At 41.5% G+C, this 122,974-nt stretch overlaps 3 protein-coding genes across 4 annotated transcripts; 1 reads left to right on the forward strand and 2 right to left on the reverse strand.

Moving 5' to 3' along the window:
• Positions 1–37,307: 37,307 nt before the first annotated feature.
• Positions 37,308–39,701, forward strand: id2a (inhibitor of DNA binding 2a). Its single transcript, XM_026340397.1, has 3 exons — positions 37,308–37,772; positions 38,074–38,134; positions 39,157–39,701. The coding sequence occupies exons 1-2, from the start codon at positions 37,419–37,421 to the stop codon at positions 38,128–38,130; spliced, it is 411 nt and encodes a 136-aa protein (XP_026196182.1). The 5' UTR covers positions 37,308–37,418; the 3' UTR covers positions 38,131–38,134; positions 39,157–39,701.
• Positions 39,702–41,293: 1,592 nt separating this feature from the next.
• Positions 41,294–80,425, reverse strand: kidins220a (kinase D-interacting substrate 220a). 2 transcript variants are annotated; one of them, XM_026339308.1, is made up of 32 exons: positions 80,215–80,425; positions 76,441–76,591; positions 75,487–75,585; positions 74,680–74,778; positions 73,218–73,316; positions 72,752–72,850; positions 72,412–72,510; positions 71,779–71,976; positions 71,530–71,628; positions 71,110–71,208; positions 70,846–70,944; positions 70,556–70,733; positions 70,241–70,405; positions 69,942–70,121; positions 69,180–69,345; positions 68,806–68,957; positions 68,494–68,594; positions 68,220–68,405; positions 67,880–68,020; positions 66,825–67,062; positions 66,570–66,661; positions 64,196–64,340; positions 63,509–63,671; positions 51,566–51,744; positions 49,336–49,547; positions 48,996–49,112; positions 46,700–46,732; positions 45,433–45,549; positions 45,092–45,190; positions 44,020–44,238; positions 43,054–43,275; positions 41,294–42,733 (listed from the first exon to the last, which is right to left on the reverse strand). In XM_026339308.1, exons 2-32 carry the CDS (start codon positions 76,570–76,572, stop codon positions 41,831–41,833), a joined length of 5,130 nt encoding a protein of 1,709 aa, XP_026195093.1. In that variant the 5' UTR covers positions 76,573–76,591; positions 80,215–80,425; the 3' UTR covers positions 41,294–41,830. The 2 variants fall into 2 exon arrangements, with proteins under 2 accessions (XP_026195093.1, XP_026195094.1); XM_026339309.1 differs by lacking the exons at positions 46,700–46,732; positions 80,215–80,425 and having other exon boundaries at positions 41,831–42,733; positions 76,441–76,572.
• A 653-nt stretch (positions 80,426–81,078) lies between these two features.
• Positions 81,079–113,166, reverse strand: mboat2a (membrane bound O-acyltransferase domain containing 2a). Its single transcript, XM_026339771.1, has 13 exons — positions 112,923–113,166; positions 97,734–97,879; positions 94,936–95,013; positions 90,298–90,393; positions 89,227–89,282; positions 88,003–88,057; positions 87,211–87,397; positions 86,515–86,707; positions 85,876–85,979; positions 85,727–85,791; positions 85,399–85,531; positions 84,499–84,650; positions 81,079–83,367 (listed from the first exon to the last, which is right to left on the reverse strand). The coding sequence occupies exons 1-13, from the start codon at positions 113,004–113,006 to the stop codon at positions 83,217–83,219; spliced, it is 1,500 nt and encodes a 499-aa protein (XP_026195556.1). The 5' UTR covers positions 113,007–113,166; the 3' UTR covers positions 81,079–83,216.
• Between the last annotated feature and the right edge of the window lie 9,808 nt (positions 113,167–122,974).

Here is a 122,974-nt window from a genome sequence, read left to right on the forward strand (position 1 = left end):
ATCTGATGGAAATCTCTGAATGTTCCTCTCCCTGATCGCTAAAGGTTAGCCTGCTTAACTGCCTGTCTGTTGGGTGGCTGCTTGTTATTCTATCAGAGAGACATACAGACGAAGACACACGAGAACAAGTGTATGCATAAGAAGGAATCTGGATGGTGGGTGGTAGTTTTGTCAGTTTCAAAAGAAAAAGTAAGCAAAAGTAAGATGAGTCTCCTGCTCCAAAGGATTTAGCATGTGAAGGTTTCCCCTGAGCTGATCTTCTCTGACTTTTCAGTCGCACGATCATCAGCTGACCTCTGACCTCTGGATACTGCAGCAGTGCCTGTCAGCCTGGTCTACAACTCAGGCTACATCTCCAATCCAATCCTTTCCCTTTCCCTTTCCCTTTCTCTCTCTGACACACACACATACACATACACACACACACACGCACACACAAGCGGAGAGCAAATCATCCCAACACCCTGCTCGCGCTCGTATAAAAGGCATTTCATTTCACTAATGCAGATAGCACATAAAGCAAGAAGGCAGTGGGGGTTTGCGGGTGGGGGGGGGGGGGGGGGGGGGGTGTCTGCATCACAGGACTGTAAGCACATAGAATAACTGTCGCCGAGCACAGCCAAAAGCCCTTAGAATTGTGACAGAGCAGATGTTAAGAGTAATGACAGTGGAGATTACCCAATAATTGTAGCAGCGTAAATCATTTCAGAGGGGGGCAGAACGAAGGAGAGAAGGGTAAGAGAGAGGAGGAGAGAAGAACAAAGGAGGATGAACGACAGCTGAAGCAAAAACACCTTGTTGTTGGTATAAAAATGTAAAAGAGGACTATTTATATGCTGGGTTATTTCGTCTTTCTAAATGTTTATAGGCAGAGAGCTCATCTGTAGTTGCATAAAAGAGGACGACAGCTTCCAGGAATGAGCCCCTGCCATGTTCTGTGGGGAAGGGGGGGTAATGGCAATTATGCCAATGTGGCTGCTAGAGTTATTATCATCTGGCCCGAGCATCCAGTATCAAGCCCTCACCAGCATCCCGCTTTCCCTAGTCACAGGTCACCAAAGGTCCAACGTGGGTCAACAGATCAGAGGCCCAGACACCGGCTACCACAGAGAGCTGCTGTGTGTGTGTGTGTACGCGCTCGCGAGTGCAAGTGTGTCCCTCTCACTTGCTCTGTTGTCGCTTTGATTGCGTAATAAACTTTATTCAGCTAAGCGTGAATTATTGTTAATTGAACTAAAAAGTAATTTTCTTAATTGAAATAGAGAGGGGAGGGGCCGGCCAGATGAATGGTGTAAAAGTGATCCTGCCGCACTCACATCCTCTTGTTACTTGTATTCTGTTTAACTGCATAGCGTTTTAAAGTTTTTAAAAAAAATCTAGAAATCTGAAAATCAAGGTTGTTATTAATATCATGGGATGTTTACCATCGCTGGAACATCACCTTTTCGTTTAATGTGTGGCAATAAAAGAAAAATGAAATAAAACAAAGTGTAAAAGATGATGTGAATTAAACTATAAAGGAATATTTTCCCAAACAACAAAAATATCTGCATAAACAAAGAGTAATCATTACTAATGCACAAAATGTTGTTTTGTTATTGTCACTAATTGATTTTAAGCATTTATTTACTCAACACAATAGCGCAGATGCAATACACTGTCCAATATACTCCACACAGTCCACTGTATGTGTGATAATGAACTACAGGCCACAAAACTGGCAATATTTGGGAATTCAAGCCACATACCAGATCTACTGCAGAGCTTCAGGAAACAGTCACATTCCAGTAAACACATGTGGAATTACAAGGCTAAGAGCTCCTGGTCACCAGCCTAGCTAAATATTATCTCATACAAAACAATATCACCCCCCTACACGGCAGCTATTGGCTGAGAGGGAGGAAGTGATGTATATTGACTTTTCATTTGTGTCTTGCTGACTGTGCTGACAAAAGAACCAAAACCACTTCCAGCTGCTAAACCTAAAGAAAACAACCACGTTCTGCTGAGCATGATTCAGCTGCATTTTGTTTCCCAAATTAGTTTTTTCATCGAGCGCTTCTGTTGCTCAACAGCCACAACTGTGAGTCATGCAGTGGTTAAAGCAGCTAAGTGACACTTACACTATTATTGCAGTAATACTTCGCTAAAACAATTAGTACATTACACGTAATGTAACAGAATGAGACCCACAAATGACATAACCGCTCACGTTAATGAGATCCATGCACACAGTAAAATAAACATTATCCACCTATTCCTTCTGATCTTCCCGCATTAGCACATGACCTTTGTAACGTGAACATTCTTGTCTAACAATGCGGGCTGTCTTCCACTATTTGTCTATCTATAGAGTGTGTCTGAGCCATCTAGCACCTTGTCAGTCATAAAAGCGGTGGGAGAGGGGGAAGGGAGAGGAGGAAGAGGAGGAGGAGACGGAGGAGGGGACAAGAAGAGTGCCATTACCAGTGTTCTGGACCCGTGTCTTCCCAGGGTGAATAATTACATCTGACATGCCGTGAATAGGGAGGGACATTATCACAGTGATCCTTCGTACCCCTTCTGTGTGTTCCCTCTCACACACACACACACACACACATACACACATACACACACACACACACACTAGAACCCCTTTGAATGATTTAGGGGTCTGTTAATAATGCAGGGGCTCCTAGAGCTAATTAGGTAAGTAGCAGAGGGCGCCGGCTGTGACGCCTCTGCTCGCTGATACAAGCTGTAAAGGAATGAAGCATGGACTTCCCACACATGCTCGCACAGAGCTTGGGTTTATGTTTCACTATCCACATACACAAGCACCCTAACCTCAATAACCGCTCTGATTATTGTCAAACGGGATGAGTACAACTTGCGCTTATGATTAAGTTTCAATATTGACCGTGGCACCAAAAATGGACGCCTGCAGCATCATTGCTATTAAATTTCTTTCATTGGCATACATTATCCATTATTAAGTGGATCAAGGGAGGTAATAGATCTGCTGTGGCCCTTAGATATTTTGACAAGCGGTACCAGAAAGGTTGAAAGGTAACAGGGATCCATGTGCTCCACAAAAATCAATAGAAAGTGATTACCTTGAGAGGGAACAAGTGGAAAGCTAAGGTGGGCCTTGTCATGTGTACAATCTCTCTCTCTCTCTCTCTCTCTCTCCTTCTCTCCGGCCATAGCTGTCAGCCCTGTAAGTGCAGTGTCAGGGTGATTAGAGCAGCACGGCCCAGACAGAGCACAGGCAACCTCCAGACAAGCCAGGCCTCCAGAGACACAGCACCACAACAAGCCTCAGCACAGGGTCAGGTCTACTTTGTCAGCCTCGCCGCCTGCAAGATGGACCCCTTCAGTGCACAATCAGGAAGCATCTTGTGTAAGCAAGTGTAGGGTCAATGATATACAGATCTGCTATGGTAGCTTTAGGCACAGGCTACTGGACATGTAGTGATATTTAGAAATGATGTGCTTTTAGGTATAAGTTCTGTTTTTCTGCTTTCTGTATGCATCCTGGATATCAAATAATATTTTTTGTTTTCTATTTTTATGATATGGATGAACTGGCATTTTATTTAACTGTATAAAAACTAGATTTAGGTCTAATAAAGTGGGCTGTATGGACAAATAACCAGTAGTAGCTACTTAGTAGGCCTCCTGTTACAGGAAAAGAATAAATCGGTGCGACAAGGTTTGATGGAGTAAAGTAAGTGAATCTTACCGGTGTGGTCGAGTCGGACGTGAAGGCCTCTTCTACCTGGTTTTCCGTGGTGCATAATTAATGCTGATGTCTGTTTGGTGTTTTTTTTTTTTTTTTTTTTACCACAGACACTGGAGGCAAAAAGCGTTTGAAAACATATAAAATCAACAGTGTCCTAATAAAAAAAGAGGTTTGTTTGTGACCGATTTCTTAACGCAGCCGACGATACCACGTTTTTTAACCATTGCGTAATGAATCCACCTCCAGGTGAACAGATGTTAGCTTGGTTCCTGATTTCCACCTGAAATATCAAAGTTACCTATCATGTCAGCTACACATGTGAAACTGTATTTGTTATAATATCCTTTAATGTTTAGCAGTGTTCATTAAAACACATCCAAAGATCCAGTAATGTAAAGCGGACTTCCTGTTGGCCAGGTGTAGCTGAATAGGAAGTTATAGCCGGAATAAGCTACTTATATTAACTAATAAAAAAAGATTTCAGTCTTGATCTAATGCTACTGACAGCGTCCTATTCCCACTTCATAAATTAGTAAAAATAAAGCTTGAAATGTGTGAGCATTAAATTTCATTCTCAGTAACTAATAGAGATTTTCAAAGCTTATAATCTGTCAAAGGCTCACGATGAAGAACACATTTAACAATAGCTTATGTGTCGTGAGTGATTGCTTTTTTTTTTTTTTAATAAATCCTATTTATGATCTGCCTGTAAACCAAAATAAATTAAATGAAAAAAAAGAGATGATAGCCATAACTAGCAAAAGATATAAAAAAAATAAATAAATAAAAAAAGACTGGGCAACCATGACGAAGAAATAAATATAGAAAAAACACTCAGTATAACAACTTAAAATAGTGACAGTAGCTGGCTTACAAGAATAAAAGTAATAATAATAATAATAATAATAATAATAAATAAACAGTAAACAGACTGGTGTCACAGCCGCTCTGTGGTTGCCAGGCAACCAGCCTAATACACTGCACAGCAGTGTAGAGCCCATGGACACAAGCTTAGAATAATAATTAATTATTATTAATTATTATAAAATAAGTTATAATCCCTTATAAAACCGCAAAAAGTTGTCGTTTATGATTGTGCACGTGTTGATGTGCATCTTTTTTAAACGCTGGAGAGAGCTGATCTCTGTTTTCCCCTATTTCAAGTCTATCAAATAACAATTACAAGCATTGTGAACAATTTTCTGAAGCGAAAGGGGTGTATTGAAGTGGTGTGTGTCCATTTGTTAAATGGTTTCATAATAGTGACATAGTGTAAAGTCAGGCTGAAGTCAAATTCGAATGCTGTGAAACTAAATAATGCAAAGGTGCAATCTAATATTGTGGAACTACTCCTTTAAAATCACAGTCAGTAGGTTATTCATTGCAACTTAAAAAACTACAACACCTAGAATGTTTTCATTTACAGGGAGATCATTTTGTTATTATTTTTCTTTCTGTCATGTCGATTGGAGTGTGTGTGGTTTAGACAGGGATTCATGCGAGGATTTCCGCCATATAATTTACATTTTTTTCATTTTTTTTTTCTTGTTCCATGTAGCGCACACTTGTTGACAGATTGCTCATTAGTGTGACACAAACTTTCAGCACGATTTGCAGTTTCTGCAGTTCGCCAGCTTCTCTCCCATCCCACAGCATAGGGGAAAGCTATAGCCTGACTGTGCTCCACCTGTATGTGATAGCTATGGCCTGGGGGTTGACAGTATCTAATCACAGCCTCAACAGGTGACGGGAGGAGATGGCGCAGACAGCATGGCACCACATTGAATTCCTCCACTATCATAATGTAGATCAAACCACACACACACACAGTATCCAGGATTTATGGTAAATGTTGTCTACTGTGATATTAAATTCAGAAAGAATTTACTATCACAGAATAAACAGTGCATCTCCTAGCACATAAATTATAATACATCATAGTATATTATGTTGCAATGTGAATGTCATTGCATTTCTAACAGAATCAAATCTATAGGGGTTTGAAACAAGTAAAACAGAAACCACATTGTTCAAGTGAACACAGATTATTGCAATAAACCTTTTATCAATTTACAATGTAATATTCCTCAGCACATTATTTGAAGTTATTTGACCGCGTCCTCACCTCGGCTGCACACAGCCTAATCAGACATAAAAGCTGTCACAGGGGACAGAAGAAGCCAAACCTCCCCAGGGCAAGGAAAACCAGAGGAATGGGAGGAGGAGAATAAGGAGGATGGGTGTCACTGTGTCTACAAAGCCCTCTTATCCTATAGATATCAAAGCAGCCTACTCCCAGCATAAAATATTGTCAGAGTGATATGACTCACCAGAAAGGGAGCTTATCCACTGCCAAAGTAAAATCTGAAAGAAGTTTCATCGTTGTAAAAGGGGAGTGGAGAATTGTAAACAGTTTTAGCAATGCAGTGGTATTGTTCTTCAAAGATATGTATGACATTATACAAAGTAAGTATTGTGTGAGGCATCTTCCTCGCTTACGTGAGCTTAGTGTTTCAAAAGTGAGAAACGCTGAGAGACGAGCAAACAGGAGCGCTAGGGTTTCCTCACTCAGTGACCATGATTATTTGTGCAGCGTGGTGACTGCATAAGATAGTGGTAGTACAAATGTATTGTTAGCAAGTGTTACTACACCGCTCCTCTCGTTTTTTATTTACTTTCTAAAGACGAAGTAGTTAGGATGTAGGCCAGATGGGTACACAGTGCTACTGTGTGGTCGACAGAGAGATGACCTTGTTGTGCCTCTGTGTGTGTGTGCGTGTGTACGTATGTGTGTTTAATCAGACAGAGAGCGGGGATTAGAGACGAGGCACCTGGCAGGTGGAAACAGTCTGTACTCATCTGATGCCCTCCTGTCCTTCCACGCTCGTACACCCACACATACACACATAATATGTAACTCGCTCATAACCATGCTGTCATATTACGGTGTGTACAACAACCGGAATTGTATCTTTATTACAGTTTGAGAGGTTTTGCTGTAAATCGCCCTGTTGCAGGCCCTTATAAGACAGAAAGTAGAGATTAAACTACACAGGCGAGAAACCTGAAGCATGAACTTACTTGAGGAGCTGCCTAAAATTGTAAAGTGAATTTAAAGATAGGGCTCTGGGAAGTAGTTCAGTGGTTCCTAAATGTGCAGTTACTTACCTGTATCACGTAGTTTCAGGTAATGTTTAATGTTGTATTTTTAAGCGCCTAACTAAATTTGCTTATGAGTCATGTTCAATGCGTTCATTTTTGTCATAAAAGAGTCATTTTAACAGTGCAAATAGTGCATGTCTGTTTCCTTTCACTGTGACTTTAAGATGTTTCACTTCTTATGTGGTAAAGGTTTAAGAGGAATGTCTGCTCAACACTTTTGCAAGGTAAATTAAGCTGACAAACATCAAGCTCAAAATTCATCCAGCTCCATCCTGACTCCTGTCAGCTTTCCCAAAAGGGTAGTAAGCACTCCATCTGTTATGGCCTGCTCAAAGATAGTAGCTCAAGTGGAGTCATCAGTGTTAAGTTAAAACAAACACAGTAATTACACTAATTAAGATCTGGCAGATTCCTTTAGATTAATAGTAGCCTGCATGAGATGCAAGAGTGTTGATATCAGAGGCAAGAAAAGAGGATTAGGGGAGGTCAAGAGGAGGAATAGGAATAAGGTAGCAAAAATTCAATTAAAAAACGGGGAAATACGGGAAAATTTATTGTTTATTAAAAGACAAAAAGAGTGGGGTTGTAATTCAAGGATATAGCTCATGCAGAGGCAGTATGAAAGGGGAGGGGGGTGAAACTTCAGGAGGAAAAGAATAGAGGATGTGTGTCTGCAGTCCTGCTGAAAGCCAGTGATCGAGGAGGGCTTTTTTTCGGCTGCATCAGGAGTAAATGGCTCTGCAGGCGCCTGTCACTCTGCGGGCCAGCATGGGACGATCAGCAATGATGACGGGGGCACAGACCTGTGTCAAGATGCTGAACCCAGCTGTCAATCAAACCACTCTGCCCTATAGGATGACAACGATGGACCTTAATCCCGCTGAAGAGAGAGAAGGAGGATGAGAGTCGGTAAAGCTGAAGAGTGAAATCAGACAGGGAGACATGAAAAAAGATCGGAGAAATACAGGAAGACATGGGCCAACATATGGTAGATAGAGAGAAGGAAAGAAGTGAGGATGTTCTACGCATGCTGATTAACGTTTAACTTTCCACGTTGCACAAGAAAACTAAACCCAACACCATTCTGAAACAGGCAATTAAAATTGTAGCTATTCACTTATCAATTTGGACTTCTCCATGAAATCATCTATCTGGGGAAATGAAATATCTGATGTCCCTCTCCTTAGTAGGCAATATGACAGTGTGTGAACATGTGATTGATGGCAAAAAAGGCCTATATGACTCATCTTGCAGCTATCTAGGATTGTAACCCTTCAGGCCTCAAGGGAGCATAGAGGAATGGCCAGGGAACCACTACATTAGAGCACAATAGAAAAAAATAGAAAATCTCTATCCCACACTGAGTATTCACTGGAATTCCAGCAAGCTGTTTTCAATTAGTGCTCGCTGATTCTCAGTGTTGGTGTACCACATCATTTCAAGTAAATGGAACTATAACTTAAAGCCACAATGTTTGGTTTGGCCATGAGGAAATCTGTGCTTCTCTCCTTTCCCTTGTTAGTGGTAGCCACAGCAGTCTTCCAACATGAAGCTGTGTTCTATCCTTCATTTGTACTGCAAAGTCTTTCTCCTATGTTTTACAGTGACATAATGGTATGAAAATGTAATACAAGGCTCGCATCTAACTGCAGCAGGCAGATCATGGAAAATACCAGTGTCAAAGAAGAGACCGAAATACGTCAGGGGTAAAATCAGAATAAACTCAAAACCTAAGATAAATATACTTGTTGAAAGATGTTCTCTCAGGAACAGGGCATAAGTGCTTTAATAGCTAAGTAGAGAATATCACATGCACTGTCCCATTAGGCTGTAAAGGGGGAGGAACGGGTACGGGTATGATTAGAAAGACACACAAAATGGAAAAAAGTTGCAACAGTCAGAACAAATACAAAATGCATCAATGGGAGCATGAAAGGATTATAACAAAATGCGCGGTGGTAAAAGACCCCCCACCCTCCTATGTAGAAACTACAATACACATAACACAACTGTGTCATTTAGGGACTTTTTTTTTTTTGGGTCATTTTTTGTCTTTTGGGGATCATTTGTGACATCATCATGTGTAATCTTTTGTCTCTATGGCTTCAATGTTTGGCTATTTTTGGTTATTTTTATGTCTTTTTGGTGTCCCAGGGGGCCTAAGACCTCTCAGCCCCCTGGAACTGTGCCCAGTGAGCCACATTTGTTAATCCACTGCACAGTATGTGCACAGGTAAACAGGCTAAAAATGGATATGGCACTTTTCAAAACACAGCTCAAAAGTAAGAAAAAGAAATTAGTAAACAAAAAAGAGACAATAGAAGACATAAATATATAAGTATGGATGTACAAACCACAAAATGTAAAGATCAGAGAAGACAGTTATGTAGTGCCAAGGCCAATAACACCAAGGAGGGATAAGACCCGTGGAGCAAAAGCTCATGCGGCCGCGCACCAATGAAACAGAATACCTTGAATTGCTGCTTGTGAACTCTCCTTTGTTTCAACTCATGAATTGGAGTGTTTTAAATATTCATAGGTTAAAAAATAGCTTCTGAATGAAATGACAAATCCCAGCCTGCTGCATCACACAAGTTGGAGTACTAGATTTAGATTTATCTTAATTTTAGATTGAATCTATTTCTAGTTTGACAGCATATTTCTCTGGGTGAGGTGCATTCTGCAGCAGTAATCACATGTAGTGTACTGCGTTCTCTTCGTGGTCTGAGGTGACCAGTAAAGGAATGACAGCTGGTGTCCGGCAGCTTGCAAGGAGAAATAGGATCAGAGTTGCCAAAGATGTACATATTGTATAAACACGTAATTATTGCACAGAACTATTGCAGTTAGATATAATATATAATAACAGTTCATTGCAAAGCTGGATCCAATTCCCCTTTCAACTTCAGTGTTGTATTCACATTCAGTCATCTCCAGACTTATCAGTGTGGGTCACAATATAGGGGGGGTTGGCTGGTCAAAACCTTTGATCTCGAGATCAGAGTCTGAAACATGCTCATTATGCCAGAAATATGTGTATTTGTAAGACAGTTAGTGCTCATGTGCATGTGTGTGTGTTTGTGGGCATGACAGAGAGAGAAAGACAGGTATGAGAGACAGCAGCAGCGAAGGGACAGACAGCTTTCACGGGACACTGTGAGCCAATGATCTTCAGGGGCCCAGATGTACAGTGTCCCTGAGGTGATCAGAGCCATGACCTGACACTCCAAAGTCCCAGCATGCTCGGCAGATGTGGGTCAACAGACATCTGTTTCTCACTACAGCCTGGGCTCAGCTCAGCTCGGCCCGACCCAACCCTGCTGCCATATTCATCCTAATAACCACTCCCATAATCACTAGGGATTATTCTAATATTAGTGAGCACACACACACACACACACACACACACACACACAGGGACTGCTCTGATTAAGGTATAGTGCTCTATATGGTTTTTCAGAGGGTTTTTGAGAGGGATTTGTATGTTTTTAGCCTTTCAGTGAAAAGCCTTGAAAAAGCCAGCTTAGAGGGGACTAAAGAGAGTCCCTGCATAAATAATATTGGAAAATAGCCTGGGCAAGGAGGGAGGGGGGGGTCATACTGGGGTGAGATGTGGACTGCCAACAGAGGTGCTCTGACAATGGGAATGCATCGTGAGGCTGCTGCGCAGCGATCTGGCCTTGAAGTTAGGCGCTGAAGAGAGACAGCAGCGTGCTATTCTGTCTCCATAAAGGAGGGATTATGAACCACTGACAGGATGTGTGAATCAAGATGGCACACTCACCACATAACAGGACTAGAAAGAGACACTGCAGGGGGCTGTCAAGACAGACCCAGAGTGAGCTGGGAGGATTACCATATAATGATGAAAGATGATGAAGACTGATGAATAGATTGTTGGCGGTTTAGCTATGGGGGAGGGCAGACAACGTGCTTCTGTGAGGAACTTGACATTTCGAGCGTGGATGCCAGTGCTCAGCATTTCCTCTGCATAGAAATGTGTTGGGTTCTTGAGTTTCACCTATTGATTATGTGTTGCTTGTTTGTGTATTTCCTTTATTGTATTCCTGTTGCGATGTTAAACTCACTGGGCTCTGTGTATTCTTGAGCTGCACGTCTTCATTTGTATGTTGCATGTGAAACAATCTAACCCCCCCCCCCCACACACACACACACACACACACACACACACACACACTTTCTCCAGAATCTGCCTTTTTCTTTAAGAGGTCTAATTGTGGAAGTCATGGCCTGGTGGTGTTTATGACTCTCACTGGGCCTCTACTGTTGGCGTCTTTTTCCCATACACACACACACACACACACACACAAACATGTTCACGGTGGGCCTTTACTGCTGACACTCAACTTCATTCTCTGCTGCAGCTGCATCTGTTGTCACCATGGAGACTTTGTTTATTACTTATCCTCCCCCCAGCTCACAAACACACACACACATACACACACACTTACTATAACAGAGAAACAGGCCTGCTGCATCCCCCTCTGTGTTTGATTTGGTGTTATAGGACCCATCGGATCACAGCCTCGAGCAAGCCCATGCCCATATGCACAAACACACACACAGCAGTTAGCCTGGATGGATGCAGCAGGTCCATGCTAAACACAGAGCCATAAGCAGCACACTACCTAATCACCTCCAGGCTGGTCTGGATAATGACATTTGTTAAGGCTTTGACTCAACCTGTGTGAGTAAGGAGGCCAGTCTGGCTTCCTTTACTCTCACATATCAGCAAAGCATAGCTAGAGAACAATGTTGGCCAAAAGGTCTAACAATGAATCTGCAAAGCGTTGGGCGTGCTGATGCATACGCATCTGCGTGTGAGTATAGAGGGCGTTGGTGAAAGGCCATCCTGCTTAGTGGACGATAGAATGCAGGCAGGTTTTTCACAAGAGGGGGAATCTGTTATGCAACATGTGAGAGCCTGCTAATCTTGCCAAACAGGCTGCTCCTCCTGGCCCGTAAACACTCAAATACAGATACACTCACACACACGCCTCCTGGCCATCTTTTCTAGCCATGCATGGCTACACACCCAGGTGGCCTTAATGGGTTTAAGAGCAGTCAGTCCTCATGCGCTGGAGCTCAGACCGGAGCTCTCCTGTCTCTTGTCTCCTGTCTCCGCATGTGACAGCAGAGGAAGACGCGTGAGGTCAAAGAGCCAAGAAGTCACCACAACACACTATGGTGGTAAGATGTGGAAGTTGATAGCGATACAACTCAAAATAAACTGACATATTTGCTATGACTGTAACAGTGAAGGCCAGTGCACAATGACCACAAGGGACACACACACAAAAGCATTTAACTGTTACTCTAACAGTTTTTCTTTTTGCTTTGTGGTGGCTGGGGGTTATTAATTGATCTGGCATTTGCCACTTGGCAGCTGTAACTTTTGGACCCTGTGTCTGCAGCTCCACATGTGAAGTAAAGGTCATTAGGTGACCTATTGGGGTCAGGTGGCCCACTCACTAAGCTAACTCTCAACAACATTACTCAGCTTGTTGGCATATGTTGACAGGCTCCCAGCTGAGTGGCTCAGCCTGTCACAGACGTACATACACATACACACACACCTATCAGCCATGAACACAGCCAGAGGTCTTGTCCAAGATAACCTCCAAGGGATAGACATCCCTCAGTCTGCTATCCTCTGTAATTCCTTGACCTCACATGTGCTACTGCACATGGCTTCCCTGCTGGGGACTGAAGTAGAGCAAAGCCTGAGTTTATTATTATTCATTTTGTCTGACAGAGGAACTTATTAATAAGTTGCTTATCATTGTTCTCAAATGCCAAGCGCCTGCCCAATTATGTAGTTCACCCTTTGAACATGTGAATGAAACCAAGTTCAGTCGCTCTGAGAAGTCACCGAAGTGATAGTGGGAGAATATTAGCCAGCAGCCCAAACACTCACAACAACACTGAGAAAGGCTTTAAAAGTGGCTCCTTATCAGTAATAGTTGTGGCTTATTTCATATGTGCCCACAGCATTTCTTGCCATTTGGCCCTTCTGCCATATTTGTGACAGCTTTGAAGTGTGGCATGTCCTCAGGAATACTGCATCTGCAACTGCAGCACAATAAATACTTTGATAACAGCACAAGCTGTAACTCAGGCAAAAACAAATAACACAGCGGTCCTTACAAGAGTTCTTTTGTCAGGGTTTGGTTCTGGATTCATGAACCGAACAAAACAATTGGTTCCAGATTGAGGAGGGCTTCTGTTCTCCCCAGGGGGATGGTTTAAATATATCAGAGGAGAGAGAAGCAGGAATAACAGTGGAAATGGTGAGAATGCAATTGAGAGGAGGAATGAGTGAAATGGAAAAGAATTCAACCATGGGTAGTGTGGGAACATTTAAGGAGGATGGATGGGCAAACGGGTGCAAGAAGAGGAAGTGTTTACAAAAAATAAGGCTCTTACAATTAAAATGGAAAAATTGGAACACAGCAGAAAGATTCAGATGCAAAAAAATTACTTTAAGGCGAATGAGACACAGCAATGCAGCTAACAGTTAGCTTTTTACTCCCTCCTTTCTTTATTAAATGTGATGATGTTGTTGTGGTGACTGAGCCCCATCTGTACATAGACAGCAAGTTAGCCGCATGTTTGAAGACAAGGGGTGAGTGTGGGTTTGTTATTGGGGTTATGTAGGGGGCACTTTCCATTCCAGATGTTTGGTCAAATCAGGCCTGCTACACTTTCAGAAACATCAACGGGAATTTCCCATAACCCACCTCCACGCCCATTCTCAACATTTCACTTACAGTAGTTTTCCATGGTGCAGTAGTCTTGATTGACTGCATGTCACGTCGCAGCTCTGTGACATCAACTTTTGTGTTTGTAGATTAGAGCGAAAGAGGAGATAACATATTCTTGATGCAAATTACGTTCTAAAACTCTCAGTGCACTCTCTCTCTCGCTCTTACACACGTATACTGTGCATACACACGCTTTCTCTCTCAAGTGTGTGCTTCATTCTTGAGAGGACATACCAAAAAGGACCTGGCAAGGCCTTGGCTGAAGTCCAGCTGCCTTCACACACACACACACACACACATACACGGCACTTAGTTCCCATCTTGGGTGATTACATAGCCTTTCAAACTCATTTACACACATAAGCAGTCAAGCTGAAAACTAATTTGTCCCAACATACACAAATACAATAATATACTCATGCACCAACACACACACACAAATTTCCGTTCTCACACCCATAGGACTCTCTGTCAGCAAAGTATAAAAGAGAAGGAACGTATGGACAGAAAAAATAAATAAAAAACACATATGCATACTCACTCTTATAGCCATGTCTAATCTCAATTTTTAATGGCTAAATAGTGGAGTGATGGTAATTTGACATCAGTCTAATGTCATAAGAGGATGGTGCCCCTGTGGTGGATGTCACACCTCTGTAAGTCAATCAACTTACAGTATTGTTGTTGAAGTCATACTCGGATTCCACTGGATGATGAAAGAAGAGTTTCCCCTCCCTTCTCCTCAACAACACTTTCCTACCTCCTTGACTCAGTATTGCACACTCAGCCATTAGCTGAGGCAGTACCTGTTTGGTCGGCTAATTACTCATTATCAGAGCTTCCATGGGTGTGCATATGGTTTTTTATATGTGTGTATATGTGCCAGCAGATGCAAACAGGAACCTGGCACACACTCAGCAGGAAGAAGGCTGCTGTCGACTGAGCATCCATGCAGGAAGCTATGGGAATGAAGACAAACTGCTGCAGTGATGTATAGATGGTGGTTTGTGTGTGTGTGTTTCTGGGTGTGTATGTATGTGTTGGACACTGACAGACAGCTCTCCAGTTGTTGTGTCCCAGAAATGGATCCTTGGGCCATCTGACACCTCTTCCTGTTTGGACATTAAGCCCCCGAGGACACACACAGCTGGGGATGGGACAAAGCTGCATCCACACACACACTCCACAGTGTTGTCCATGCAGCTCCATATATCAGTCTTGTTGGCGACACATTCTCCTATTCATGTGTGACCAACAGCCCACAGTCACATGAAGGATCTAACAACAGCTGTGAGAAACACAGTGATCTATCTGTATACATGCATACATGTGTTAATATGTATACGTGTGCATGTTTTTGTCAGTTTAGTCTGAGCCAAGCAAGATGTTTGTGACACCACCTTGTCATCTCGGCAAAGTTACACTATCCATAAAATGACTGTGACAGAAGAAAAAAATGCAACAAATCAGTGTAAATCCACAGCTGCAACTCTAAGCAGGATGAGTCAACTGTCACAAAGTTTAGAGAAAAACAAGCCAAAGCAAGGTCTCGCACCTGCTTGTGTGGAGCAGTTGGATCAAAATGTGATATTTTTCTTGTAACATCTACAGTTTATTTTAGTTTGGGAGGCGAGAATGTGCAAAATCAAGCTCTGGTACCTCCTGAAGAACTGCTGTCTAGTCTTTTGAAAATACCCAGATGCTGGCCCAAAAAGATAATTTGACATATGGTATGTAGTACTGATTACTGACTACTTGTATACACTCTACACATTATGGCTAAAAGTAATTACAGTCCCCTGTACACCAGAGAATGTACATAACTAAGTACATTTACTCAAGTATTGCACTTAAGTACAGTTTTGAGGTACTTGTGTTTTCCTAGAGTACCTCTTTTTCATGCTAAGTTTCCTTTCACTTACTTTTCACTACATTTATTTTAACAACATTAGTTACTAATTACTTTTTTGGAGGTTTAGATTCGTCGTTCAAATTTTGTTAAACTAATTTGAACTAGACTTCTACATTTATATTATCAAATGCATCAAATTCAACACTGTTTTCTTAATGGAGTACTTTCAAGTACTGAAGTTGTACTTTTACTTAAGAAAAGTTATAGGATAATTCTACTATTAGTGAAGTGTTTTTTTAGGTAAATATGGGCACTTTTACCTGGGTTTGTGTACTTGATACACCTCAGCTGTGTCGCGTACTTTGGGTTTTAGGTAGCAGGAATTCAGGTTAGACTAATTAAAACATTTTTTTAGATCTACATGATAATTATATATCAGACAAAGTATGCTTCTAACTTTGTGGCAGCAGTTGGGGTAAGACCCTTTTCTGTTTCAACATGACAGAGCACGCCTGCACAAACAAGGTCTGTACCTAGGAGCAGTTGCCAGGCAACACAGTAAAATCTGGTTGCAGACAAAGATGACTGACAGCCGACCTCCGCAGGAAGTAGTGAATGTTAGCCGGAAGTTGGTCATCTTTGTAGGAGGTGCATCCTACGACACAGATGGTTAGGGTTAGGCAATACGGTTAAGTGGTTGGAGTTAGGGATAGTCATTGGTAAAGAAAATAGGTCCCAGAAACATTACAAAAATGTTAACTTGTGAAAAAAGTCAAGCAACTCTAAAGCGACCTTTGGAGACTTCAAGATGTAACTGGTTCCAGTTACCAAGAAAATATTCCGGCACATAGCCACATGTAAAATGTCCGTTTACGTGTTCTTACATTATGCTTTTGTACAGATTAGTCAATCAGATTAAACAAACAAGACGGATTTCCATGCAATTTTAAGCAACCAGAATGCCAGCAGTAACACTGTTTTTACTGTACAGTCATGAGAATGATATTGATGTTCTGATCTAATAAAGTGAAAAGGAGAATGTATTTCCACCAGCAGTCTTTGATAAATCTACCTCAGCACCATGTATCACATAATTACCTGATCTCAGTAATGTTGCATTCTTCAATAACGACACATTGCATAGGCTGCAGTGGTTTAAGTAACTGTGCCCTGCTTGTGTAGATCATTTAGATGACCTGCCTTTCAGTTTTGTCCATGGTGGGAAAATGAAAAATAATAATTACCGAGGAAAGGGACTCTTATGAATTATCATGATCTGACTGGAGTACGCTCACAGAAAAATCTTGCCCAGTGTAGCTTTAAGAATATATTATCCTTACTATGTGTCTACATTTCAAGAGCATTTTCACCCATGTTCTTGTGTCAGCAAGCTTTGCTGTGCTGTTCTAGCCTTGGGTACTTTAAAATTTAATATGGTGTAGCATTTTATTCCATCCACACAAGGACTGATACGGGAGAAGACATGTGGAGCATTAGAGTAGTATCTTAGCCAGCCATGCTAGTAATTCCTGCTTTGATATGAGCGAACCTGAAAAAGACGGGAGAGAAATATCTTAGCCAGCCATGCCCGTTAAGCAAGCCTTGATATGGGACTAGACGTGTGTGGGAGATAGAGGAAGAAGCAGAGAGACTCTTCTCCTCATCTCTGGGCAGCAGGATTAGAATGTTTACCAGCTAATGTCTTTAGATACGCTGGAGCAAGAAACACACACAAGTGCTCTACATACACACTCTAGTGCACATAATATAGATACAGTACATGCAAACATAGACGAAAGACCAGACAAGTTTTATATATATATATATATATATATATATATATATGAGTATATGTGTGTGTGTATATACATACACACACACATACAGTCATATGGATCCAATAGATTCTGAAGGCCTGGCCTTGTTTTGTGTATTTGTGGGTGCTGAGGTCTGCACCCATCTGCTCCTATGTGTGTGTAATCTGCCACAGACAGGCTACAGTGCTTAGAGGGGCCAGACTGCAAAGACTGCACTGGGATGAGACACCTGCCACAAGGCTAAGACCAGAGCCCTGACGCACAAACACACACACACACACACACAGATGGAAAGGCCACGGTTACCATGGACAAAGCAGTCAGTCGATTACTGCCCAAGCAGAGGTGACATTCAGGTGTTTCTGTACTCTTTAAAACTATATTTTCATTTAGGACTGTGTATTCCCCGTAAGCTGTGGAGTTTCCTTTCCTGTGTTTCAACCGTCACTCCTAATTGTCTGGTATTAGTCGTCCGCAGAGAAGGCACATTTGAGAGTTCCATAACTACAGTGTTCATAATACTTCTGGTGAGGAGAGAAAAATCTCTACTTATCCTCGTCTTGAAGTCTAGCTTTGAGCATCTGCTGCCAGAGTGTCACGTCTGAATTTAGCAAATGCCCAGGCACGAGGTGGCTGCGTTCTAAACGCCCAATGCTCAAAGGAGTGTCTGTCGTGCCGCGGCTCGGCGTGCCAAATCAGAGCTGGCTAGGAGCTCCCTATAGGCGAACAGATGGCCATTACTATCATTTATAACTTATTAGGGCCTATAATCCTACCTGCGTCAAACACGCCCCAACGCTTAGGGCTGGCTCTCTTTTTTTTTTTTATTCGTTCTTTTTTTTTCGCCTCATTTAAAACTGTTTTATGTGCCAGAAAAGTCTTCATCACGATTCCTCTGTCTCTCTATTGCTCTCTGTATTTTTAAATTTCAATCTGCATGGTTGACACATATGCGAAGGGATCCGATGATGTAGGGTTATCTTTTCATTTAAATCAGCAGTCAACAGATTGCCCCCCAGTGATGGTGCAGAGCTGGAAGCTGATGGTGCTGGATGGAAACGGAGGCACTCTTTGCGATGTACGGGCGTTTTCACCAACTGTAAGGGAGAGTCAAACACAATAGGGTTTATTGTCACACACTGCACTGATTTACCCAGATATCGTGATCATTGCAATAAGAAACAACTCTGACCTCAACCTCAGGCATGTCTGTTGAGGTTTCACTGAATTGATATTCATCCTTAATACAGTTGTTGATGGATATTTCACCTTTTACCACATATCGGCATCCTAACAAAGTCCTTCCTCCTACTTTGTCAGTCTCTCAGTTTGGCTCCACAGAGGCAATCGTCAGTGATGCCTCACATTCACCACCTAAGCAGGTGTGGGCATTGACGTTTCTGCTGTGAACAGGCTGCATCTGTCATGTGGCAAAGCAGAAATAGCTCCAATCAATGTCCCTCTCGGACACACACACACCCACATACACATGCTACGCTCGCACACACCTAAGGCACCGCTGTTCTCCAGCAAACAAGAATCTGTGGAACAATCACTATAAACCACCCCAGCCAGCAGTCAGGGCAATCGATCAGTTCATCTAGTATAGAAGGTCAACACAGCTGTTGAACTTCACTCAGACTTCAAAATAATTACAACCTAGTAAGGCCGGACAGATCCTGAAACCTTTGACTCAATGTCACACCTCCCATCTGTCGCCATTTTGCAGCAGCTACTTTGTTGCAGCCATTTTGTGTCCCTGCCATTTAGCACTCTATTGAGCTTCAGCTGGGGATGCCAAATGGCGCGTGTGAAACCCCCCCACACCCCATCATTTGTGACCGTTTGGATGACAGACAAATAGATGGGCAGACACACAGGCAGACAGAGAGACAGAAGGAAGGCAGATGACTGGCTTTGATGAGCTTTATCTGGATGTGTGCGGAAAGACAGACACACAAATGTGTGTCGGCAAACAGACAGACAGATAGACAGACAGAAGGTATATATACATGTGTGTTTGCGCGTCTGTGTGTGTGTGTGTGTGTGTGTATGTGTGTGTGAGCGGATGTCAGACCAGGTTGAGTGTTTCTGCAGTGGCAGAGATGAGAAGGAGAGAACAGGAAGCTGCTCTCCTGTAGACAGATGGACTGCCATGCTGTGGACACACACAAACTCACAAAGACAAACACACACACAGAGTGACACACAATAGTACAGCCAACAAGAGAACATATCAGTGCACGACTGCTGAAAACAGAAAAACACACCAACACGCGAGCCTAAACAGGCGTCACGGACACACACGCAGCAAATTAGTGGGAAAAAAACGGATGAAACATGCAAACAATACTGATGAACGTTAGTTTTAGCTGCTTCCATTGTCTCCTGACCCTCCAGAGAACTTTTTCTATTGTTTAATGAAGACGTTTCACTGCAAGACAGATGCCTGTAATGTAAAATCCACGATGAATACAGTGACTGCTCATTGACAAACATACATGACACACTCACGCTCATAACAGGTGTTAATCCTGCCAGCCTCAGGTATGTGGTGACAACCTTCTCACACCCAACTTGAGAGCTCTGGCGGATCTAGACTGCAGCAGGTTGTCACACCGGATGTGTTGTGTGTACACACTAAGTATACACACACACACACACACACACACACATTCAGCTTCATCTCTTCACTTTTCTCTGTCTCTCTTTTGAACAGAGACATACAGGAAAAGGAAGGAACAAGCCGGTGAGGGAGCGAAGATGAGAGAGTCTTCACAGACATCGACTCCAGCAGCGACAACAGCAGTATCACACCGTGTGTTTGGGTGTTTCTGCAAGTGTGTGTGTGTGTGTGTGTGTGTGTGTGTGTGTGTGCTCGGGCGTGTGTGTTAGGTGTGTTTCACAGGATTGCCAACACATCTCCTCGCAGCGAGAGCCCTATAGGAACAGAGACATCTGTGGAGTGAAAGGACGCCAGCTTGCATGGTCGTCTCTGGAGAAAGGAGAGGATGGGAGGGAGAGTAGAGAAGAGGAGAGGAGAGGAGAAGATGTGGAAGTGGAAGAGTGACTTGCAGGAGGATGGTGGACAGTCAACAGAAGTTCTGAAACATCTCTGTGTTGTGAATGAGAAGTCCAGTCATGTTTAAAAAGAGATGAAAATGTTTGATATGAAGTCGCTCAATCATGTGCTGAAATCTTTTTCTACTTTTCCTATTATCAAATCATTCAAGGAAAAAAACAAGTGAGCCAAGTAGTATTTACATGTGACTTAACAGTGTTTCACTTTTGTATGACGACCTTTGAACACAGAACCTGCACCATAAATAAAAGTTCACTTCACCTAGCATGTTATAAATTCATTTGAAGGAGATGCTGCTGTATGATGTGAACAGAATAAAAAAAGTACCTGAGTGACAAACTAGTCCTCAGTGAATATCAGCAGATCAGCTGAATAGATGTTGGAGACGTTGGCCTTCTTCAACACTTCATCCATAACCCTGTAGCCAGGGACTTCCGTCGCAAATGGAGCTGATGACAATACAAGCAAATGTCCTCCTTGTGTGTATAAGCAAGTGCACTCAAGCAGATGTGCACCGCAGACCTTGGGAGAATGAGCCGGGACACAGGTGCACCTGCTCTCTGCTCTCGATGAAAGGTCAGCCAAATTCATAGAGGGATGCAACCTTCTAGTATTTTTCTGTGTGTGTGTGAGCCGGGTAAAAAAAAAAGTCTGTGACAGTAACACATGAATGGTTATGGTAAAATTATAAACATCCATAATCCATATAGGATACATGCAGTGAATACCTATTAAGCTCTATTTTTTTTCTGCTATAACCATCTTTGCCAGTCTTTTCCCTCTAAATAGGCATCATTGCCACACGTGGCTGTGTGATGGTTGCCAAAGTGCATTTCCAGCGATCTGAGCAGGTATACAGGAGAAAACATGTGCAGCCGGACCAGTGCCAGAAGAGACAGAAGGTCTGCAATGATGTTTCACTACATAGATTATGCAGATACCGCGGTCAGAACGAGGAACAGACAGAGAGAGAGGGAAACACAGACAGGGAGAGAAGACCAGAAGAAGCGAAACAGGCAGAGAGAGATGGCGAGTAGGCGAAAAACAAATACAGACAAAAGGGAGAGGACAGAGATGGGAGCGAACACAGAGAAACGGAGCAAGTGTAAGCATGAGAGGAAGAACATGAGAGACGGAGAGAGGGAAGTGAAGCAGGGAGGGGTGTGTGCAGGCTACAGCTGGCAGAGGGATTCCCAGAGCCAACTGCCAGTGTAGTGGAGCTCCTTAACAACTTCACAGGCCCCTCAGAAAGGAGCTTTAAAGTGGCCACATGGCCTGGCCAACACAGCAGAGCACAGCAGCAGGCTTTACTGGGGATCTGCGCACACGCACACACATTTGTGCACAAGCATTCATACACACACAAGAGCAAACAAGACTCAACCCGCCAGCTGCTGACAGGGACAAGAGTGTCCAGAGCGATAAATCTGAGCTTGTGTGTGTGTGTGTGTGTGTGTGTGTGTGTGTGTGTGTGTGTGTGTGTGTGTGTGTGTGTGTGTGTGTGTGTATTAGGGAGCGGGGTTAGACAAGACATAGCACAAGAGCAAAAAGCTTCTTCTTGCCTAACACGCTGCACAGCAGTCGCCGTATAACAGTTGTAGATTTGCATAGAAACATGGAGCCTTCCCGGTCAAAGCTACTTCATCAAAAAAATTCCCTCAAACCTGCGAACCTTTTTCATCTCTCAGCCTCTTTGCACAAAACAGAAATATAAATTCCTACAACTGCTGTCCTCCTCCTCCTCCTCCTCCTCCTCCTCCCTCTCTGTACCTGCAGCAGCTATACGCCTCCAGGAGTGAAAACATGTGGTACATGCTGTTGAGCAAAGCAGCTTTGCTTTTCTCCAACCATTTGATTCCTCCGATAACAGCAAGCAGTGGCTGATCATCAAATGTTTTCAGCGACTTAAGCCTCCTAATTTCGAAATCGCCTGATCCTTTAAATGTCTGTGCTTAGTGTTAAGTAGAATTTTAGTTTGTTTTTTTTTTTTTTGCTCCATTCATATGCTTGGTAATTATTATCCCTCTTTTGAGCTGAACTTTGAGGAAGGAATGGGGGAGGTTGCGAGACAGGGAAGGAAAAGGGAGGAGGCCAGTGGATAAGATGGCATTATACACCCTAACTCTGTGTGCGGTGATACAAATATCTCCCTCTCTTTCTTTATCCAAACTCTCCTAGATGCCTGTCTGTCTGGATCAGCAAAGTATATTTTCCAGGGGTTGACAAAGGTTTTTTTCAGTTGGGATCATGGTCTTCCCTTTTTTTCCCACCATCACTATGTTAGACAACCGCTATACTAATGGTGGGGCATTAGCATTTCAAGGAGTCTCCATTAAGGAGGGCAAGAAAAGCTGCTCTCGGCAGGGGGAAATCCATTTTGTCCCAGGCTCCAACATCTGCTGCAGCCGTCCCAGCCAGAAGGACGCTTGGATAAAGCCGAAGAGCCCTCTGATTTACTGTAATGACAGACAGACAGATAGACAGGCAGAACGGATGACCATATGCGGAAGCAAGGGAGAAAAAGGAAAAGACAAAAACAACTTCTGTCTCACTGTCTGTCATTTTCTGGTGCTTTCTGTATTCATGTGTTAGTGGTGGTGGCGAAGGGGGGGTCATGGGAAAGGCGGGTTGCAAGACAAAGCTCTGGTGGGTACAATTCTACATGCACAAGGTGGTGAAATCCTATAGCAGCAATATCGTAGTAATAGTAACACAATAACAGTATCTGTCCTAATGACGGAGGCTTACAGACCGTTTGTCATCTGGCCTGACATACTGGCTAAACGACTTGAACCAAAAAGAGAACACAAGTCAGAGAAAGAGGCAGAGGGATAGAGGGACGCGGGGACTTGATCCCTGCCCCATCTGTGCTGCTTCTCGCGAGTGGCTCTATCTCCTTCATCCCTCCCTCTATGTATAGTGGTCTCCTGTTTGCTTGAGTCTAAACCTGCTAAGTCCCTCACTGTCCCAAAGCCTGAGCAGCACGGAGGTGAGCTGAATCACACCACGGCCAGCTGGGAGTTGAAGCTTTTAGCATACGGACATATAGATGTGAACACACACACACACACAGACGGAAACATTTCCAAAGCAGGGGAAAACACCAGCAATAACATGAGGTCAAAGCAGGACGAGAATTTGTTTTTTATCTTTATAATAACTCATGTAATATAATGACACTGTGCCCTCCTAATGACAGAGTATATTGCAATTACATGACCTTTTTCCCCACCCAAATAGAGCGTTTGTGATCTCATGGCGCCACAGCACAGATATTTTTATGTCCATCTGCGTGGAGCATGCTTGATAATAGCACATTCTCAGAGATGAACACCGCAGCAATAGTAGCAGGCATTTAACAATCTCTGGGTTGCTGTGACACAACACAGCACAACTGTGATGGATACTAACTGTTGCCACGCACCAAAACAAAAAACTGACTCCAGCGACGAACACTGTATTTTTTTCTGTTTTCACAGCAGCATATCTGTTTGGCTGGGCAAATTCATCTGTCTCCACTCTGTAACATGTTATAGGAATAAAGATACAGACACAAGGTGTCTGCTGGAGTTTAAGCAGATGGAGGACCTCTACTGGGAAGGGCTTTAAAAAAAAATCAAAGAAAAAAAAAACAAGAAATCCATTCTCATATTCACTCTTTATAATAATACCTGCTGTTAGGGAGAGATAATTGTTTCTAAAGCAGCTTAAATGCAGAATGGGTAAAAAAAATCTGGTCAGAATATAACTCGACCTTGGAAAAATCTTGAACCAATTTAACATGTATTGGAAAAAAAAGTTAAGTGATCTGCTAACTAGGTTTTTGGAAGTTCATTTTTAATATCCCCAATACTAGATTTAATGGCTTAATTAAGATATGTTTCACAGTGCGCACACACAGGCTGCACACGAGTGTCGAGGAGAAGAAGGGCAATGATGTCATCAAACAGAGCCAGTGCATCACATCAGCGGCTGACCCAGTGATGTCGCCTGCGGTGAGCACCTGGCTGCTTTCACCGCAAGAGAGCCATTACGTGTCAGAAGGGTGTTTAGAGCACACAGTCATTACACATAGAAAGACACACACACACACACACACACATAGAGCCAGCAGCTGGTTTACAACTCCAACTGGACAAAACAGTTAAAAGTTGGAACATCACAGAGCAACGCATGGTACAAAAACCTGGAAGACTCGGAAGGAGCTCTCTCTGTCTGTCTGTCTGTCTGTCTGTATCTCTCTCATCCCGTCTGTCTCTGGTACCACGAGCCCCGATGCCACAGCTTTTACACATCACCAGGCTGACTGATGCCTTTTTCCCCTGTGTGGTCCAGACGTAAGTCATCTAGGCCACTTGCTTCACTCTGTTTACTGGTGAGTTTCTTCTTACGCACGCACACGTACACACATGTCATCCCTCGCTCCGTCTGCACAGGTCTGTTCCTGACTCCCATCGCTCCTAACAATTATCTTTGGTGTTAGCTCACAGATTGGGCAACTTTGAGTCTGGTGCTTTTACAAACCAAGCACACACTGGCTTAGAGATGTGTTTACAAGAACTGGGAGTACAGAGAGAGTGTGTGTGTGTGTGTGTCTGTGTGTGTGTGAGACAGAAAATGTATGAGAAATAAGAGCAGAAGGCTAGCTTATAGTGTGCTAAAGTCAGCAACACTTTAAAAGGAAAGCTTGTAGTGCGCTTTCTGCTACCGGATGATGTCCAGTGCCTACACACACACATAAATATGCACACACACACACACACACATACACATACACAGAGCCAGATGGACAGCAGTGCTAAGGCTTAGTTTAATGACAAAAGGACCCTCAATCTGGACACGGATTTATCACTCACTTTAAAGTCCATCTGCGAGACGTTTGGACTGAAAACACAACTGCTCAATCTCTCTGCCTTCCTCAGCTTGTGTTTGAGCAACTTAGCAACTCTCTGTCTCTCTCTTTCTGCAGACCACATTCTCACACACACACACACACACACTTTCCCACACGCTGCGTCCCATACCTCTCCTGCATCTGTAACAAATCTGAATGATAAATGTTTGAAGACGGGGCGGGGGGGGGGGGGGGGGGGGGGGGGGGGGGCATAAAAAAATTAAAAAAAAAGAGAGAGAGGACCACTCAGATTCTCAGCCCAGTGGCGATATCATAGAGGCATGCAACCATAGGCTTTTATTTCCTGGGTTTAGTGGTGTCCAGGGGCCTGGCAGCATGTGGGGTGGGGTGAGGGGGGAAGCTGGGAGGCAGATAGACAAGAAGAGTGACAGCACAGAGATAGACTAGCTACCTATTTATAGCCTGGGCCATCTGCAGAGCTCCCTCTTGTCTTTGGTCATCCTGTTCACAAAGGCTTGGAGGCAGATTCCAGCAGCCCAGCGCCCAGCCGCTCCATTCACTATTCATTCCAGAGCCGGCAGCACCATATGGATCCGGCCCCACTGCTGGGCCCTGGCCGGCCTGTTTCTCCCTCTCTATCTCTCTCTCTTCAGATTGACATGGTAATGAAGCCTGGGTGGCTTGCAAAGCGCTCTCCTTTCTTTTTTCCCCTTCTTTCTCCCTGTGTCTTTCCCCTCTTCTCTCTCAAAGATGCTGGGCTTGAGCATGACCGGACACCCCCTCCTTCTCCTCCTCCTTCCCTCCTGTTCTCTTCCTACTACTCTCCCTCCTCCTTCTCTTGCAGTTCTCTCCTTCTGTCTTTCTTTACAAGCAGCCCAGACGCTCTCCTCTCTTCTCTTTACCCACTCTCAGACATTCAAATGATCTCATTTCATTCCCTGACACTAGTGAAGAGCTAACGTGACCTTAAGTGGCTAAGATGTTCTGTTGCCAGCCGTACCATCCACACCAACATCTCTATTGCCACCAACAGTGACACATTACATTGACCCACTGAAGCAATGAGTCAAAATGTAATTTTTAAAATCATCAGTGTCACATGTCAGCGCAAAGCTTGGATACTCCCAGACCACATCCTCTTTTTTTCAACTCACATCCCCTTTCCAGCTTGACCATCTCACTTCAATGAGGCCAAACTGGCAATAAAGCGGAAATGGAATCAGAGAAGGGGATTCCACACAAGGAAACTGTTAATGATGCTACAAAGCGCAGCCCCTTGAGAGAAGTAAAATGACTGTGAAACTAAACCCAAACAGAGCTTCTGTCAGCCTCTCTCTATCCCACTTGGTCCTTTAGTCAGTGTACAAATAGGAAACTGCACATCTTTACAAGTATGCCATTTTAATTAACTGAGTCACTGGTAGATTTTTATTTATAATGCCATTCTGGACAAACTCCCATCATATCCTTGCAAACTTATTTTACAGACTTATCACATATTATCTCAGATCACAGAATTTTTATTATGTCCCTAATGTAGGGACACAGATGGAAAAAGTCCTCCATGTTTTCCGCTCCAGCCACTTAGAATAGTCTTGTGAAAGGAAGTAAAATCTTATCTTTGGTCTTCATTCATTTTAGACTTCTCAGTACTTTTATCTGTTTTTACCATTGTTTTTGATTGTTTTTCTCTGCAGATTTTGCTGCATTGGTAAGCTCTCACTTGCCAAAGAGAATTGTAACAATTCAATATTTAACTAGGGCCTTACTTGGTTAAATTATGGTAAGACCCATTACAGATAGCACCCTAAATCAGTGCACTTTGATAAATGGAGTTCTATGAAATTAAAGCCCAAAAGAATCAATGTGTTTGGCTGAAATTGGGTTAAATTTGATTTGAAATGTGACTATATAGGCTATGCTATAAAACTTTTCAACAGTATTTTAGTAAAAACTACATTAACATCAATTTTACAATGACTGGAATGTTGTTGAAACAGTGTGTTAATACATGTTAAAGTTTATTCTAATGTTACAAACCTTGCCTAGATATCTGTATAATCCATGCTTGCTATGACTTCAACTTGTCATAAAGCCAAACTATAGTCTATTACAACTTTACAACTTTAATTTTGAAACTCTGGACCTCAGCTCTGACACTTATAACATAGTTTAACTAAGTAAGTACAAGTACAGTAACTGCTGAGATGTGTGACTATCACTAATAGTAGCTTAGGACAACAAAACATGAACAAATTAAAAGCACTCTATTTAGTACATTTGACTGATTTAAAAGTATCGTCCTCTTCCAGCATCGGGAATTTTACCTGATGATTGCAGAGCAAGAGAAAAATCTGTGTGGCTGAGAGTACTTGATGTGGCAATATTTTTAGAACATAGATAATGATAAAAGTGCATTAGTAGTCAGAGGTATCATTCTTTATCTATAGTGTGGCAGTCACCTTGGGATCGCTGGAGCCCGAGGCCTAGGCCAGCCTAGTTAACCATGCACGCTGTGCTGGGCCTAACCTAATTAGGTGCCATCCCAATGTCAACACTGCTGTGTTTAGAGCCTGATAAAAGACAAGCCTTTTCTTCCTCTACTCATACTGTGACAGGGCTACAAAGAGCCGGGTTAGAGAGACCCTACCATCTGCAAGCTCTGTGTGTGTATTCGCATGCGTGTGATGCATGCATGCTGTCATTTTGTTTTCAACATTCAAACATTCGTGGCGAAATGTAAGAAACAAAGCGTCTGCAGATTCTGTGAGCAACTTCTTTATTTTACCAAGATATTGGCAGGGATTTGAATCAAACGTATAGCTGTTTACGTGAAAAGATGCCACCGTGCCGGCCATCATAATCACTTCCATCATAGTAGCTAATGTATTTCATACCTATATCGACGTACAGCTGCAGCTCTTTCAGTGTTCATTTCATGCCGTGTGTATTTTCTGAATCCACTTCCACTTCAGACTGCGTGCACTCTAATTTCATACCAATGCATTTCATTTATCTTTTTTTATTTTACCTCACATCCCCACCATCATTAAAGCGTGGAAACATTTTGCACAGAAATCTTAATTAGGGTCGATCAAATATGGATCCTCGAGCACAGAGGCACATGCATGCACACACTCAGCGCTGCCTTTTTAATGTGTCGTCAAACCATCCACTAATTCCATTTATACGGATAAAACACTCTCACAAATAGATTACCTACTACATACGATCCCCTCTTTCACTGTGAAATTGTGGCATGGAGCCACATCCTCCCACAGCTTCTTAGTCCATTAAAATACAGATGAGAGCGTTTTACAGTCTGGGCCAACAGCAACGCCTCCCAGCTAATCCACCAACAAACACAAACATCAGATGAATTATCTGTAATGGAGAGGACTCTGTTCTGGCACCGCTGATGGAAAAATGAAACAAAACATGAGTTTATTTTGGTAAATATTTGGATTTCATTTTGATTCTGCTTTTCATGTACGTAATTAACTGGCAAATATAGATCTGTATAGAAATCCTTGCTTTTCTCATCAAGAGGGTGTCTTTAGGTGTGCTTCCAGCAGTCCCTTTCAGAGCTGCATCATGCGTGTCCATTTTACAAACTAAATATGAGAGAGAAAGTTTCTTTGCTTTCAGCGTGTGAAAAGTTTGTCAACTTCAGCTTTTTAAAAATGCACTTTAAGAAGAGAAATCCGCTCTCTGAATCCTCCATCCATCCATCTATCCGTGGCCAGCAGCACACTTGACAGTTTCACTGGCTCAGGAGCTAAGCAAACAATGCTGCTCTGACAAGCGAATCTCTCCCGTGTCGGAATCTCATCTACTTAAAGCACTATTTATTCAGCACACAGCGTTTTAATGCTGAATCTTGGCAACAGCGCATGAAATCCAGCACCTTAATTCCATTAGCTTGTTACTCCAATAAGTCCCAATAATCTAAAGCTAACTGCAACACATACACAGCCCTTGGAAATACACGAGCCATAGCTGCTCCCTCTGGGGCATTTTTAATAACACTAATAGCCTTTAAAGGTTGATTCATTCTACTGATATCAAAGTAAATGGCCACATTAACCTGTGTTGGCTGTGATAGCTATGGTGCAGATCATCACAGAGAGGAAGTTAAAACTGGTGGCACTATGAAACAGCAGGTTTTGAGGATTTAATATAATTACATCACAAAGATTTAAAGATGCCACAGCTAAAGAAAGTTGTTATTCAAATGCTTTTTCTCTCCCGCTGTCACTTAGTTTCCCACCATCCTGAATGAACTGCCTTATGCTTGATCATAGTCCACACACCAGGCTGAAGCTATTGTTGATGATAGAGTGAAGTTTCACTTCAAATGGGGCTTAGCAAGTGTCATTCAGAGACTCTGCTCTTCATTTCAAAAGTGACTCAGCCTTTGTTAGTCAAAGGGTGAAGAGGGTCCTTTAAGACCCAGATGCCCTCGGTGGCAAAGAAGAGATAAAATGGTAAAAGGAAGAGAGGGAACAGAAACGGAAGGAACAGAGACAATAAAAAGGCAGAGAGAGAAAGAGAGAGAACATCAGCGGCGTGAGACAGATAATCTGAGAGGAAAGAGAAAGTAATAAGGATAGAAAGAGCATGCCAGAAGAGAAAGGCATGAGAAAGTCTGTGCTGCTAGGTCTGATCCTACGTGAGCCGATGAGATGGGTGACGGGTGAGGAGGGGTGAGAGATAAGAGCCAAAGAGGATTAGAGCCGTGAGAACCTTTGTTGTTGTGATCAGTTAAAAGCACTGGCTCTCAATGATCCACCTGACCACTTCAACGTGCTTACCGCAGCAAATCTGCATCTGAGGGACAACAAGACACCTTCAGCGACCCTTTGAAGCACGAGGACCCACACGAAGCCGTGTCTTCACATATTCTGGCAAAATGTGAAAATTACGACGGCTGGATTTGGAAGCTCTCTGAAATCATGTCGGTGTGTGTTTTTACACACACTTTTTAAAGATTTCCTATAATAAATGTAACTTTTTAGTGTTCTCACTACTGTATGTACGACAACAACAAAAAACATTTACTTGCTGTGACCAAAATCAACTTGCATTAGCTTGTCCATCATTTTCATGGACTTCCCCCGGGAAGAAGTTAGTAATCATTCTTTTTCTAGAGTTTCACCTTCCCTTCATGGGTATTTCTTTGAAAAACTCCTGTGCTCTGCACACAGTTGCTTATACAAAGGACTAATGCACAGAGAAATAGTGAATGAGAGAATAAGTGAATGATTTCAGACGCTCTCACTGGTTGTGATCTAGTTTGGAGAAGCTGGACTTGCTGGTGGACTCCAAATTTTCACACTTGCTCTGTAAACAATAAATAACACTTCAAAGACAGTGGAAAGCAACTTGGCAGACATGGTCCAAGGCTGTTGGCTTAGAATAGATTAGATTTAAGTTCTGGCATCCAGTGTGGATGGAAGGCTACAAAACGATAATTAGTATAGACATTTCTTTAATACAGCTATGTTTATCAAAGCCCACAAAAGCAGCTAAAGACGCTGTAGCTTTATTTCTTCTGACATTTAATCTCATTCAACAATCACCTGAGGAGCTGAATAATGTGTGCATAGCTTTTCAAGCACCCAGATTCTAGTCAGGTATACTGTATGTGCCGCGGCAGCACCCTCGGCTCCTGAACCCCACCGGTCCAGGTTTTTTCCCCAAACTCCAGACACATAATTTAGCTCAGTATAAATAACACAAGCACGGGTGGTCAGAGATGGCACAGGCCAGAGCAATGAATCCGCCAACAGTGACCTGTTCTCTGTTTTCACAGAAAGAAGTGTGTTTCCTGCATTAACTCTCTCTTCCCTCTGTGCTGTATAAATAGATAAAGATTGAGTAAGAGCAAGATGACTGTGGTCAGAGGGTTTAGGGTTATAAGGAAGTGGGCTCTGCTGCTGCAAAAAAAAAAAAAAAAAGAGATCACAGCTAAGGGAAACAGAATTCTGCCGAAGGGACAGCACAGTTCAAAATGTCGCCCTTCAGGCCAGAGACAGTGATGGTAGTGGCACAAAACCCAAACAGTGTCATAGTTAGGGTCCCTGAGCTCTTTGTAATGTCAGCATTAGACTAGTTTTAACATAAATGCTACAGAGGTGATGTAACTGAATTAAAACAAACTATGTCTTATTGAATATTTACACTCAGCAACAGATACACGCTCACAGAAATAACATTAGCTTAGTGAGGAGGTCATGCGGGTGACATGGGTTAGCACGCATTGTTCCCTTCTTGCGAAAAAACACATTTCCCCAATGTGATGACGTCAACAAAAGAAAATGACTGTAAAACCAACATTTCTGGAAGTCGTGCTACAGTTGTGATTTCCTGTTTACAAAGCGATTCACCATTGATTTACATGACTCAAGTTTATTTTGTGCAACCAGATTTAATAAAGCGCTAGTAGAGAACTGTACGTGTGAAGTATTCTGAAATAGCTGGTGCAACTCAATCCTGGAGCTGTTCCTAAGCGATTGTCTCTACTACATCATGGCGTGGTCACTGTTTGCTTTAACAGCACTCTTCAACAGTATGAATGACATTTCTGACGATCAATAAAAGTGTGAAGTTCACGAATGAAATGCAACTCCAGAGTGGTCTTCAAGAAACACTCGCACACAACTGTTTTACCACAAAATCCAAGAAGTCTCAGGCCGAGATGGTGTCAGAAGCTAGTTTCAGGTCTCGTATACATTCTCAATTCCCCTTGGAATAGAGGAACCTGACATAGTGCACCCTGGGATTGAAACAGGGGACATGCAGAGACCCTGTGACACGTTAGTGCACTTCTCACGTCTCGACAGTAACCGACTCAGTGGTCGTTAATGTGGATAGTTAGAATTTTCTGCATCATGACTCTGTGATAGATAATGCAGTCCAACAGTCCTGATTCACACACAGACACCACCTCGCTTCAGTTCTCCCCGCAGCATCGGAAAATATCTGATTTCCAGCAATCGTCCTCTAACACCGCGTTCAACGAGAAGCCACACTGGTAATCTCTCTGTGTGAAAGTGGAGATATGCAGATATCTGATTGCGAGAGTACAGACTGCTAGCTGCAGTGACAGCTGTGCTGCAGTGATAGGTGGGCGACACGGCAATGTTAATGTGTGATTGTATGCCAACGGGCAATATTGCCCAAAAGTTCAACTGTTGCCAACTTTTCCACAATGCCAACTGGTTGGTGGTTGTCGCGCTGGCCCAGAGGTCTGAGTCGTTCACGAATGAGTTTTAACAACTTTCAATGACCAGTTGCTAAAGTTGTTTACTTTCTAAATGCAGGTTAGAATTTTATATGCTGTACGTCTCTGCGGCTCATCTGTCCATCTTCCTCCTCCCGCCTCGGCTTTTGCAGCCAGCTGTGTGTGTGTGAGGGCTGGCCTCCAGGGAGGCTTGGAGTGGCCACTCCACAACCAGCCTAGAAGGCACTCGGGCAGCCATGGTGCCTTTGTCTCCCCGTCCAATCTGGCCACCTAATCTCTCCAGTCCATTCATCTCTCCCAGTGCTTCCTGCCTGTCCGTGCGCCTGCTGCAGCCACTCACGTTACAATAGAGCCAGGCCTCGATGGCTGTTGCTCAGAGAGCAGAGAGAGTCCCATCTGGACCACAGGAGAGACTGCGGAGAGGCAGGAGGTGCACAGCGAGGAAGATAGTGGCTGACCAGATGTATTTTAGTCAGGGCCAAAAACTGGTTAAATGAGAGCTCCTTTCTACCTTGATGTGGCAGTTTTCACACACACAGACACAAAAACCAACGCTACACATGCACAGATGGATTTAGGCCAAATTTGTTGTTTCAGGCAGAACTTTGAAGGATCATTACTGCTCACAGAGATCCGAATCATGCAGTGGTGTTTGGATAAAACAAACATATAGAAAATCCAAAATGAGTCTGCACTTTGACTCCACATTCATCTTAGCTGTTCCTGTGGACTGCACTGCAGCAGTCATCAGTGACTCAACATCAGGAAGCTGCCAGAGCTTGGTGCCCCCACCCCCACCCACTCCTCCACCCACAGTCGCTGTAGTCTGGGGGGGGTGGGGGGTAGAAGAGCAGACCACGCCCCGCGCGCTCGACGCTGCTACAAGAGTCACTGCGCCTCTGTTCACGTGCAGAGTCCCGCACGCGACAGGCGCGTGGCAGGAAGAGAGAAAGAGTAGAGCGCGAGACCTGTGTGGGACGGTGGAGAGCAGGAAGTAACGTGCGCAAGGACGCGGAACGGTGTTGTGCAAAACAGTGCGCGGTTTGTACATCTGAGCTCAGATTGGGGTAATAAAATGACTAAATGAAGGCACTGAGTTAAAATAATGTCAAAGTACCTACAGAGCAGTTTATTTCTTCTGGTTCTTATGTTTCCTCAGCGACTTTAACACATCCTTGTTTTGCGTCGTCGTTGGAAAAGCGGACAAAACGTCGTTCAATTTACATTAACGACTCATAATTGATGCTTTCTTAACAGTTATTGGCATGAGGAGAAACGGGTAAATCATTTCAAATCAGCCTGATATTTGCTCTAAGAGCTAAGTGCAGCTGCAGGGAGGAGGATCAACAAGTTGACCGGAGCGCAGACAGTGCGACGCCGGGGCTGCAGGGCGCACCTCGGCTGGCTGGCAGCTCCACTTTGTTTTCCAAAACCTTATCTCCTGAACCCAAAACTAGTAGGTCGGTGACCGTGAAGAGAAGTGGGTATGAGCCATAGAGGGTTTTATTTGTTCGCTGCGACTGTGGAATGTCTTTGAGTCCTGGAGGAGGGAGAGGAACTTTAGAGAAACTGAAAAAAAAAAGACTTGTGGCTCCATGGTTTAGTGTGGGATGCATGGGAAACGTTTGGCTGCATGGTCACAAGCCTATTTTTTTTTAGGTCATCGCCCCTGACGTTTCCAGGCATATGGTAAAAAACAATAAACAAACGTTGGCCATTCATGAAGTTTGACAGCCTCAGCTGAGGATGGTCATCATGCTGCCACATCTGGAAACAACTAGGAAACGTGCTCTCCTATAACAAACAAGCTGAGTGAAAGCTTTTTTTTTTTTTCCTGAGAAAATATGCTTAAATATATTTTCTCCCAGGTTCCGTTGAAAACACTCAAACATAAAGTGAGTGGCAGGTTTTAGACACATGGGTTTTCAGATGCCATTCACTTGTCACCACAAATAATATAACAGCAAAAGTAAGGAATTAACAGTTTGTAATAGTGGATGAAGTGTTCAGATTATTAAATAAAAGAAGAAATACTTGATTATATTACATTTTGAGAAGTTGAAAAGTAAAGGTGAGCTCAGTTCAAACATTGATTACATGAGATTAATTGGATATTTTATAAACTCATGGTCTGTGAGCCTATAAAATCTCTCTCTCTCTCTCTCTCTCTCTATATATATATATATATATATATGTATCACAGCCTAAAGCTTTCAAATAGCATCATGAAGTAGAAGTTACTGTAGTTAGTAGGCTGTGCCAGGGGAGGAAGCATCCAGATTAAAAATAACAACTTGCAAAACTCTATTTTAAGAGGAAATATTTTTAAGTAAACATAGGCTCCATTAATGGTCAAGCTTGATCTCATTTGAACTGTTTCATAACAGCAGTTTTTAACTCTCATGTTCCTCAAACCATGCGCATCCTCAGTCGACTAGAAGTATTTCCCTCAGAAGTTTGGACTAAGGATCCAACTATCCTAACATGAAGTGGTAATACTGGGTGAAGGTTTCTCCTCCCTCCTTGCGTTAGGCCTACAGAGTAGCTGGACCGTGAATGCACCACCAAAGAGTAATTCCGCAGCGACCCTGAAACCTGTACCCGGTGCGCAGACCTGCCTGGTCCGGCCCCCAGACCTGCCTGGTCCGGCCCCCAGACCTGCCTGGTCCGGCCCCCGGGTGGATCAGCTGAGAACCTCCTCTGATTGACAACCCCGAAATCCTGTCTCCATGGAAACCGCCTCAGCGGCGCCGCGAGGGCTGGCTCGAGGGCTGCAGTGAATGGGGTGACGTCACGGCGCCGGCGCCAGAGAGTCTGCTCCAGAGAGAGAGAGAGAGAGAGAGGGGATAGGAGGAGGAAAAAAGAAACAGAGGACAGGAGAGGTAAGGGTGAGGCTGCCGGTGCCGGCGGTGCGCTCGGCTTTGCACCGACGTGCCCTTGCGCCAATCCATCACCTGTCTGTCAGGCATCGGTCAGGGGCGTCGTGCGAAATGTACACAGCTGTGGGAGCGAAAGGAGGAAGGGGAGAAAATGGAAAAATCCTATTGCACCAGATGTGGACACAGACTGCAGGAGTTCCAGATCATATTATAAGAAATGCACAAAAAGCAGGAGCTCAGTCCGACAGCTGAAGGAGAAGCTGTCCGCGAATAGAACCGCGCGTAAAACCAGTGGCACAGATGGTGTTGAGCTGGATTCAGAACACTGCAAAACAAAACTAGAATGGATTTTGTGTCACAAAATAAGCAGCATATAAATTATTAAAAGTCAGAACAACGTCCTTATTTTATTTTTTATTTTTGCTCAATATGATCGAACTGCTCGCTGGTGCTGTTCAGACCCTACCTGCTCCTGCAGACTGTGCACTCTAAACTGCTCCTCATCTTGTCCATTACACGGGATTACTGAGGCTTTTAGGATTTGCTCGTTTGTGTCGTTTCTGCTGAATTGTCTTGCAAAAAATGAACACATTATAATAAGCCGAAAACATTCACATTATTATCATTCCCTCTCATCCCAAGTGAGGACAGCGACCTTCTCTTCGCTTCTTAAAAACATGCTCTGCTTCTTATGTTTTTTTTTTTTTTCCCTTTAATCCACAAAGCCCAAATTCGAGCTCACCATAACAGTCCACAGCTGCCCCTGGGGGCAATTAGTTAGTGCAGCATCAAACCGCCTCCCATCACCTCCAGCTGAAGAATGAAGCGTGTAATTCCTACAAACAAATGACTCATTCAGAAAACATTAAAGCGTCAATAGTAGTTAATCACCTCTTCACGTCCTGAGATATGAGAGCCACATTTGTAGGCCACGACTTAATGAACTTTGACACCCAACATGCTCAGGTGACTAATAACACTGCGGTGCACGGGACCTTTACTGATGCGTTTAGATATGCAAAGCCACTTCAGAACCACGCAGGGGCACAATGCCATATGAATTCCATCTTCTCCAACTTTTGGTCACACAAACATTCAACTGTGGTGAATTTGACTCTATTGGTATAAAAACTGTGAAGTGCGTCCGTTTACTGAATCATATATTTAGCAGACAGATCACAGAGGCAGGTTTTCTCATGCGTAAAAACAACTAACAACTATTCGTCTCGTCGATAATCTGACAGTTTTCCTGGTGGAAGCAGCTTCGATGTGCTCCTCAAACATTTTCCTGATGGAAGCTCCCTCAGTTTGTTTCTCACACTCTGAAATCTGCCTCCACACCGGTCCGAGCTGCTGTGAATTAGGATCAGGCGCGCCTGTTGTCATACCTCATCATCACTGCTCCACACCTCCAAACCCAGATCTGTGTTATTATAAACACAAGTGATGAGTGACTTTTTCGTGTTTTCTCACTAAGTTTTCCAACAGAAACCGTTTCATGCTCTACATTAATTCATTTATTATACCTGCTCACCTTTTTTTTATTTGTCTATACCTTTCTTCCTGATCCTACTGACTAAACTATAAGATCACATTCGGGTCGTGGGCGTGCTCACACGTCGCCACAGTCAACAGACAGACACGCGAATCATTAATTTTCTTGATCAGAAACAGGTAAGGGCTTAATTTTCCAAATTGCCCACCGGAGCTGCTGAAGCGCCCTCTGGGTTCCGCCTCCAACATGCGTTGCCACTGGTAACGTGGAGGAGAAGGGGAGGGATTTCAGCGAGACGGGCCAATAGTCGAGCTAAAAGGCGTTGATTGGCAGTGTGGCAGCCCCCAATCAGCGCGTAAGACCCGCCCGTGCCGCATGCCCAGCCTGCTGCCTATATAAACCACACTGACAGCTCAGTAATCCAGTCTGATCGCTGATCGTTTGGCAAGAACAAGACTTTAAAGAAGCAAGATAGCGGCACAATCAAAGCCTCTCGCTCTGCCTAACCCAACACTGACAAAATGAAAGCAATAAGCCCCGTGCGGTCCTTCCGGAAAAACAACGCGAATTTATCAGAGCACTCCTTGGGAATCTCTCGGAGCAAGACCCCGGTGGATGACCCGCTCAGCCTGCTGTACAACATGAACGACTGCTACTCCAAGCTGAAGGAGCTGGTGCCCAGCATCCCCCAGAACAAGAACGTCAGCAAGATGGAAATCCTGCAGCATGTCATCGACTACATCCTGGACCTGCAGATTGCGCTGGACTCCAGTGTCGCACTAACCAGCCTGCATCACCCTGCGCGACCGGGGCAGGCTCCATCCAGGACCCCCCTGACCACCCTCAACACAGATATCAGCATCTTGTCATTACAGGTAATTACACCGTAGATAAACAAGCGTCTTAATTGGGGAAAACGACAGCCTGGCGTGTCGTGAGAGAGGTTTAGTGGATTTATATTCGTGCGCATAGCCAGTGCGCCTTTTCTAGCCTGTGTGGAACTCGCACAAAATGGCTTGTTGGAAGGGAAAATGGCATGTTTAGGTCTTTTGTTCCGAGTCAGATGAGGAAGAGATTCGACCTACATAACACTGTTGCAACGCCAGTCACCTCGATCGGATGCTGCGTAAAGAATTAACATTTGGTCTGCTTGTTTGTTTGTTTGTTTGTTTTCAGTCTCCGGAGTTGCCATCAGAGCTGATGACAGATGACAGCCGGACTCTGCATCGTTAAAGCGGTAAGTAGGCTGTCCTCATGTCTGCTGCTGCATTCTGTCCAGGGCTTTTAGGCTCTGCTACAGCCTGTCTCCCAGTCTGCTGGAGCAGAATGGGCTCGAATTACCGTTTACCAATCCATTTGTTCCCTGCTAACGTGGTTGTCGTCTCACGTTGTCCTAACGATACCAATATGGGTTTTTTTTTTTGTTTTTTTGTTTTTTTGCATGAGAATGCGCTGCAGCGCTGGGGGCGTCAGTTGTGGCAAAGCACGGACACTTGGATTGACTTGAATCCAATCTTGATCACATCTATGTTTTATATATATATAGGCTATATATATATATACCTATATGTATAACCTCAGTTGAGACTGGAAAAACAAACAGTTCAGCTGCTAAACGCATCTCCAACGCAAAAAGATCGCACCACGGGCTCTTGCAGGGCTTCAGTGTGTCAGTAAGGTGACCCAGATATAAACACATATCGTAATAATGAAATAATTTGGCTCATCTGCTGTGGCCAGATTATTTTTTTGTGCTATATATATATATATTTGAATTCGAGTTTGGTGGAATAGGAAAAACAAAAAAGGAAGATGTTCGCTCCAGAGCTGCTTGGGTTACTGTATAAGTAGCAATCGTCAGGGTTGTATTATACCCTCTTGTGTCTATAATGAAGAGCATCTGCAACAGGAAAAATAATGGCTGTTTGGATTACTGCTACTACGATGTCTGCACATAATTGGTACAAGAAGTGGGTAGGCGCCAGCTGAGCGGCAATTACGCTGATTCTTCCCCAGATTGTAGGATGAAGTTGTGAGGAGCGTGTGTTTGTGTGTGTGTGTGTGTGTCCTCCCTTCTCTGTCTCCCCCTGTGTGTGTGTGTGTGTGTGTGTGTGTACATCTGGAGCGCAGGGTTTGCTTAGTATTGGGAGTGTTTGGTTAAATGTTAAAAACTGCGGCTTCCTCTCTGGCGCCAGTCTGTCCGGATCTCTGCCCTGTTTGCATTTTCTAAACACGCCTCTCTTTCTCAATCTTTTGCAGGTGTTTGGTCAAGACGCAAAAACACACACACACACACACACACACACACACACACGCACGGGACCTGGGGAGCAGGACTTTCCCCCCTCCAACCTCTGTCCTCCAGGCCTGGATTTTTCTTTCTTTTTTTTGTTTTTGTTTTTTTTTTTCTTCTCCTGACGCTGAAATCCAGAGACTTTTGCTTATTATGGGACAATCTTATGTGATGTGTTTTCTGTTTGGACACTTCATTATTATTTAACTTAAGACTCTTTTATTTGTGGGTCCTTTCTGGAAATGGAAGGCGCGTTATATTCCCGACAGTGGGAGGAAAAACGAGATTATTGTCACAAGGATTTATTCCCCCCCCCCCCCCACCCCCTCTCACCCCTGTCCCCCCTCTCCTTGTTGAAGTCTTCGCTTTTTTTGCGGAGGTGGGAACGTGAATAGAAAAAGACAACTTGGTTAGTTACTGTAAAAAGTTTAGTCTTGTCTTGTCAGAATTGTTGGCACATGAAGGACTGGACGTTGTTTAAAAAAAAAAAAAAAAAAAAAAAAGTTGAAATGAAAGAATGAAACATTGTGAACTCTTATCGGGAGTTTATCTTGTATAGTTGCAGGAATTTGAAACTTCTGCAAAAGTGTAATGTTGTACTTAATTATGCTGAAACTTTTTATAAAAGTAATGTAAATTGTACCTTTTTTATACAAAAATAAATCAAAACCGCAATTTGGACATGTCTTATTTGGGGGATGGACTCGTTTTGGGAAGGAGAATGAGGATTTAGTGTTTTCTGTGGTTTAAAATGCATCAAACCAGTGCGTAAAATCAGTCTCTCAGCTGCGCGTCCATATGACTTTGTCCATACTATGGACATGACTGGGTTGTATGTCCACTGAACATGTGACACACTTTAAAAACAAATCCCACAAAGTGCCCTTATCAGACACGCAGTATGTCGCCAATAACAGTGGAAAAACTACAGCGTCAACACTTCCCTGAGGCAAACAGTTGCACAAGAAGCGTATTTGAGACGCACAGTGTTCACTTTAACTTTCTCACATGCTATGTGTAAAATGGGATTAAATGGTTCAGCGTGACAGGCTGAGCCATTAACGCACTGACCTGTGGGCTGTGTTTAAAAGGACACTTGTGGAATTTAACTTGAGACTATTGATGGCGCGTTGCTGATTCCCAAACTAATACAATTAGTCATGTAATCAGTAGTTTGGTTTTGTGTCTTTGTTACCAAAAGCACATTTCTTCCAACAGTGTAACCTTACAGGCCAAACGGCGCTGCTGTGCAGTGTTATCACCAACACTAGTTATCTCAGGTCGTGAGAGTCGGACAGTCAATCTGCACTTGTCAACAAATGGCCAGGGAATGTGACCACAGTGACGCAAACCATGGTGAAACATATGCTACTTTGGGGATAATTTAACTCCTTAAAAGCTAGAACTTCAAGATCAAAACCCCAGTTAATATTTTTGTGTGTGTGTGTGTGACAGGACAGTGCACTGTTAAAGGTGGCATCAGTCACTATAAGGTTGGCCCTGTTAATGGACAGGCTGATGGGTTGTTTGGTTGCTACCCTATACAGAAACCTCATGTATCATGTTCAGCCTGTATAATGCTGCGTGGTTTCTCAGATTTCTACTCCACAAATCCACTCATGATTTTACCCCAAGGATCATTTCATTGCATCTTTCTTGGTCGAGTGTGGAAGCTGTAGAAAAGCTCCCTCTCTACCCAGGACACATAATGAAACCTAAGATCTATATATGAATATAAATTAGGATAAGTCTACAGATAAATACACAGACCCCTCCTCAAAGGCCCCGTCCTCAACTGTAGGAGTCCCTGAAGTTGTTACTCTAAGTAGTTTTAATCCTGTCAGGTTGTGTCCGTGCCACCAGCCTGCTGCACGTTTGTATGGAGACTGGCGCCATCTATCGGACAATGTAAATCTCATTAATGACACTATCCCTCGTACACATGTAAACCCCTGTTTCCTTAACCTGCCTCGAATCAAAGATTGTTTAAATTGTAAAAAAGTAGATTTTTAGCTGAAGTATGCAAACGTTGTATTAAGTTAAATCCTTGTTTATGGAGATTTCACTGTACAAGCAGCTGCTTTTCAGATAAGAGTGAAGAGGCCCATTTTAAAGGTTCCACATAGGGAACTGTTTATTAATTCACACAATGCAGTTTCACAAAGAACTTTGGAAAATACTATCACACTTTGGAGTAGAACACATGCATTTCTTCTACCACAGAAATGACCAACGACACACTGCACCACTCTACACAGCCATGTACTTGAAATGTTCTAACTACCAAACAGCACCTCACAAAACACTTGTAAACTAAAGCTTTAATGTTTGACCTTTCAGTCATGACTACATTTTTGAAGCAACACTACGACCTCCGACAACATGTAACATTCCTTTAAGTACACGTACCGTTTCCGCATAACAGCTCCCACATTCACGAGAGAGAAATCACACATCTATCGAAACACACAGGACAGCAAAAGGCCTCATCATATATGAAATAAGTTATAATGCTACTCTTGATTCATAAGAATACTTCCTACAACACCAGAACACGCAACTACTCTACATCAACCCTTTAACTATCTCAACCAACATCAAGACGTCTACATGATCCTTCTCAGGGTGACAGCCGGCTCCTCAGAGGACACTCTCCCTCTCATCTCCCAGGCTGATGGTGCGCAGGTTCTGGTTGTGGATGGTGGCAGCTGTGGTGGAGGCATTGCTGCTGCTGCCGGGGGTGATGATGATGACAGCTGGCGAAACGTCGATGCTGGAAGAGGTGGTGCTGGACTCTGTGATATTAGCCTGCTGCTGATGGCTGTTGTTGGTGTTAGTGTTGACGGTGTTAGTAGGACTGCTTGTGTTGTTATTAAGGGTGGAGTTGCTAGCAGTGCGGTTGAGGTTGCTGACACTGCTGGATGGCCACACTTCATCTGGGCTGCTCGCCATTAGGCTGACCTCGGATGGAGCCTCAGAGCAGATGGACATGCGGGCCACTGTGGTGTCCTGCAGGCCACTCAGGCTGCTGGGAAGGAGGCCTCTCTTCTTCACCATACCCTCCAGCTCCAGTTCAATTAAACTGGGCTTCATTGCTTCTATTTCTCTGTCAGCATCTCCTTCAGCCTCTTCCAGGGAATGGTCTGAGGAACTGTCACTGGAGCGCATCCCTGAATCAGATGAGTCCTTCTTATCTAGGAGGATTTCGGCTAGGAAGCCAGGCTTGGTCAGCAGCCCAGTGGACTGAGAGACATTGTGGGAAGACAAAGCTCTTGCCTCTTTGTGGAGAAGAGGTGTGGTGGTGTCTGATTCTTCTGGGCTTGAATCTTCATCATTAGGCAGTTTGTGGTAGTATGACCCAGCTGCCTTCTTCCTGGTGCCCGGAGTCCTGGAGGCTGAGCTGTGGTCCAGCTTCTCATCCTCTTCACTGATGGGGTCTAATGGCTGGGCATCGGTCCCTGAGGCAAAGTCTGTGGCATCGCTAGTCTTGGAGCTTCTCTTGGTGAAGGACTTACGGCTGTCTGGATCTATTCCTTCCTTGGCCTGAGGAATGGTAAACAGATTAAATGAGAACAACATAAAAATATACACTATCTTGTGCTACTGGCCGAGAAGACTCCAGTCTGTTCCTCATGTGCCAAAAGAAACAAAGAGTTGAAATCTATAATTATTAAATGCAAGAAGAAGTGATTTCTCCTGTTAGCCAACATTTACCACACAGTAGTATACATGCCGACTTCCCAATCTATGTCTAAATTAATTATTTTTCTGTAATCTGAGAGTGGGAGCTTCTACATTAGTATTGATGTCATCAGTGATGCAGCGACAAAAACTTGACAGTGTACTTGTGACTGTCCACCCACCCCTTTGTCGTCTGAGCTGGCAGCCTGAAGGAACTGTCCAGGGTGGGGTTGCAAGGGCCTCTCCCCCCCACTGCCGGACATCTCCAGCTGGGCCATCTGAGCGATGTACTCCCTGTAGGCATCACGATACTCAGCCTGCTGCTTGTCTGTCAGCTTGCAGATGTCATTAGAGGATTCCTGGGAGTTGAGGCTGGACATGCTCGAAGTGTGGTGACTTACCACCTGACAAGATGAGAAAGATTTTGGTTAGTGTGCAAACATCCAGTTGAGTTTGTTGTGGACTGTGTTGAGGCTGTAAACTGCAGAGATTAATAAAATTCATACAGTATAAAATTCAATTATGTGCTATAAATACATAAGTAATCAAATAAATATTCTGAATATGAGAAGTGGATACAGTGAAAAACTACAGACAAAGTAGCAATAAGAGCTGTGGTGTGATTTCAGTGTTTGATCATTTGAATTTAAAACAGATCACAAGGTGAGATCATATAAAATAGCTGTGGAGGCAGCTGCTTACGTGCGAGTATTTGCTTGGGTTTGAGAGATTTTGCAAATTGGGAGTAGGGAAGGTGAAAATAACAGAATGCAGGGCCCCTTGACACATTTAATGCGCTGCGTGTATGCGTGTGTATTTTTAATTCTGCCATCTTTAAGAGCACCATTAGCTTCCTCTGCTGTTCTCTTTTCTCGCTTAAAACCACATTAATGTGAAACCACTGAGGTCACTAACACAGAAGCTAAATGGGTGCTTGGTACAGATGCTATGTGACCATGTGACAGTTTGGGATGTGTGACCTTGTGATCCTTTGTGTGAGTGTTGCTTACACCAGCAACTTTTATATTTCTTATCTCTTGTGCACATCTGTATGTATGACTGTAATGTGTGTACACAGAGCAGATGAGTGTGTAATTATACATGCTGTTGTGATATATTTACTCTGAGCTCCAGACAGGAAGACTTACTGGCCAGTGTGAGTTGTTGCTGTGTCTCGGAGGCTCCTCCAGCCCTGCTCCACTGAGCTCTTCAAAGCTGAGGTTAAGGCTGTAGGCCGCTGCTTCATGCTGGGCCCTCGCTGAGCGTCTGCTGGGCTCCCCATGGTGGACACTGCTGCCTTGCTCACTAGCAGCTCGGGATTCATCCTGAAGCAGAGCTTGATTTTCAGCCTGACATTGTTCCATCACCTGGAAAAAAAATGTCACAGTTCAATAGTTCAGACACAGGGCTAGTTGTAAAGATGTTTTCTAAAAGCATGTGACATACAAACCAAGTATGTCAGACAGCAACAACACCAAAAGCATGTGCTTCTTTAAGTAGAGCTATTCAGTAGTGCACTCTTTCCTGACAATAACCTCCCTTCATCCAGATTTGGGGCAGCCATCTTGAACCAGATGGCTGTGCTGGCTGAGTCCTGGCAACACAACACTGGTAAGTACATGGAACTGTAAGGACACTGCACGTTCCAGCTGCTCATACGTGCGCCCTGCGTTGGATCTCAGATAAAACATGACCAATCTGGGGCTCTGGTTTGGTATTAGTAGTACAGAATAACATCTGATGAAGTAAAGCCGGCTACATGTGTTAGTGATTTCAGCCACGGCACAGTTGACTGGACTCCTGGCTGACTGACTAGCAGTCTTCTCGTAATACGGATTATAAAATCTCCTATCCCAATGTCTGAATGCAGCACAAGATGTCGTATTATGAAATTCTATCTTGCTCCTTTTTGGAAATAAACAAGAGCTGACATTTATCAACAGGATGGACCTGGCAGGGCCAAGTGTCTGCAAAGTATCACAGAATGAGGAGAATGTAGGCTATTGTAAATCTATTTCGGGCCTTTGCTCCAGAGTAATGAAGGGTGGTTGGTATTGCTGCTGGACTGCGTTTTCTTTATCAATTATGTCTACTGATGGCCCACTTACTTAATTAAAATTTTCATTTATCCCATTTATAAAAGAACTTATTACACATAAGATGCATAGCAACACTATTACAGCAAGTTACAGGGAAAGTTTCAGAGAAACTGAGTCTCACCATTCCCTTGAAAAGCTGCCAGTCACCAAAGTTCATCTCCATCTCTTTCTTCAGCTCATCCAGGTTACACTGAGACAGCACTCGGCCATTTATATTAGCCTGCAAGGGACAGAGAGATTTTTCCACTTACAGAGTGAAAATAATATCATAATATAATGTTGAATCGGGCCAAAAAAGTATCATCAATCATGAGATGAGGCAGAGCAGAAGGAACAGCATGAGGAAAAAAGCATGTATGAACACAAAAGAAACAGTCTTAGGGTAAGTAAAAAAAAAAAAAAAGAATGAAAAAAAAAAACATTAAATAAATAAATTCAATTAAATATCATTAACAGACGTACCTTCTTTATGGTAGAGGTGTATTGAGACAGCATGCTGGGGTCAATTCCATCTATCTGTTTGAGGCGCTCACACACGGCATCTGTGCTCATAGAGCTCAGTGGGGCTGCAGGAGGGATCTGCCCAAACACATACATGATTAAAATACAATAAAAACATTTTAAGGATTTTTTTAAGTTAAGGTCACCGGGGCAAACTTGCACACACGGTTAGAGCAACTTATCACTCTAACACACTGATTAGGCAAAACGAGCAACAGTTCCTGGCAAAGAGACGTGCAGGCCCGTTACTGGAAGGCACAAAACCACAGTCCAACACAGTAATTCTCCATCAGTCACAGAGTGTAAGTGTAAAAGTAAACAAAGCTGCCAACCTATCCAAATACACTGTTACCTGCTCTTATTCTGTTTCCCAGTGTATATATAAGCATGTTAAGTGTGTGCACAACACTTAAGGGATGGAGTCTGTAAGTCTGTGAGCCGCTGCTGCGCTGAGCCTCGTTGAAACCCTGGCTACCAAGCAGCTACAAAGCTTGATGTGACTAATACCAGTGGCCTGTTGATCCTGTCTAAGGCCGCACAGACAGCCAACATGCCACCCCGCTGGCATAAAAACTAAACAGACCTTATCCACCCTCCTTCATACAACCCCCCTCTCTTTCTTTAACCACTCTTCTCCCCGTTGCTTTGCTTGTCTTTGTGAACCCTCACTCTTGTTCCTTCCTTCCATCCCTCCCTTCCTTCCTTCGTTTCAGCCTTCTGCACTGACCTCCAACTCTCTTTTCCATCACTCTTTCTTTCTCCCCCATCTCTTCTTCCTACTCCCTCCCTTGTCATGTCTGTTCTCTCCCAGCTATTAACACAGTTAAGACATGGCATCAGTTTAAGCCCTCTGGCTTTGTTTCTGGATTTGATGAAGAGGGCAGCAGAGCTTAGTTGGTCTTTGAATGGTTGTTAGACAAAATATTAAGTAGCTCACACAATATAGAACACAACAGTAGTAGTTCTGTAGTAGCGACAGGGAAAAGATTGAGACTCAGTTCATGTCTATGAAACAGACAACTTAATTCAGAGTGAAACTATGTTAGTGAATCTAATGAACTACTACATATTCTGTAGTTGTGTTTAGCACAGCTGTGTTTTGACTTCTAAGTGATGAGTCTATAATATCTCTTTCTACAGCATGCTTGGTGGCAACTAAGTGGAGTATAGAGAGATGAGATAGAGATAGGTGGAACAAGAAGATGAAACCATGAAACCAAAGATATACCTGCTTTAATTTGTAAGGCAGCAACTTTAAGTGCTTGATAAGGAGACAAAAAGAAGCAGACAGACAAACTGTCAGACAAAAATACACACATGCATTTGTAACATTTTAAACCTGGGACTGTACCTGTGAAAAAAGGATGAGGAAATTAAGACAGCAAGCAAATACAGACAACCTGAACACATGTTAAACTCATCATCAGGGGATATGAGAGACACTGAAAACAGTGCAGACAGACATTTATCAGCCTCACAGCAGGAGACGAGACGGCTTCTTTACAGTAGCCATCCAGCCACGTCAGAGTGGAAAAGAAGAGAGTATTTGGAGTAGAATTATTACACAAGGAGATTCTGTTTTCGCTAGAGTCAGCGGGCTTTTAAAGTCATAATCTTTGCAGACAGAATGGATTTTTGACGAGACAGAGACAGACAGAAAGAGCAGTAAAAGTAGGAGACATCTCTCACTGTGCAGAGAAAGCAGAACTTCTAATTCGGGCCTTGAATATGACTGCTCGATTCAGACTGCGACTGCAAATGTGAGCAAAGGCGTAAATGTCTGCGGCTGTGTCCGCGTGTTTGTGTGAACCCTCCCAGTGTGTGTGTGATAACACTGTAATTACAGCTGGGTTGAGCTCAGGGCTGGGCAGAAGGATGGGGAAGAGGAAACAGAGCTCTGTGAGGGAGGAAGCGTCTTGGTAAAGAGATAAGCTCTACCAGCGCTGGGCTCATTGTCAGTGTGTGTTTGTGTGTGTGTGTGTGTGTGTGTGTGTGTGTGTGTGCGCTGCCAGCCCCAACAGTTGCTCTGATGATAATCCCGACAGCCCGAGGAATCCATACTCACACTTATATCAGCGAAGCAATTACACTGGGCTAGGCCTGCTTACATATCCAAAGAGTCACACACAAATGAGCGAGTGTGCACACACATTCACAGATTCACATGTGAGCACTACACAAAGAGATGAAGTGTGAATCAAAAAAGGGATAAGATGAGCTACTGTACGTAAAAAAAAAAGACAATGGGAGAAAACTGAAAACTTGTACTGAGGACAAAAAGAGACAAACGGGCTGGGGAAGACAACAGAAACACATATTAAGAAGAGATAGAAGGAAGGAACTACCTAATAATCTATATTTAAATCTTTCACACAGCTTCTTTAAATGCCTGCTGATGGTGCCTTGATATGTACCTTTGTGGAGCAGAACTCTCCTGTGTAGTATTATGTTCAAATTTCTCTAACAGAGGCTTCTTTCCTTTCAAGTGTGAATCTCTGGGTGTTGAGATTTAGCTTTTTTCAATGCAAATCCATGCATTCCCTAAGTGGGACGTTCATGTCCATTTATATTAAAATGACATTGACTTCTACTGCTGCTCTACTTTGACTTAACTTCATTTAGTGTGCTATTTTTTGTATAGTTTTTTTTAACAACAAAAGAATAAGTAGTCTGTCAAACATGCAGGTGTAAATTTTGTGCATGCAACACAATAATCAACAAATTAGGTTTATCAGGTCAACAGGCAGGTAATCAAGAACTAAGCACATATTTTCATATCCATCCTGCACAAGTACATGACTATATGTGCATTGTTTGTGCTAATATGTTTGCTAATTCAGGGTTACCATAGAGGTGTCAGTGGGACTGGAGGGGAGACCTTCTCTGGCATCTTCTGCAATAACATCCTGACATGGACATAAAATGCAGACAAGAATTGTATATAGAGAGTGCAGCTAATGACAGTCGAGTTTCTGATGGCGCAATGTATGGAATAACCTTTCATTTGGCCTCAAAAACTGGGAAATAGCCCCACCAGTGTCAGGAACTGGACAGGGAAACAGGGTGAAAATATAATCATCAGGAGGTGTAAAGATAAAATATATATCACACTGAAGAGAGGGAGACAGAGGGATGGAGGAAAGAGGCAGGAGAGAGAGGAGACGTGTAAAAGAAAAGGATGTCAGACTTTGTGGTGTAGAGTACATCAACACAATGGACCTGACGGTATATACTGAACATTGAGTCATATAGTAGCACTATATCCTGCGCCTGACTCTTTGTGAGTTTAATAATATGAAAGTAAATCTCCCTTGTATTCATGTTAAACTTTGAAGTAATTTAGATGAAGATGAAACCTTTTTACTGGAGACAGAGTGAATCATGGGCATAACGGCTACTTAGAATTCAATCATCCTAATCACACAGAAAATATTATTGCATAATATAACCACAGCAATGAGTCGTAAACCTGCTCAAGTGCAAGGTGAAAGCACATGATAAGTGCACACTACTACTTTACTTACAAGTCCATTGGTCTCCTTATGTTGACCAGGTGGTTTAATGGAAGGGCGGAAGGATGAGGAGGGGAGATGGTGGGAGTAATGCCGTGGCAGGTGATACACATGATGGGGGAAATAAGGCTACAAGGGAAGGAATATGGAGAAGGATGGGGAGAGGAGAGGGGGTAAAAACAAAATGAAAATCATAAAATCATATTAGGGAGTACAGGAATTCATATGAAAAATGTAGTGGGGAAAGACAACATTGCTAACTTGAAGTGAGGTTCTTACACTACTTCTATGCTAACTGCTGTTTCTACTGTCACTGCAAGAGAGCAGCCAGTGACTCCCTGTTCTTTCTCACCCGGTTGTAAAACGGGTGTTGAGGGCCAGTCATCCCGCTGAAGTAGGCACTGTGGGGCTGAGGGGGCAGGGATCCAGGGAACGAGCCTGAAGGGGAGCAGGCAGCAGACTGCTGGCCATAACCTGAATGGGGACGGGGCACTGCCTCTTGTACGGGCAGCGTGGGATAGGTCACTCCTCCCATGTGCATCTGCTCCCTGGCCGCACGCACATCTAAGAGAAGACAGAGCCGGGGGGAAAATAGAATAAGAGCAGGAAAGAAGGAACTGTTTATCTGCGATGCTGATGATCATGTCTTGGCGATGACTATAAAGACCCTTCAGATCCACCCACGCATCAATAATTTTGCTTTATTTCATCATCTCCAGAGACTTTAGACAGTTGTGAATCCACAGAGAAAAATACATATCAAACAATATCAACGCACAAAAGAGCAAAATTCCTTGATTCTTCAAACACTGTAGGGGATACAACACGAACGTTCTTCCTGAATATTTTCTCTGTATCCAAAATAGAAGACAGACAAACGACTAAATGTTGGAGAGAAAACAAGCGCAGATGTTACGATTGCAACGACCTTCAACTGTGAATTCCATTCTCACATTGATTTCTAATACTCTGTTTGCTCACAAACCAGCAGGCGTGCTGATATTCTTTGTTTTCAAAATTTTATACCAGCCACGTGATGACTCTGGCACATGCAGCCTCTTACTGTCCCCGAAAAAATAATTTAACCGTTATAAACAGTAAACAAAGCAAACCATGTGAACTCTTAGGCACTGTCTCGTAAGTGCTTTGGCGCAGTTGTAAATCAATCTGACTTTGAGAGGAGTCGAGCAGGAGCTGACTAGGGAAATTCGTTGAAACCTCCCAAATTAAAGTTAAATAAGCCCAGAGACAGAACAGAGTGGCTCTGTGTGGCTGGCAAGAAAGTAAGAACCAGAAACAGAAGCAGGCACCAGAATGTCTCCTGGTTATACAAGTGGCTGCTGAATGACACACTGAGTGAGACCCAATCCAGCCTGTGAACACAATGGGGGCCTTATGATGTGAGTCAGGCTCATGGGCGGGTATCATTGACAGCACTGCCCACTGGCTGACCACAGGACACTGGGCACCAAGTACCAACTGGCCATGGGGGGAGTGAAAGGAGCAGGATGACTGTGTATGAGCATTGGTTACCTTCCGCTTCATGGGGACACGTGAGGCTTTGAACAAATAAGCACATGTTTCATGGATGCATGCAGTACACACACAGCTAGGAAAGGAGGTATGTGTAGCCAGACTGGACATCTGATTGAAGTGCTTGGTCAGCTGCGCATTTCATGACTCAACCTTGGCTTCGTGGAACAGTCTTGTGTGTGACTGCGTGTGTGTGCATGTGTTTTCTGTGGTCACATAACACTATGATGCAGCAGCTTCACACCAGGCATCATTGACACTCCTGTACAGGCTGAATGGGCGCTGACGCACAGTAGAAAAAGTACAGAGCCACTCTGGCTTACAGTGTTACGTCACTGTAACTATAAACTGTTAAATTTGGTGCAGCACTATGGGCAGATTGGTGATAGTGAGAGTGAGTGAAAATATTGTCCTGATCCCACAGTGCTGTAGTGGAAACCTGTTCGACATTTGATTGTTCGGAAATGAGAAGCAAGCTGTGAGTTTCTGAGAGCCCCTGCAGTGGGTGATTTTAGAGCAGACCTTTCTTGCAATGTTATGAGTAATGTCACTGCCAAATGAGCTGGCACTGAATTTCACTACATCACAAAAAGGATAGTTCTCTGTTTCTCTATTTATTTCTATTGTAAGTACATCATTTCATGTACTTTACACAACCGTATGACTAATGCCTACAAACAAACAAACATATATGCACATACAGCATATTATGATGTAAAAGAAATGTATGAGAACATTTCTGACTACATCAAGGGTGTTGGTCAAATTGCTGCTTACATGCATGTCTGTCCAGACTGCTGTTCTAATTAGTTCATCAGTGAGTAAGTGGACGTTTTTGCCAGATGTAAAGAAATTCCCTCAAGCACTACCTGAGATACCATGTTCATGAAAATCACAGATGTCGCTGGCACATGAAAATAACTTAGCATGAGATGTTAGACAGCACTTTGACCAAGTGACACTGTAAGTGATTCTATACCAAACTGAAAATGTATTTTCCTCCAGATTTTCGCACATATGCCCAAAATAGTGTCTGTGTGTTTATGAACCTGCTATGATCTCCCTCAGTTTGGGATCCAGGTTGACAGTACATGGCAGGAACATCTCCACATCTCTGGCAGTGAGCACAGGTGTCCTGGAGGAGAGGAAGACCTCAAAGCTGCGGATGTCTCCATCAATCTCGAGCAGAGGCTCCACGTCCTTAGTGGTGGGGATGTTCTTGGAGATTCTACAGAGCAAAAAAGAGAAACGTCAAAAATGTAGAGGTAATGATGATGACATGAATAATTTTTTATATTGACACAATTTTTCTCAAATGTAGTAAGTTGGAAATATAAATAAAATACGCTGACATGCATCTTCTGATCTTTTCTGTGGAAAACCAAATGGTTACCAAGAAGATGAAATAGAATAAAGTCTGCAACCATGTTAACATTTGACACAAAAATGTCACCATAACATAGTGTTTGTTTACACTATGTTCTGACTAATGCATTCACAGCAGTAAATGCAAGCATCACATTCTGATTAAAAAAAAGGAAAAGAGGAAATAGCAAACTGTACTGTTAAGATTGAAGAGATACACAACCGTCATCATCATCATGAGAGCAGAGAGATAACTGGATTTAGAGAAGGCAAGAGAGTGAAAGGGGGGATGTTTGAGGACAGATAGAGCGAGGGATGTTATCTTTTCTCAGCAGAGGAGGAAACCTGAGAAGATGACAATCAGGGTAATTTAGCAAGCAGAAGACGGAAGCACGTCATGATGCGCTGCTACAGTTAACATGCTGTTTGTTATCACAAGCTTTAAGTAAATACTGTGTATGAAGAATGTTCCAGTTTATGGAATATTACATTTAAAAATCTATGACTCTGCCACTGTATAGCATAAACTAAAGCTTAAACCAGTGGTTTAGAAGTGGCAGCAGCACCTCTAAAATGATGAACACTGACTATGAATAGTAGTAGTGAAGTGTTACTGTATGAGGATGGAAATTCTATTTCAGGTGCACAAGGTTAAAAGAGATATCAGTTTAATCAAGGATAATGTACTTGGCTACAAGGGATGCAAACAGCAACAACCCAGAGCTATCACTACATCTTGTTAATCCCATCATTCAGACATGAAAATATGAAACTCTGAGTGACTTATGACACTGGCCATTCATCACCAGAATGTGCGGCTCTTATCAGATGAATGAGGAGACTCCAGAGGGGAGCAGACATTTTTCTCATCTCTGCCTCCATTTCTCATCCGAACCCTTCATCATTTTCTCAGTAGATGCTTAACTCTCCCTACATCCTGCTTCACCTTCTCTCCTCTCAGATCAACCCTGACTCATCCTATGCCCCATATATCACCCAGTCTGTGTACTGGCACGCTCTGGTGAGGACACAGGCTGATGAGTTGGGTTTTTCCCTGGGCTTGATCTGTTTTTTAGAGGGAACACAGGCAGGCTTCTCTGTTACTTGATTGAATGACTAGTACCATTGCTGCAGCATACTATCTAAGTCAGGGTGAGGTCAGCATCTGGCCAGAGCTCAACACAGCACACTGTTAGCAAATAATCCAAACTATCAGCTAACTTAATCCAGTTAACATACTGACTGAAATGTCCCTTGTCAGAGCAGACATGCTCTTGGTGGATAAAAACAAGACCTTTTAAGCACACTGTACTTATCACTTTATTTCAATGTTAGCTCAAACTCCTACACAAACTGATTAATAATAATAATAATAATAAATACTTTTTTAATGCCCTCTGGGAAATTATTTGGAACTTGAGGTTCCAAGGATTCGGGGTTCAGTGACTTGTCCAGGGACAAGTGGCCAGGAATCGGGGGAACCCTGGGGTAGACAAGTGCCGACTGCCCTACCAACTGAGACATGGTCACCCTTATAAACATTACATGTCATTTTAGGCAGATGGATGGTGATGAATAAAAGGTCATAGATTTAAACCTGCACAAGCTTTTTGATTAAAAGATGTCTCTAATCAAATACAGAGGTGTCCTAGAAGGCTTTTTTAAATGCTACTTAAAAGTGACAAATCATTAAATTTCTGAAGTGCTAATCTATGATCCACTTGTATACATCCCAGTCCTATGTGTTAGGTGGGTCGCTTCAACCACACTGTCCTCACCCAGCTGCCAAGACAGACACATTTGGACTGAATGAAGAGAGAATAACCCGTGAGTGTGGAAGAAGCAGAGGCACACAAGGGCTCCAATGGACAAAGCTCTCTTAGTGTTTTCTTTCATTAGAACCTTTAACCAGACCCAAAAGGTCAAAGAAGCTCCCTGTTGGCACTCAGATGAACCTTATTCATGTGATCTTTGCTGGGGAAGGATGTGGGACTCTGATGGCAGAGATGTTACCTGCACATGCATAAGCAGCACCAGTGAGCAACACCAGTGTTGACTGAAACAACACAGACAAAAACAACTGTGTAATGTCCACCACAGACACCTGGGCAGTGAAGATGGGGAAATTCAAGGGCACAGCAGGAGAGTGCAGTGTGTGCTCTTCTGCGCATGTGGAATCACAAGTACAGTATGTGTGCGGGTGTTTGGTTCCTTTTCCCATGAACTGTATTAACCCGTATATAGACTAAGAGAAGCCTGTGCTTTTCCCCCATTTCCAGCTGGCTTACTGCTGTTTATTTGTGAGTCTGCAGACACAGACCAACAGGAGCCAGTGACATTTTCTCTCTCTCTCTCACACACACAAACACACACAGAGCACTTCCGTTTGTTATAGAGGGAACACCCTCCAAAGACTTTCTAAGGAATCTTAGGAGTCTTTTTATAGGACCATCTAACATAGCTCAACCACGCAGATTACAAGTTCTGTGCCAAAACTGAGCATCAACAAAAATAATTAAATAAAACTTGTAGAGATATCAGACAGATATCTTAAGCTACTAGAGATTCCTAATATTTAATGCATCTATTCAAATCTGAATAATTATTTGCTCATATACCAGGTAGTAATTACAACTGAAACTGAGTCATGTGCTACATGCATATTCAGCATTCAACCAACACATCCCATCTAACGTCAACTGCATCCAAGAAACTAGCTACAATTGCCCATATTTCGCTGACCTGCATGTTTGCTCTGGCTTTCTGTTGTACCACTGAAAACATGCAGCAGTACAGACATTCAGCAAGAGAATCTCAGAGGTCCATTGCTGATGTTCTCAGCTGGCTGTTTAGATACAGTATATCTGCAAGAGACGCAAAACAAACACAAAGTGAAGCCTGCACTCAACCCTAGCCTTGCTAGATCATTGGTTAAATTGGAGGACACCAATCAATTAATAGGAAGCAGTATAGACACGCAAGAGAATCAAAACAGAGTTACTTGAACAATGATTAACTGACAGCTGATAATGGCCCATATGTTGAATTGCATATTACAGAGTAAAGAGTTTCATGAGGATTAACTATTTTAACTTAACTATTAACTAATGATGATTTGTTGGTCTTGGCATTAAGCAATTGACACAAATCACTTCAGACTTAGTCATCCTCACAGTGAACAGACGATACGGACAAAAAGAACAAAGCCATTCTTATCAGCAATCAGTTGCCAAATGACAAGATGGATGCTTGGGTTTGAGCGCCAAGGAAACCGGCGTGCTACTTTCAAGCAGGCCAAGGATGAGTGAGATAAAGGCCGTCAGGCATCCCGGCAGCCATTCCACCACAATAGGCCCATTGACAGGACTCAGCTTATAGCTGCAGTAGTACAGGCACTTAGGCCCAGCTACTCTCTGTGTGGTGTAGCCACTGGGAGTTTTCTGAGCTTATCCAAATGCTAATAGGTCCCAAAGCTGACTGGAGCATAGCCTTTCTTCTCCTCTCAACCTCCCACACACTGCAGCTGACGGGAATGAGCAGAATTCATCTCTCTATCCCTTCTGTCCTCTCGCTGGGCACTGAAAGTATGAATGTGCCACTTGACTTTGCTTTACAGCTGCCCTCTGTGCTTACGGATGACATGCGCACACACGCTACAAAGAGGTGGTCTCGCTGCCAAACATTTCCATAAAGGGGCCCAAAGACAGAGACAGATGCCTGCAGAGCAGACAAACGGCTGTGCATATTGTGTTTGGGAGGCTCGAGAGTTTCAGCGTTAGACACTGTATGACCAGTACAACAATGTGTGGGTGAAGAAGTTAACCAGAACCAGGTCCGGCACATTCCTGTGCTGGTCAGAGTAATATCAGAGCTGCTGGCACAGTGTCTGCCAAGCACACGGATGAAACTAGTGAGGCTCTCTCTGGGAAAACAGTGAGCAGGCAGACAGACCAGCATGCTGGCGTGTGGACTCACAGCATCAATGCTGAGAGAGGTTATTGTTACAGCGAAAGCTGCCAAGCCCTCCACCACCCCAAAGGCAGAGAGGGAGAGAAAAAATATGTTTTCACTTTAGATGACGCCATGTACTTTGTCTCCTTAAAATCCAGACGTATTTCCTTGATTTGAATCAAATGCTACTAGTAATGTGGACACTCTGTGTCTCTCCTTTCCTCTCTGTCTGTGTCTTTCTGGTCTCCTTGTCTTGGCAATGGGCACTGCCAACTTGTGGCAGAATCTGCTTTCCATACTGTACATACTCGTGGCAAAGTTTAGTCCAATAATTGAAACTCTCTTGTACTATGCTGGACCTGTGCATCCCAAAGCAAACCACAGAGACAAGCATGCTAATGGGAAACACACCAGGCTGATAAAAACCAAGCAGCTTCGGAGCAAGCGGCCTCTCGGTGAAATGGGCTTAGGACTCAGTGGTTCCCTGAAATGTTGATTAAACTCATGTGTAGCGCCGAAACGGAGCCTCCTTGTTCCAGACCCCAAAAACCTTAACTGAACCCTCCACACTGAGTAACGAAGGCCTTTTTCTTGACAAATACTAAAAAACATTAAACCTCAGCTTGGTGATTTATGTGCAAGATTTGAGTTTAGAGCATCCTACAGCCATGGCAGAGTTTGTTCATTATGAAACTAATTGCACCACAAAGTTCATCCCGTCAGCATGTGGTTGTTTGATAGCTGCAATGGCCAGTTGATAGAGTGTACAATGCAGAGTTAATAGGGGTGGACGGCTAATCAGGAGAAAAATGTGCTCTTCTGCAGCAGATAATACATATGGAATAATTCTGTTAGACATGTAAAATCTATTCAGCGAGTACAGACCACATGCATCAGAGACACGACGAGAAACGGACAGAAGAATATCAGTTATTGACAGGATAGAAAAAGTGCTAGACAAAAGGCAGCATGTAAAAGATTATTAAGATGATCTCCTGATTATTCTGCATTTTCTTCAGAACCTGAAATACATCACTTAAGGACCTTAGCAAATTAAAAGCCTTGTAAGCAGAGATGGTGTGGAAAGAGAAACCTGAGATCTCTTCCAATCAACTTATTTAGACTTCTCTTGCCTAGTTGTTTTTTTTGTGCCACATGAGTGTGGTTTCCACAAACAAACCCTAAAAGGACCTGACCTCCATTAACTCCTGAAGGGCCAAGATGTTAACGTCATTTAAGGGCTAAATGTGTGTGTGTAACTATCTAGTGTACCCATGGCAAATCTCGCTGTCCACTTAAAAGGTCAGCGCTGACCCTCTTGCAACCCCGTGCTATTTATAATCAGACCCCAACCTTACAGCAGTTCCAGCACAAAGAAACAGCAGAATGGGAGAGAGATCAACGCCAGATAATGCTCAACACCAGAGAAATACCAAAGTACCAGGCACATGTCTGTTTCGCAGCCCTCCACTTTCTTACTTCCATCTCAGTGTCACATTTAAATGTGAGTCAAAGCTTGTTGTCATTGATGGACGACTTTCCAGCTGAAGAGCAGAGGCCAGTCAGAGGTGTAGTAGAGGCTTTTATTGCATTTGAAATTACTCTTCATGCTTTGTACAGAAAAGGGAACAGAGCAGTTCTCTTGTTTCAAACCAATTAGACTAATCCTTCAACCTCGGCTTACAGGCTGAAATAAAAAGGGCTTTAAGGATTTTCGAACAAAGAATGCTGCATGTCGTTCTTTCCGTCCTCATGTGGTAGCCTCCACAAGTGGACATCTATGCACAATCAAAATCTCACCTTGCACGCACACAGACAGACACACACCCCTTTGTGTGTCCTGTAGTTTGGCCGTGGTTGCCATGTGTTTTTCTTAAATTTTGAAGATCCCAGCAGGGGTGTTGGTGGAACTGGCTGTGGCTGATTCATACATGAATCACCACTGCCAAACACCTGAGGGATGGAGGAACGAGACAAGGCATCCAGGAGAGACACACACAGACAAATATATACTCAAATGGAAATCAGCAGAGAACTAGTTTCACTATTAAGAACAGCCATGTGGGACCCAGGGGGGTAGGCATCAATCTGTGTGTCCACCACCTGGACTATCTCTCTTGGAGCAGCAGCATCACCTGAGGCTTTGAATATGGCTGAGACATGACCACACCAGTGCTAACATTCGTCTAGCAGTAATCCTGCTGGCATCTGGTCTGATCCTATGCAGTATTTACTCAGTTTCCTTTAACTCATGAGACTGGACTCTCTTTTGTCTCTCCTTGAGCCCCTTCTTATCATTTTCTACCCTCATCCTATTCAATATTTATCTCACGCCTACCGTACTTTCTTTTTTGTCTTTGTCTTTATCTACTCATCATGGGGGTGCTCTGTCAGCACACTGGTGTGTAGACTCAAAGCTGGTGTACTATCAATGATGGAGCTCCATTGAGACATAGGAGCCTTCACACAAATTCAGTCACGTTTTCAGGCATCTTGGCAAATAGCAATGCAATGACTGATCAAATAACCACTTTCACTTCGTCTTTCATTGATATCTCTCCTGATGGGATTTAGCACAGGGACAATGGGCTCCCTCGGGGGACAGTGAAAGAGAGAAAAACTATTTTTGATCGTTTGCTTTGCATGTAGATTATAGAAACTATCACAAAAGTGACAGGAATTCACATGAACAATAGGCTGCATGGAAAAGAATCAAGAGTTTTCATCTGAGGGCAGGACAAGTTCAAAAGTATTCATCATAAGAAAAGAATAGGATCTTGCCATCATTTTTACATCCACATCTTTAAGAGCTTATTAAAAAATTCCACATAAAGGGAATCACCCACATCAGCTTTGGAACCGCACTTTTATCACAGAACATAATTGCGACCAAATTACAATAATTGTGCCAATTAAAGTAATCCTGAATGAAGAGAGTGTCATCTTAATGTTTTAGTACTTGGGATAAGAGTCCCTCTAATTAAGACTGAATTGCCTGGCTACATATTCATTCAGAGTGCGATTAGTGCAAGCAGAAAAAAGTTTTTAAGTGTCCGAGAAGTGTCTTCCTCTACTCGCATCTCAGAAAGGGGGATTGTTCGGTGCGTACATGCAGGGTCAGGTTAACAAAACAGAGAGGAAGAGAGGAACAGTTTATTCTTCACAAGATGTAATATAAAAAACACAAGTAGAAGTGTAGCAGCAGTTTGGTTCACATACATACAAACTAAACGAAGGGACACTGCAAGAAGCAGCCATTTTAAATGCTACTTCCTTACCTGACAACAATTTGTCTGCTACGTTCTGCTTCCTGCGCTGTGTGAACGTGCGCGCGTGCATATGTGTGTTGAACACAGCCTGCATCTCAGGGTCTGATTAATTACACTGATTCTCAGAGGAGTTGGGGTGGCATATGTTCTTGCACTGGTGTGAGAGCAAGGTGTATATGTGTATGTGTGTTTGCATGTAAAAATGTGTGTATGAGTGTGCGTTGCATGTGTAGCACCCACACAGGATTTAATGTACATGTGATTAAAGTTGTATGCATTAATAAGTTCAATCACAAAAGCTTGTAGTGGCAAATTGTTTGTGTGTGTGTGTGTGTGTGTTCATTGTATTTACAACATGCAGGCATTTTACCACAACATCTATGTCTACGTGTGTGTCTATACATGCATAGTTTGTGTGTATGTGTGTGTGGGTGTGTGTAATGAACAGAAGATTCAGGTGCAGTGCCAGAAACGCACTCCTGAGTGCGGCAGGGGCATCCTGGCACAGACAGGGCACCAGATGTCAGAGCAGTGCAGGAACCTGCTCAGTGGACCAGTGACACTTTTTTTCTACAGCTGAAAACGGGATCTGGGCGTCCAGGAATAAACTCTCAGAGGGGTCCGCCCCCATATATCTTTAGATCCAACCCTTTAACCTAGAACCACTTCACTTTCAAACAAATCACTACAGACAAACAATTACATAAAAATAAATCCTTAGTGACTTGAATCACTTATTATAGTATGCCTACTGATCATAGAAAGTCTATCCAGACATAAAAGAGATCATAGCCCCATGGACCCAGGACATTAACGTGATTGACCGAGCTGTTTAATGTATGTTACAGTTCCTTGTTATCAAAGATAATGTGGATGTGCAGTAAATAAAGTAAGTAGTAAAGGTCGGAGGAGACAGGAGAGTCGTGAACATAATCCTGTAGCCAAACGTGCTCACTGATATGTAGTCACTTTACAGAAGAGTTTCCACAAAATAGCTAAATGTAATGTAATGAGTCTAAACAACCTCAAGGAAATAAACATACAAAAACCCATTAACAGTCTTGGGGAAATGGCAGGGCTGCTTTAAAGCAATAACCATGAAGAGCAGAAGAGAGCTAGGTTAGCTATAGTCATTAAGCTTGTAATAGAAGCTCAAACAAAGAACAAGACTCCTGAGAAGAGACAATGCTGAAAAGAAGGTAATGTTTTAGCTGAAAGTGATAATCGCAAGGTTGCATACTCCGAATTCAATGTGCTGGAGATGGTAAAACAGCATTTGAAACATGGATTTGATGGTTACAAATACAGAGGCCGGTCCATAACATTTCTTCTATTGTTATCTATAGTTTTTGTCAGTACTGGGCAGGTAATGACGTCAGCTTGGTGTAGGTTGTAGTTTTCCCTGTTTCCCCCAGTCAAACAAACACCAAAACTAATAAACTATACTTGGTGTGTGTATGCCTGTGTAAGCTGCGCTTTGCTTTGAGCCAATATCGCCTCTAGACACTGCCATCTTTGTTATACAGTTCTTTCCCCACTACCTTTAGTCTGGGCAGCCTGTGTTCTTTTTGTTAATGATAGAAACTGCTGAGGTTATTAACCGATTACACATTCTCCATCAGATTAAGAAGGCTGTACTGGCCCACTCCTGCTATGGGAATTAGCATTACACATTTTTTTCCACATTATGTTCTACAGTGACACTCCACTGCCCTTCATGGACGCTTGTTCGAGCCAAGCAGGTTGCTAAAAACAGCTTTCAGCAATTTTGAAAGTGTGTGTTTGTGTGAGATATGACGGAAGGTGGGCAGGTGTTTCTATTTTTTTTCCCCCTCTCTTTTTAGGAGTACAGGTACATGCCATAAAGTGCAGCTGTCACTTTTATCACTGTGAGGCACTCTATGTTATCCACACATTTCCATGTGGTTTAGTAGTGTACTGTATATGTTAATTTGGTCTTAATTTAACAGCCTAGGTAGGGCTTATGATCTAAATTCAAACTGTCTTCTGGCACTGAGCTGCAATTAAAAGACCCGAGGCAAGGATCAAATCTGTATTTTATTTTTAATGACTGAGATAGAAACATATTTTGTGCATTACCTATGTAGTTTATAGAGTACATACTAAGATTTACAATATGTAATTTTTCTAATGCACTGTGTAGTGTGTAGCAAGCCATACAAAGGGGAAAGGAGAGCGAGAGCATGCAGCCTTGTGACTGAGATGCACGGCGACAGTTGACCTATAAGGGGCTGACTCACCCCCACGTTCACTTCACCACTAATATATTCACTTAGTAACGCTCAGGGGATGTGCAGTTCCGCTGTGTAAAAATGGCTGAGCACAATAACTCATACACATGCATGCATGCCAAAGCACAAACAACAAGCGAATAGGCTGAACCACGTTGGTTTTGTGGCAAAAGAATGAAATAAAAAGATGAAAAATACATATCATACAGGAAATAGTCGACTAGTCAAAGCTACAAAAAAGTGTGACATGTGTGAGATGCTGTGCATGTGTATATTCATATAAATTGCAGAAAAGGAAAGCAAAAAGATGTATCAATATTTCAAGCAGACAGAAAGTTGGAATAAGGTTCCTGGGGTTCTACGAGGTCAGTCAAGTGGTCATCCATTGCTAAAGGATAAAGACCAAATAATTCATCTAAAACAAAAAAGGGATCTAAAGAGCCACAGATCATAAGAAAGAGGAAGAAAAGTGCAGAGGGACAGAAAAAGATACACAGACAGAGGCCTGAGTCTTATCAGGGGAAGATTAGCTCAAGAGATAAGGCCTCTAGGCAAGGCGTTGTGTTTAGCCTGTTTGAGGCTTCCTGTCATCATCATTAAGGCCGCTTCTCGGACAGCCACTGCGGAACAGAGCAGCCATTTGGAAAGACAACCAGTGCGGAGGAAGATAAAGAAAGACAGGACCGTTGGTCAGGAACAAGATGATGGCTATATTAAGTCTAATGAGCAGAGTAAGCACAAATTTATGGTGTGGTAAAAAGGACTTGAACCCAGAACCTTTGTTAGATGTAGAAACACTGCTTAATTTTATGGCATACATATTTTACACAATGATTGTTAAGTATGGACATCTCATTTAGGTATCCACTATACTTAAACATAATAAATATATAGAAAAAAGGAAGTGTTGGGAAAAATGTTCTTGCTTTTAACAATAGCCAAACAAAATAATAACCAGCAAAATAATTGAGTTACAGACAGATTATGATTCCACCCATTTAATATGACGTCTACCCCGCATACTGTACAGATCCTGTGTAACACCAACAAACCCACCAATAAATGGAAGGTAATGTCTATTGTCTTTTGAAAAGCTAACAGCAAAAACCTAGTCTAATGAGGCAGTGGTTTGTCTTTGAGATGGGGGAGGGAGGGTTGTCTACTGAATCTAGCTGGCTGACTGGGTGACAATAACTGTCAGTGACACTTCCCTGCTGCAGGAGTCGTGGGCGGTAGTGTATTGTGACAGAGTGCAACCTTTAAAGGCCAACAACTGATGCACAACAGCATCCAAACCCAGCAAGTCAGCCTGTGTCGGCCTTCTCTTGTCTACAGTGCGCATACCTAAAAGCATCTATGACGCAACACAAAAAGTCCTAAACATTCATATTGTAAACACAAGCATAAACGAGATGTTCCCCTTACTGCTCAAACAAATGTATTGGAGTTTAAACTATCTCTTTTCCAGTTTAAGGGAAATGTGTCCCTTCGTGAATCTACAGACGCCCAGGCTATAATACAGACATCAGTCGCCTCGTGCATTATGATCAATTACAAAATCTGTCTGTCAGTTGCCAATTAGCATCGCACTCACAGCCACTGGCAGAATCTGTGCACTCATGTAACCCACACAGAAAACAAGATTATCTACTGCCACCTGCTGGTTCAACAAACTTGTATTAGTATTTCACAGAGGGAACAATGGATATTTAGATTCTTCATTTACTTCAACACTGAGGGAAGATTTAGTGTTACTCATGTCATGTGCCTGAATGCTTTGACCTAATCCAAAATAAAATTTATTTGCCAAGCAGACAGAGCATTCAATACTGTCCAGGTGTGAACAGAAAGCACGATACAAACATTAAAACAAGTGACACATGCATAAACATACAAATACAAAACTGACAATCAATATAACATAAAAGTAGGAGTTTTTACTACTCACACTTAAACTTATTTTGTGTTAAAGGTATTCTCAATTTGCCCAACACTGCTCCCAAAGTAAAAAAGAGAGGAAGGTAAAGACAAAAAAAGAAGCAAAGTAAGGTAAGAAAGAATAATAAAAAAAAAAAAACTAAAAAAGAAAAGGAAAATACAGATCAACATTGTACATTGTTTATTTATTTGTCTATGTGCGTGTGTGTGTGTGTACCTCTCATAAATGGTCTTGAGAGCAACCTGGTCAGACACTCCATCAGTCTCTTCCAGAAAAAGGATAATCCATGATGTCCTGTACGGCCACTCTTCTGTCAGGTTGATCCATGATGCCAGCCGATCCCAGTTGAAGACGATCTGATTGGCCCGCAACAGACGACCTGTCAAACATGGTGCAGAGAAGTTGTGGCTTTAGAGGTCAGTAGTCTACTCTTAATCGCGGTCAGTTAATAATATATTCAAGTTAAAATATCATTGATATGATAAAAACAGAAACAGTCGTATGACCTGCTGTCTCCTCCTGAAAGCATCTGGTACACTGAATGTACAGTATATTTGATGTGTGTAACATTTTATGGTTCACATCTTGCAAACCAATCAGCCGGTCAAGTTGATCAGCATCAAAATGTCTACTTCTTAAACTGCTGCTTGGAGTTGTTGCTATTGAATAATTAGTTAACCATATATTCTTATTTTAATTTAAATATAAGTTCAAGCTTTAAAGTAAAAACATACCCATCATTAAATGCCTGTTCAAGTACACCACCTCTGCACCTATGTTAACCCCTTTTGGTCTAGGAATGTAGTTCTCTCTTCCTCCAAATCCTCTGATATTTTCTGATAACATGATCAAATAAAGCTAAACAACTTGTTGGAACAGGGAGCATTTTTGTCTTTTTTTAACCTGTGATAGAAACAATGTTGAGCAGCCTTCTCATGGTCTGTGGGCTAATGTCACTGAACCAGTCCTCGGTCACCAGCAGCTTGGTCAGGTCAAAGGACATTTGTCTGGTGATGGACCGCTGCATCTGGCGACGTCGGTATGTGTCCTAAACAGATAGCAAATGCACAATGAGCAAAAGAAAGTCAAGTTAGCATTAAGTACATTTTTAATTCACCATATTTCTTGTCTTACTTGTCATTTCAGTGTAACTGGTGCTGCCTAAGCATGACACCAAACATTACGTGACAATGTGTGATGCTGATGAATATCAATATAATATTGATATTTTGATATTAAAATATAATATGAAAATATTGACAAGAACCAGGACTGCTTTTTTGTGAGCTATTTCTTAAAAATGCAATATCTAGAGTCTAACTGAAAACTCAAGATAAACAGAAGCATAACATGAGTCTTGACCCTGCCAGGGGATCTTATGCATCATCAATACTGCAAGCTGTGCATCATGAGGCAGGACAGCAGGCACAGCAAGGTCAACATGTGATGGTCAGGTCACTAGGCTTGGATTATTTGAGGAATAAATGGACAGACTCCAACGCAGTTCATGTTAAACACTACTTACACCCAGCTAAGTTAGACATTTGTGGGACAATTTTTTCGAATTCTATAATATTATTATAATAGCAATTAGCAATAATATGAAGTGTGTTATTTTAACATCATCATACATCACATATATGTAGTATTTAGTAACTGTCAAGATTACACATCAAAGATTAAAAGTTTAAATATGCAGCGAAAGAGAGAAAGAGTAAAAGAAATTACCTATTAACTATGTTTAGAGAAACAATTTTTCCTCTACACAGTCATCGTCTTTAACATCATGCCCCCATGTGAAAAACATATAATTCTCTGTGACTGTAAATACAAATCAAAGAGCCACTGTCCAAAGCTGAACAGTCATGACACACAGGAAAGCTAGTGACACAAATCTACCGGAGAACATCTGTGATGATACCAGACAGCTGCCATGGTCATGAGCCAAGGAGAGGCTTTTGGTTGACTTTGAAGTTTTAATGCCAGTCTCATGACCTCTTTCTCTGAGAGATGAAACATATGGCCACCAGTCAGTCAGAGGTCAACAATAAAGACTTTTCAATTACAGTCATTTTTACAGCTTTATTCTTGATTTTGTGATATTGTCCTTGCTGATATATACCTTAATAATTAGGTGAAAAAACTGAAACTGAGGTGAATGCTGAGTTTCAGGTCATTATTTTACTTGGTTTGTGTAATTCTAATAAATGGAAAAAGGATGGTAGAGATAATCATAATGTCATCCACAACTTGAGAAGTCACATGAAAATGGAGAGGCAGTAATTCATTTTCCCCTCTTGCCCTCATTTTAATCTCCACTTGTAGAAAAAGGGCCCTCCTGCCAAGAGTGGAGGGCAAATAAAAGGGCCAACACCAATAATTGAGGGTACTAGATAAACCCGAGGTACAAACAAATGTCAGACAAACAAACAAACAAGAGTGGGAGGGGGATAGTGGGAAGGTCTCGCAGGGGGGAGGAAAGCATCAGCGACAGCAGCGGAGTCACTTAGCCTCCTGCCAGTAGACCTGGTGCCAGTGTTTTGTCACATGGACCCACTGCTGCTAGGCCTTGTCATTAGGCTGTGGCAACGCAGCAGGAAGGATAAACAGCCATTACATCAATTACACTAGGAACCTTGGCCGCACACCGAGCTCCTCTCTCTCTATATCTGTGTCTCCTCCTGTCCTCTGGCCTCTGAGCTGCCTGTCAATACCACACCTGTACTAACCACACCCTTAAGAGAGAGGGCTGAAAAGACAGAAGATTGTTTTTCGAAAGCAGCATCCCAAACCCTTCTATTCAAGAACTAAATCCAACTAAGTCCATTTCAATTTTGTTTGATTAATGTCAAGACATGGATCATTATTTCCAACCTTAGGATCTTCCCAGATAATTTGAGTGTTGTGGTAAGGTGTGGTGGGAAAAGAAATGTAAACAATATACATGTATTCCATTTTAACTGTTATTGTTATTATTGTTGTTTTTTCTGGTTTGGTTGTTCCAGGTTAGGGTGGGGTGTGTATGTGTCTATTTAGACTGAATACACAATATACAGCTTGTTATCCTGGGACTATAACCCTAATCTTGGACTTGGGCTTGTATTTCTATTGCTGCTTGTTTATTATTAGCATTATTATCACAATTATTCCACCTACAACTCATGTTGCAGGAACAGTCAGCTCTAAGCATGAGGAAACCACTGTTGGGGGACTGTGAACCACAACAAAACATTGTATGTGTAATTGCCCTATACAAATAAACTTGAAGTCCTGTTACCCGGCGGTTGAGGGCGTTCCTGCTGCCAAACTTGGCCTGGTCTGGACCCAAACTGTTCTGAGATATCTTCCTATCTATGTCTTCATGCCATCCTGTAGAGAGAATAGGGGATGACACAATAAACATGACAAATGAACAACCAGAAAAAAGCAAAAACTAGTTTCTATACCAACACAACTACACTCCATGATCCCAAACAAAGTGTAAATCTCCACTACAATCTCCAAAATTTGTATATCAGCCCTTATCCTTTACCTTCAGCAGACAGCACCTCTCCATTGTTCGGGGCTGCCATGCAAAGCTTCTTCGCTGTACTAAGGCCTCTGCTGTTGAGGAATACTGGCAAATGGACAATGTTTCTCATGTAGTCATGGCCATTGATGTTGGAGTCTCTCAGCACACTGTTAAGATTTTGGTTGATAGCTTTGATGATAATATGGGGGTCGCTGGCAAAGATGGAGATAAAAGGGCCTTTGGAGAATAGTACCCTCACCTAGAATGAGAAAGGAACTGCAGGTTAGTTGGTAAAGGACCTTTTACATCACCTTTTCTGATATTGCATAAAATATGTTCTGGATGATTTTCAAGCTATATGTAACAGCTGGAGCCAACAGAGAGCTGCAGTACTTTAAACTTGTGACTCCTGTCAGACATGACAGTCCACAGCACATGGTGTTGGGGATTTCCATTCTAATAACTAAGGGACATTGTCCAAGTGTCACAGGACATCAATTTGTGCTAAATGCATATATGGATTGTTAACCCATCCAGCACCCTAAGGCTTGAACTAAGGATAGCGAACCTCTGTCTCTACAACATCTTTAATGCACATAGGAAATAGAATAAAGAAAAAAATGTTTAATTTACTAATTTGTGTAACCTGCAAAAACTGGACTTCATGGGGGTGTGTTTGAATTTCTCTGAACAGAAGATGATTTCAGAGTGACTGGGAGGTGCTTGCAGAGATGAGAAGATTACATTAGCACACAGGAGGTTGCCATCTTCTCTGAGATTACTTCACCAAATAATAACATTTGGCTAAAGGAAATTCTATTACTGCAGTTGGGAGGAAGAATCAAAACTTGGAGGCAAGCTGAGGCAGCTGGGAATGACAAGGTGGCTGTGTTGCAACAAAGATGTGTGGGCTCTGTATGCACAGGTAAAAGATCCACTGAAAGTTAGGGCCACGTGGCAGCTGCTTCACAACAATCTGTGTCATAATTATAAATTTGCTTGAGTGACAGATGTTATTACTCAACTGCACCCATTGTGTATGAGGCTACATGCACAAACACGTGCAAAACACACACCGTGTCCAACATCTGCAGCACTTTGTCTTGCTCACAGGCGTCCAGTCCATCGATGATGACGGCCATACGTGTCTGGTTCTGGGTGAAGCCATCAATGGTCTTGGCCATTTTTGACATTAGCTCCACTTCATGCTTCAGAACCTGGTTAGAAACAAGAAAAAAGATTAAGGACTAAAGAAGCTCATGACATTGTATTTCCTAAATGCTATTTTGTGGCAACTTGGTTGAGATTCTTGCCAAATGAAAGCAAATGAAATGCCCCTTAAGCCTTGTCAACAGGATGTCAAAGCATTTTCATCCATCCTTGATTAGAAGCTATGACTAAAGTGCATTAGTCTACCTTCATAAATCCTTCACTCTTGAGTTTGTGCAAGTTGTTGGCAGCACTGTGCAAGCGTTTCCTCTGGGAGTTGAGGACAGAGTCAGCCACTTGCCACCAGGTCCTACAGTTGAGCAATAAGGCCAGGCCCACCACACTGGCCATAGCTATCAGGACTGCATTTACAGTTAAATTCTCAGGGTCCACCTGGGAAATGAAAGCAAAAAATATGATTTCAATGTTAAAATGCAAGCTGTTTGATCACAGGGTACTTAGTTTCATTGATTTAACCCACCTTAAAAATGGCCAACAGTGCAACACCGGTAATCAAGCATCCAACTGTCAAGGCAAACAGGACGAAGGAGGGAACACAACATGTTTTCCTCCACTTTTTACCTGGGTATGTGAGGAATACCAGTGCAGAATGTCAGAAAAACAGCTGTTCTTTTATTTTCTACAAAGATTTTATATTTTCATGCTATCTGAGAAAGGATCTAGTTTCGCAGACCTCACCATGCCAAAAACCTTAGGTAAATGGTTAGTTTGAAGTACTGGCAATAGTTACAAATTATTACACATCTGACAAAGCCAAAGACGGTGACGTCACCTTGGATCTCATCATTCTTGAAAACCCTGAAGAGCCTTGTCGCCATGAAGCCAAACTCCCTCTCACAGGCATCTGAGAGTGTGGCAATCATCTCAGCCATAGAGGTTTCGCCTCCAACACTGGACAGACGATTATAATCCGTAAACAAGAACCTGTGTGACGTGTGAGAGAGACATGAGACTGATTACATGTCTCAGAAACACAGCAACCTCCTAATGAGCTTAATACTTCATAGTGAATGTTGTGTGACAGTGCAATCATTAACAAATGTTTACATAGTTTGTCTTGGACAAAGAAATATTGCATTATTCCAGAAAAGTAGTAGAGATTTCAGTGAGTTCATTTCTTTGCCTGTGCACATCTGTCACTATCACCTGACAGGCAGTGCTCGCGTGGTCTGCTCAGGAAGTTCAGGAGGGTTGACAAACATCAGCTTGAGCAGCAGTTCCAGATAACCAACTTGGCGGGCCAGGCGGGTGCTGATGACCCACGCCCAGTTCCAGCTTTCCCTCTCACGGCGGCTTCCAAAGTACACCAAAACTGGAGACAGGAGGTCACAAATTAAAACAATGTCATTTTATATTTATTTTGGTTATGTTCTGCTTTTACACATCAAAGTTAATAGTGATTGTGTAATAGCACTCTCTAGTGAACAAAGTCTTTTAAAAGCATCAGTAGAGGCTTTATATAGGTAAATGGAAACAGTTTAACAGTTTACTATTGTATTAGCTATGAAACATTTTCTTTTGAACATAAAGGTGCTAAGATAGGGATGAGAGAACTATATAAGATATATATGGTCAAAATTGTTTGGTATTCAGTATGATAATAAAATATTACAGCTATGTATAAAATATGTGTTAACATACCTATTTAATCCATTTGGTAATTCCACCTTCAGCACCAATGATCTAAAAGAACTGCTTGAAGTAGCTGCAGCTCTGTCTATCTTTTTCATAATTCTTGCTACGATCAAGATCTGACAATATTTTAGGGCTAATTTATACTTAATAAAAATAAAATATTCTTGCCAATGTAATTAAACACCTGTAAAGAGACCGCTCAACCTTTGGTTGACACACAATGTCTGCATTTCTCACATCAGTAATGCATTTATTGTCCATTTGTGCACTAACCGAAAAAGATGTAGAGGAGGGCAAGGAGGCTAAGGGAGACAGCAATTGCCAACTTTGGATCAACAGTAAAGCCCAGAACCACAGCCAATGAGCCACAAAGCAGCAATGTGAGGAAGACTACCAGCCATGAAAACTGGAACAATGGCTCTATCTGCTGGCCGGCAAATGTCTTCATCTCATCTGATGGGTAAAAAGAGGAAGGGACATAGGGAATCAGGACAATTAAAGAAGAAACCCAGGCACTGTCCAAACAGAGAATTTCACAGAAACATAATTTCCGATGTTGCAGGATTACCTACCCTCCAGTTTTTTAAGAAGGAAAGATTTGCCACTACCCCACTGTGCGTACAGGCCAACACAGATAGGCGGCTGCATGGTGGGCTCGCTCAGGATATCTGCTAAAGCACTGCTATACAGGTCATAACCCAACATGTCTCCATCTGACTCAGTGGGGGAGAGATGCTCTGAGAGGGAAAAAGGAAGTAAGAAATGTTAGAGGTAAAAGTTAGGGGTAGTGGTGTCGATAAATAAGCCAGAATGCAAATGAGTAACAACCACATCAAGGCAACAAAGCATTGTTTCCAAATGACACAGAATAGAGATAAGTGTCATACTGGCTCCAAAAATCTGTGTGAGGATGCTTTTCTGGTGTGTACAGTCAATGTTGTACGGTGTCTCTCCAGCTTTGTTGGGTCGGTACAGTAGGCGGCCATCTTTAGGGTTCCTCAGCAGCAGCTCGGCCAATTTTCGGCTTCGCCCTCGAATGGCAATGTGGAGGGGGGTGTCGCCTTTCTGTGTGAAGAAAAACAAAAAAATGAAACACTGTCCATCAGCTGCCAATTAAAAAACCCCTAGGTAACCTTTTTTTTTTGTTTAAGCATGAGTAACGTGTTTTACACAGTACCTTGTCAATTGCAGACACCTTGGCTCCTTTATCCAGCAGCAGCTCCACTATCTCTATGTTCCTCATTTTTGTAGCTTTGATAAGTGGTGTCTCTCCCTCCTACAATTACAGTAAAAATGAATAACATCATCAAAATGATCATCATATTCATCACAACACAGTATATGAGGAATCAAAAGAAATAAAGAGAGATAGATTATACTACAGAAACGACAATAAGCATTGCATTAAAAAAACAAGTACTTTTTACTTAGTGTGACCTACCTTGGTACAGCTCTCTGTGTCAGGATTACACTGCAGGATATCTCTCACCATGGTAGCGTTGCCTTTCTCAACTGCCCAGTAGAGGGCAGTCTTTCCATCCTATTATAAAAATGACAAGGCAAATTACAGCTTGTTAATCTTAGGAAAAGGAAAACAAGAAAGCATATTCACAAGTATACTGTTAATGGTATAGATATACTTGTTTGGACAGTTGCCATAACTTACAATGAGGTGTGAGGTCATATGCATAATCTGTAGTACAGTGTTTATACTGCAATTAATATGTTTAAGCAATGCTTACCCATGGATTAAAGTAATTTTTACCAAAAAAGTAAAAAAAAAAAAAACAGTATTAAGTCGCACATTTTCAGACAGAGAACACAAGAAGGCCTGCAAAGATAGTGGTAGAGAAGCAACTACCTGACCCCTGATGTCAATATCAGCATATTTGTTCAGCAGAGCCCGGACTATCTCCACATGCCCTCCTCTCACTGCTCCAATCAGCACTGTTTCCCCACTCTAAGAGAGATAGAGAAATAGGGACAGAAAGGTAAAACAAAGAAAGAAAAGAATTTAACTTAATTCACATTGTATTTCAGGGTGATCATTTTCCAACATCCTGCTGATTTTACACAGCAGGCTGGTAATGCTGCAGTGATGAGGTCGCACCCTGTCTGGGATATTGACATAAGTGCCGGCGTCCAGCAGGTCCTGTACAATCTCTGTGTGTCCTTCCTTGGCAGCAATGGCCAGGGCTGTGTTGCCATCCTTATCTGTCATGTTGACATTTGGGTTCCTCTTCAGCAGCTCTTTGACAACTTCTGTGTAGCCACCTTTCACCGCTACAATCAGAGCAGTCATTGAGTTCTGAAAATACACAGAGAAGCCAAATGATTTGCACATGAGGGTCATTGTAACCAAAACATCTTAGCTAAGATGTTTCACTCTACTTGACTGTAAAAGACATTTGGCTGGTGTTCATGAGAAATGCTCAATGATATAAATGTTGATGATTAAAAGTTAATAAAGGTACTGGCACTTAAACAAAAAAATTCTAAATGTTAACTTTAAAGGCTGTAATTAAAATATAATTAAAATTTAATTATAAAAATATAATTTAATACATCATTAATTTAATTTGTAGATACTCTGTGATTAAACCTAATAATGAATAATGTGTGCGTGATTCAAAAAGATACTGTATCCCTCTAACCAATGTCTATGATCTTACTATGACGGATATACGTGAAAACAAAAATTACAATGACCAGAGGGTAAACAACCATTCACAGGAAGACTTACCGCTCCTTCCTGGTCCGCATCAGCGCCGTTTGCCAGAAGGTGCATCACGCTGTCATAGTGTCCCTTCCTGGCTGCCCAGATCAAAGGAGTGGTACCATACTGTGAGGAAAACAAGAGCACATGATAGAGTGCATGAGACATAAATGGCAAAGTGATAATTGAGTCAACAACACAGGATTTTGTAAATGACAGAAGGATAATAAATAAAGAATAAGGCCCTATCGTAATTGGGCTTTGAAAGCTATATGTGGGTGGCAGCACCTGGATCTCTTAAGTTTTAACAATTAACTACATGTTCTGATTGTTTAAAAAGGAGTAAATGATGAATATTTGTCAGTACCTTGTCTGAGCAGTTGACTTTGGCTCCATGCTGCAGCAACAGATGAACAATCTCAGCATGGCCTCGACCTGCAGCCCAGATGATGGGGTAGACGCTATACTGTTGGGGAAGAGGAGAAAAGTAAAATCTTGCTGACAGTAAGTAATGATCACTGCCAGGCCAATGTTGTCAAGTCTTAACATGACTGAAACAGCAGATGATGGGTTAGGCATCGCAGTAGGCAGGTAAAGAACAGGCTTGTGGTTATGTTAACATTTCAGTTACCTTGACCTGTGCTTATTGACGGTTACAACTAAGATGAAACGCTTCATTAAATTTAAATGGAACAATCAAAGTGAAGCAAATCAGGTTAAGACATTTTTTAATTTCCTCATTTTATTTTATGAGGGTAGATTCAGCTTGTTCAATAAATTACATACATATTATTTGAGTAATTAGGAGGAAATACAGTGTGTCCATTCAGTACCTGACCAGTGATGTTGGGGTTAGCTCCTTTTTCCAAGAGTAGCCGGGCCACATCTGTACGGCCTTTGTAGGCTGCCCACATGAGAGCAGTCCAACCTCCCTAAGTAGAAAATATACGCAGAATGGAGTTTAATGTGAAATGCATGAGAATATGAAACAAGAGGAAAACCTTATTCATGAAATAAAGTGAAGCGCTCCATATAGTGTATATAAAGTAATACTTGTAGGCATCACTTTATTGTAATGTGGGGCATGGGTAACAAAAGTATTCAATACAATTCTTTAGAAAAAGGTCACATCTTGGCAGATTTTGTGGTAGGAAAATGTGCTATTTACAGCTGATGTGACATACTTTCCAGTGTGTGAAGAGTATCACACAGTGTGGTTTATTATAATCCCACTGTGATGACTGCCTGTGATCTGTCCCAGGCTGTCCCACACAGCAATGAGTCAGCTGATGTCCAGCCACTACCATAATGTCACAGAGGTCAAAAATTTTAAATAAAATCTACATGTCACATAAAATGTGATTAAACATCATACAACAAAACAAAACATGTGTGTGTGTGTGTGTGTGTGTGTGTGTGTGTGTGTGTGTGTGTCAATAAAGAAACCTTCTTTATGTTTCTGGCTACTAGAAATGCTAATTGCCTCTCAAGCTGGGACTTTCTTACCAAACTTAGCCCCAGGTAATAAATATGTGTATACCATCTGCACAATGCCAATGGTGTCGTCATGAATATATAGGACAGTTGCTACAGTAATTTGGCAGACAACTGTCTGCTTCCGTCGGGTATGAATCCCCTAACAAAATCATACTGTATGCCCCATGAAGAGACAACCAGAGCTCAGTAAATGAGATTTCGGCTGAAGAAGAGCCACTGCACAGGAGATAATTTCATTTTATGTCAATTTTTAGGCTAATGGACCATCCACTTTATCCAGCACTGCAGTCATTACACATAATATAATAGATACCATTAATGTACATAAAATCAAGACATTAATATTGGCATTGAATGAAGGATACATATTAAGATTTATTTACAGTACAGGTTTGAGCAGATTGTTAATCAATCTCCAAGTTTTCTGTTTAATGTTTTGAATGTATAAGTATACCAAGAAGGCTGACAGCACCTGGTTGTTTTATGTTGTTCAGCTACTGTAGAACATCACTTTCTTATAAAATTTTTGCACAGAAGTATACTATTCGTCAGTCTTGCCGCACCTATGTCACAGTTTTCTTTTCTTTTACATGAATTTTAGACAATTATGCATCAGAATTAAGTTTCATTACAGCATATGAAACTGAAAATCAGGGTTAACGTCATGATTAAAAAAATAAAGATATATAATAAATATATATAATATATATATATATAAAATAAAAATTATAGTTACTTAACGTTAAAAATAAATCACTTTTCTTGTTATATTGCTTGATGCAGGTCATGTAATCTCACCATGTCTCGATGTTCCAGGTTTGCATTGTTCTCCAAAAGCTCCCTCACCACCTCGATGTGGCCCTCCTTAGCAGCTGAGATCAACGCCGTCCAACAATCCTGTGCACACAGACAACCTCTTACCGTGCAAACTCCCATCAGACTCAAAATCCACTTTAACAAATATATGTCCGAATTGTAGGTGAGATGGCCCAGGAATGGTAAAAGCACACAAATCACCTACCAGCTGATCATACCAGGTGCTCATGGGAACACAGTGTCGCATGGACAGACAGGAGTGTCAAAGAGTAGAGTACGAAGAGACAAGAGTAAGTAATGTTTGTCCTGTCTTCTTTTGCGTTAGCGCGAGAGTGAGCACAAGTTTGAGGGTTCCATGTGTAATAACTGGTTACATATACGTGGGATGGTAATGCGAGGTGTGTGAGCAAGCACGCATGTACTTAAATAGGAGGATGTATGCATGCGTGAGTGTGTGCGTGTGTGGCTGGCTTCTGAAGACACAGGGTGTTGGCTGGTGAGTGGATCCTGTCATTTAGAGCGAAGGTAAAAGTGTGTAATAGGTTATCATTATGGTTCATAATAGCTGCGGACTAAGTCAGAGTGTGGTGAGTTCAGCATGATGGAACATCAAGGCTACTAGATCAGCCAAGTCTTCTTTGTCAAGTGGATGAGGTAGTTAAAATGACCACATCCTTTTTCACCTTGCCTCAACTCCAATATGCTCTTAATATTACCACAACATCACCTGTAGTTGTTTTCATATTAGGCACTTTGAGATGTTATCTGTGTGTGTGTGTGTGTGCTTACAACATCATCCAAGTTAACATTGGCTCCTCTCCTAATGAGCTCTTGTACTATGTCCAGATTCCCCTGCTCTGCCGCCACCATGAGGGGAGTCTGTCCATTCTGAAACGAGGAGAGAGAAGGAACTGAAACTGTGACTAAGATGCCACAGCTGGATCAGAAAAAAAATAGAAGACTACTTGTGATTCTAAAAACAATCTGATATATTACTCATTTTGCAAGTGGTGGTATTACAGGTTTCACATGACACTTGGAAGTAAATATTTAAAGAAAAAGGCTGGAGCTGTTCAAATTTTACTTACTGTGCCAACCAAAACCAACAATGTGGTAGTTTGTCCTCTTTGCCCTGTTTTTTTCTGGCCTTGTGTTATTTTCCAAAATGTCTGGGTAAATTTCTAAAACAGCTAACAACTGTAATTTTGAGCAAACATTACTAAAAAAATAATTTGTTGAGGACTATTTTTAGCCACAGATAAATGCATGATTTGAATTAGCTTTTACTGGTCTTGGCAGGCCATACATCCTCTTTTTGCTCTGTTCAGCGTACATTAGATCAATATTAGGTTTTCTTTCTTCTATGAGTACATACAGTGCCTAAAAAACACTTAAAGCCTTGAAAGTTTTTATGTTTTTGAATCACAAGGATTTAAATATGTTTTTATGTTTTTTTTACTTGTCAACTTTAAAGATATCAAAACAGACATGTACAGAGTAAATGAAGTAAATACTTCATAACAGTCAATTATTAACCTTAAGACACCACATACTATGTTTGGTACTAATTTAAGACATATGATTAGTTCCAGCTTCACAGCAGATCTAGTACTCCTCCTCCCACAAAACAACTGTCATGGTACATCATCCTAAAGAGACTGTTTGGATACTGTTGCTGCATACTCTTCCCTAAAATGAACAACATTAGCCAACAGGAGGATTGTTGTAACATAGTTCACTTACATCACTCCTGCTGTCTACATCTCTGAACTTGTCCAAATGTGCTTTCATGGCAGCCAGGTTCTCCTCCTCCACGTAGCTGAACAGACTCTGGACGGCCAGAGAGGTCATCTTCAGGGAGGTGGTGGTATCCATGGCTGACACCTGAACACCACTGTAGAGAGAGAAGAAAGCAGATCCGCATTCACAGAAAGCAAACGACAGCAACTACATCTATTTGCCCTGCACAGTTAAATATATGACGCTTCTAAGAGACAAACAGAGAAGTTAAAATCGTGGCCAGGAAGAGGGTGTGGTGTGTCTTTGAAGTGATGTTGTGGAATAAACAAGTACTGTCCAAACCCAACTCACACGCACAAACTCACCCATAAGAAAGAAAAAAAAAAAGAGAGAAGCTAGATCTTATTCTTAAGGAAGACGTTACCCTGACTAGAAACATAGAAGCACCATAATTAGTAGATAGTAAAGTATTTAAAAAGGGTAAATTATTATTTTTTTCATCGAATTAAAGTAACATGGAAAATCAGAAGAAAAAAAGTCACCATCACTTTAATTTAACTCTATGTTTTTTGTATATTTCTGTTTGCAGTATTCCCATGCATTTTTGTATTTATGTTTTAATATAAAAAGTAAAGGCATCATCAAAGAGTGTAATTTTCCTGTACAGGCACAAATACACACACACAAACACTTATCATAAATCCTTGAACTTTAGCGCAGGCCTTAGGTATATTTGGGTCTGTTTCCATGGCATTATTTCTACAAGAATATATAGGTATGGCTAAAAGAGGACTGAAAAAAGCACTGAATACATGCTCATCTAGCAAAAGTTAACAGGGGCGTTAAAGGCAAGTTCAGCTTAGTTCAGTCTGCCTGCTCATGCAGAAAACATGAACTGAAATTTGTCTGCTCGGTATAATGAAGGCAGAGCAATCACAATGCTCCACTTAAGAAACTGCACCAAGTCATCAAATACCACTGAAGAAAAACAATAGCTTCTAAAGTTCTTTACTTTGTAGTAATGAGGATTTGCATAACTGATGCACTCAACTGTGTGCTCCAATTACATCCAGACCAACCTCAATTGTACTCTTCTCTACTCTGGCTACTGGCTTAAATTGGACTTTGTGGGAATTGTGTACACAAAACAAGAAATGTCTAGTCCATTAACTGCCTTGAAGTACAATAAGTGCACAGTTGCACGCTATTTCATTTAAACTGCTCTGCATTGAGGGGAAAATAGCAGTAAGATGCAGTTAGGTAATTGTCTGCATCTGACAAATCAATGCAGACAGCCCACTTTGGTGAGATTATCTATAATTAGGCTCCACCATTTTAAAGATTTATTTTAAAACCAGACAGACAAACCTGTTCCTGTATTTACTGATTCATTTTAACCCATTTTACCCCAGCAAGTAGGATCATATTTACTTTATTATTTTAATATTCTTGAAGTGCACTTGAAATGTTTTCAAAGAACAATAAAATAAGGATTTTCCAGTGTCTTTCAGAGAAGATATTCAGACAATATCAAGAAATATGACATAACATGTCAAAACAGCCCAACCATTTAATGTATTACACCACCCAAGTAGAGGAAGCCCTTCAAAAAATGGTTGTGGATTTAGTCATAGATGAAAAACTCATTAATGATTCATCAAGTTGAGCTCTTCCATCATGGTCAGACTCACATCCTGCCACAGTAACATGGAATTAATCAGCTGCATTTATTGCTTGCAAATTGCCCAAGCAATGGGATTCACATGAAGATTACTAAACATACTGCTAAATATTCCACCATAATCCTCTAGACAAGCAGCTCAGGCTTAAAGGTCACATGCTTGTTGAGTTGTCAGTACAAAGGCCTAAAACAAAGTCAATTCAAAGCCGACAATCAATTAATATCTACATATCCACTTTTTCCTCTAAAGCTGTACACTGTCACTTTAGTCTGTAGAACTGTTCTCCCATATCAGACGGTGCCATATGTAGCTGAAAAAAATATCCTTTGTTTAGAGTGAAGGCAACAGGAGACTCTGACACACCCTCCTCAGCTCCTTGTCTCTCAACACAATGGGTGGATGATAACACCACACAAGAACCAATCAGTAAACACTAAGCTCTCTTGCTCTCTGTTGAGCAATGGTCAGATGGGACCTCATCCACATCCTTGTAACACAACACACAGACAGAATCAATCCAAATAAAAACAGAGGAAGCCTTTAAAACACATTACAAAAGCAGGTGAGACATGGTTATCTAGATAACACTTAAAAAGGTTAAGAGAAGAACACCTTACCTTGGTGTAGGTGAAACTTATATTTGGCTAATCAACACCAATGTTTATCGCTTGCTCATACACACACACAGTATCAACAAGCACTGCCAGGCTTACGCTCAGCATCCCCCCTTCACTCAAGGCTGAATATTAGATGAGGGGGCTGGTCTACGCCCATCTCATCCCTAGACAATAGACACGCACGACCAGATTTCCATTTATTATATGGACTCTGTTTCTGCATTCATTGAAACAAAAGGATGATCTGGATGACTAAAATGTTGTGCTAATCTGTGCTGATTCAGTTCATGAGCAGTGTAATAAACACATTTGGATAATATTAATGGGCGCTATTGGTGATATATTATTTCTACATTGACAGTGTGTTGTGTGTGTAGTGTTTAAATGACTGCACTCATCTTAAATTAAAGACAAAGTGTTATTAAAACTTGAATACCCACTGCTATTTACTATAGTAAGAGAATTACTGACAAAATCATAAATGTTTACACGTTAAAATAATAGGACCGTTTATACCAGAACAAGTAAAGGCAAGAAATCTGTTGGTTGGTTGACCAAAACAAGACATTTGAAGAGATCATCTATGGCTTAAAAAAACAAATATTTCTCTTTTTGTGTCACATCAAAGTAATATAGAAAAAACTAAATGTTAAGCCATGTATATTACAACATCCAAAGTCCCAGATTGTATCTTGTTTCAAATAACTATGACATATTACAACAATACACAGAATCAACTTGATCTACTTTCAGGTCTGATATGCTCCAGTATTCAGGCTCTCTCGGATCTCTAAATTTAACCAGTCAGCTCTTCATGGCTTGTCATGTGGGTGTAAAAACTGCTGAGGATTCAATTCCCTGTCACATGCCAGGATCTGTTCCCAAAAGCTTTTTACTGTGTTGCCTGGGAACTTAAATAACACATAATTGTGTTGTGTGTCCCCAGTTAGACAGGGTTTACTTTGTAAATTGGTAACAGAGAGAATCTGCCACTGGAAATAGCAGCAGAAACTTAAGATGACAAGCAGGCTGCCAGGACATGGGGTCAGTGGTCAAGTGGTGACAAACATACAGTGGGCCGCATGTTTTCTACCTAATCTGGAAACTAAAACGACATTTAAAGAATGACGAATATGGTACATACAGTACTTACAGCCGGTGTGCGTTGTCCAGACAGTAAACATCTGGATGACAGACACATGGCTTCAAATATGACTAGTCGACGAAAAGTTTAACGTTAACAGTTTAAAATATTTTGGCTTTTCTTGTCTCTAAATCACGTTTTTACCGTGTTGTCAACACACACACTGACTTCCCGTGTTTAGGAAGCAACATCAAACACAGCTATAGCCGAGCTACCAACGGCTAACAGGCTAATGCTAGCTCAGAGGGGCTAACTCTGCAACAGGTCCCGAAACTAGTTTTACCAAAGCTAACACGAAAGGAAAGTACAGTGCAACGCGTAGAAGTCTTCTTACCAGGGTTGAGCTGCTCTGTAGTCGCGTGTAGTTTAATTCCCGGGAGGGGAACAGGGTGAAAAATCCCGGCTGTTTATGTCATATTGTTTTTACAGAGCAGCGTTAACCTGCTCTCAGGCTGCTCCAGTACAGTGGAGCTCCACCTCCGGCTAACCTGCTTACAGCGGCGTCAACATGTGGCAGAGCAGGGGCAGCAGGAGCAGCAGGAGCTCCTCCATCTCTTTTTATTCTGCTGATGAAGACATGAAGACACCTGATACCTGACGGAGCCAGTTTTATTATGAAAGATGTTCCAACTGCAAATACCAGTAAGACAGGAAAAATTACTTTTACTGTAATAGTCATACATACTGTACCTACACTTCGCCTGAGTAGTTGGAAACTCCACTTTTGCTTTATTGATTGATTCATTTATATATTACTGAGGTTTCCACTTGAGGTATCAAATAAAAACAGTTGAGTAAAAAGTATAATCGTCTCCTTGAATTGGAGTAAAAAGATTCAAAATTGCATAACTCAGGTATAAGTATTTCATTTAAGCACAGCACTTCCACCACTGCTTTTACATGTAATAGACCATTTTATAGTCTATATTTTTAATTGCTGTGTTGATACTTCTACTTTAAGTTCAAAACTGTAGTTTTCCTTAAGTAAAAAATAAAATGCAGGTCTTTTACTCTCAATGGAGTATTACAGTATAGTATTATGATGTGAATGGTTGCGTCTATATCCTGACAGTGTCAGCGACCCTTGAGAAGAAAAGCATCTAGGATAATGGATAGATGGATTTTTTGGATTGGAGCCATTATTTCACCAAGTTTCATTTTGATTACAGGACAAAGCATATTTCATTGTAGTGTTTAAAAATAATTTCTCTTTATTTTGCCACATAAATCTGAATTTTAATGTACTGTTATACAAATCTTTCAATAAAGTTTCCTTCTCACACAAAAATAACCATTATGTTGCACAGGCGCACACAAACGTACACAAACACACGCGCAGGCACACATGTCCACATACACGCAAAACACAAAAATGCGCCATTCGTGATTTGGCACTTTGGACATATGAAGCAGTTTGCATTGATCTGCTGGTTTGGGTGGCCATGCAGTGCAATAATCACTATGTTTGTAGAATGGCATCCCTTCCCTTTCAGGGCAGGCCATAGTCACCTACGTAGGGCCTAGGCTACAAATAGAGTTTACTTGAGATCACGCTAACATGTATGGATCACATGAATACTGGTACACACACAGTTATGGCAGGAAAATGCAATGTTAAAAGTCTGCTGCTTTGTTATTATTTTACATAACACAAATGCACCAAACAACTTAAATTACTGACACCTTTTCCGAAAAGAATGCACAACTAACAATGTGATATTGCAGGCTTAAAATCCCCAGACTATTTCCTGCTCTAACAGATACTTAACATGACGTGTGTCTTGACCGTTTAAACCAGAGCAAGGTGCCTTTTACTGTAGGTTGCCTTCCCTGCACCATATTTCCTTCCTTCACTAAATCACTAAAAACAACTTTTGATACAGCAATTTATCACAGGAGTGGCTGTGAACCGCTGCACGTTTTAAAGACTAAACTGGATGATTTGAATGGACCAAAACAACACAAGGAAACAGTGTCTCTAACATCTTACAGTAAATGCACCCTGAAACATCCTCTAATCTAACATAAGAGCATACAATTTGAAATAAGACCATTTACCACAACAGCTGGTCTATTTCTGGGAATTTTGTACAATATTATTATGTCACATACATAAATAACAGATTTCCTCACAGACAAACGCAAATTGTACACTTATATAATTTGTAGTCTGAATATAATGTTTGCTTTTATAGAAAGTGCAACAATATAGAAACTTCTTGTACATTCAGCTGGCTTGTAATAATTATGGCTACAAAACCTTTTGACAATGAAATACATATTCACTGAACATAATCTGATTACATTTCTTTGCATTTGTAGGATTTCAGACAATTAACTAACCTGGACTTGCATTGATTAAATGCTTTTGGATGCTTGTATTACAAAGGCAAGACATTTGAACACAGAGGAAATCTGTTGAAAATGAAAAATATCAAAATGTTAAAAAAAATTATACCCATGAACCCCAAATTTTAAATTCTAAAAAAAAAAGTATTCTAAATGATGACAGGGTAAATAAACTCCCTCTGGAACAAACATTTATCTGATGCGTCATGTTTGTCCAAAGAGCGACAGATATGAAAAATATAAAAACAAATAGAAATCCATTTAGTAAATATTGAGTGCCTCTTTTAGACTTTCCACTGCTGGAGACGGACAAAATCTGATTTCCATCGTGGGACTCATCGCTGACAAAAAAAAAAATTCAACCAAATAGTGTTTTTCACAAACATCTAAATATAAAACACATACGATGTGAATTCTTCTTGAATAAAGATTTTTTTAAAAAGACATACAAATCAAACAATGTTTTGAGGATCCTAAGGCCTTTTTGAAATTGGCAGCTGATGATAAAGGTTATACTTCTTTTACGTGAACAGATTTTCCATTTCTGCCTAACAGAGGCTTGTATCCAGATAATGACAAAAACCCTCCACATACTGAACTCCTGCTCTGCTTGTATGACCGGACACCACTATGTTGTAACTGCATTTGGGTTCTTGCTGCATGCCATCCAAACTTGGTACATAGAGGGTTTAAGGCAGCTTGGAAGTCTTAATTTCAACTAATGTAATGTAACTGCTATCACTCATTAGTTTACACTGTGTCTATTGTTTTATCCTGCTCACTTCTCCATGTGAGTGTGAGTGCTGTCATCCTTGCTACTGAGGTTTTCGCAGGATATTGTGTTTTCTGTCTGTTAGGATTCTCAAGAGCGTCCCATATTTGGTTCTTTGTCAGGTAAACAGATTCTCCACGCTCCAGCTCTCAGTGGGTTCTAGTTCAGATCAGTGTTTCTGCTGCTGAAAGGACTGTCTGTCGCCCCCCTCTGCCTCATGTGGCTTTGTCTTTCTGGTTGCAGTTGTTGTCTGTGCTGTTGTGCTCTGTCTGGTTGTCATGTAGGCCTTCCTGCCGACGTCTTGATTTGACAGGCAGTGCCAGGACCACCAGCAGACACACGATGTGTAAGCAGAAATACCAAGACCTACAGAGAGATGGCAAAGTTAAACTGTGTTAGAATAACTTGTTTTACACAACATTGAATGAAAAATAATACAGCATAGAAGAATTGTAAGTCACGTTTTTGGTCATACTAGTGAAGTGGATTGTCATTAGAGTTTGTGTAGACATTCATGGTGCACACATCTATGAAGACTTTGGTGATTCTTTTTCCACCAGCACCACCATGAGGATGATGTTTTTATTTTTTCCAGTGATACGTCTCAGCAACTGTTGGACAGATTTCGATACTACGCAATACTTGTGCCCAAATTCTTAGAAAATGTTTTCTATTTCATTTCAGACCCAGCTGTACTTTCTAATTATCAAATATTAGTATGCTAACATGCGCAACGAAGATAGAGAACATTTTCTGGTTCCTGCTGAACATCTGCATGTTAGTAGTGTCACTGAGGAAAGTGGAGGAACAAACCTATAAAATGCAGCATATTTATATATAAATTAATGAAAATACTTTTTTGCTGAATCAGGAACGAGACAGCTCTGTGTCAGACTAATCAATGGAAAGACATTTACCAAACCAGACTGATAGGTTATGTCTACTGTTTACCTGAATAATACCTACAGATAACGTGACGAAGGTTGTACAGTTGCATCCACTCCTTCTCTGACATCCCAACTCCCTTAATTAGTTGGTTCATACCACCTGTTTGCCAGTCACATGCTGATTTAACAGCAGCCCTCACGCTGTACTATACTGCTGGTTATTCTTCATTGTCTTTATTTCATCATAGCAGCTGAACAGTGTTAAAGCTGCTCGTTTCACTTGCTCCTCATTAATCTCCCCCATCCTTTGCTCATTAAGCTATCTTGTTAACTGTTACAGCATAACAAGAGGGTTTAGTCTAATGAAATAATGTTAATTTCTACACTCTGAGCAGCAACTACACATACAAGATAGATATTACAGCTACTTTACACTACAATGGAGTTCACCACTCCCCTGACTAATTACTTCACAAAAAAACAGCAGCTATATAGTTCTCTCTTGTACTCTAATGTTTTGTTTAATGGGCCGTCAGCAATACAACTCAAAGCGATATCGCATATTGTGTGTAATAGCAACAAAAAAAAAATCTCAATTAAACACACTTACGTGTAGAATTTTAGTGAGGGACCCACAGCAAGCAGGACAAATGGCACCACTGTGTAGCTGATGGCAATCTGAGTCCCTATCCACGTGATGACATCATAGATGAGCTTGTACGAGTCAGAGACCAAAAAGTACGGTCTGATGTTGTGTCTTATCTGAAAGGGAAGAAAAAAATATCCTGTAAGTTGCTGAGGATAACTAAAAATGGTACTCTACTCATTCTACTGACGCTGTTCCTGTTCTTTCTGGTCTCCTCTCTTTTTTACTCTCCTCCTTTCCATCGTATAACTCTTCAGGTACTGTATTACTGCTATTGTCTGTGTAGCAGTGGCCCCTAGTTTTATGGGTCGGTGGTCTCTCTGTCTCTCCAACACATAAAGAAGAAGAAAGTCCCTGCAAGAGCTCCCCTAGCATAACAGATCTACTGTCCTGGCATTTCCCTTACCAAGTATATAATCTAAAAGCTCCTTCCAGTACCATCACTCCAGTATCTTTAAATAAATAGCCTTTTGATTCTTTCTTTATGACACCACGGTGAAGTGGCCTGGCTAACCACAGATTAGTGGTAATAGCCTCACACTTAAACTGAGGTATAAATATTATAGTCCCCTATCATTATCCCTTTAGTTTCAATAAAGAGATCCTGCTGAGTTTTGCTAAGTGGCTGTGGTAAATCCGGGCAGCAGGAATCAAATACATTTTTATAGCAACATGTCTAGAATAACTGTAGGATGCACCCACAATGTTAATCATAAGCTGCACAATAAGATAAATGCATTTGCGCAAATTATGCAAAATGCAGAATAACAGCAAATAAACCACTTGAGAATTCTGATTTTATATATTTTAGGCTCAATCTGGTAAGAAAAGGTAAAAAAAATATGTGCTGTAAAGAACACTCACTGCACGTGCAGCCATTGTCATGGTGGTGCCAGTGAGGAAGGTCAGGTAGTAGCCAGGGTACACCCCATGCCACATGGCTGACAACAAGAAGGTGGCAGCTGTGGGGTTGATGGGACAGCGCTCATAGCACACCCTGGGGAGGAGGAGAGACATGGAACACAGCCAGTGTTTGGTGAAAATAATTCAAGAAGAAACAAAACACAGGTTTCATTCCAGACACCATTTCAAATTTTAGACAAAAGGATAGCTGTCATCAGAGTCACATTATGGGTTACAATATTAGTCACTCATTAAAATTTTACCTATGAGAAACAAAAAAAGTTTTTACCTTTTGAGCCAAAGAGCGGTCTGAATATTCCAGTTGTCTATAAACATCTTGAAACTTGTGGCCAACTGAAATTAGACCGAAAACAAGATACTTTTAGGCTCTAGCCGAAAAGGTGCACGTCATTCTAATTCCCATAAGAAGATCCTAACCTCAATGCCCAGAATCCTGACATTTGATATCAGGTCCCATTGTGGCGAGCCATCTTTGTTGTATCCACTGAAGCCAAATCCTGCAGCATTGTTGATAGCATCAGCTGCAGGAGAAAGGTACAAATGTTTCTTAGTACAATAGCAGCTTCACATTATTTGAACACTTTATTCTGTGTATGTGTAGTTAAGAATGAAGAGCTGCAGTTTTTTTTAATTGAGCACTAGATGGCGCTCTTATACACAAAATGCATTGTTGCTGAGTTGGAACTTTTTTTAAGACTGACTACTTTAAAAATACCTAAATTCTCCCAGTGAGCTCAGTAAGTTCATAACGCTTAAAGGAGCAATTGCAGAATCACTCAAAGTCACTCATTAGTTTTAACATTACATTAAATACTTCACCTCCATATTCACTGTGTGTGTGTTGCGTCATGCTTTCAGGGTCTTTTGATACCCAGTCTACATTTGATGATGTGATCTCCTACTAGAGGTTTGCTCTCCACTTTTACTGCATGTTGGCCCAGCATAAATGAACCCCTTTACATATAGAGATGCATATAGGAGGTGAACTTTCAGTTATTCATTGTTTGCCTGTGAGTGTGTGTACAGACTCACGTTATAAAGTCCAGACAAACTTACCAAGTGTCCAGACAAAGTAGTACTTTGGTCTCAGTGCCAGCATGGAAAGGTACAGGTAGACAACCTGCAGATGGAGGGGCGTGGAGTTGACAAAGTCATCGTTTGTGGTGTACTCCACTGGAAGCACTCTGCACAGCGACAGGTAGATGGCCAGCGAGATGGCACATGTACACAGCTTGGAGATGACGGCATTCTGGGGGGAGGTGCGAGGAGAGAATGAGATACAAAGAAGTAGTCCTGTTCAGCCACATTAGACTATTATCTTTAAAAACATGCCACTTGTACTTCAAAAATGCTTTCCAGTTGACTCAAGGTTAAGTCCTTGAGCATGTTTTATATTTATAGCTGTGTTTCACTCTGTTCATTTTTCTCATCATCAGATAAACACACATTCAAATGGTGGAGTGTAATTAAATGATTAATGCATTATGCAGTAGGAATATAAAAATAACCTTAAGGTTTAGACATTTGGGTCATTAAATTCTAAATAATGTCTCAGCTTCTGTCTCTCGAAATGGAACCAAATGCATTAGAATTACTCTTACTACTACTTACTACATAAAGCAGTTTGAAATACGGGCTCCAGTCTCAGTTAATAAATCATAATTACTCATGATGTATTCATGTAGTTTATTTTTTCACAAATTAAATGGGACTAAATTCTGCTTGTTTTGAAATTTAGTTAATATGTCGCACCTTGGGTGAGGGTTCTATCTGCTGGTGCTTCCCATTCTCCTTGCCGTTTGCATTCTCCTGGTGGCGTGGCTGATAACACGTCCCTTCGATGAAGGCCGTGTAGTCATTATAAGAGCAGGTGGGCCCTGCCAAGATGCCCATGAAGTTACAGTTGTAGCTCAGGTACTCCAGCAAGCTGGGCATCCGTCTTGAGGGCCACAGGGAGAAACAAGAGCAGATACATGAAATAAAATGCTTTCGATGGTTTAATGTTGTTTTGTTTTTGTTTATTTTTTTCATTTTTTTGTCACTACACACATATCGTGCCCAAGGACAGAAGTCCAAGTCCTTATTTTTGGAGACATCAATTTGAAATATAGTGCATAACAGATGAATTACCACTTGCAAAGACAGTACAAGACATGTGGAGGGAGCTTGAGTGCTTTAATTGAATCTGACTTCATGTTTCTCTCCCTGCTAAATTGTATCTGCTGGGTGAAGCAGTAATGTTTCTGCCTAAACAGGATCTCTTGTTTCAACTCCTAATTCCTCACCTTGCCAGCAGCCATCTGTGAGTCAGTGGCTGACTGGCTCAGCAAAATCTATGAAACAAAGGTGTGATTTTTTCTGTTTTATACTGAATTTTGTCTTTTTATACCATAAATTAATCCATGAAGCTCCCAACAAATGTTTGACCACACCAAGTGACTGAAAGGTTGTATGATGATATCTTATGAAAGAAAGACATTTGCTAAAACAAAATGCATCCGTTCCCATCATCTGAAGCATTAAAAACATACCTGAGTCACATACCTGATAGCTAGGTATTTCTGGCTGGGAGTCAGCTGACTTTCTCGCTTGGTCAAACCTACAGACAAAACAAAAGAGAGACACGTATGTACACGTATATGTGGAAATCATGGTCTATCACGCGCCCTGATTCAGTGCTAACACAGGGTTATACAGAATACACAGATCACAGCGTCAAAGGTCGCAGTTAGCAGAAGATAGTGAGTGTGTGGGGGACAGGTAAAGCGTTGACTATTATTCAAACATTATATCCTTTATAAGCAAAAAGTTCTTTGATCCAAATCAGTCACAGTATTAGTATCTGATTTGATTTAATCAGACTGCTTTTTGTTTCTAAAGACCTGCGATGATGCAGCTCATTAGAAGACTCATTGCCAGCTCTGGCATCACAAGGTACATGTAACGTTGAGTGTAAAGCTCATTGTGCAAGGCTATGTTGGTTACAATTAGAGCCCTGATGTCAGCATAAAAGGATATCACACTGCCTTTAATAGTTCTGTCTCCATTCCAGCGAGTTGGAATATGAGCAGCATCTCTGAGGTAATTTTCCTGTTTGTAGTGTGTGTGTGTGTGTGTGCGCGCACATAAATATAAACAGCATGCAGGTACTAGAGAGTGACAGTTATCTGAGGCGGGGGATTACTGTCTAAGTTTCTCATTTGAGTCACAGTTGCGTGAAGAGAATTTAAAGGGCTCCTCCTCTACACTTCTTACACATGCATTCACCTATCGACACATCAATATATGACCTGTTATCTGCTGAGTGTGCTCACTCAGTGTAGACTACACTCGTGGACTCTAAGTAGGAACTGAACAGCTGTGAGTGCTGCTCATCATATCTCAAACCTCTCCACACCTCTGATAGTTTATCACACTTAATTATTTTAACCCCAGTATGATATCTATGTCTATCTATGTCTTGCTCATCAGCACATGTATAGTTTCAGTTCAGCTTGCATTTATAGTTAACCATAACCGTTACACAAAGAGAGAGGAAGGGAGAGAGTCCATACTTGTCATAGGTTCATTACATAATGGTGTTTATGTTCTCTTTCTGGTTCACTAGTCAGTTTTTAGAATTGACTACTGGCTCGGAAACGTAGCCATGTGATCTCGTTTTAGACTACTGAACCATCCTTTTCACTTCTGTTGTGTCTGCCACCATTTCATACAGGACATACACACACAGTAGATACACCGTAAGAGGCACTATGACACATGTCTTACCGTCGTGTATTTCAAACACCATGCTGGTAATCTTCTGTGTTATGACCATCATGGGCCTAATGAAGAGCATTAAACAGAAAGATCCTAGTTAATGGTGTGAATTTCAAAGCCATTCTTATTAGAAATACTTTGCTTGTTAAACTAGTAACCAACATTTATTCAACCAGCATTCATTACTGTAAGGGCATACTGGTTTGGACACGTCATGGAACTTAAGGCCTTTGATGTCTATTTATTCACTAATACTAACAGTGTCAGTTGCAGTAGTATATTTACAATGGCACTGTAAGGCCTCTCCAGGATAACTGCAGGCCTTTATTTTTAACTTGCTGTGACTACTGTTTCTCTTCTTCTTCTTTAGTCTGCAGGCTCCAGTCCAGTTCTGTGCTACTCAGCTCTCCAAATCATTTGTTTCAGGAACTAAAAGCTCTTGGCTAATGCTGCTAGTGGTAACAAAGTTAGGGTGCAGATTCAAGAATAAAGCAATTTGTAAAGATGTACTGATCTTGTAATAAAACTGCTTTTTGAAAAAAAAAAAAAAAATTAATTAATATATATATATATATATAAAGATTAACTGGTCTTGTAGAATAAAGCACATCTGACTACACGGCTTATACTGACATTTTGAAAAGCATGTGAATTTGACATTTTCAATAAAGACAGGAAAAGCAGACAAGGTAGTTGAAAGAGTGAAATTTCTGCCCTCGCACAAGCAATATGGGTTTGCATTAGGTTGCTTAGCAACTACCCACCTCCACCCTGCTGGGAGACCAAGCTGTCTGCTCGAATTGTCAGACAGTCTGGAGGAGAGAGAACCAACCACAAGGAACCATAGTCCTTACCAATGTCCTTCTGCAGACACAGCTGAGCTGCTGGACAAGTTTCTGTTTAGCTCAAACCAGCTGAGTCATACACAATATCCCCCCGGCTCTTACTCATGACTTCTCTTTTTAGCATCATTTATCTAATTAATTGATTAATCTAATATAAGACCTAAGGAGATCTTCAGCTTTTAATGAAGACTGCAAAACATTTAATTAAGATGTGTGTAGTGCTAGTTTAACTTACCCTGTAAAATCTGCAGAGTACATTCCATAGTCAAACACGTAGACTCGTGTGATCTGACACAAGATCAGGTAGCCCATTGTTACTATGAAGCAGTATCTGTACATAAAGAGGGGGAAACACATGTTGCATACCGGTTAAAAACAAAAGCGTAGCAAAATTCTACATGTATGCATGTTGTGAATATTTTATCACTTAGGTAAGAAATTAAACTTTTTTCCAGTAGAGTGCAAGAGACAGTGGCCCCTGCCACAAGCTATAATGGAGAAAAGGAAGTGGGTCAGAAATTTTCCAAAACTGCAGAGGAGGCTCCAATATTTCATTGCCAAAGGAGGAAGACAGAGGACTACACAACCTTTCAATAGATGACCATAGAAAGTGCAGCACTAGAGTGGCCTGTTGCACAAAGCTGCTGTAGACTCAGCACTGTAGATCCTGTAGCTAATACTGTCTCTGCTCCCAACAATAAGAGGATTGTGCTACACACCAGTTAAAGCAAGAATGGGCTGGACACAACAGGACCTCTTGATTTTAAAAGCCTTGCAGTCCAAGATTCAGCAAACATATCATCTGAACCTTGATGCTGACAATTTGAACACAAAATAAAAATATGACACCCACAGTGTTGCAATATGAAATATTTTCACGTTTTCTCAGTATCAAAAAACTCCTTATTTTTATTATTATACTCTATTACACACATCTAATAAGACAGGAGATAATAAATGTACAGTTTTTCTGTGCTCTGCGGTTTCTGTGTTGGTATCCAGCCCACATTTGGATTTTGTATAGGCAGAGCAATGTACACAATATTCTTTGGCATCCCACACATAAGGTACCATGTGGGGCTTTACAATTACAGCTACATTCCCACAGCAGTGCTGACACAACATGGCTCATTTGCTGCAGGCATAACATTCAGTAATAGTAGTTGAAATACACTGCCTGTCCAAAAACAAAGTCACCAACTGGATTTACCTAAGCAACTAGGTAAGAGCCTCCAAGTGGATAATTATAAATGGATGAATATTATTCAGCTGGCAACAAGTTATTTAACCTTAACTGATGCAGTGAGTAGTGGTATTAGTGATTAGTGCATCTGGGTAAAAAGAGAGGCAGGGAAGTGATGCACCCATCATGCCTAGTGACTACAGTACAAGCCTGTGGGGGCAGTGCTATGATCTGGGGTTGCTGCAGTTGGTCAGGTCTAGGTTCAGCAACGTCATGTGTCTAAAGAATGAGTTCAGGTGACTACCTGAATATACTGAATGACCAGGTTATTCCATCAGTGGATTTTTTCTTCTCTGATGGCATGGACATATTCCAAGATGACAATACCAGGATTCATCGGGCTCAAATTGTGAAAAAGTGGTTCAGAGAGCATGACATGGATTGGCCTCCACAGAGTCCAGACTTTAACCCCATTGAGAATCTTTGGGATGTGCGGGAGAAGATTTTGTCCAGCGGCTCAACTCTCCCATTATCAATAGGACATAAAGATCTTGGGGAAAAATGAATGCCACTCTGGATGGGAATAAATGTTGTGACATTGCAGAAGCTTATCAAAACGATGCCACAGTGAATGTGTGCTGTAATCAAAGCTAATGGCAGTCCAAATAAATATGAGAGTGTGTGAATTTTGTTTGGGACGGGCAGTGTATGAAGCATCTTTTTCATATCAGGACAAACCAGAGCTGGTGTTTGTGTGGGCACATAAATAGTAAGAGGCCTTATTCAAAGTAGTAAGAGCATGTTAGAGAGAAGGGGACAGGCTACATGTGATAGACAAAAAGAAAGGGTGTGAAGAAGAGAAAAGGAGAAGCATAATGTCAGTTGACATTTTAGATTATTATATTTTTTGTGTGTGACTTTTTCTTTGGAACAATGCTAGTATATCACAGTAGATGACAACCAGTGCTGCATCTGGAACATTATGACACAAAGACTACTGTATAGTCCAAACCTGGCATTAAGAAACTAAGAGGGACCCTCAGACAGAATTAAACTAGCCCTGAATACAGGTATAGTAAAACTATAATAAATTATACATCTGCCAAATATTCTACTACGTAAATGTGCTAAACACAAAACTATATGACATAAAATTGACATTTTAACACTGTAAACTTGTTGTACAGTCTTTCATTTTTTAATAATTTGTCCAGTTTTCTCTACTCACAATGATACAGTCAATAGTGAGGATGTGAGTGACATGTCCTGCAGCAGCTACTGTATATTTGCACTGATCCAACCTGGGAGCCTGTCGTTATCCTCATCTGATTCATTTTCACAGCACAGAGAGAGATGTTTCATTTCCACTCAAGGCATCAGATGCAGCCTGGGACTAAAGCATGCATGCCCGTGAAACATCAGCAGACAGGTCAACTCGATGACAAGAAGAAATAAAAGTTAAAATATGGCTTTGTGTGTAAAATATGGCTACACCCTGTGTGTGTGGAGCAATGAAAACAAGCACAAATACATATGTCAACACCGTTCTCTAAGGTTGTGTACACATACAAAGTAAATGCTTCAAGGCACACTTCGTGCTTCCTCAAATGAATGCACAGATCCAGAGGAAATTTCCATCTGTTTGACATTTAGCTGCGAGGCAGTAATTCACATACTCATCACCATCAGTTTGCTGTCATATTTTCACACCAAAACTCACATGAATTTACAAGAAGAACATATATAAATAACATAGAACAAAAATATCTCAATTTTATGCTTAGTCAGTTTCTCCTAAGGATAAGCAGATCATCCTAGATAGCTACAGTATGGTTGAAAAGTGACTGTGACTGCTCTGATTAAGTACTATTGAGCAGGTAGGTTTGGCCACTCACATTACTGTAACAGCCTTTTTTAATGCCTATAACATAGTAAGGCAGCACTAAGTTCCCACTTGCAACACATAAGAAAACATTTTCCATCAGTTCACCACATCCAGCAGGTGAACTATCAAAGAGAGTGGGGGAGTGGGAGAAGGGAAGAGGGAGAGACCTGCAGCTGCACAAGAGTGAATGGTATGAAATATGATGCACCACCACTAAACAAAAAAGCTTCCAGTCAGTCTAGAGCCAAACTAAGCCAGGTCCACATTCACAGCCATTGCTGCAGCCCCGCCCAACCCCCCCCCCCCAAAAAAAGCTTTTTGCAATTCCATAAAGCTGTCAGAATACACCCCCTCCCAATGGAGAGCATGAATGTGAGAACAACAAATAGAGAACACACATCCTGGCACAGTGCAATCGTGTGCTGTAAAGAGTGCATCCCTGTCCCCAAAGTTTGTCCAAGCTGCAGATAGCATGTCTCCTACTAGAAGCCGTTCCCGCAGGTAGAAGCTGTAGTTGTACTATGCAACTCTGCAGTATTATGATCAGCAGTGGTTGCAGTGTGTTATGTAATACTGCTGTATAGGAACCTAAAGAGGAGGAATGACTGACAGATAAAGTGGATAAACAATTTAGAAAAAGGGAGAGAAAGAAAATAAGTACTTATATTAATCCAGATAGAGAAAAATACAAGTGGCAAATGCAAACGACTAAGGATATATAATAGAAAGTAGCATTAAAGGGTGGCAGTAGTTTCACTAAATGCCTGTTTCAGTGTTTTGAATCCACTGTAAAAGGTTGTTCAATGAGCAAAGGTCCTGAGTTAAACAGTGGAATGACTTGAACACTCACAGCAGCACAACGCAGTCAGCAAAAGCACAGACTTAAATCTCAACCTGTTGCTGAGATGATAACTTCTTTGTTATGCAAAAACTTGTGGCAGAGGGTTAAATGCCTTCTGAAAACAGGAGGATGTGAAGTTCCTCGTCTCTGCCCCTGAGCTGCAACTTTTCCCTGGGACTGAATGGGCTGTATGTCAGATGTGATGTAGGGGCGCTGGTTTGGCTTGGGTGACAGTCACTCTTTTAGGTTGTTAGGAGCTCCAGAGAAGAAGTAGCAGACGCTGCCTATTGAACCACTTACACAGGAGACAGAGGCAGCTAAAAGCACACTAATTCTGTTTGTAGAGGAAGCCTCTACAAAACATGTGATATGACAAATGCAAAACAGAGCGTAATGTTGAATTGTGATTTAAGTCTGGTTAAAAAAAAAAAAGCTGGTATCAGCTCAGTGGCATTTTATCATTGAGTTTTGAGTCCTTTTCCTTCTGAGTGCAGTCACTATTGTGATTAATGTGCTGTTAGCAGTAGTGCTGTCCCCAGCCGGGGTGACTGTTTACAACTACACTCAGAACCTTGAATTCTGGTTAAAAATCCCACAAATCAACAGCAAATTTCCCGACGCCTCCAGAATTGTAAACAATATACCAGAAATCTTATTTTTTCCACTCTTCTTGTCATAAGTTTCATATCACTTCACTTTGTTTGTGGACTTTATGTCTTTAACCCTAAGTGAGTACACCAACAGTTGTACGGCAGCATTGACGGACCACACAGAGCGTAGGTCGTTTGTGTTTCAGAAGCATTCAGAGGTGTATCACAACAACATTTCAGGCAGTTAATGACTAGGTCAAATGTCCTTGCCATGCTTTCAGTTCCTCTAATATGTTTATCAGCGGTGACTTTATAAACTCTGTACGGTTCTAAATTTACATGTCATTACTCATTACTCTACTCATTAGTCTTACTTGTGCATGTGCTCCAGGCCAGAGAAGACCATCACACCATAGGACAGACCACTCTGCATCAGGAAATGGAGTGAATACCTGAGATAGAGACAGACAAAACAAACAAACAAACAAACAAGCATTAATAATAAGATATATACATTTAAAAGTGAGAATATAAAGTGACACTGTTAATAAGTGTACACTGTTTAGGATTCTCAGTGGGGTTCATCCTTGGCAGCTCATGGATTAAACAGGATTCTTTGGGTTTAAGCCCAGAGTTTTTGCTGTCTCAGCTTTACCACTATATAATGTTTAACATTTTACTGACACAGTTTCTTGGTTTGTTATTTACTGGCCATTGTTATTCTTTGAAAGGCACACGGGCCTCCTAAACTCTACAGTCCACATCCTGTTTATCATCCCAAACTGTCATTAGGAAGAGGAAACAAAACCACAGTCACACCATCAGCCATGTGAAGCCATCTACGCCTCAAAGTAATGTGTCATCCTCAGTCACAGGACAGGATGGTGATGATCAACTTCGTGCTGCCTTCAAGGTGCCACATTCCTTACAGTGGAGCATTACAGTGATTGTGCATGAACTCTCTCTCCATTTCCACTAAGTAAGCATACAGACGAGAAAAAAGTTCAGCAGCAACAGCAGCTACCACATACAGTAGGTCTATGAAGGGCACAGTGTGTGATTCAGCCAGTGTCAGAACAGGAGAGATGCCACAACGTGTTTGCAGTCAAGAGATCGGGGAAGGGCATCAGGGTTTGGAAGAGAACAGGGAGAATTAAATGGTCCTTCCAGCAAAAAAAACAAAAAAAAAAATAAGAGGCTTAAGAATGGGAGGAAAGGAGAAGGAACAAGAAGGAACACGGTAACATCTGAGCTGCTCGCTTTGGAAAGTATTAAACAAACATGACAATCTGTTCTTGTGTCTAAAAAAAAAACAAAAAACCTAAAATGAACTCGGTCCCCTTTGACAGAGGAAATGTTTCAACTGCTCCACAGTCTCCAATTGTTTTCTCCAGTGACATTCAAAACAAGCTTGGATGGCTGCCAGAGGGGATACATCCTAAAATAAACCAACAAGGCGTCTGTGAGACAGATCCTTCTATCACACAGAACAGTGTGAGTGTGTGTGTGTGTGTGTGTGTGTGTGTGTGTGTGTGTGTGTGTGTGTGTGTGTGTGTGTGTGTGTGTGTGTACACATATATTCATGCATTACAAGCAGTAAGGCCGATTGGGATTGTACTGTATAGACAAAACTGGCACTAAGTTACTTTAACTTTACTTATTGTAACTGTTTTACCATTATTAGATGTACTGTATATAAACTTCCTGCCAAAAGAAGAAAAGAAATAATAATATGTATATGTAATAATAATATGTGGCAGTTCCTCAGATCAACTTTAAACATTAACAATCTAGATCCAGATGTAAACACCTGAAAATGAAAAGCTGAAATGTTGATCTTATCTCTCATATTAATCTTTTGATGTCAACACCCAAAGGTGTTCAGTCTACAGTAAAAGTACAGGAACTGGCCTCACTGTTCCAATATCTTTGGAGGGGGGTCACTGACATTATATTACTACAGTAAATTAGAAATGTACATTTTTAAATTAAATTAAAACTAAACTGAGCTCAGAAATAAAACTAGTTACATGAAGAGAGAAGCAACCATTTTTAGTGTAACAGAAGATATTTGTAGATAATTTGCTTTAGCAATCACTTTCATGTCTTAATGATTTAAGTGTAAAATTGATTTTGATCAGTAATCAATTACACAACATTATTCTAATAGCAACAAATAACCTCCCAGCTGCAACTCACTGTCACTGTCTGTTTACTCTCTTTTTCCATTTCATCACCAACAGGCAGTTCATTGTCCATGATCACCTATTACCTATCACATGAGGACATTTCACCTAGTTAACGTATTCACACTAGCTGGACGCCGGGCTAGTGTGACACGGCACTACTTTGAGAGGCACTCTGCCAGAGGTGCAGTGACACAGTGGGTTATCTATTACAAGGCAATAGCTTTCTAATTGGATATCAGTTACTAGCCAATCGACTCATTTGCTTTGGCAAGGATGAGGGGAATGAGGACGGGCTGAGGGTGAATGAGACGAGGGAAAGGGGGGCACAATGAGAGGAGAGACAGGAAGGATGATGGTGTGGGAGGTGACTAGCAAACAAGAGGAAAAGGGTTTAGGATGGGTAGCAAGAGAACAACAGCAGGTAAAGAAACAAAGTCCATGAAGTGATTGATAATCACAACACAATAAATGAGGTCCTTGTGGTCCTCTGTTAAACAACATCTATGTTTAAGCAGCTTTTAAAGTGCTTCATTCATCAATCATTTAAATCATTTTTTAAATAAGCAAAAAGACTTCTGGCTCATCTTTTACCATGTGATTTTCATCCTTTTGTTACGAGGGACATTTCTTACTATCGTTGTTTTATAGGTCTAAACACAAATTATTTCCAAATACAATATTACACATCTAGTATGGCTTTTGTTGTCCAGTTATAATAATAATAATAGTGATAAAAATAATTTGACTTAATTACTCTGTTTCAATATCTGAATAATTTAGACTGCTAGGAATTACATATAACAGAGACAGGTATTATCAGTTATTTAGTATTAATTTTCTACCAATAAACTAACTGATTGATGTTTTGCTGTCATTGAAATGCTCAGGTGCATTCTGTGGGGTGTCTGAAGAAGCATTCTGGGAGATCTACAGAAAAACGATCTCCAAGACATTTTGAAAAAGACATGACCGTGATGACTCACCAGCCAAAGCAGAAGAGAGCCAAGTAGAAGCCCAGCAGAGTGGCCACCACATGTCTGATAAAGGGACTGGTCTTACTGGGGTGGAGGTAGATCCTGAACCACACAGCCATCAGCAGGGCAAACACCTGACATGCCACAAAGTTAACCTGCACAGGGGGAACACACAAGAACACTGTTACACGTGCATGAAATCTGGATGAAACCAAAAACACTGATAGCTGAGGAGGGGTCGACTAATGGGGGACTAGAGTAATCATACAGCTTGACCCGGTGACACAACAGTGACGAAGAGTTTACAGAGTTTATTAGCACACAGGTTGTAAAGGCGCAACATGGTAATTCCCAGATTTCAACATCTAAAGCCTCATTCTCATACTATAAATGAGCTTAACGATGGTGCAAGATGTGAGTGTGACATTATTACTGTGACATTTCTAAACAATATGACCATGACTTGTTTGGTTATGACTCACTGTCATTATTACTGTCAGTGCACAGCGTTGTGTTCTCTGCATGTACTCGGCCCATAAACAGTGAAGACTCTGGGATCATGTCTGATGTGTCTTGGCATTAATACTCTCACCACACTTTCATCATGATGCCACAGACTTGACATAAGCACAAAGTAGAAGCTTTCAGATTTATTCCTCCAGTTTTTTTTTCTCCAAGTCACTAGTCAAACAGAGACAGATGGCTACACAAAGATAATGCTCCCAGAGATGATTTACTGGGCCAACACACAGATCCAGCAGTTTGACATTACATCTTTATAAGGTATGTACTTGAGCTATATCCAGAGGGAACCATATGCTGTACAAAGTGTAAAGCGCCTTGAGGTTTTTTTGTGACATTTGATATTGGGCCATATAATTAAAATGTGACTTGACAAAGCTTTCATGTTTGTTTAATGTCACACTGAAATGCCCAAAGGGAGAAACAGCCTGCCCACGTATGTATATAGGTCATGTCAACTGATCCGTGTCTGACCAATAGGCAATGAATGAGACACCAAGAGCACTATCCATTATCTATGGATCCTGCATGATTAATGAGAGGGAGAGACACTGTATAGCATTAACACATGTCACCCCGAATTATCCCGATCATCAGCAGGAGAACCTAAAACAAAAGACTGTGACATCTATCCTGATACTCCCCGTCTGTGGGTTGCGTGAGATAAACCTTAAAATAAAACCTAAAGCAAAGTAAATCTAAACTATAAAGAGGCCATTTGTTTTGTATCAAGGTGTGCTGTTTTTTATAGTTTCTGTGTTATCTAAAGGTGAACTTTTACTATCTACTGTATCTGATAAGGATCAAATGCAAATATCCAGCAATAAAGATGAGTTTTTATTGATACTTGCTGCCATTTTCATCATTCAACCATGAATGATGCAGTACTCAGGCCTAGTTTTAGCCTCAATCAATCTCTGGGCAACATGAATAGCTGAGTGTTGCTCTGACTCATTTTGAGATCATAATAGTACTGTATAACTAATCTGCTAAAATTAGACCTAGGTTCAACAGTAACCTGCCACCTCCTCCTCTAACTTCTTTAAATCTAATGTACTAAAAATAAACATTCCCTTGTAATGGCACGCATCAAGTAGACCTTTTGCCCCCTTTTTTATTTTTATTTTTTACAAACAATCCAACTTATCCAATCCACAGCATTGGATGTGCTTTCATGATGTGATTACTTCAACCTGTTCTCCTAAAGAAGCCACTGCTGGTTGGTTAAATGAAACGCTGACGTGCCAGTCTGTGTACCTGCCCACAAAGCAAATGAATGTCTCATTTGCAAACCATCAAACATCCCACACTTACTACAGTCACTGATTTATCAAAGCAACCAACTGAGGCCAAAAAATAGCCAGTAGTGTCAAATAGTGATTTAGGTCCTGCATAAATCATGCAATTTTTCTATGCATATTCAAGAGCACACTGCCATAGTGAAGGTATAAAAGAGATACAATACATAATAATAGTACAGAAGATCCATATCTTCCAACAAATACTGTTCAAGTGGTTGTTTTCTTACAAATCCAAACTAAACAGAAATAAGAAATGACGATGACAAACTGTTTTATCTGTCTTTGTGTAAGCCTTAGAGTAAGGGAGTGTGAAATCAGCCCCTCCCTGGATGTCAGCACGCTGCTTTGTGGGAAGGGAATTTCATGTGTGAGACTGAAAGGGCGTGACACAGGAACTGTATTGTTCGAGGCAGAGCTGTGGGGGACTACTTGAATGCTGACTGTGTGGCAAAAGCTCCAACTGAGCAATTTATTGACTGTGAATTGTGCATTTTATTATTTTATTATTTTATAATTAGGCTTTTGTGAATAATGATGAATAATAATTCAGGAGTGGCAGTCGGTTGATTATGAAATCCAAATGACGTGGCATAAAGTTTAGTAAAACGTGGAAATAACAGCTTAATGTGGCTTTAATGAAAACCTGCAGGGCAACTTGAACACTGTTACGACCTCATTCACACACACACACACACAAAGTTTTAGTGATTGTTGTTTAACAAAAGAACATTGAGGATTTTGCTGCCAATCTGCTATATAAGTATATAGCAATGTTCTTTTCATGTAAGTACATGAAAACATCACATCAAAATTTGTGACTCAAAAGAGCAACTGAAGTCAATCTGGACAGAGAAAACATTTTCAAAATCACTTTAAAAATGTTACCTAAGTAAACAACACTCTCTCTCTCTCTGTTTGCTGAGACGTTTGGCTCAGCTTTCAAAGAGCTGTCTTTGGTCATGATGAGATGCACGGAGCTCATTTCATCAGATCACGAAACTGCCTGCTGCTCTGCCTCCTCAAACTCTGCAGACTTGTAACTGGACCTGTTATCTGGCTGGTTTATCAAAGATCTCAAGTGCCCTTAAGCTGTTCTCACTGAGAAACTGTCAGACAGAAAACTCACACAGTAATTAATGCACTGGGAAACATCTTTAAAGACACTACTTGAGAGTCTTGTTTTGTTCCTGATCTCTTGAGATATGATCTCAACATTTCTATTTATTTCATGAACTAATATCAACATCATGGAGAAATTCATAATGGCTAAGTGTCTATTAAGTTGAACTATTCCTATAAAAAAATCCATTCACACCTGGTAGCATCTCTTGCCACCATGTGTCAGTGTCACGTCAGTTGAAGGAGCAAGTCAGACAGATTAAGTAAATGACCATAAGCATCACTTTATCAATATTCCTGCATGGAGCTAAATCCACATTTTCAGATGCAATAAATGTTGTGATATAGTAGATTGACATTAGAAATTAATGCCAGCTTCTGGGAAATCAACTGCCAAGGTAAACACGACCATTTTGGAAAACGTTCTTTTCACCGGAGCAGCAGTTGCGTAACGAGACCACATGCCAGTCGACTTGCTACATTTCACACACAGATGTGATTTTACACTGTGAACTGATGCATCGCATTAAAGATGTTTTCCACGTGGATTCAAAGATCTGCAGGGTAACTGACAAACACTTGTGCCTCCTGGGTTCGTGCTGTACTGTAAAAATATCATAGTGTTAGTTACATTGCATGACTAAAACAACAAAGACCTTAAAGTTTAAAGAGGAAACATAACTCTTTATTAATCATTTTATTAAAACACAAGGCAACATGTGTTTCCCCTCAGCCTGTCACCAGTGTTAAAGTAGTGTTTTACTGAATAAATATTTTGAAACAGACAAGCTCCTGTGCCAGGATGCGTGGTTTCATCATTCAAAATACATGGCTCCCCTCTTTTATTATTGATTCACTCTGCCAAGTTTACCCTGGGGTACAGCACTCTTATTGTCTCTGAACATAAGGCAGAATATATGTGCTGCGGAGCAGTTTGAAATTCAAAGGGAAGAGACAGAAGAAATCAGGAATGCTACTATTTTGGAAAAAAATGCACTGCGGCATTACAAGGAGCGATAGTGTCTCAGCAGATCAATCCCCAAAAAATGACAGTATGTGTATGGATCAGAGAGAGAGGAGAGTAAGACAAACTAGACAAAGACGTTTTGATTAGTGCTTAAGGGCAAGTAGCTGTCAGGCAGCTCCTACTTGCAGCTGCGGCTCAGGGCTCCGCTCAGCACAGCCTTAAGACACCACATTATCGACCGACATAGTGACTGGCAGAGGGAAAGAAGCGGAAGCGGAGGGAGGAAGTCAATGTGGATGCAGTGGAGAACAGAGATAAGTCGGCTTCCTGAAGTTCATTATTGAGGGAAATACAGCATCTCTGTCAGCGTACGTGTGAGGGAGAAAAGTGTGAAGGCCGTCTAAGTTACAGCACGGCTCCTGTTCGTATGCCACATTCACTATTTTTAATTGACTGTGTCTTCTTGTGTACTTTAAACACACTGAAGTGCTTCGTCCACAGTCTTGATTGTACTGCAACACCTTAAAGAGACTTTAAATATAACATTTTCCTCTCCCCCTGTTTAAGTCTGATCAGCTAGAGATGTCACATTAGAGAGGAACTGCAGTCAGGCAACGAAACTGTGTCAAAAGAAAGGAGTGAAGGCGCAGGAGTGAGCAGACAGATGGCAAGTCATTTTTTCCTCTGGGCACAGCTTTTCCTCTTCTCTTTTCTATAAAAGCAACACTAAGAAGCTACAGAGGTTCCAAAAGCTGTGTAGTCAACACTAATGAAAATGCCGTCATTGCAAATGCACACATCAAGGAATTTCTCAGCAACTTCATGGAGGTTCCAGAGGACATGTCTTAAGGTAAAGTAGCTGATTCAATAGTCTTAAAAAAAATCACACATAATAAATCTCAGAAACAGGATTAAATCTGCAACATGTACAAATAGGAATCCACACTATCACTAACCTTTATTCCCTCGTCTATGTTAATCTCTGCATCATCATCAAAAAAACAGGAGAATGTGTTGTGCTCAATAGTCCCATAGGGCAGTAAAACACATAAACATGTAAATGAAACTGCCTTGTTGAATATGACCTGGCCGAGGACAACTTCCCCAGGGGAGAGCTCTCTGTTTGGATTCTAACTTTCAGGGCAATATCACTTTTTGTAAACAGTATTCTCTCCTCTCTCTGGAACATGTCTAGTACCCAGAGACTAAAACAGTTAGAGTGCACTTATAGCAACTGGTGGGTTCCAGTCTGGGCATGTGTGCCTGCATCTGTTTGTATGTCTACACAAAGTGGGAGATAAATTTAGACAGTCATTAGCATAAAACCCTTTTTTCCATGTCATTAAGTCGCCCCCTCCCCTTCCCTAGACCCGTCTACCCGTTCAGCCTATGTGAGGTTTCAGTCCTGTTCTGCACAGTCTCATTTCATTTCCATTAGCTGTATTCCACAATGACTCATGCAGATTCGCAGCACCGAGTGGAGGGAGGAGAATCGAAGGCCTTAAACTCAACTAGTGACAGAGTGTAAAGTAGTGAAAAGGTGAAGAGATGAAGATGATGAAGATTCATATATAGCCTGTAAATTTAAGTACAGGATTCTGTAACAAGCACAGGCTCTCACTGTCTGCAAGTTATTGCTGTTTATGAAACAATAACTTTAGCTTTCAATAGAATTTAGATGAATAGAAATTTAGATGAATGGACTAGCGACCTGTCCAGGCAGTACCCCGCCTCTCACCCAATGACAGCTGTGATAGGCTACAGCATACCCGAGACCCTTCAGAGGACAAGCGGTTAAGATAATGGATGGATGGAAATTTTGATGAATTTGGTGAGAAAAGCCAGCTGGAGAATGCACAACATGCTGCTCCATCCTCTGCCATTCAACCCCATTCTTGGATGGAGGACAATGAGCCTGGTGAAATGGCTGCCAGTGTTCTCCCACATGCAAACACACGTTCTCAAACAAACATGTGTGCATATACACACACTATCTGCAGCCAGACAAAGACAGAGGCATTGTCATGACTACTTCGTGTTGGCCGACAAATATGGCACAGCTGGTCATGGCTTCTCGATATTTGATAGTGTGTGTGTGTGTGTGTGTGTGTGTGTGTGTGTGTGTGTGTGTGTGTGTGTGTGTGTGTGTGTGTGTCTCCAGTGCAACTAGATCATGCTGACAGTATGGGAACAATACCTCTTCTTGTTCTTTGACTACTACAACACATCTTTCACTTGTATTGTGCCATTGGCAGTGCCCGTGATGACCACTTACAAACACACACAGTCACAGAAATAAGGGTCTGACACTGTTCTTCTCCTGAAGTAAAGTCACAAGCCCGCTTTCTGAATTAAACTGTTTCAGCATGAAAACCGTGGAACAAATGCCTTAAATATATAACCAAGGCCATGTTTGAGACGCTTTGAGAAATGAAAAGAGGTTGTTAAAATTGTTTTCTTGATGCAGAAGAAGAAGAAGAAGAAGTCATAGATTTACCACAATCCTCAAGGCTAAATGTGTGGTTGTGTTGTGCTGGAATTCAAGACAAAAGCGTCACATAGACAGAAGAAACTCAAAGGAAGCATGCACTGACATACACACACACACACACAACCTGCAGTGTGGCACTCTCCTCTCTGAGCTGATCTTAGTCAGGCTCCATGGTCAGGCCAGCTATTAATAGTCAAACAATCAGCTATTCCCCACAAGGCTGTCAGCAGCATTGGACCAGAACCAGGCTCACATCGTGTATCTGTGCTTAAATGCGTTTGTGTGACTTCTTTCTTGAAACACATGAACCAAACCCAGGAAAAAATGACAGGGCTGCTTTTGGTCAGAAACACCACGTGTGGTCTGAGGAAGTCATGCTGGTGTTTTCAATGGGAAAGCATCATGCTGGAGCAATGCTATCATTACTCGGTGATCAGCGACCTTGGCTTACGTACATGCCGTTGCCATGTCAGCAAAAAAGAATGCAGAGTAACAGGAGAACAGGAGGGAGGAGAGTAAGAGATAGAAAATCTTGTATAAACAGTCTTATTATCTACCCTCCCTACGTACAGTCTTGTGTGGGCTTGGCAGGAGAATACCAAACATTGTACATTGTCTGTTCACAATGATGATGATGCAGACGTTTTACCTTTGTCTCTTCTCTTCTGCTCTCCCTTTATATTTCACGCTTTGTCTGACAGCACTTAGCCCTTTGAGTATATGCAACACCAGGGAAACAACTACCAAAGATGTACTGACATTATTATCAAGAGATAGCAACAGACATAAACAGCCTTAAGAAGTCATCTTCAGTATGAAAAATGAGGTATCTTCCACATACTCTTGCTGAATGTGAACTAATAAAGTGGTGAAATGATTGCTGACTGATTAAGCTATCTATCAGATATATTCATTTTGCCTCTGGATAAATGCCTTTACCACAGTGCTGAATAATATGAGTGTGTAAAATTGTTGCCATCCACTTTTGATATGTACATAACTCTTAGCAAACAACTGTTAGAGGTGCAGCCATTTGATGGAGTTTCCTGCATAGAGAGACCCATAGAGAGTGAGACAGAGGCTTTTATGAGCGCTCTTAATAGGAAATCTGAACAATTTTGGACCCAAGCCAGACTTGCGAGTTAATATTACTGTTTTTTCATGGCTTACAGACGGTACAGTGGCAAGAAAAAGATCTTCATCTAACTCACAACAATACAAAAACACGGTCTGCTGAAAATAATAGTACACAAACATTATATGTTTTCATGTTTTTATTGAACATAACATGTAAACATTGACATTGACATTGGAGTGTATAAGCAAATTCTTTGCTTCTTCATATTAGTCCTTAATATTTAACACATAATAATTCAGTAATGACTTTTAACAAGCTACTCAGGATGAAACTGAACATGTGGCACCCGGCTGGTGGTTGGTAAATGATTATTACAGTAAGATTTTTTTAGTTGAGACGGGAGAGTTGTACATGTTTATTTACATTTTGTAAAAAATAAAAATGTCCAGAACACAAATGGCAGCTACTTTGCCCCTAGCCATTTTTAAACTGTGATCGTCAGTAGTGGGTGTAGTGAAGTGAGGCCAAAGCAGCTAAGAGGCAATGAGTCAGAGGTTTATCTCCAATTCTTGACCAAGGGCACAATCACTTGGTTTCTGCCTCCTCAGCTCAGCCCATTTCATTCACACAGACCTGCTGTTACTCATGAAGAACTTCCTTACAACACGAAACTTAAATACAGAGGGAGGCGGCGGTGTCGTAATCTCCAAGGCATCACTTGAAACTGGTCGTTCTCTCCTCTCTGATTCACCATTATCTCGCTGTGTCAGTTTTAGCTTATAGTCTGCGTGTCTCATGTTTGCGCTGACTAAGTGAAATGAGGTCCTGTGATGTGTTCACATGGCTGTTGTGGAACAAACACCTGCTTACAGATCCTCGCACAAAAATGTCAAACGGTCACTGCAGAACGTGTTGGCCCATATCTCTGTTCGCTGTGGTCTAATCCAGAGGCGAGAACTCCCAACAAAAACACAAACAATGACTGCTGAGGCCCCCTGAGAACTCAAGAACACTGAATTACATCCTGCTTGACAGCTTTGACAGAGCAGCTTTTTATGCCCGTTAAAGCAACACACTAGCAACTGTCAAACAACTGCCTGTATGTCACTTTTACTGAAAACATAAGGCTAGCGAGACAAAAGACATACAAAGACATTTACACAAACACTAAAGAACCAACTGAACATTTGCAGCACAGTGTATCTGAGCTTTAAAAGCTGCAATCATCAACAATATAAACGTGCCACATCCTATTGGATGCCTTACGTTTGCCCTATTGCACCTAAAGGTCAAAGTGTGAGACAATATGTGTGCTCATTAGCTATGGATCTGTGTGAGGCACTTCAACGTACATACATCAACTTTGACTTACGCTGTCAGTTAATGCAAAACCATGTGATTGAATCCACAGGTCTTTAACAATGGTTTACATTGATTCTAGCAATGGAAGATACAATACCCCTTGTTTTGGCAATCAGTACTTAGATGACAAAAAGAAAGCCAAACTATGATACTGCACTGTGTATCAGAAGTCGTCAGTAGTGTGTGGTAGGAGTGAGTTGACAAGCTTCACACATCAGACATTACCTTAGCACTGTGGCACAAACTGCAGTCGAGACCTTAGATAACCAGTGTTCAAATGTACAGTTCAATGTACAGGCTTTATGAAGACTGGTCATAAAATCTCAACCTGAAATCTCAAGACTTCACAATATTGATTCATTATCACAACTGTATGATGTGTCATAAAAGATTTGAGTGTACAGCTAATGTTACTGAGGTGTGATAAGTAAGTGACAGTTTTCTCTCACTTGAGAAATGTGTCTCGTCTGCTTGTTCCTGTGCCCACACCGACTTACCTCAGTAGAGTTACTAGCAATAGTGATAAATATTTACTGTACATGTACATCCTCTCCTTTATACTGAATGACTCTCCTTCCTCCCATTAGACTCAAGACCAAACAGAGTGAATAAACCAGGAATGAGGAGCTGTTTTGAAATGATCAGCCTCTGCCTCCTACAGTAGATGTTAAAAAAATCATGACAGCATGTGAAAACCGGCCTTGCCTGTTAGCATTCATCTACAACCTATAACATCAAATATGTCTAGTTGCTTGGCCTGTTCAGTCATTTGCAGCTGGCAAAATGATTTCTGTTTCTGTTCTGTTTTCTGTGCCCGCCTCCCCCCCCTCTCTCTGTGATGTACGAACTCCACGCCTGAGTGTGCAACATTTTCTAACACAGAAACTCAAACCAACCTCATAACACCACACTATTACCAGTAGAACTAATGAGTTAGTGAGTTTAGTCATGTGAATGTCCACTTGTGAAGCAGCAGCAAGTTCTTCAGAGTGTAGAGGACTGATAAGTGCACAAATTTTCTGCCTGTCTATATGTACAGTAACAGAGCCAGTCTATAACATAACACAGGTCGGGTTTAACCCTAGGAAGGCCTGTCTATTTATAACCGCCGCTGTGTTTCCTGTAGTCACCCAGCAATGTTAACAATATAGTACCAAGTTTTTCCATCTTCCCCAAGAGGAAGCACTCATGTGTATTGTTGATTGTGCACAGTAATAATGGCAGCAGCCAGCCACACTTCATTACAGAGTCAACGGGAAAAAAAATCTATTGGAGGGATAAGGCTTCCCAGGGGAAAGCCAATTAAAGACAAAGGGGAGCCACAGAAAGTCTGATGAGACCCGTGGGCTTAAAACTAAAACCAGTGGTCCCAAGCCAGTCACTTTGGGGACTCAGTCAACAGTAGAAGACCTCTGAGGAAAGCTTACACGAGATTCTTCACACCAGACTACACAACACATGAGATTAATATAACATGTTAGTGTATCCAGATGCGTATAAGGGTTAAGTTGAGTAACAAGTGGGACACCTGAAGTGGCCAAGTACCATTACAAGTAGCCATTACATCACGTTGGCCAGCTTTCAAACCATAGTTAAGCCCATTTTAACTTTTCTATTCATTGTACAGTGGGAGACTTGTGTCACTGATAACAAGGAATTGTCAGTGGATAAAAGAAGAACTAGGAGTCAAATCCTCAGCACTGTGTGGGCTCCGGGGCCTACAGTACAATAGCCTGGTGGAAATGCAGCAGCAACAACAAAAGGAGGCTTGTTATCATGATAAAAGAACCATCGACTGTGATCCAATATGTCACATAAACAGAAGACTGATTGTACAGCTTGGCAGCGCGCCTTTTGTGACCACAGGGAACACATCAGAAACGCCTCTACACAGTGAGCTGCTACCTATGAGGCTGCATCTTTATAGCAGACATCGCTGGTTTACTGAAATGACTGTTGAGAGCTATTCAGGCATTTAATAATGGGACACAAACTCTGCAGTGTGTTCTGCAGGCTGTAGATACTACTCATTTAAATTAAATACAGTATTATATATTTTATAAAGTTACATTTATAATCATGCCAAAGAAATGTTAAATTATAATATTTAAGTCATCAGTACTGTCAGATCCTCATGCATGACTTTTCAGCCAAACACAACACAGCGCCGCTGAACATTTCCCCACTACCAAGCTGCTGGATATAAGCATCAGTAAACCTGATGTTTAACGAGTACATTTGTTATAAAGAGCAAAAAGATACAGTTAGCACTCTAAACTGACAAGAGCATCGATAAGTCTTACAAACAGAAAATGAAGAACTTTAAGATCATTATTCATATGTGAAGGTGACTGTGGAGAGATGCAGCGACTGCTGCATACTGAAACAGGTGCAGCTATAGAAGAACTGATACTACAAACTAGTAAAGTACAAAAGTGTCTTGTTGGAAAAAAGAATACTTTCATGGTCAAGAAAAGGAATACATAAAATAAAATAAAAATGTATCAGATGGACAAAGTACGGCCTGTCAGAAGTCACCCTAACACTAAACCTAAGTTTTAACAATTTAATAAAGTGGTAAGTAAGTCATACATCTGCAGATCGATTTAATGATGTCTGAGTGCTATGCTAAAAGAAAACTAAACTTAAATATGTCATTAGCGTTAATTGAGTTTCTAGAATCAAACCTGGCTGACTAAGTCAGACTACTTTGCCTCTATGCCCTGTGATTTTAAGAAAGGAAGTCAATTACAAAATGGAGAGATGTGATGATCCAGTCTGCCCATGGAGGTAGGCTGGAGCCGCAAGGCATGAACTCAGATGTAGATTAGAGCATTGTCTGCTAATGAAGAAGGCAAGTTCAGATTTGCACAGAGTTCATATACATTTCTTAAGTCAACCAGGAATGATCTGAACTTTACCCTGTGTGTGATCTAATGCAGAACTCTACACTGGAATCTTCCTCCCATACTATACATGCACCTTTAATCACAGGTGTGTCCAACAAGGCTTTGCTCATGTTCAGTCGGAAGAATGAAGTGAGTCATGGGTATGTGGCTTACGTGTAGAAGCGCTTGGCAGGTTTATCTGTATCTGATCACATGCTGATGAGAGTAAAGATAAAGCCAAGTGATTGTGCTGCTGATAGATGAGGGGAAAATGGAAGCTATAAAAGCAATGAAATTAGAAAGACAAAGAATGTTTTCGGGCTCTGTAACAAATTAGGTGGGTGGGTGGGATAAAGTGTTGTGCGGATTAATGGTGACATCGGTTGAGGGGTTTACCTGATTCTCAGATAAACTGGAAAGTCTCTATCAAATTTAATTGCAATTTATGAAAAGGTCTTATGCGACAGCTGAACAAGAGGATGTTAAAGCTCCAAACAGGGGGAGGCCAGGTGAGATACAGTAAAATGTCAAATACTGTCAGGCCAATGTCTTCAAAACTAAGAGCACTACTTCATACTGGATGTGGCCTTCATGCCAAAGGCTTCTGACACCCTTTTCATACCCTGTTCCAAAGTGATAGGTGCATCAGGGTAAGAAGAGAGATGGATGACGTGATGCACCCATCATGTCTAGTGCCTCTAGTACAGGCCTGTGGGGGCAGTGCTATGATCTGGGGTTGCTGCAGTTAGTCAGATCTAGGTTCAGCAATGTCATGTGCCTAAAGAATGAGGTCAGCTGACTACCTGAATATACTGAATGACCAGGTTATTCCATCAATAGATTTTTTCTTCTCTGATGACACGGACATATTACAAGATGACAATACCAGGATTCATCGGGCTCAAATTGAGAAAAAGTGGTTCAGAGAGCATGAAACATCACTTTCACACATGGATTGGCCTCCACAGAGTCCACACTTTAACCCCATTGAAAATCTTTGGGATGTGCAAGAGAGGATTTTATGCAGTGGTCCAACTCTCCCATCATCAATACAAGATCTTGGTGAAAAATGAATGCCATTCTGGACGGGAATAAAAGTTGTGACATTGCAGAAGCTTATCAAAACGATGCCACAGTGAATGTGTGCCGTAATAAAAGTTAAAAGCAGTCCAAATAAATATTAGAGTGTGTGACTTTTTTTTGGGACGGGCAGCGTGTAAAGCATCTTTTTCATATCAGAACGCACAAACCAGAGCTGGTGTTTGTGTGGGCACATAAATAGTAGGAGGCATGTTAGAGAGAAGGGGACAGGCTGCATGTGATAGACAAAAAGAAAGGGTGTGAAGAAGAGAAAAGGAGAAGCATAATGTCAGTTGAGATTTTAGAGTTTAGCTCCTATTTTAGCTCTGACAGTGCAAAGGCCTGTCTCTCCCATGGGATGTCTTCTGTCTTAACAACATACAGTGAGGTCCCACACGGTAACAGCTTCATAAAAATGAGAGTCAGTGTCGGGAGGGCCACACATATCATACAATATCTGAGTGGCTATATTGATTTTTGTTGACAGTAGGCCTGGCACAGTACAGCAACCACTTGACAAAACACTAACAAACAATCGTGTCACCAGGACACCTGTCAAAAGTAGTGTAGGTCATTAGAGCATTAATGAATACACAGTAATGTTTGTCCTATTTGTTCACTGCCACTCTCTCTTTCTCAGCCAGTCTCTAATCACCAAGAGAGAAACAGCTAAGCGTGGCCACAGCCACATGAGCTATTTAAATAAAGAAATGCACGACGGAGTGGGTGTCTTTTCATTTCCTGCACTGCACCAGCTGAACTTCCTCTGGTGACACGACTGGCACAAAGGTAAAGGGCTAACAGAAGCTGAGCATATAAAGCATCTACAAAGTAAAAAAAAAAAAAAAAATCTATACCATTTATACTATTAACAGGTTTGGCTTCATGTTCTTTGAAAACATTTTGAGGAACCAGATCCTCTAATTGTTTGTTCTCCCCATGTAACATTCCTTTGAGAGGCTGGAGCGCTTTAGGGCGGAGAGATTTAAAGAAACATGCCAGTCTGCACATGCAGGTAGGATGGAGCATTTGTTGTATTTAAGCCATAACAGGGCAACAAAGTGAGTCATGAGCTTTTGGATCGCATGTAATGTGACTGGCAGTGGGAGGAAATAGGCTAGTTTGTATCTGACCACATCGATGATAAGAGTAAGATATATATTTCTGAGCTGGGGGACAAGATAAGAGGGTTTTCCTAATGTAAACAAACATGCCCGAACCCAGTTTTGGTAAATATCATGATATACTAAGACGGAACAGAACATCACTTGATGTTCTTTCAACAAAAATATGCGCCTGACACACAAACACTAGGTACAACAGCAGGGGAGCTGTTTGAACAGCCTCCATCATGTAGAAACATTTTGGAGGTTAACATGGGATCATCCGAACGTTCCCCAAACCAGCAGAAACAGCCGAGGCGAAGTAAAGAGAAGGACTCTGTGTTTCTGTGAAGTATTTCAGAAAACTCAGCTAACCCTGAGCCGCTGATCTATGATGACGTGACGAGGCGCTTCCACAGTCACAAGCTATCTCTGGTGTATGGGCTGTGAAGTCATTGCTATGGAAATGTACTTTGCATACATGCATGTGCGTTGCCACAGGTGTGGTGTAAATGTGGCACTGTAAATGTTTACAGTGCAAACATTTGCAGTGCAAACGTGCCGCCAAGGAGTGGACTTGAGAAGAATATAAAGTGAAAAAATAATAATAATAGGATTCCAGATTCGAGTTATGGCTGAAATGTAGGAGTTGAATGACTTCCTCAGACTGTGGACAGGTGGACAGCAGAATCTGGCATCATGAGAATAATGTCAAAGAGGAGGTGGAGGCTCTCAATCTTCACCCAGGTGTCATCCACATGCTTTCATGTATAGGTTGGGTGTCAGTGACAGTGGGTGTCATCTGGGAACCCATACAATAGCCGTGCCTCTGCCTGGAGAGGTAAACTATGTGAATCAGGTGGTGGTGTTCAGACACAGGTCCAGGACTACGCATATTGCTGGTTGACGCTGGTTCTGGCGTTGAGGTGCTATCTCAGGGTGCTGAGACAAACCGACTCGATTGTATTCAGGGTTGGGATCATTTCTGGATTGTTTGGATACTGACAGACGACATGTCCTCAAAATAAACACGATTCATCCGCACATTCAATGAGGAATAAAGTAAAAGTTGTACTTCCGATCTGCCCCGACTGCAGAGTGCTTTGACAGACACAAGCTGAAGGCGACGGGGGAAACACCGACAGCGGCTAAGCTAACGACAGCGGTGCGCATCATCTGCCTCTGCTCGCGTTATGTTGTCTAACTGCGTACAACGTTGTGTAACATCTACTTTTGCTATTTCCTTTTTCCGAAGCCAAAAAAAACAAAAACAAAACACACACATACCTGATCCAGAGGAAGATTGATAATGTCGCTGAGCGGTTGCAACAGAGTGGATCCAGTGCATGATGCTGTCGTTTGGGTAGCCATGCTTGGTCGGTGCGTGTAATCCTTTCTGTCTCCTTCCCCCCCGGCGCACGTCTCTCCCCTCGGCTGCTGCGATGATAAATCCACTCCTGGCTCTGCTGCCTGTGCTGCTGCTGTTGTTGCGACTGGTTTGAGAGGCTGTCATCCACGCCACACTTTCAGCAAAGAGTACAAACGCAGGGCGAGATGTGTTGTGCCGACAAGCTTGTCTGTCGCCTCACCCCCCCCAGCGCATCACATTGATTTTTCTAATTTATTATTATTTCTTATTTGTTACTTTTACAGCATTTTTCTTTCTGTAATACAAGCACTGAGGTGTCAGTGTCGTAGAATTGATGTACCTACACAACAGCGTGTGTGCGCTACCCACGAAGACGACGCGGCAGTGAAAGCGGGGAACTATCTTGACCGCACGTTATCTTTGACGACAGTGAAACTGTGGGTGGAAAGATGGCGGCCCAGCCCTCTATAATAATCATCTGTTTGGCTCTGAGAGGTTTGAATTTACAGGCAGCAAGGCACATTTAGTGTCTGCTGAACTATGTTGCGTGTGTGTGTGTTACTTTATGGTTGTGTTTCCAATTTAATTTATGAAAGCACTTTAAAGTGTGTGCTGAATTTGGAGAAAGGCATTTGAGAAAAAAACATAACAATAATACCAGTGATGTTTCTCCAGTGTGATCAGTAATCTGCCATGCCTGCACATGTTTTTCTTTCTCTTCTTTTTTTTTTTTTTTTTTTTTTTGTTTAAATTCAATAAGACGAGATCAGCTGCTCTTTATAAATAGTGACCACACCTACACACACTCCAGCACTCTGGCACATACTCCATTAAATCCATTAAGGTTAAAGGCTACTTAATGGTACGATTCCCAGCCACATGCAGTGTGTTTTGTAAGTGGTACATAGCACACGATGGATTTCTTCAGTCTCTAGGTTTTGTAGGGATTTAATCTTAAAACGATGTGTGCAGAGCTCACTTTTTTTTTTTTACCCAATATAAATAAAAAACGTGAGTTCCGTTTATTAGTCTCATTAGGCTCTAAACACAAACTGGAATAACCTGAAAATATATGAAGTTATACGGAAAAAAGATATGTAACTGGGGGTGTATGAAAATTGAGTTGCTGCAGAAGAACAAAGTGAGCGCCACACTTTGTCTTTTAGTTTTCCCTGTCTGATATCACCACCTAGTGGTCCGCATTGTTTTTTCTTTGAGATTCATTTATATTTTCCATACAAAAAGAATAGAAATTAAATTTTTACACAGAGTAATTTCCACAAAATCATCCGCAAATGTGTCTTTTTACTAAGTTTTAATGGTATATAGTTCAGTTTGAAATAGTGTAGTTATTATTTGTAACTAGTCACAGTAGCCACTAGAGGTCAGCACTTACTAACAAACAACAGCTCACTTGACTCAATTGTTTTTCTCTGTTTTTTATTTTAATTTTTAATCTTTATTTTTAATTTTATTTTATTTTGGCATGAAAGTAAAGTGTACAGCATATTGGAAATGTTAAAAGGTCCACAAATCAAAACAGGAAGACTTACACCATACTACTTGTCATCAGTTAATTTATAACAATAATAAGTATGAGTAAGGAGGAGGAAGCAGAATTAAGAGTAGGAAAGTGACACATAATACCACATAATGAATAAATGTTTAGATTAAATGATGTTGTTTGTTGTTGTTTAAATTATTATTCATGTGATGAAGGAGTGTGAGCAAACATGACTAGAGCTGACCATGACTTAGCCTCTCAAGATCAATGTGGAATAGAAACAGAGGAAACATTCTGCTGCATCAATATATGATCTGTCCAAAATGTGAGATGAGTAAAATGAGCAGAATATGGGTTAATGATAAAACAAATACCGCCTGCATCTTCCTGCAAAACAAAACTCAGTTTCAAGATTTTTTTTAGCTTAGCTTAAGATAAATACAACAGGAGCAGAAGAGAAACTCACCCGAGCATGCGTGAATTCACAGTTATGTTGGTGTGTCTCTCAGGAATACCCAGGTTTGTAAGGCTTTGTCACTTGCTGTATTTTCTACCATGTTCTCACCTTTTTTTTTTTGTTTTTTACACTTGCAGACATTTTTAGTGCGCCCCTTCCCAATGGTAACTGATCCTGAAGTTGTGCATCACAAAAAGTAATCTGTTTTCACTGCACTTGTCACACTGGCTTCAGAGAGCACGTTGAAACAATCTGCAGTTTGCTGTGAAGCAAGACACTTCACAAGTCTTGATTTTGAATCCCATTCATTCAACTGTACTTGCAAGAATGACTCATTGCATGCTGTGTGCCTGCAAGGGATGGGCATGTTAAATTATTTACCATGGAGTATCGAATGCAAAAGGAGTCCATCAAATGTTAAAGAAAAGCTGCCTTGAAAATAGCAAAAACACACTGCTGGCTAAAACAACTTACTTAAGAAGACTTAACAAAAGCATAATGATGGATTACGGCTTAACAAAAAGTGCATTGTCAATCAATTAATATCAATAATTTCATTTGCTAAGTTCATTCATTAATTCACTTAAAAGCATGCGAGACTGCACTGTTCTTATTATTTTATTATGTTATTCTATTTATTATGCTTTTCCATGCCAAGCACCTCCAGAAGACCCTCTTCTATTCCTTGATGGACTACATTACTACTGAAATACTCTTCACTTACTGTACTACAGCTCTTACACAATCACCATTAATCATTCATAACCGCACAAAGGGGAAGTGCATCTGACATTAAGACAGGCAGAGATTCATTGCATTCATGTCACTCCACTTAAATGCGTTTTTGTTCTTCCTCGATGATATCCAATTAAACCCACAATTATGGAGACAGACACAGTTCGTTAAGTTGCCATCGTCATGGCAACCCCATCCCCTTCATCGGTGCCTCTCTCAGGCGGATACTCCTCTTAAAGAGTATTTCTGGGGAAAAGAAAAGAGATGGCGAGGAAGACCAGAGTGAGACAAAGCCCTCGCTAATCTATATAAAAAGGCTGTAGCTGCTTGTGAATGGTGGATGAGTGACTGGAGGTTCCCACTCATTCATAAGAAAGACTAGGCAAGTATACACACGGGATAGTCTTTTCCTCTTGTGGTTTCTTCTTTTTTCGCTCTCTCATCTAAAACATACTCCCCATCACCAAGAGACTGACATTTATTTATGTGTTAAGTATTGTTGTGTATTATAGTAAGTCTATAGGCTCCTTATATAGTCAGTAGTTCATGTTTTGCACTCCGACGTGCTCCTCCAGGGACAACTTTGCAGATCAGACAGGAAGTGTCTTTGTGTCTAAGGGGCCAGGCCAAAATCCCCCAGTGGACAAGGCGTCTTGAAATAGAACGTCCTCTCCTCCATGTCTAAGGATCATGTTGTGACTCCTGATGCTCTGTCTTTTCACCCCCAGTTCACTCTCTTTATATCTTTATTTAGCAATACCTGCAGACACAGAGCTTCATCATCAATACCACTACCACTAGGACAAAATAGCCCGACAGTACAACCTGTGGGAATCACGCAGATGTTGCACAAAACAAAACCATATTTTTTGTACAATAAGCTGTGTTATCCAATCAGTACACACCAACACATCCTACTGTAGCTTTGGGGTATTGGGATTATGAGTATAGACTTAACTGTAAAATTTAAAACATCCTGTGAATTAGGGCAGGGAAGTAGCCAGAATCCAAGCATTATACTTTTACTCTACATTAATTATAAATGAGTCAAAGAAGGCTCCCTGGATATAGTTGCTGGCCAGTGTGTTTTGCTCATTTAATAATAAGTCCACCAGAGACAAGGAGATATTTTTCCCAAAACCAGTTACATGCTACCCCGAGCTACAGACTGCTGAGAGCAGAAACACACGCCCACACTTTCCCCAAATCAACAATACATTTGGAGAGCGAGAGACAAATCCTTAACCACGATCTATTTCAGTGGCAGAAACACAAGCTCTCCACTCATTGTTTCATCTTGAGCTCATAGTTGGCTGTGGGGTGGGGCAATCCTTCCTTTTCCCTCACTTACAGTACAGTCTGACCTTATATGTCCTAATGTTTCTCACTCCCTGCTCTTAGTGTTTTTCTGCCTTTTCTGTATTTTCCTAACTTTGTTTCTCCCTCAGTTAGAGGAATAACAAATACGACCGGCCTTGTTAAGATTCTGTAAGAAAATGTGTTCTACATTCACAAATATATCACATTTACATCTCCAAGTAGGCAGAACAAAGGACAAACTAGATGTAAGTCATCACTTCCAGTCAGCTTGCCAATATATTTCCAATTGTTTAGCTGCAAACAGCAAAACACATAATGTGTTTGGTAATCTAACAAAACAGACAATTTCTGAGAATGATGTTCTTGTTTTTCCCTGACCTGGATTTAGATGATAGTAATTCTATGTTCACCACACCAAAGTTCAGCAGCACAGCGCAAACCAGTGCAGCATGCAAAGTGGACATACAATAGAGGCTTCAGGGGAGGGGAAGAACTGAAGTGCAGTAGAATTTAAGGAGGTCTGTCCAGATTCAATCATTCACATCTTATCTTCAGATTTTAATATCAAAACTGATTCTGAGGCATGAGAACCACTCTTCTGTACATGCGGGTGTAATTTGTTTAAAGGAATAGTTCAGCATTTTAGGAAATATGCTTTCTTGCTAAGACAGATGAGAAAGCTGATACCACTTTTATGTCTGTACAACCAGGAGGTTAGTGAGCAGCTACTGTAAGTGATTGTTTACCTTAGCTTGACACAAATGATAGAAACAGAGGGAAACAGCTTAGAGATTTATTTTCATTGGTGCTATTTTCATTCAGCTAATTTTTTGTTGTTTGGTTGTTGCATTTGTTTCGTGGTAGTGTGCAGTAGTTTTAGGAAGAACAACCATACAAAAGTTAACTTTACATTACGTTTATTATCTGTTCTAAAATTGTCTGCCCCTGATAATACCAGCTATCGTGGTAATGGTTTATTCCCATAAGATAAACAGATAACAAAAGATGTTGGCATTCCTTGAAAGTGACAAAGCAATAAAATTAATGTGAAAATAAGGTTGTGAGTTACCATGGCAATCCAGCTAATGTCAGATGTGAAGCCTAATCTTTGGGCAAAGATTATAAAAGAAATGAAGTGATCCATCATGGATATTTTTTAATAACTAAACTAATACTGGCTTCACAGGAGACACAAAAACATGACAAGCTTGAATTTCTTCCTCATATTCATGCAGCACCCTCTGCACACACTGTTTTCACTGGCTGCTGTAAACTGTACCCGGTTTTCCCCGACTGGCTTTTCCATATGGCTAAAAGTCTGTGCTGTCAGGAAGATGGGTGAACATGATTGATGTGAAAGCTCCACTCTGTGTAGTCTGTCTGAACTGTTCACTCAGGACTGGACAGAGACAATCATTGAGTTACACGAACTGAACTCACTGCCTCCCCATTAACATTCCCAGGAGACTACAGACAGTTTCGCTGCACACATAATGCTTGCTCCACTTTATTCCTTCCTTACACACTGTACTGTAGTGTTGCCTCCTTATTCTCAATAAGATTGCAAAGTTAATTGAGGCAGAGCAGATAGCAAACACCCTCATTTTCATGCTCTGCTATTTTTCACCATCCCATCACTCTGGATCTTGCAGCTAGTTTAAATTTCTTAGAGGCTGCTGTGTGAGAACAGCCTGGGAATTTGCACCACAACAGCAGCTGCTTGGGGAGTCATTGAGGCTGATTGGGAACCATGGCACTGTACTACAGTCATGCTGATACAGTCACAACCTACAGATTGGTTAAATGTTTAGTCTGTTAGTGTGGGTGAGCTGAGGACAGTGAGGGATACAGTTCAACAACCTGATTGTTCCCCCAGGCAGTGATTGTGTCTGTATGTGAAGGAGGGGGTATATGTGTCTTATAGGTGGCCATGAATATCACAGTTTGTCAGGACTGTTGTTTCACACAGTGTGTTACCTTTTGTACTCCAAAAGTCCACAAATAAATTCATGCATAGAAACCATTGAAACCATTGAACCCATTGAACCCACTGTACTGTGTTCAGATGAAATTAATATGAGGAATAAATATTTAATTGTAGAGATTAAAAAGATGATGCAAGGATAATGGAGACGGTTTGTTTGGTGAGCACTGACCTTGTGACATTTAGGCTGTAGATCATGTATGCCAATAATGTGACTAGTTATATATTCCCAACCCAGGCGTGAGAATGAATTGATAAAAATTACATTATTTGTGTTTTTCTCCTATAGTTAATTTAATATAATGTGTTTTACATCACTCTGGGACCAGAAGAGATGATCAGCAACATACACAGAGGGAGAATTTATAGCCACTGACCTTTATTAGTTCAGGAACCAGTGAGACCAGGCTAAAGGAGTCATCGTCCTCACACTGTCTCAGGGGACACTAAATAAAATAGGATGCTGCACTAAACATTAAAAATATCTTTGGACCTGTTTTTGCTGCAGTGGACAAGACAGAATTTCATTTCCTCCAATGCAGAGAGTTTTCTCTAGCTGTTGGAAAATGGTAGCGAGGAAGTGAAAAAGTTGATAAAACACCTCACATTAAACCAAAAGAGAGGAAAGGAGCATGACATGTTGCCTGTCAGAGCATAATAAAGCCCAGAAACACTTAATGTGGTCAGGCTCGGGCCAAAGCAGAAGAGGTGTAATACAGTAATTACTGTAAAAGCCTCTTGCTCCTAATGGTGATGGTGAAGCAGCTGGAAACCCCTGGCTCTTTGTGATCATCACACAGACTAATGTTAAATTGGCATGCAGAATTATCCTACAGAATAAAATATTTCTTAGGTGTCCTTCACAGTGGCAAGGTTAAATGAAAATCACGAGCAGGGTATTGCTCTGTTTGACGTGTCTGTATGGGGTCTGACCTGGATATTAATGAAAAGCCATGTGCTTTAGACGGAGGGCGCAGATGACGTTTTACTATATACATATACATTATTTGTGTACTATTCTGTTAAGAAAACACAATTGTATATAATAAAGTATAAGCCCCACCCTCTGTAGTAGGTCATTTGTTATAAGCAGCCACCAAGGACAGTAAAACTGTTCATCTCCAGCCATCAAGCTCCTCTCCTGTGGAACCAGGTCCCAGTTCAGGTTCAGGAGGCAGAAACTCTCTCTACATTTAAGACTAGACTTAAAACTTTCCTTTTTTATAAAGCTTATAGTTAAAGATGGCTCAGGTGACTCTGGACCATCTCTTAGTTATGCTGCTATAGGTTAGTCTGCTGGGGGACCTCTACTGATACATTGAGCTCCTCTCCCCTCCTAGCCTCTCATCTATCCATTCAAATGAAACCATTGCATGTCAATAACTTTGTTTTTTCTCTCTCCTGTAATTGTGCTTCCTCCTCTCTGTCTCCCTCTCTCTGTTCTCCTCTGCAGGTATCCTCTGCCTTGGAGCTGTATACTGTATCTCCAGAGTCCAGTTACTGGCCCTACGGAACTGCTCAGTGTTTTTCCTTCTTGTCGTTGTTTTTTGTTGCCTGCTGTTCTTTTTCTCTCTCCTCTTTCCACTCACCCCAACCCATCCAGGCAGATGTCCGCCCACCCTGAGTCTTGTTCTGCTGGAGGTTTCTTCTTCTAAAGGGAGTTTTACCTCTCCACTTTCACCTAGTCCTGCTCAAGTGGGGTTGTTGGGTTTTTGATATAATTCTGTATACAGTTTTTATTTCTTAAGCCTTGAGATGACTTCTGTTGGAGCTACACAAATAAAATTTCATTCAATTGAACTGACTTCATTAACAGCCTCATACACAGTGCATATGCTGACCGAAACTGAAACGCTCGTCTGTAAATAGAATTTGAAATCGTTCTGCACTTACTGAAATGAAGCACACTCGCCTAGCAACATAAATAAACACAATTTTGAGTCAGTGCTATAGTGTTTCAGTTTTAGTTCATATTCTACAAGACCACATCTCTACAGAGCATCCATTCATAGACTCTCTGTGTCTGATATTTGACTGAACTCATTATTGAGCTTCCGCTCTCAGGGTTTGCAAGAAAAGACTTGGTCTGCTACAGTTCATTGTTCCTCAGCCCTTCCCCTTTCCTCTTCTCTTCATCCCTCTCCCAGTGGGAGTCCCCGTGTGCGAAGCTACTGCTCAGGTTTACCAAGCACTGCTTGTTCAGTCCATGCCTATGCGCAGCTGCCTCGTTTGTGCAACAACCAATTCTTTAATGCGTCTTTACTCCATGACGTCACGTACAGCATAACAGGATGAGAGAGGTGTTTCACATCGCAATGTTTCAGCAGGGAGCCAGTCCACGGCCCAGAATATTTCCTTTTTATACACTTGTGTGATGGAAATATTCAGCTGCAGAATGATTAGAATTAGTTGTAAGTTACTTTAAACAAAGAAGTCATTCATTCCACTCACTCAAGGCATTAGAAGCTGGATTGTGAAGTTATCCCACCTGTTACACAATCATGATGTCATTTCAGCACAGTTAGGAAAAAGTGACTCCCACTCAAACCTCAGTCCTCTTTGTTGCTGTGACATGTTGTCTCTTGCTGCCAACTAGCCAAATGCCAAAATCAGTAAAACTATAATGGAGGCTTGTGGCTTACTTTGACCAAACAACAAGACAACTGACACACCCTGTGCTTTCTTTTTTTTTTGAAGAAAATCACAATACAAATTACTGACATTTGTTCCAAGGGTCTCTGCATACAGTACGACATCTGTTTTGACTGTTCTTCTGTTTGGTTTGGTTTTGTCCTTGTTAAAGACAAATGCATTTTAAAAGTGACACGTTTTCTGTGAATACTGTAACATGGAGATTTCAGTTCAGTGACTCATTAAATAATTGGTTAATGTTCAAATGCAGCAGTCGTAACCACACTGACTTGATTTTCCAGGCTCCAAGTTGCTTGCATGCAAACAAGGTCTATATTGAGGATGGGCTTTGGTGATGAATGACATGCCTGTTAAGTTTAATAAAACAGCTTCTGCCTTGGCCTCTTTTTTCAGTAGGCTGCATGTGCAGCTTGAAAGCTCTATTTGATTTAGTAGAATATGCGTTATTTATTCAAAAACTACATCCGTGACACCATTTTACCATAAGGGTTTCATTGAGGGACATTATTATGGTTGTGCTACATATGGAACAATGTGGTTTTCACATTATGCTGCCAACCTGTACCTGCTGGATGATTCTGTGCATTTCCAGTGCAGCACTTCAACAAGGGAAAACTGGCTCAGTACTTACAGTTTAGACATTTTTAGTTTGGATTGGTCTCAACTTAATGGCCTAAACCTGCATTTAAGAAGGAAGGTGGTGCTGAAAATATAAAACCACATCAATGGTGAAGAAGAGGGCCGGTGTTGCTTGGTTCTGCTGACCTCACTGACTGAGTTGCTGCATCTCTGGGTAGCAGATGTTCGCTGTGCATGTGTGTATTCTTTTCATAAGGGAGCTGAGGCCCGGGTAGCCACTCGGGGTCAGCCTGAGTCTTGGGATCTTCATTTAGCAGTTTGCCAGGAGACGTTGCAGAGCTGAAAGAATGTGTGAACACTGCCTAGTTCGTGATTTAACGGGTGCCTGGGGTTTTGCCTTGTCCGCTGCAATACTATTTATACTGGTGCTTGTCCTGCCAAAACTGAATAAGCTCAAAAACATCAGGGGATTTTTCATCGCATAGAACTAGAAAAAACTCAAACATTAAAGCAAAGGTTGTTGTACTTTCAAATTCTTGTTGACAAAAATGTAGGCACGCTTCTCTTATTATTACTTTAATGCATTTGTATCCTTAGCTGTGGCCCACAAAGAACTTCTAAACATATTCTCACATGGGCATGGGCGTAGTATAGAACCTACTTTCATGTATACTCTAGATCAGACACAAACATAAAGTTGATAGCGCTCTCCTAATTACTGGTCTAATTAGTCTTTTTA

Source organism: Anabas testudineus, chromosome 22 (genome assembly GCF_900324465.2).
Source record: "Anabas testudineus chromosome 22, fAnaTes1.2, whole genome shotgun sequence".
Classification (NCBI taxonomy): domain Eukaryota; kingdom Metazoa; phylum Chordata; class Actinopteri; order Anabantiformes; family Anabantidae; genus Anabas; species Anabas testudineus.

Coding starts and splice junctions, on each gene's coding strand:
- id2a (XM_026340397.1), top strand. CDS start 37,419: ATGAAAGCAATAAGCCCCGTGCGGTCCTTCCGGAAAAACAACGCGAAT. Junction 37,773..38,073: donor TCAGCATCTTGTCATTACAG/GTAATTACACCG, acceptor GTTTGTTTTCAG/TCTCCGGAGTTGCCATCAGA.
- kidins220a (XM_026339308.1), bottom strand. CDS start 76,572: ATGGATACCACCACCTCCCTGAAGATGACCTCTCTGGCCGTCCAGAGT. Junction 68,406..68,493: donor CACTGTTGGCCATTTTTAAG/GTGGGTTAAATC, acceptor TTCATTTCCCAG/GTGGACCCTGAGAATTTAAC. Junction 51,745..63,508: donor CTCAAGACCATTTATGAGAG/GTACACACACAC, acceptor TTTGCTCTGTAG/AATCTCCAAGAACATCCCCA.
- mboat2a (XM_026339771.1), bottom strand. CDS start 113,006: ATGGCTACCCAAACGACAGCATCATGCACTGGATCCACTCTGTTGCAA. Junction 85,792..85,875: donor TCAGGATTCTGGGCATTGAG/GTTAGGATCTTC, acceptor GTCTAATTTCAG/TTGGCCACAAGTTTCAAGAT. Junction 83,368..84,498: donor CCCTCACTAAAATTCTACAC/GTAAGTGTGTTT, acceptor ATCTCTCTGTAG/GTCTTGGTATTTCTGCTTAC.